Source organism: Oncorhynchus kisutch, linkage group LG30 (assembly GCF_002021735.2).
Source record: "Oncorhynchus kisutch isolate 150728-3 linkage group LG30, Okis_V2, whole genome shotgun sequence".
Classification (NCBI taxonomy): domain Eukaryota; kingdom Metazoa; phylum Chordata; class Actinopteri; order Salmoniformes; family Salmonidae; genus Oncorhynchus; species Oncorhynchus kisutch.
In genome coordinates, this window is record NC_034203.2 from 2042310 (window position 1) to 2186488 (window position 144179).

At 43.3% G+C, this 144179-nt stretch overlaps 2 protein-coding genes across 3 annotated transcripts; both read left to right on the forward strand.

The window, feature by feature from the left end:
* Nucleotides 1-7779: 7779 nt before the first annotated feature.
* On the forward strand, nucleotides 7780-93443 carry tmeff1a (transmembrane protein with EGF-like and two follistatin-like domains 1a). Of its 2 annotated transcripts, none has more exons than XM_020467688.2 (10): nucleotides 7780-8614; nucleotides 74604-74713; nucleotides 79467-79596; nucleotides 81414-81440; nucleotides 85060-85156; nucleotides 85495-85643; nucleotides 89928-89981; nucleotides 90724-90841; nucleotides 91100-91261; nucleotides 91784-93443. In XM_020467688.2, exons 1-10 carry the CDS (start codon nucleotides 8461-8463, stop codon nucleotides 91866-91868), a joined length of 1086 nt encoding a protein of 361 aa, XP_020323277.1. In that variant the 5' UTR covers nucleotides 7780-8460; the 3' UTR covers nucleotides 91869-93443. The 2 variants fall into 2 exon arrangements, with proteins under 2 accessions (XP_020323277.1, XP_020323278.1); XM_020467689.2 differs by having other exon boundaries at nucleotides 7885-8614; nucleotides 89931-89981.
* Nucleotides 93444-109857: 16414 nt separating this feature from the next.
* cavin4a (caveolae associated protein 4a) lies at nucleotides 109858-119594 on the forward strand. The gene is made up of 2 exons (XM_020467644.2): nucleotides 109858-110563; nucleotides 116401-119594. The coding sequence occupies exons 1-2, from the start codon at nucleotides 110156-110158 to the stop codon at nucleotides 117070-117072; spliced, it is 1080 nt and encodes a 359-aa protein (XP_020323233.1). The 5' UTR covers nucleotides 109858-110155; the 3' UTR covers nucleotides 117073-119594.
* Nucleotides 119595-144179: the final 24585 nt, after the last annotated feature.

A 144179-nucleotide genomic window follows, 5' to 3' on the forward strand; every position in this document is an offset into this window, starting at 1 on the left:
GATGGTCATCAATGAGCTGAGGGGGTGGAGGAGCTGCTGCAGGAGGAGACAGGGGACTGGAACTGACAGGTTTGATCAGGGATACATGGAAGGTAGGGTGAATCTTGAGAGTGGCTGGAAGTTTCAGGTGCACAGCAGAGGGGTTAATGACACGATCAATTTCAAAGGGAAAGTTTCTTAGAAGCCACCTTCAATGACAGGTCCTTCGATGAGAACCATAACTTTTAGCCTGGAGTGTAGACTGGAGCTGAGGCACGGTGACGGTTGGATTGGGACTGGGTCCTGATGGAGGCACGAAGAAGGGCAGCCCGGGCCTTCCTCCAGGTGCGATGACAACGGCGCAGATGGTCATGGACTGAGGGAACCACCACCTTGACCTCTTGGGCGGGGAACAAGGGGGGTTGATAACCCAGAGAAAACTCGAAGGGTAACATACCTGACGAGGCATTGGTGAGGGTGTTGTGGGCATATTCCACCCAGGGTAGCTGAGTACTCCAGGAGGAAGGGTTAGGCGAAGTCACACAGCATAGGGCAGTCTCCATCTCTTGGTTGGCCCGTTCTGTCTGGCCGTTGGTCTGGGGGTGCTATCCAGATGAAAGAATGACATTGATTCCTAGTGCTGAACAGAAGGATCTCCATACCTGGGATGTCAGTAGGAATGCCACGCAGACGAGACACATGGGACACCAGCAGGGCCGCAGTCTCACTGGAGGACAGAAGCTTGGAGAGGGGAATGAAGTGAGCCGCTTTGGAAAATCTGTTAATTATGGTGAGGATGTCGGAGTTACCGTTAGATGGGGGAAGGCTAGTGACGAAGTCCAGAGCTATGTGTGACCATAGGCGACGGTATGGGAAGAGCGCGAAGCAGGCCGGAAGTGAGTTTAGTGGAGATCTTATTCCAGGCACAGACCTGGAAGGCTGAGACAAACTCCCAGACATCTCTCTCCATGGTGGACCCCCTAAAGCGCTGACGCAGGAAGGCGAGGGTCCGGTTCATACCCGGGTGACAGGTGAGGCGAGTAGAATGGGCCCACTGAATAACATCGGAGCGAACTGAATCTGGAAAAACAGAGCATTTCTAAGACCGTTACCTGGGTCAGGCTGGTTCTGCTGAGCCTGGCGAATACAGGACTCGATCTCCCAGGAGACGGTGGCAATGATGCAGCTGGATGGCACAATGGTTGTTGGCGGTGAACTGGTGGGAGAGAGCGTCAGGCTTGGTATTCCTAGAACCGGGACGATAAGTGAGTGTGAAGTTGAATCTGCCGAAGAACAATGTCCACCTGGCTTGCCGGGAATTCAGACGCTTGGCGGTCTGGATGTAGCACAGGTTTTTTGTGGTCCCTCCACACGATGAAGGGGAAAATAGAACCCTCCAGCCAGTGACACAATTCCTCAAGAGTTAGCTTCACTGCCAGGAGTTCCCGGTTACCGATGTTAAAACTTCTCTCTGCAGGTGAGCGCTTACGGGAAAAGAATGCACATGGGTGGAGCTTCTGATCAGAGGGGGAACGTTGAGACAGAACAGCACCTACCCCGGTGTCAGAGAAATCCACCTCCACGATGAAATGGAGTTCTGGGTCTGGCTGGGTAAGGATTGGAGTGGAAGTGAAGCGGCGCTTGAGTCACAGGAAAGCTGCCTCAGGGGTCCAGTGGAACGGAGTGGAGGTGGAGGTGAGAGTGGTGAGAGGTGCTGCCAGACAGCTGTAGTTACGGATGAAACGTCTGTAAAAATGTGCAAACCCCAGGAAACGCTGGAGCTGCTTCAGGTTTGAGGGCGCAGGCCACTCTGTGATTGCTCTGACTTTGGCGGGATCCATAAGTAACCGTCCCTGTGCAATAATATAACCCAGGAAAGACACAGAGTAAGCATGGAACTCAAATTTTTCAGCTTTCACAAAAAGCTTATTAACTTGGCGAACGTGTTGCTGATAAGCCTCAGAAAAAAGTCTGAATGTCATCCACATAGACAAAAATGAAGCGTCCAATCACATCCCTCAGTACATCATTGACTAGGCTCTGGAAAACAGCAGGGGTGTTAGTGAGACCAAAAGGCATGACCAAATACTCAAGGTGGTGTGTTGAACTCTGTCTTCCACTCAGCCTACCTATATCTATGCACGGCCTCATCAAACCATCCTTTTTCTTTACAAAAAAAATCCAGCACCTACCGGAGAGGAAGAAGGCCTAATATGTCCTGCAGCCAGGGAATCCACCTTTCCGTTGGTCCAGTTGATCTGTGGATTGTGCAGCTTTAACCAAGGTTGGCCGTGAACCAGGGGAGAGTGAGGGCAGTCAATTTAAATGGTGACTGATCCTTTCCGGCTGATTCCCAGAAAGATGCAGGATGACAGGGTCAGTTCTCTTACAGACACGGGCGAGGAGCTGTCCGTTGAGAGCATTGGCATTGAGGGGTGAATCGAGTGGAACAGTGTCCAGGCCCAACTAGATAACGACACCTCGGTCCAGGAAACTCTCGTCGCCCGAGTCGATGAGCACAAGGGTGCCGTCTAGCAAGGGTCTGGGGGGAGATGGGCCGGCGATTTGGCACAACAGTATATCAGCCACAACTGCTCCTAGTGCTGATTCGCCGCTGCCTCTCCTCAGGTGAGAGATGGGCCCGGCCGAGCTGCATGGGTTCAGGTTCTGGAAGAGACTTGGGAAGGGAGGCAGTCGGAGGAGGAGAACCAAGCAAAGAAGCAGATGTAGTGATGGGGCATGCAACCCCACCTGGCCTCTCCCTCCGACGCTCACGGAGATGGTTGTCGATGCGGATGGCAAGAGAGATGAGCTCCTCTAGTCCATCAGGCTCATCCCTGGACACAGTGAGAGCTTGCTGGAATGCTCCCTGAAGGGCCTCCTCATTCCAGCCTCTCAGTGGCAAGGGTGCGAAACTCGATCTCCATCTCAGCGACACTATGGGAGCCTTGACGGAGGAACAGGAGTCGCTTAGCAGCATCCTTACCGCAGACAGGGTGGTCGAAGACTCTCCTCATCTCGTCTGTGAAGCTGGAGTAGGAGGAGCAGATGGGGGACTGTCTCTCCCACACCACCATGGCCCAGGAAAGTGCAGCTCCATGGAGGCTGCCGATCAGGAAGGAAATCTTGGCCCATTCTCTAGCATAAGCATAGGGCTGTTGCTCGTATACTAGTGAGCATTGTACCAAAAAGGCTTTGCAAGCTCCGAGGTGGCCATTGTAATGCTCGGGGGCCAGAACAAACGACTCACAGGGCAGAGGAGAGGGACTCTGGGTTGGTTGAGAGCTCTGTGCAAAGGTTCGGCCCTGCAGGTCTGAAAGGCTCCATGAAATGTCCTTGAAGTGCGCCAGAAGGGTTTTCAGGGCTTGGTCATGTTCCTCGAGCTAGGCGCCTCGACCGGCGAGGGTTTGGTGGAGAGGATCTGAGTCTGCTGGGTTCATATCTTTGGCCAGATCGTACTGTTACGCGGAGCAGGTTAACCCAAGAGCAGACTCATACGAGGAGACTGGGATAAGGTAAGCAAGGTATTTATTTAAAAATGGGGAAAATGGGGTGCTGGCCAAGGAAAGCTCGGGCGGGTTGCAGGGAGCCAGGTGCTGAGGCTGGAGCGAGGGGAGTTGGTGCTGGGTAAGCAGGTCTGGAGAGGAATCCAAGGAAGCAGTAGAGTGGGGGGGTTACGATATGGCAGTGTGGAAGTAGCTGGGCTAACAATTTGTAGAGTTCTTGATTATGGAACAGGTTGCAGCTGATGGGGATCTGCTCTGCCTCCAGCACACCTGTCTCCACCCACACAATCACACAGACACGCACGCACACACACACACACACACACACACACACACACACACACACACACACACACACACACACACACACACACACACACACACACACACACACACACACACACACACACACACACAGACACAGGGAATGAGCACCAGGGGAGTGGCAGCAGGTTAGGGAAACAGAATGAACAGTAGAGGGCTTGGCAGGCGCAGATGTAACAGCACCATCGAGACCATCACTGCCCGGTCGGGAATTGCTCCGGCTATGACCGCAAGGCCCTTCAGTGGGTGGTGAAGACAGCCCAGTACATCACTAGGACCGTGCTACCACCCATCCAGGACATCTACTCAAAACGGTGCCTGAGGAAGGCACGCAGCAGCATCAACGACCTATCCTTGTGCAGACGGTATCGAAGAATGAAATCTGATTCCAACAGGCTCAGATAAAGTTTCTATCTACAAGCCATCAGACTGCTGAACACTGGAACTGGCCTGACCACGTGCTCTGATTGTTTGCACCTTAGGACACATGCACACACTCATGCACACACCCACACAGACACACACACACACACACACACATCACAACTGCTGCTACCAGACTCTTATTATACTGCGCAATTTATACACTTACCCCCCCACCCCCCATTTCCCAATACACATGTAAATATTGGACTATAAATTGTGTCTTCCTGTATTATCCTTGTGCTAAAATGTTTATTTACTTTATGTTCATATTCCTATCTTATATTATTTCTTATTGTTGCATTGTCGAAGGAGCATTTCGTTGGACGATGTTACCATGCGTATCCCATACATACGCCTAATAAAACTTGAAACTTCATCTGGGGACAAAATACCAAATACCAATATACCTAAGATTTAGCATCTCTAAAATAGTCCAAAGGATTTAGGGTTAACTCCTCTACTGCAAAGTATAGCCCCAGAATTACTGCAATAGAGTATGCATTAGTGCTATCTTCCCATTGTTATCTGTATAAGCATAGCTGAAGTAGTCTTAACATAATGGTTCAAGTTGAAGCCTGAAGGGGGTGATTCCTATGTTACAGTACTGTAAGCATTAGGGGGTCCACCAGCGGGACACCTTTCAAGGGCTTGGGCTGATTAACTTGAGGGTTAAACTCCTACCACCGGTACTCCATGATGGCTCGGGATTATCCCAGCTCACTGGTGGTCTGCTGGGATTGGAAGAGGAAGGCCTGGTGGTGCAGATGGTGGGAGTGAATTAGACCTTGCACGCTAGGATGGATAAGGCCCACTGCCCACTTCAGATTCCCTATGCCCGGTAGTAGGGCCTCTAGTCTTACACAGTATGCTGCCATAATGCGTTGTCGCTAGAATCCTAGCAAAATTCCTGCATTGTGTACAGGAGTCTGGTATCGTCTGTCATAGGTCTTTTAGCACTTAATGTTGCTGACACTTGTACTTTAATGGTGGAGATTTCACTGATGCTGGGATTTACCAATTATGTTGCTTGAGAATTGTGATATGATAATTAGGAGTTGTCAGTATTGTGTTGGGTGTTTGTCATGTCATTCATGTTACCATTCATGTTGTATAGCCCAACAAACCTCACCTCAATAGGATTTTCCCTAAAACTTCTGAATAACATTGTGGACAGACAACATCCCTGCCAATCCTGCATAAATGTAGTAAGCCAATTAGTTGGATGTTAATGGAATTAGCATTGCTGATTTGCTGATGGCTTTATCCATTTAGCCCCTGCAATCCACACAGTATCCCCTTACGCTACATTAAAACCGTTATCCTGGGCAGAGAGGGACCCAGAGAATCGGCGGATTCCACGCTTCATTCATGGCCTTTTACACTCAGCACAATAAATGCCCGTCGCCAAGGATACACTGTATACCTTTGAGAGGTTCGCATAGCCTAATATATGATTCTGCTGTTCAGCATGGTTGGATTGAGGCAGAGAGAATCGATGGGGGAAAACGGCAGCAGTACCGATGAGCTTATTACTGGGTTGTACTGTAGGCTTTGAAAATGTAAAATGCTACCCAAGGATTGCAGGCAATGCCACTCACTGTTGTGGGATGGTGAAATATGGAGAAAAGCATTACTTTAAAGCTATTACACTGGAAAATAGACAAGGAAATGTGAAAATAGTATAAATTGGTGTTCACTTTTGAATTTGGAGAGAGGAATTGGGGAAAACAGTGAAGTACCGTGGAAAAATGTGAAAAATTTATGAAAAATGGATTAACAAAAATTGTGATAACTCAGGGAAAAACCCTACCAGCCATGACCAGTTCACTTACTACTGTAGGGGTGGAGAGACAGTGAAATTATACTCTTAGGAAAAAGGATTCTGAAGCGTTCTTTCGGCTGCCCCCATAGGAGAACCCTTTCTGGGTGTAGGTAAACAATTTTTGGTCTTGGGTAAAACAAAAATTGGGTTCAATGTAGAACCATCTGTGGAAACGATTCTACATGGAACCAAAAGGGTTTTACCTGGAACCAACAAGGATTCTTCAAAGGGTTCTCCTATGGGGACAGCCGAAGAACCATTTTAAGTTCTAGATTATAAGGGCACAAGGCGAGACCCAAATGCAGACACAGGAGGCAGATGGTTGAGCTCCGATATTTATTATAACAAAAGGGGTAGGCAAAAGGCAGGTCGGGTACAGGCGAGAGTTCATAAACAAGGTCAGAGTCCAAACGGTACAGGACGATAGGCAAGCTCGAGGTCAGGGGCAGACAGAGTGCTCAGGCAGGCGGGCTCAGAGTCAGGACAGGCAAGGGTCAAAACCCGGAGGGTGAGAAAAGAGAGACTGGGAAAAGCAGGCGCTAAGACACAAAAACGCTGGTTGACTTGACAAACAAGACGAACTGGCACAGAGAGACAGCAAACACAGGCATAAATACACCGGGGATAGTAAGCAACATCTGGAGGGGGTGGAGACAATCACAGGTGAAACAGATCAGGGCGTTACATAGATAGCACTTTTTTTCCTAACACGGAACCCAAACCGTCTGCGCTCGTGCACCATCGCGCATAAATCTATTTTGTCCCCCCAAAGCAAACACGATCACGACATGCAGGTTAAAATATCAAAACAAACTCTGAACCAATTGTATTATTTTGGGGACAGGCCGAAAAGCATAAAAAATGTATGGCAATTTAGCTAGTTAGCTTGCACTTGCTAGCTAATTTGTCCTATTTAGCTACCTTGCTGTTGCTAGCTAATTTGTCCTGGGATATAAACATTGAGGTGTTATTTTACCTGAAATGCACAAGGTCCTCTACTCCTCCAATTAATCCACACATAAAACAGTCAACCGAATCGTTTCTAGTCATCTCTCTTCCTTCCAGGCTTTATCTTCTCTTGACTTTATATTGCGATTGGCAACTTTCATAAATTAGGTGCATTACCGCCACTGACCTCGTTCGTCTTAAGGTCACCCACGTGGGTATAACCAATGAGGAGATGGCACGTGGGTACCTGCTTCTAAAAACCAATGAGGAGATGGGAGAGGCAGGACTTGCAGTGCGATCTGCGTCAGAAATAGAACAGACTTCTATTTTAGCCCTTGGCAACGCAGACATTCGTTGGCGCGTGCGAGCTGTGTGGGTGCAATAATTGAATAACATAGATTTCTACATTTATTTTGCAACGCTCGCGCCCGTGATGCAAGCGTTGTGGTCAGCCTGTTAGCCCTTGGCAACACAGACGCTCGAAGGCGTGTGCGAGCAGTGTGGGTACAATAATTGTTTAACATAGATTTCTTTATTTATTTTGCAATGCTCGCGCACGCGGCGTGAACCTTGTAGTCAGCCTGTAAGAGTGTACTCTTACCCAAGACTGTCTTCAACACACTGTGAAAATCACCCTTCACTGCAAATGTGGTGTGGGAACAACATGAACAAACAGAAGAAAATAAGACTTGCAGCCCATCATTTTCTTCAAGTTGTTCACTGCAGGCACCCAATACGAAACAGTGAAAAATCCCTTCCCAGAGTAGAGATTTCACATCTGTTTTAGCTGTTCACTGCCAATGAGTGGGGACAGTCACTCCAGGAGAGCTATTAAAGGGATAGTTCACCCAAAAGGGCTAGGAAGGGGGGCATCCTCTCACGTGACTATTCTCTCAAAATCTCTTTGTTGTAGCTGCTGTGGCTGTTTCGCATCCGGCGCCTTTTCTCTTTAATTCCCGGTTATTGAAACCAGATTTGGTTTTATGAACGGAAACGTACCGGGAGTGTAGGACTACTTACATTGATTCAAAGGGAGATTCAAGCGAGGTGTTGTTTTGAAAGGAGGGATTTGCCTCGGTGTTAAATCCAGGGCGTCAGATAAATCATAAAACGACCCAGAGCGTGTTGGAAGGACGGACTACGAGGATGCTGTTGCTGCTTCTGTTGTCGTCTTGGGGAATTTCGTCAGCCACCGAGGTTTCATAGATGACCACCTCGTTTATTTGGAGTAAAGAGCCTTCAGAATTGTGTGCTCTGCATCTAAGAATACCGCTATATTATTTTTGCATCGCGTCCCGTTGTCATAGTGCGTGTTCCTTCGTGCATGCATCCTTGCTTCTATGCTGTGTTTTTTCATTCAACACAATTTACCCATCAATGTTGTCGAACTGACTTAATTTTGGATACATTCTGTGACAGTAGCCTTGTTTGGTTATCGTCTCCATCCTTTTCATCATGGTTGGAAGCTTGCGACCTGGTAGGTTGCCCGGACCTTTGGCTGGTTATTCCTTGGCGTTCCTCTGCTTCGTGGCTATCGCTTCATTGCCTGGATCATTGGCATCCTACCTACAAAGTGGCGAATGCAAAGGGAAAGGAAAAGACTGCACAGGTAAGGGTGTTCAAAATATGATGCTGCCGTATATTTTGCTTATGTTTACGCACGGGTTGTGAATGGTGTCACAATGTTTAAATATCCTATTCAAACATGTCTCGGATAAGAAATACCTTGAGTTTCAATGCGCTCCCCTAGTAGGCTAGTAAATGTTGCTCTCTGTATACCTAGGAATGGGCCATTGAATAGCTCATCTAAAAACGCGGAGATTATGTCCTAGTTCAACTGTCAGATATGTAGCCTAATGCCTGTCACTCAGGTGTAGCATATTGGAAATAATCGAAGAATGGAACACCGCCCTGGCCAGCTTGTGTCCCTCTATCTCAATTCTGTCATCAACCTTTTCATGTAGAAAAAAAAAATGCACAGCAGCTCTTGCCGTTAGCCTATGCTGGAACATCCGTTCTGTTATATATTAACAATTTAAGAGGAAGATTGTCTTTTTCTTCTCGTGCATGGAGATTTAAAGAGGACTCTACTGTAGCTAACTCACTGGAGAGTGTTGGAATAACCTGGTATACATGTTTTATTCATGAACCTCAGAATTGCCTTTTCCCATCACATTAAACATTAAGCATTTTCATCATAGACCGATGCACTGTGAACCTAATTCTTCACTCTTTCCAAGCGACCACACATAAATGGAACAAAATGCCATGTCAGTAAAGGCAAATGAGATGTTCTATTTCACTACCCAAACTAAACAACTTATTCATTGCTGCACATAATGCAGTTGCAGCTAGCCTATGCATAGTAATACACTCCCAGCTAACACCCTAGGCCTCGTGTCCAAATCAATTACATTTGTTTCAAAACTATATTTGTATTAATCGTAGAATTTCATTACAACAGAGTATTAACAGAGGTTTTAGCCCAAGCAATCTTCTGAGAGCAAAGCAGTGGCTTATAGACCAACATTATAATGGGAATTGGCCAGAAAAAGTAGGAAGAACGCTCTGGAGGAACATGTGCTATTAATGGAAGAGTTTAATATTTTGAAGTTTGTGCCACAGAATGTATATCAGGATGTTTATTGTTGTCAGTAAGTACACAAGTAAAGGGATTTATGAGGAAAATGAACTGCTGGTGCTGATTGCTGAGTGGCAGCATTTCAGACAATTGAGAAATAGATGTACTTCCTCAATTAAGAAAGCTAAATCAAGCTACTTTCTAGTTCTATCTCAGACTCTGCTGGTGATCCGTCAACATTTTGGAAAGTTAATGCACTGAAGTGTGGAAATTCCTATACTTCCCTGCCTAAGCAAGTTGTCTCAGTCCCAGCAAGGACACGATCACTAAGGGCACCATCCAATGTACGTATGTATAACAGACCTGGGTTCAAATAGTATTTAAAATATCTCAATTGTTATCACATATATTCAAAGTAAGAATTCCGATTATATTTGATTTGAAAAGACAAGTTGTTTAACATTTTAATACATTTGGAAATACAATTGGAAAGTATAGGTTTGTTTTAAAAATATACAGGCAGTCGATTAGCTGACCAGGGTCAGTTCAACCACCATTTCTTTCAAATAAGAAAAATATTTTTTCTCATTAATGATACCAGATTCTGACAACTTGCTTACGCAGGGAAGGAGAGGAATTTTCACACTTCAGTGCATTAACTGTTTTCCAAAATTGAAGGATCTCCAGCAGAGTCTAAGATATAAAGTAGCTAGATTTTGCTTTCTTGATTGAGGAAGTGCATCTATTTCTCTGCTTAGGCAAAGTTGTTTCTCACAAGTGTAGCAGGTACTGAACTCTGCAAACAACGTTTCTCTGAGAATGGTAAATTACTAATTAATACATGCATTAACAGAAATGTATGTAACCAAATGACGGGGATTAACGGTACATTTACTTCTGGTGACATATCTAATGGGGGATTGACCAAAATAAAAAATCTAAGGGCAAACAATTCACACAATGAAACGATGAATCCATGGGCCTACCGAGTGGTGCAGCGGTTTAAGGCACGTTCATTCCTGGGCTGTGCCACAACCGCCCGTGGCCGGGAGTCCCATAGGACGGCGCACAATTGGCCCAGCGTCATCTGGGTTAGGGGAGGGTTTGGCCAGTGGGGCTTTACTTGGCTCACTGCACTCTAGGGACACCTTGTGGCAGGCTGGGTGCCTGCAGGCTGAATCTGGTCGCCAGTTGAATGGTGTTTCCTCCGACACATTCGTGCGGCTGGCTTACGTGTTTAGGTGGCGGGTGTTAAGGAGCGCGGTTAGGCGGGTCATGTTTCAGAGTTCAATCTTGTTTTTTTCAGACCAGAGAATCTTGATTATTTGCCTTTTGGCAAACTCCAAGCGTGTTGTCGTGTTGTCTTTTACTAAGGAGTGGCTTCCGTCTGGCCACTCTACCATAAAGGCCTGATTGGTGGAGTGCTGCACAGATGGTTGTCCTTCTGGAAGGTTCTTCCATCTCCACAGAGGAACGCTGGAGCTCTGTCAGAGTGACCATTGGCTTCTTGCTCACCTCCCTGAGTTTGGTATTTTTTTTACCCTTCCCCAGATCTGTGCCCCGACATAATCCTGTGTTGGAGCTCTACGGACAATTCCTTTGACCTCATGGCTTGGTTTTTGCTCTTACATGCACTATCAACTGTGGGACCTTATATAGACAGGTGTGTGCCTTTCTAAATCATGTCCAATCAATTGAATTGACCACAGGTGGACTCCAATCAAAATGTAGAAACATCTTAAGGATGATCAATGGAAACAGGATGCACCTGAGCTCAATTTCGAGTCTCACAGCAAAGGGTCTGAATACTTATGTAAATAAGGTATTTCTGTGTTTTTTCATACATTTGCAAACATTTCTCAACCTGTTTTCACATGATCATTACGGGTTATTGTGCGTAGATTGATGAGGGGTCTGAATACAGTGTATGTGTGGGGTACAGGGATGAGTTATTTGTTCAAAAATCATGTTAAAGACAATTATTGCACACAGAGTGAGTCCATGCAACTTATTATTTGCCTTTTTAAGCAAATATTTACTCCTGAATTTATTTAGGTTTGCCATAACAAAGGGTTTGAATCCTTGACACGAAACCTCTTTTTAATTAATAAAAAAATGTAGGCTGTAACACAACAACATTTTTAAAAAGTCAAGGGGTGTGAATTCTTTCTGAAGGCACTGTATATGCAAGCATCTGTGTAGTTGTGTGTGTGTGTTCAAGTCCTTCTGCCCATCTCAGTTTTTTAAGGGTGCTGATCTTGTAAACCAGTGCAGAGCAGGATTGTGTAATTGTAGGGTTTACAGGGCTTCTTAATAGTGACATATGTTCACTGAAACAAAAGAAGATTTGTTAATAATGAAACCCTTGCCTCTCAGAGGCTGCCTCTAAAATGGCACTTTATTCCCTATGTAGTGCACTTCTTTTGAACAGGGTCCATAGGGTTAGGCAAAAGTAGTGCACTACATAGGGAATAAGGTGTCAGTTGGGACGTAACCCAAGTCTCCACCACTAACAGTTTGAGGTTGTGGTGGATGGAATCAGTTGCCTGGCAATCCAGACTCCTTGCTCCGTCAACCCGCTAAGCCACGCCAACGGACGTAAGTTGGAATGGGAGCAATGATTGTAATTTTGCTAAGTCCCTCTTTGTGGCACCTGACACCATGACTGAACAGTAGTCCAGGTGTGACAAAATTAGGGCCTGTAGGATCTGCCTTGTTGAGAATGCTGTTAAATAGGAATGGTATGACTAGGATTTAGGACTCCAGCTAACTGTAAATCACCATATTGGCATTGTTACGTCACTGGCAGGAGGGAAAAGTTTGGAACTCCCAAAAATGGCTGAATTTACTGAGTCGCTCCGAGTCTGAAGATGAGTTTATAACAGCGAATGAAATAACATTAGATAGGGAGCCAATAAACTTACTGAAGCCGTTCCGGTTTGAGCCGATCATTGCCCCAGATCAAAGAGTTTGTTCTCGTTGCAGTAACAACACAGATATGCCGCCTGAAACGCATCAGCTAGAGGGTCGGCGTAGTGGTGACAAAAACTGCTACGAGTGCAGATGCTGCCACATAATGGCTAGAGAGTATGAGTGTGTGTGTTGTAGAGAGATGTGGTGATACAGCACAAAATCCCAGCGGATGGTGGCTGTATTACATCGAGTCAGAGGTTCCTGTCAGTCTGGTTGGCGATGTATTGGACGTGTCACTAATCCTTATGAAAGGCATCCTGGCAGAAGAGCTTACTCGACCAGTCAGCTGGCAGTATGCCAGTTAAATATTTGCTGAAATGTTGCTTGATTATAAGATGTCTAAAGTTAACATCAGTAGTGGGTAGGTGCTCAATATATACACTACCAGTCAAACGTTTTAGAACACCTACTCATTTAAGGGTTTTTCTTTTCTTTTTACTATTTTCTACATTGTAGAATTATAGTGAAGACATCAAAACAATGAAATAACACATATGGAATCATGTAGTAACCCCAAAACGTATTAAACATATGAAAATATATTTTATATTTGAGATTCTTCAAATAGCCACCCTTTGCCTTGATGACAGCTTCACCCGGAATGCTTTTCCAACAGTCTTGAAGTAGTTCCTACATATGCTGAGCACTTGTTGGCTGCTGAAACGACAGTCCCTGGGTCTCAATTGGTTCCTGGACTTTCTGACGGCGCGCCCCCAGGTGGTGAAGGTAGGGAACAACATCTCCACTTCGCTGACCCTCAACACTGGGGCCCCACAAGGGTGAGTGCTCAGCCCACTCCTGTACTCCCTGTTCACCCACGACTGCGTGGCCATGTAAGCATCCAACTCAATCATCAAGTTTGCAGACTACACAACAGTAGTGGGCTTGATTACCAGCAATGATGAGACAGCCAACAGGGAGGAGATGAGGGCACTCGGAGTGTGGTGTCAGGAAAACAACCTCTCACTCAACGTCAACAAAACTAAGGAGATGATTGTAGTCTTCAGGAAACAGCAGAGGGAGCACCCCCCTATCCACATCGAAGGGACAGCAGTGGAGAAGGTGGAAAGGTTGAAGTTCCTAGGCGTACACATCACAGACAAACGGAAATGGTCCACCCACACAGACAGTGTGGTGAAGAAGGCACAACAGCGCCTCTTCAACCTCAGGAGGCTGAAGAAATGTGGCTTGTCAAAAGCCTGACAAACATTTAGAGATGCACAATCAAGAGCATCTTGTCTGGCTGTTTCACAGCCTGGTACGGCAACTGCTCTGCCCACAACTGCAAAGCTCTCCAGAGGGTGGTGTGGTCTGCACAACGCATCCCCGGGGGCAAACTACCTGCCCTCCATGACACCTACAGCACCCGATGTCACAGGAAGACCAAAAAGATCATCAAGGACGACAACCACCTGAGCCATTGCCTGTTCACACTGCTACCATCCAGATGGCATAGCAGTTCAGACGTCTTTTGTCCTCGTCTTGTCGTGTCCTGTATATGTGTGTGTGTGTATATATATATATATATAACTTTTTTCACATACATTTTTTTATTTTCCATAAACTCATCTTCAAAATACTCTCCTGCAACCCGCCTCACCAATTTATATTTATAAAAAAGTATTATTTACCTCAAATCTGTAATCCTCCAAGAAGCTAGCCAGAAACTCCAAGAAGCTGCCAGAAGCTAGCCAGAAGCTAGCCAGAAGCTAATCCAGAAGCTAATCCAGAAGCTAATCAGAAGCTAATCAGAAGCTAGTTCAGAAGCTAATCAGAAGCTAGTTAGCTTCTTTACTGGCAAATCGTTATTATTCAGCTAACCAAGGTTTGTGGTCATCAGCTATCCTTTAGCTCGAAAATCTATCGCCAGTTTTGTATGGCGCAGCGTGGCTCGGCTCGGAACGGAACATACCGGACCAATTTTTCTCTCCATGTCCCTGGATTTCAACCGCTAACTCCGAACATTCATACCTGGATCTCACAGCTAGCTAGCTGCTATCCGTGTGACTATCGGCTTTCGTCGATTCCGGAGCAAACATCAATTATTCCGGAGCTAGCCAGCTGAAGAGTTCCATCAATCACACCTGGGCTGCAGTCACCTATCCGGACCCGTTTTACTGCCTACGCGGAGCCCCACCGGGCCTTCACAACTGGACTGCCGACGTTATCTACCCGAAGGAGTAGACCTCCATCCTATGCTAGCTTGCTACCGATGGCCTGGCTAGCTGTCTAAATCGCAGTGACCCCCGACCAACCTCTCCACTCACTGGACCCTTTTGATCACTCGACTAAGCATGCCTCTCCTTAATGTCAATATGCCTTGTCCATTGCTGTTCTGGTTAGTGTTTATTGGCTTATTTCACTGTAGAGCCTCTAGTCCTGATCACTATACCTGATCCAACCTATTATTTCCACCACCCACACATGCAATGACATCTCCTGGTTTCAATGATGTTTCTAGAGACAATATCTCTCTCTTCATCACTCAATACCTAGGTTTACCTCCACTGTATTCACATCCTACCATACCTTTGTCTGTACATACCTTGATGCTATTTTATCGCCCCCAGAAACCTCATTTTACTCTCTGTTCCAGACATTCTAGACGACCAATTCTTATTGCTTTTAGCCGCACCCTTATTCTACTCCTCCTCTGTTCCTCTGGCGATGTAGAGGTGAATCCAGGCCCTGTAGTGCCTAGCTCCACTCCTATTCCCCAGGCGCTCTCTTTTGACGACTTCTGTAACCATAATAGCCTTGGTTTCATGCATGTTAACATTAGAAGCCTCCTCCCTAAGTTTGTTCTATTCACTGCTTTAGCACACTCTGCCAACCCGGATGTTCTAGCTGTGTCTGAATCCTGGCTTAGGAAGACCACCAAAAATTATGAAATTTTAATTCCAAACTACAACATTTTCAGACAAGATAGAACTGGTGTTGATAGAACTGGTGTTGCAATCTACTGCAAAGATAGCCTGCAGAGTTCTGTCCTACTATCCAGGTCTGTACCCAAACAATTTGAACTTCTACTTTTAAAAATCCACCTCTCTAAAAACAAGTCTCTCACCGTTGCCGCCTGCTATAGACCACCCTCTGCCCCCAGCTGTGCTCTGGACACCATATGTGAACTGATTGCCCCCCATCTATCTTCAGAGCTCGTGCTGCTAGGCGACCTAAACTGGAACATGCTTAACACCCCAGCCATCCTACAATCTAAACTTGATGCCCTCAATCTCACACAAATTATCAATGAACCTACCAAGTACCTCTCCAAATCCTTAAACACAGGTACCCTCATAGATGTCATCCTAACCAACTTTCCCTCTAAATACACCTCTGCTGTCTTCAACCAAGATCTCAGCGATCACTGCCTCATTGCCTGCATCAGTAATGGGTCAGCAGTCAAACGACCTCCACTCATCACTGTAAAACGCTCCCTGAAACACTTCAGCGAGCAGGCCTTTCTAATCGACCTGGCCGGGGTATCCTGGAAGGATATTGATCTCATCCCGTCAGTAGAGGATGCCTGGATATTAAAAAAAAAAGCCTTCCTAACCATCTTAAATAAACATGCCCCATTCAAGAAATGTAGAACCAGGAACAGATATAGCCCTTGGTTCTCCCCAGACCTGACTGCCCTTAACCAACACAAAAACATCCTATGGCATTCTGCATTAGCATCGAACAGCCCCCGTGATATGCAGCTGTTCAGGGAAGCTAGAAACCATTATACACAGGCAGTTAGAAAAGCCAAGGCTAGCTTTTTCAAGCAGAAATTTGCTTCCTGCAACACTAACTCAAAAAAGTTCTGGGACACTGTAAAGTCCATGGAGAATAAGAACACCTCCTCCCAGCTGCCCACTGCACTGAAGATAGGAAACACTGTCACCACTGATAAATCCACCATAATTGAGAATTTCAATAAGCATTTTTCTACGGCTGGCCATGCTTTCCACCTGGCTACTCCTACCCCGGTCAACAGCACTGCACCCCCCACAGCAACTCGCCCAAGCCTTCCCCATTTCTCCTTCTCCCAAATCCGTTCAGCTGATGTTCTGAAAGAGCTGCAAAATCTGGACCCCTACAAATCAGCCGGGCTAGACCATCTGGACCCTTTCTTTCTAAAATTATCTGCCGAAATTGTTGCCACCCCTATTACTAGCCTGTTCAACCTCTCTTTCGTGTCGTCTGAGATTCCCAAAGATTGGAAAGCAGCTGCGGTCATCCCCCTCTTCAAAGGGGGGGACACTCTTGACCCAAACTGCTACAGACCTATATCTATCCTACCATGCCTTTCTAAGGTCTTCGAAAGCCAAGTCAACAAACAGATTACCGACCATTTCGAATCTTACCATACCTTCTCTGCTATGCAATCTGGTTTCAGCCACGCTCAAGGTCCTAAACGATATCTTAACCGCCATCGATAAGAAACATTACTGTGCAGCCGTATTCATTGATCTGGCCAAGGCTTTCGACTCTGTCAATCACCACATCCTCAACGGCAGACTCGACAGCCTTGGTTTCTCAAATGATTGCCTCGCCTGGTTCACCAACTACTTCTCTGATAGAGTTCAGTGTGTCAAATCGGAGGGTCTGCTGTCCGGACCTCTGGCAGTCTCTATGGGGGTGCCACAGGGTTCAATTCTTGGACCGACTCTCTTCTCTGTATACATCAATGAGGTCGCTCTTGCTGCTGGTGAGTCTCTGATCCACCTCTACGCAGACGACACCATTCTGTATACTTCTGGCCCTTCTTTGGAAACTGTGTTAACAACCCTCCAGGCAAGCTTCAATGCCATACAACTCTCCTTCCGTGGCCTCCAATTGCTCTTAAATACAAGTAAAACTAAATGCATGCTCTTCAACCGATCGCTACCTGCACCTACCCGCCTGTCCAACATCACTACTCTGGATGGCTCTGACTTAGAATACGTGGGTAACTATAAATACTTAGGTGTCTGGTTAGACTGTAAACTCTCCTTCCAGACCCATATCAAACATCTCCAATCCAAAGTTAAATCTAGAATTGGCTTCCTATTTCGCAACATTTCACTCATGCTGCCAAACATACCCTTGTAAAACTGACCATCCTACCAATCCTCGACTTTGGCGATAGCCTCCAATACCCTACTCAACAAATTGGATGCAATCTATCACAGTGCAATCCGTTTTGTCACCAAAGCCCCATATACTACCCACCATTGCGACCTGTACGCTCTCGTTGGCTGGCCCTCGCTTCATACTCGTCGCCAAACCCATTGGCTCCATGTCATCTACAAGACCCTGCTAGGTAAAGTCCCCCCTTATCTCAGCTCGCTGGTCACCATAGCATCTCCCACCTGTAGCACACACTCCAGCAGGTATATCTCTCTAGTCACCCCCAAAACCAATTATTTCTTTGGCCGCCTCTCCTTCCAGTTCTCTGCTGCCAATGACTGGAACGAACTACAAAAATCCCTGAAACTGGAAACACTTATCTCCCTCACTAGCTTTAAGCACCAACTGTCAGAGCAGCTCACAGATTACTGCACCTGTACAGCCCACCTATAATTTAGCCCAAACAACTACCTCTTTCCCTACTGTATTTAATTAATTAATTAATTTTGCTCCTTTGCACCCCATTATTTTTATTTCTACTTTGCACATTCTTCCATTGCAAATCTACCATTCCAGTGTTTTACTTGCTATATTGTATTTACTTTGCCACCATGGACTTTTTTTTGCCTTTACCTCCCTTATCTCACCTCATTTGCTCACATCGTATATAGACTTGTTTATACTGTATTATTGACTGTATGTTTGTTTTACTCCATGTGTAACTCTGTGTCGTTGTATGTGTCGAACTGCTTTGCTTTATCTTGGCCAGGTCGCAATTGTAAATGAGAACTTGTTCTCAACTTGCCTACCTGGTTAAATAAAGGTGAAGGAAAAAAAAGAAAAAAAAGGCGAGGTCCGTACAGGTGCATCAAAGCTGTGACCGAGAAAAACAGCTTCTATCTCAAAGCCATCAGACTGCTAAATAGCAATCACTAACTCAGAGAGGCTGCAGCCTACATTGAGACCCAATCACTGGCCACTTTAATAAATGTATCACTAGTCACTTTATACAATGCCACTTTAATAATGTTTACATATCTTAATTTACTCATATCACATGTATATACTGTATTTTATACCATCTATTGCACCAGGCCTGAGGGCACACACTTTCTAGTAGGCTTAAATTGAAGATATGGCAAGTAAGAGTGGCAATATTGTCCACTATCATCCTCAGTAATTTTCCATCCAAGTTATCAGACCATGGTGGCTTGTCATTGTTGATAGACAACATGAACTTTTTCACCTCTTCCACACTCACTTTACAGAATAAAAAATGACAATGCTTGTCTTTTCATTATTTGGTCAGATATACTTGGATGTGTAGTGTCAGCATTTGTTGCTGGCATGTCATGCCTACATTTGCTAATCTTGCCATTTAAAATAATCAATGAAGTAATTGGCAATATCAGTGGGTTTTGTGATGAATGAGACATCTGATTCTATGAATGATGGAGCAGAGTTTGCCTTTTTGAATTTAAGGTGCTCCAAAGCTTTTTACTATGAATCTTTCTGTCATTTGTCTTTGTTTCATAGTGTAGTTTCATCTTCTTTTTATTTAGTTTAGTCACATGATGTCTCAATTTGCAGTGCGTTTGTCAAACCGTTGTACAGCCAAAAGTATTTGCCATTACAACCATACAATTTTTAAATTCCAGTTTTTACAGTCATTTTCTTAATGGGTGCATTCTTATTAGTAACTGGGATAAGCAATTTCATAAATGTGTCAAGTGCAGTGTCTGGTTGCTCCTCATTACACACCACGGACCAACAAATATTCTTTACATCAACAACATAGGATTCACTACAAAATTACCTCTTATACACTAGATTAGGCCCAGATTTTGGAACTTTGGTTTTCCTAGATATGGCTACTATGTTGTGATCACTACATCCGATGGACTTGGATACTGCTTTCAAACAAATGTATGCATCATTAGTAAAGATGTGATCAATACATGTTGAGGATTTCATTCCTGTACTGTTTGTAACTACCCTGGTAGGTTGACTGATAACCCGAACCAGGTCGCAGGTACACAGTTTGAACCTTTCTCTTGAGTGGGCAGCATGATGAAAGCCAGTCAATATTTAAATCACCCAGAAAATATACTTCTCTGTTGATATCACATACATTATCAAGCATTTCACACATATTATCCAGATGCTGACTGTTAGCACTTGGTGGTCTATAGCAGCTTTCCACCAGAATGGGCTTTAGGTGAGGCTGTTGAACCTGTAGCCACATTACTTCAACAGTATTTAAAATTATATCCTTTTTAAGCTTTACAGGAATGTGGTTATGAATATAAACAGCCACACCGCCCCATTGGCATTTCTGTAGTTTCTATAAATCTTATAACCATGTATTGCTACCACTGTTACATCAAATGTATTATCTAAATGAGTTTCAGAGATTGTCAGTATATGAATGTCATCTGTTACTAGAAAATTATTGATTTCATTAACCTTGTTTCTTAAGCTTCATATGTGGGATGCTTGATTGTTTTTCTTGCTTTACTGGGAAGCTTAGCAAAGGTAGACATGCTCAGGTGTTTTATGTTAGTGCAGGGTGAACTGCACACAGTGGACATCCTTCTAGGGCACACACCCTCAGTGCTAACAGTATAACTCTGGTTCATAGGCATATGATTACTGCATATGATAGCTGTAGGATCAGCAGAGGCATTCAGGGCAGTAAGGGACATTAATTAGGTTACTTACATTATCCCAGTGGCGTTGGAAGATAATGTACATTTGCTGAAGCATTATGACAACTCAGCGACACAATGGTAGAGATTAACTGAGTTGGGCTTGGGTCATTGTCTCAACAATGCTATGAATAGTCTCGTAGGCAGTTATGGAGAGCCAAAAGTCTGTTGAACTGTTAAATGCCACGATTTAGGGAATGCAGAGTGCCAGATATTATGGGGCGTTTGTTGGTGTCAAGTAGTGAACAATCAGTTCTTTACAATCCGTCTTCAGCTGTTCTGAGCTGCCCTTCATAATGTCATTCGACCCCACATGAACCATGACAGTTTCAGCCCCCGGTGACCGACGCACAGCCTCGGGAAGCAACCTGGTGATACCCTAAACTTTTGCCCCAGGAAAACACAAAGTCTTTGCCCCAGGTACAGATATATGCCTGACCATCGAACTCCCTATCACAATGGCTGGAATTATCAGGTCTCTGTCATGTCTCGAAGCTGAATTTGAGGCCAGAGCCACAGATCTCACCTGAGAAGACAGCTGCTTAAACGCTGACTGCATGCAGGCCACAACAACCAAAGGGACAGTACTCTGATCCAGAGAGCACGGCCCAGCGGAGGGGGGCCGTGGTGGTCCGGCTGTGACCAGGCAATTGATTGACCTGGACAGGGAGAGGTGGCTGGAGGGACATCCATACCGATGTGCATGCCAGTCAAGTTCTCCCACACCGCTCTCAACAAACCATTTCTGTCTGGACCTCGCCTTAAGCACCAGGGCATTGTCATACTGAAGCAGAAAAGGGCCATTCCCAAACGGTTGCCACAAAGTTGGAAGCACATAATCGTCTAGAATGTCATTGTATGCTGTAGCCCAAACCATGAAAAATAGCCCCAGACCATTATTCCTCCTCCCCAAACTTTACAGTTGGCACTATGCATTGGGGCAGGTAGCGTTTTCCTGTCATCCTCCAAACCCAGTCTGTCGGACTGCCAGATGGTGAAGCGTGATTCATCACTCCTGAAAGCGCATTTCCAATGCTCCAGAGTCCTATGGCAGCGAGCTATACACCAGTAAGGCCATTCTATGGCCAATGTTTGACTATGGAGATTGCATGGCTGTGTGCAATTTTTTTTACATTTGATTTAAATACACCTGTCAGCAGCGGATGTGGCTGAAATAGCCAAATCCACTATTTTGAAGGGGTGTCCACATACCTTGTGTGTGTGTGTGTGTATGTATATGTATGTATATGTATATATATATATCACACATGCACTGTGGTACACACCGACTGAGAACATAAATCGGGAGTTGTTTCAAAGTCTCAAGTTTGAATCTTAATTCGACTGTCATTGATGGAGCATCACGGCTTCATCACCTCCCAACGTGCTACCTGATTGAGCGATTTTCACATGCCTTTATGATATTCGTAGAAGGGGTCCTATCACACTGGTGAATCTGATAGATTTGAACAGGAGCTCCAACATTAGCTTTGATGGATGAATATGAATATTTATTGTCATTTGTGTCTCGTTACATTTACAATTGTTTTTGCTGAAATCGTTATTAGACTTGCTTGGAATCCACTGATAGCTTATACTTGTATAGTTTACAAGTTCTAATTCCATGTGGGTTCAAGCTTGCCTTCCAGGCTGATCTAGAATCAGTGTCAAGTCCTGTAATGGCAGTATTTCACAAAATAGGCTAGTATGCATAGCAGGTCCTAATCTTAAATGGGGCATGCTCTTGTTGTGCCCTTGGGCAACAGCACACTTAGCTTGAATTGCCTCAGTGTGAAATTCAGCTACGACATGAATGACAATTCTAAAAACCCCAGACACATACACAATTCTAATGGAGAAGTCACCTATTCAATGTTTGGATGAACACAAACATCTCCACAATACAAAGTGAAGGAGATTAGAATGTTAAAACACTGTCTGGTTTATATGGTTAAAGGCCCAGTGCAGTCAACAACTGCTCAATCATTTAGCATTTATTTGCATTTCCACCCTGGTCACAGGCGATAAATGAGTTAATAGACCAATAACAAAGAGTTCCAAACCTCTCTGCCAATAACAACTCGTTTTCAGTTTTCCCTTCTCCACATAGACCACTCCCAGACAGTCCTAGCAAAATTATTGCTTGAGAAATTCCTAAGAAGCTTTGTTTTTCTTCTGTTTTTAATACAAATTGTCAAAAAGAAATCACAGTACTTAATTGGACCTTTTAACAAGAATGGTATTCTTGGTAATCGAGCATAAACAGTGGAATATATATATATTTTTATATCAGGCAATTGAACGTTTTTGTGGAAAGGCTTTTTACAGAGTGATCACATTTCACTCTTTAATGAAGAAGGAAGACTCGAGAACTTGTGTTATTGCATTTATTGTCACAGTTAAAGGGAAAAGCAAAGCTGAGCCCGCATTGATACACTATATATACAAAAGTATGTGGATACCCCTTCAAATGATCGGATTTGGCTATTTCAGCCACACCCATTGCTGACCGGTGAATAAAATCGACAAACATTGGCAGTAGAATGGCCTTACTGAAGAGCTCATTGACTTTAAACATGGCACCGTCATAGGATGGCACCTTTCCAAAAAGCCAGTTCGTCAAATTTCTTCGCTGCTAGAGCTGCCCCCATCAAATGCTGTTATTGTGAAGTGGAAACGTCTATGCGCAACAACCTCTCAGCCGCAAAATGGTAGGCCACACAAGCTCTCAGACCCGGACCGCCAAGTGCTGAAGAACATAGCACGTAAAAATCGTCTGTCCTCAATTGCAACACTCGTTACCGAGTTGCCTCTGGAAGTAACTGTTCATTGGGCGCTTCATGAAATGGGTTTCCATGGCCATGCAGCCGCACACAAAGCTAAGATTGCCATGCGTAATGCCAAGCGTTGGCTGGAGTGGTGTAAAGCTCACCCCCATTGGACTCTGGAGCAGAGGAAATGCGTTTTCTGCAGTGATGAATTATGCTTCTCCATCTGGTAGTCCGACGGACAAGTCTGGGTTGGCGGATGCCAGGAGAACGCTATCTGCCCAAATGCATAGTACCAACTGTAAAGTTTGGTGGAGTAGGAATAATGGTCTGTGGATGTTTTTCATGGTTCGGGTTAGGCCCTTTACTCCCAGTAAAGGGAAATCTTAACATTTACTTAACGCTTTATCTTTCTTTTTCAAGTAAGGCTAAACATACTGTATGTACATATAGGTAGGGGTAAAGTGACTAGGCAACAGGATAGTTAATAAACTGTAGCAGCAGTGTATGTAATGAGTCAAAAGAGTGAATGCAAAAAGGGTGAATGCAGATAGCTATTTGTTTAACTATTATGGAGACTTATGGCTTTGGGGTAGAAGCTGTTCAGGGTCCTGTTGGTTCCAGACTTGGTGCATCAGTGCTGCTTACATTGCGGTAGCAGAGAAAACAGTCCATCACTTGGGTGGCTAGTGTCTTTGACAATCCTTCAGGCCTTCCTCTGACACTCCTTCAGGCCTTCCTCTGACACCGCCTGGTATAGAGGTCCTAGATGGTAGGGAGCTCGGCCCCAGTGATGTACAGGGCCGTACAGACTACTCTATGTAGCGCCTTGCAGTCGGATGCCAAGTTGTTGGCATATCAAGCGGTGATGCAGCCAGTCAAGATGCTCTCAATGGTGCAGCTGTAGAACTGTTTGAGGATCTGAGGGCCCATGCCAAATCTTTTCAGCGTCCTGAGGGGGAAGAGGCGTTGTCGTGCCTTTACGATTGTGTTGGTGTGTGTGGTTTGTGGACCATATGAATTCTTTAGTGATGTGGACCAAGGAACTTGAAACTCACCAGAGGGGCCCATCGGGAGGTCCAGGATCCAGTTGCAGAGAGCGGTTTAGTCCCAGGATTCTGAGCTTAAGGATGAGCTTTGAGGGCACTATGGTATTGAACACTGAGCTGTAGTCGGTGAACAGCATTCTCACATATGTGTTCCTCCTGTCCAGGTGGGAGAGGGCAGTGTGGAGTGCAATAGAGATTGCATCATCTGTGGATCTGTTGGGGCAGAATGCGAAATGGAATTGGTCCAGGGTGTCTGGCATGATGGTGTTGATGGGATTCATGACCTGTCTTTCAAAGCATTTCATGGCTAAGATAGTCATTTAGACAGGTTACCTTCGCGTTTTTAGGCACAGGGATTATGTTGGTCTGCTTGAAACATGTAGGTATTACAGACTGGGTCGCAGAGAGGTTGAAAATGTCAGGGAAGACACTTGCCGGCTGGTCAGCGCATGCTCTGAGTACGCGTCCTGGTAATCCGTCAGGCCCTGTGGCCTTGTAAATGTTAACCTGTTTAAAGGTCTAACTCGCATCGGCTTCGGAGAGGGAGATCACACAGTCGTCCGGAACAGCTGGTGCTCTCATGCATGGTTCAGTGTTGCTTGCCTCAAAGCGAGCATAGATGGCATTTAGCTCGTCTGGTAGGCTCCCCTCACTGGGCAGTTCGTGGCTGGGTTTCCCTTTGTAATCTGTGATAGTTTGCAACCCCTATCACATCTGATGAGCATCAGAGCCGGCATAGTAGGATTAGATCTTGGTCCTTTTATTGAAGCTTTGCCTGTTTGATGCCTTGTCTGAGGTCATAGTGGGATTTCTTATAAGCGTCCGGATTAGTGTCCCGCTTCTTGAAAGCAGCAGCTTTAGCCTTTAGCTCAGTGCAGATGTTGCCTGTAATCCATAGCTTTTGGTTTAGATATGTACATAAGGTCACTGGGGATGACGTCGTCAATGAACTTATTAATGAATTTGGTGACTGATGTGGTAAACTCGGATGAATTCTGAAACATATTCCAGTCTGTGCTAGTGAAACAGTCCTGTAGCTTAGCATCTGCTTAATTGGACCACTTCCGTCATTGAGCGTCACTGATACTTCATGTTTCAGTTTTTGATTGTAAGCAGGAATCAGGAGGATAGAGTTATGGTCACATTTGTCAGAAGGAGGGAGGGAGAGCCTAAGCTGCATTTTTGTTTATGGAGTAAAGATTATATAGAATTTTGTTGCCTCTAGTTGCGCAGGTGACATGCTGGTAAAGATGAGGTAAAACAGATTTCAGTTTCCTTGTATTTAAATCACCTGCCACGAGAAGTGCCACTTCTGGGTGTGCCTCTTCTTGTTTGCTTAGGTCCTTATACAGCTCGTTGACTGCAGTCTTTGTGCCAGCATCGGTTTCTGGTGGTAAATAGACAGCTATGGAAAATATAGATGAAAACACTCTTGGGAAGTAGTATAGTCTGCAGCTTATCATGAGGTATTCTAACTCAGGTGAGTTAAACCTCGAGACTTCCAGCTGTTGTTAACAGAGAACCCCCCCCCCCCCATCTTACCTGAGGCTGCTGACCGGTCTTGCCGGTGCATGGAAAAGCCAGTGAGATGTATATTATCCATGTCCTAGTTCAGCCATGACTCCGTGAAACAGAACATTACAGTTCTTCAGGTTTGATAGGATAGTCTCAAACGGAGCTCATCCAGTTTGTTCTCTGGTGACTACTTTTGCCAACAGTGCGGAGGGTAGAGGCGGTTTATTTGCTCGCCAACATAGTCTCATCAGCAAGCTTTCATAGTACTATCACATTTCAGGTACTAGACAGGGAGCACTGATTTCAGTCCTTGAAGAATTTATATTTTATGAGCCTTTAGAATTATCTGTTAAAACCTCTAGAATACTATCTTATATGGCCTGGGAGGCAAAAACACCTCCATATATAAAAATAAGATGGAGAACAAGCTATGAAGGAGAAATACTGGAGTTTTGGCACAGTTACAGCCAACAAATGCAAAAATAATTTTGTGATATTGTCAGAACGATAGAGGTCGACCGATTATGATTTTTCAACGCCGATACTGATTATTGGAGGACCAAAAAAAGCCGATGCGGATTTTTATATACACTGCTTAAAAAAATAAAAGGAACACTAAAATAACACATCCTAGATCTGAATGAATGAAATATTCTTAAATACTTTTTTCTTTACATAGTTGAATGTGCTGACAACAAAATCACACAAAAATGATCAATGGAAATCAAATTTATCAACCCATGGAGGTCTGGATTTGGAGTCGCACTCAAAATTAAATTGGAAAACCACACTACAGGCTGACCCAACTTTGATGTAATGTCCTTAAAACAAGTCAAAATGAGGCTCAGTAGTGTGAGTGGCCTCCACGTGCCTGTATGACCTCCCTACAACGCCTGGGCATGCTCCTGATGAGGTGGCGGATGGTCTCCTGAGGGATCTCCTCCCAGACCTGGACTAAAGCATCCACCAACTCTAGGAAAGTCTGTGGTGGATGGAGCGAGACATGATGTCCCAGATGTGCTCAATTGGATTCAGGTCTGGGGAACGGGCGGGCCAGTCCATAGCATCAATGCCTTCCTCTTGCAGGAACTGCTGACACACTCCAGCCACATGAGGTCTAGCATACTCTTGCATTAGGAGGAAGCCAGGACCAACCACACCAGCATATGGTCTCACAAGGGGTCTGAGGATCTCATCTCGGTACCTAATGGCAGTCAGGCTACCTCTGGCGAGCACATGGAGGGCTGTGCGCAAATAAATGCCACCCCACACCATGACCGACCCACCGCCAAACCGGTCATGCTGGATGATGTTGCAGGTAGCAGAACGTTCTCCACGGCGTCTCCAGACTCTGTCACGTCTGTCACGTGCTCAGTGTGAACCTGCTTTCATCTGTGAAGAGCACAGGACGCCAGAATTTGCCAATCTTGGTGTTCTCTGGCAAATGTCCAACGTCCTGCACGGTGTTGGGCTGTAAGCACAACCCCCACCTGTGGACGTCGGGCCCTCATACCACCCTCATGGAGTCGGTTTCTAGGACCGTTTGAGCAGACACATGCACATTTGTGGCCTGCTGGAGGTCATTTTGCAGGGCTCTGGCAGTGCTCCTCCTGCTCCTCCTTGCACAAAGGCGGAGGTAGCAGTCCTGCTGCTGGGTTGTTGCCCTCCTCCACGTCTCCTGATGTACTGGCCTGTCTCCTGGTAGCGCCTCCATGCTCTGGACACTACGCTGACAGACACAGCAAACCTTCTTGCCACAGCTCGCATTGATGTGCCATCCTGGATGAGCTGCACTACCTGAGCCACTTGTGTGGGTTGTAGACTCCGTCTCATGCTATCACTAGAGTGAAAGCACCGCCAGCATTCAAAAGTGACCAAAACATCAGCCAGGAAGCATAGGAACTGAGAAGTGGTCTGTGGTCACCACCTGCAGACCACTCCTTTACTGGGGGTGTCTTGCTAATTGCCTATAATTTCCACTTGTTGTCTATTCCATTTACACAACAGCACGTGAAATTGATTGTCAATCAGTGTTGCTTCCTAAGTGGACAGTTTGATTTTACAGAAGTGTGATTGACTTGGAGTTACATTGTGTTGTTTAAGTGTTCCCTTTATTTTTTGAGCAGTGTATGTGTAATAATGACAATTACAACAATAATGAATGAACAATGAACACTTTTATTTTAAGTTAATATAATACATCAATAAAAACAAGTTGGTCTCAAATAAATATTGAAACATGTTCAGTTTGGTTTAAATAATGCAAAAACAAAGTGTTGGAGAAGAAAGTAAAAGTGCAATATGTGCCATGTAAAAAAACTAACGTTAAAGTTCCTTGCTCAGAACATGAGAACAACCGGTGGTTCCTTTTAACATGAGTCTTCAATATTCCCAGGTAAGAAGTTTTAAGTTGGAGTTATTATAGGACTATTTCTCTCTATACCATTTGTATTTCATATACCTTTGACTATTGGATGTTCTAATAGGTACTTTAGTATTGCCAGCCTAATCTCGGGAGTTGATAGGCTTGAAGTCATAAACAGCGCAATGCTTGAAGCATTGCGAAGAGCTGCTGGCAAACCCAGGAAAGTGCTGTTTGAATGAATGCTTACGAGCCTGCTGATGCCTACCACCGCTCAGTCAGACTGCGCTATCAAATCACAGACTTAATTATAATATAATAACACGCAGAAATACGAGCCTTAGGTCATTAAAATGATCAAATCCGGAAACTATAATTTCAAAAACGAAACGTTTATTGTTTCAGTGAAATACGGAACCATTCCGTATTTTATCTAACGAGTGGCATCCATAAGTTTAAATATTTCTGTTACATTGCACAACCTTCAATGTTTTGTCATAATTATGTAAAATTCTGGCAAATTAGTTTCTCAACGAGCCTGGCGGCCCAAACTGTTGCATATACCCTGACTCTGCGTGCAATGAAAGCAAGAGAAGTGACACAATTTGCCTAGATAATATTGCCTGCTAACATGAATTTATTTAAACTAAATATGCAGGCATAAAAAAATATACTTCTGTGTATTGATTTTAAGAAAGGCATTGATGTTTATGGTTAGGTACATTCTTGCAACTTTTTTTTCCGCAAATGCGCTTTTGTTAAATCATGCCCCGTTTGGCGAAGTTGGGCTAGTGCAGTGTGCAGTGTTATGGCGATTGCTTCGTTTGTGGACCTGTTGGGACTGTATGCAAATGGAAGTGGGTCTAGGGTGGTCGGTAAGGTGGAGGTGATATTATCCTTGACTAGTCTCTTAAAGCACTTCATGATGACAGAAGTGAGTGATACGGGTGGTTGTCATTTAGTTCAGTTATCTTTGCCTTCTTGGGTACAGGAACAATGCTAGCCATCTTGAAGCATGTGGGGACAACAGACTGGGATAGGGAGCGATTGAATATGTCTGTAAACACACCAGCTAGCAGGTCTGCGCATGCTCTGAGGACGCGGCTAGAGATGCCGTCTGGGCCAGCAGCCTTGCAAGGGTTAACACGTTTTTACATCATCCATGGAGAAGGAGGGGGGGGGGGGCAATTTGTTATCCTCAAAGCGGGCAAAAAATGTTTTTAGTTTGTCTGGAAGCGTGACGTCGCTGTCCGTGACGTGGCTGGCTTTCTTTTTGTAGTCAATGATTTCCTGTAGACCCTGCCGCATCCGTCTCGTGACTGAGCCATTGAATTGCGACTACACCATGTCCCTGTACTGGCATTTCGCTTGTTTTATTGATTGCATTGCATTATATTCATTCATATTCCCAGAACTCTTTCCATGGTTAAATGCGGTGAATCGTGCTTTCAGTTTTGCGCAAATTCCGCCATCTATCCACGATTTCTGGTTAGGGTAGGTTATAATAGTCACCGTGTGTACAACATCTCCAATGCACTTCTTAATAAACACACACCGAGTCAGTGTATAGGTCGATGTTGTTCTCTGAGGCTGACCGGAACATATTCCAGTCCGCGTGACCAAAACAATCTTGAAGCGTGGCTTCCAATTGGTCAGACCAGCGTTGAATGGTTCTCGTCACTGGTACATCCTGTTTGAGTTTCAGACAAAGAACAGATTTCCACAGGTCTAATGTCCATTGCTCGTGTTTCTTGGACCAAAAAATTCTTCTTCTTATTAGTGTCCTTTAGTAGACGTTTCTTTCGACCACGAAGGCTTGATTCATGCAGTGTCCTCTCGACAGTTGATGTTGAAATGTGTTTGTTACTTGAACTCTGAAGCATTAACTTGGTATTTTACCAAATAAGGCTATCTTCTGTATACCACCCTACCTTGTTACAACACAATTGATTGTTTCAAACACATTAAGGAAAGAAATTCCACAAATTAACTTTTAACAAGGCACACTTGTTAATTGAAGTACATTCCAGGTGACTACCTCATGAAGCTGGTTGAGAGAATGCCAATAGTGTGCAAAGCTGCCATTAAGGCAAAGGGTGCCTACTTTGAAGAATGTCAAATATAACATTTAGATTTGTTTAACACTTTTTTTGGTTATTACATGTTTCCATATGTGTTATTTCATAATTTTGTTCTTCAATGTACAATGTAGAAAATAGTAAAAATAAAGAAAAACCCTTGAATGAGTCAATACATGTAAGAATCACCTTTCACAGTAATAACAGCCGTGAGTCTTTCTGGGTAAGTCTCTGAGCTTTGGCACACCTAGATTGTACAATATTTGCCCATTATTCTTTAAAACAGTCTTCTGTCAAATTGGTTTTTGATCATTGCTAGACAACCGTTTTCAAGTCTTGCCATAGATGTTCAAGTAGATTTAAGTCAAAACTGTAACTCGGCCACTCAGGGACTTTCACTGTCTTCTTGGTAAAAAACTCCAGTATAGATTTGGCCTTTTTTTTTAGGTTATTGTCCTGCTGAAAGGTGAATTCATCTCCCAGTGTCTGTTGGAAAGCATACTGAACCAGGGTTTCCTCTAGGATTTTGCCGGTGCTTAGCTCCATCCTGTTTTTTTTATCCTGAAAAACTCCCCAGTCCTTAACGATTAAAAGCATACCCATAACATGAAGCCATTCTTGAAATATGGAGAGTGGTACTCAGTAATGTTTTGTATTGGATTTTCCCCAAACATAACACTTTGTATTCAGGACCAAAAAAGTGAATTGCTTTGACACATTTTTTGCAGTACTACTTTAGTGCCTTGTGCAAACAGGGTGCATGTTTTGGAATATTTGTTTTTATTCTGCACAGGCTTTATTTTCACTCTGTCAATTAGGTTAGTATTGCTGGGTACCTACAGTGTTATTGATCCATCCTCAGTTTTCTCCTATCACAGCCATTAAACTCAGTAACTGTTTTAAAGTCACCATTGGCCTCATGTTGAAATCCCTGAGCATTTTCCTCTCCGGCAACTGAGTTAGGAAGGACACCTGTATCTTTGTAGTGACAAATGGATATTTAATGTCAGCTTGTTGTTTTTACCCATCAACCCACAGGTTCCCTTCTTTGCGAGGCCTGGTCTTTGTGGTTGAATCTGTGTTTGACATTCACTGCTCAACTGAGGGACCATACAGATAATTGTATCTGTACCCCACACATACAGTGCCTTGCGAAAGTATTCGGCCCCCTTGAACTTTGCGACCTTTTGCCACATTTCAGGCTTCAAACATAAAGATATAAAACTGTATTTTTTTGTGAAGAATCAACAACAAGTGGGACACAATCATGAAGTGGAACGACATTTATTGGATATTTCAAACTTTTTTAACAAATCAAAAACTGAAAAATTGGGCGTGTAAAATTATTCAGCCCCCTTAAGTTAATACTTTGTAGCGCCACCTTTTGCTGCGATTACAGCTGTAAGTCGCTTGGGGTATGTCTCTATCAGTTTTGCACATCGAGAGACTGAAATGTTTTCCCATTCCTCCTTGCAAAACAGCTCGAGCTCAGTGAGGTTGGATGGAGAGCATTTGTGAACAGCAGTTTTCAGTTCTTTCCACAGATTCTCGATTGGATTTTGGTCTGGACTTTGACTTGGCCATTCTAACACCTGGATATGTTTATTTTTGAACCATTCCATTGTAGATTTTGCTTTATGTTTTGGATCATTGTCGTGTTGGAAGACAAATCTCCGTCCCAGTCTCAGGTCTTTTGCAGACTCCATCAGGTTTTCTTCCAGAATGGTCCTGTATTTGGCTCCATCCATCTTCCCATCAATTTTAACCATCTTCCCTGTCCCTGCTGAAGAAAAGCAGGCCCAAACCATGATGCTGCCACCACCATGTTTGACAGTGGGGATGGTGTGTTCTAGGTGATGAGCTGTGTTGCTTTTACGCCAAACATAACGTTTTGCATCGTTGCCAAAAAGTTCAATTTTGGTTTCATCTGACCAGAGCACCTTCTTCCACATGTTTGGTGTGTCTCCCAGGTGGCTTGTGGCAAACTTTAAACAACACTTTTTATGGATATCTTTAAGAAATGGCTTTCTTCTTGCCACTCTTCCATAAAGGCCAGATTTGTGCAATATACGACTGATTGTTGTCCTATGGACAGAGTCTCCCACCTCAGCTGTAGATCTCTGCAGTTCATCCAGAGTGATCATGGGCCTCTTGGCTGCATCTCTGATCAGTCTTCTCCTTGTATGAGCTGAAAGTTTAGAGGGACGGCCAGGTCTTGGTAGATTTGCAGTGGTCTGATACTCCTTCCATTTCAATATTATCGCTTGGGAAATCTTTTTGTATCCAAATCCGGCTTTAAACTTCTTCACAACAGTACCTCGGACCTGCCTGGTGTGTTCCTTGTTCTTCATGATGTTCTCATGATGTTCTCTGCGCTTTTAACGGACCTCTGAGACTATCACAGTGCAGGTGCATTTATACGGAGACTTGATTACACACAGGTGGATTGTATTTATCATCATTAGTCATTTAGGTCAACATTGGATCATTCAGAGATCCTCACTGAACTTCTGGAGAGAGTTTGCTGCACTGAAAGTAAAGGGGCTGAATCATTTTGCACGCCCAATTTTTCAGTTTTTGATTTGTTAAAAAAGTTTGAAATATCCAATAAATGTCGTTCCACTTCATGATTGTGTCCCACTTGTTGTTGATTCTTCACAAAAAAATACAGTTTTATATCTTTATGTTTGAAGCCTGAAATGTGGCAAAAGGTCACAAAGTTCAAGGGGGCCGAATACTTTCGCAAGGCACTGTACAAGGTAGTCCATGCAATTTATTATGTGACTTATTAAGCACATTTTAATTTAGGGATTTTAAATGAAATCTAGGTTTTATTTCAATTCTTTTGCTAATTTTTTTTATTCTAAAACTTTGAAATGGAAATGGGAACAAAATCATAATGGTATTCACTCGCCTTGTCGGTCATCAAGCATTTCTGTAGCCCCATAGTCTTACTTCCCAGGTGTGTGTAAAGCGCGTTTTACTTGCCTGAGTTATAATACTCTACACCTCCATTCATTTTTTACATTGTGAATTGAACAAAAATCCAAAGAATTGTGTGTTTTTGGTGTTGGCTGACCTTGGCCTCGCGTTTTTAATAGCCGTGTGGTTCTCTCTAGGACAAGTTGTGAGTTCCATGTAGAGAGGAGAGACTCGGAGGCCCGATTGGCCTCCGTGGACATTAACAAATGCTTCCAACACTGCAGGAGCTGTTTATTTTGCTTAATTCCGGGACAATGTGGACCGCCCGGACTTTCAACGTAGCAACTGTTTTCTTGCAGAGGACTACAGTGGCTACTCTTAGCAAACAAGTAGCCAACCTATACAAGCTACTGGGTAATCCATGCCTGCCTACATTTTCTTTCTCTTCTACCCCAGTAGCCGGACGCCACTCTGGCCCGGTGGAAGTGTCGCCACTGTGTTGGCTCTCCACATCCGACTGGCCGGTACTCTGCAGGGATCCTAAAGGGAGAAAGGTGTTAGTAGGTCCTGGATGACTTGGTGGATGTTCTTGATCCTTCCAACCAGCCATGGAGATATGTCACTTGCTGTGGCACTCAAAAACAGTGTCCTCCTTTGTGATGTTAAGCCTGGACCGGACACAGTTCTGGAGCCTTTCAAGGCTGTATTGAGACAATGACTCATCAATGACTCAAGCACTGCTCCGTTAATTCCTACCATTGTGTTCCTGAATCAGTGCAAACATAAATATCATAACAATAACTTCTGATAAGCTTTCCTGTAAAGCAATAAAAACAATCTAGCATCCCAGAAAAGTGCTAGAAATAGTCCACATTAACATATGTAGCCTAAGAAACAATGTTCATGAAATCCTTAACTTGCTAGTAACAGATGACACTCATATTGGGCGGCAGGGTAGCCTAGTGGTTAGAGCGTTGGACTAGTAACCGAAAGGTTGCAAGTTTGAATCCCCAAGCTGACAAGGTACAAATCTGTCGTTCTGCCCCTGAACAGGCAGTTAACCCACTGTTCCTAGGCCGTCATTGAAAATAAGAATTTGTTCTTAACTGACTTGCCTAGTAAAATAAAGGTAAAATTCAAAACAAAAAAAACAGAGCACAGAGGGTGATCTTTAATGGAAGCCTCCAACGTAATCCAGGTTGAATCAGGAATTCCCCATGGCATAGCCCCTTACTTTTTTCAATCTTTACTATCGACTTGCGGATGACTCAACACTATACACGTCAGCTACTACACAAAATATGCAGTTTGTTTCAGAATGGGTGGCAAGGAATAAGTCAGTCCATTCACTTTACAGCTCATGTGAATTTGTTTTCAAATGCTGCCAACTTGATGCCTGCTTGGCCAAGCAGTCATGGGTGAATAGGGAGTACAGGAGGGGGCTGAGCAGCGAAGAGGTATTGTTTCCTACCTTCACAACCTGTGGGCGACCCGCCAGGAAGTCCAGGACCCAATTGCACAGGGCGAGGTTCAGACCCAGGGCCTCGAGCTTGATGAAGAGCTTGGAGGGTACTATGGTGTTGAATGCTGAGCTATAGTCAATGATCAGCATTCTTATATAGGTATTCCTCTTGTCCAGATGGGACAGGGCAGTGTGCAGTGTGGTGGCGATTGCATCGTCTGTGGATCTATTGGAGCAATAAGCACATTTACGTGGGTCTAGGGTGGCAGGTAAGGTGGAGGTGATATGATCCTTGACTAGTTTCTTAAAGCACTTCCTGATGGCAGAAGTCAGTGCTATGTGGTTATAGTCATTTAGTTCAATTACCTTTGCTTTCTCAGGTACAGGGACAATGGTGGCCATCTTGAAGCATGTGGGGAAAACAGACTGGGATAGAGAGCGATTTAATATATCTGAACACACCAGCCAGCTGGTCTGTGCATGCTTTGAGTACATGCTTTGTACTAGGGATACCATCTGGGCCCGGCAGTCTTGCGAGGGTTAACATGCTTAAATGTCTTGCTCACGTTGGTCACGGAGAAGGAGAGCCCACAGTCCATGATAGCGGGCCGCATTAGTGGCACTGTATTATCCTCAAAGCGAGCGAAGAAGGTGTTCAGCCTGTCTGGAAGCAAGATGTCGGTGTCTTTGACGTGGCCGGTTTTCCTTTTATAATCCATGATTGTCTGTAGACCCTACCACATACGTCTGGTGTCTGAGCCGTTGAACTGGGACTCAGCTTTGTCCCTATACTGACGTTTAGCCTGTTTGGCTGCTTTGTGGAGGGAATAACTACACTCTTTGTACTCTTCCATATTCCCAGTCTTCTTGCCCTGGTTAAATGCGCTGGTTCTGTGAGGACCGACGCCGGAGATGAGGAGCAGGTACGGGGTCAACATTTAATCAGGAACAGACAGGTAACAGAACAGGAACAGCGTCAGCACACAGGTAAACAAAGACAAACGACAATTAATGCTGAAGCAGGGAACAGAGCCGGTAACCAGACCTATATAGGGAAGGTAATGACAGAGGTGATTGAGTCCAGGTGAGTCCAATAATCACTGACGCATGTGACAAGGGGAAGGCAGGTCTGCGTAATGATGGTGGCAGGAGTGCGCATTGCTGGGGAGCCTGGTGCCCTCGACGCCAGGGGGGAAGAGCTGGAGCAGGTGTGACAGGTCGCACTTTCTGTTTTTTTCAAATTCTCCCTTCTATCCACTGTTTCTGGTTGGGGTAGATTTGAATTGTCAAAGTGGATACAACATTCAACTCATTCACCATATCAGTATATATGTCAATATTATTTTCTGAAGCTACTCTGAACATATCCCAGTCCGCGTGATCAAAACAATCTTGAAGCGTGGATTCCGATTGGTCAGTGCTGCAGAAATGTTTTGGCACCCTTCCCAAATATGTGCCTCGACACAATCCTGTCTCAGAGCTCTACAGATAATTCCTTCAACCTCATGGCTTGGTTTTTGCTCTGACATACACTTTCAACTGTGGGACCTTTATATAGACAGGTGTGTGCCTTTCCAAATCATGGCCAATCAATTAAATTTACCACAGGTGGACTCCTATCAAGTTGTAGACATATCTCAAGGATGATCAGTGGAAACAGGATGCACCTGAGCTCAATTTCAAGTCCCACAGCAAAGGGTCTGAATACTTATGAAAATAAGGTATTTTTGTTTTTTTACATTTAATACATTTGCTAAAATGTATAACCTGTTTTCGCTTAGTCATCATGGGTATTGTTTGTAGATTGCTGAGGATTTTTATTTATTTAATCCATTTTAGAATACGGCTGTAACGTAAAAATGTTAAAAAGTCATGGGATCTGAATACTTTCCAAAGGCACATCTTGATATCTTCATTTTGCATAGGGATGTCACTTGTTCATAAGAATCTCAATACATCTCTGTCCATTTCTTTTAGTGAGGTTTGCGGAAATGCTTTTGTGATGTCTGCCTTTAACGCTACACTGTGCTGCCATTCGGTCCTGTTAGTAAGCAGTCATTTAATGAACAACTATCTCTCTCAAGAAAGGATTCATCAAACACTACTCTGAGCTTGATAGTTGTCCTCTCCTCCTTGATCTCTGTGTGATCCGGTAAGTAGTATACAGGGTTATCTGAATGCTCACCAAGCAGCTGCTCTACCATACCTTAGCTTAGATAATCTTGAATGACGTCGTTGTATTTGTCATACAGAGAAACATTGTTTCTGAACTTATTATTATCACATTCTTTTGTACTTTTTAGCCCTTTTTTCTCCCCAATTTGGTGATATCCAATTGTCTCATCGCTGCGACTCCCGTATGGACTCGGGATAGGTGAAGGTCGAGAGCCATGTGTCCTTCGAAACACGACCCTGCCAAGGTGCACTGCTTCTTGACACACGCTTCACCCGGTAGCCAGATACACTGTGTCGGCGGAAACACCGTACAACTGGCGGCCGTGTCAGCGTGCATGCACCCGGCCCACCACTGAAGTCGCTAGAGCGCGATGGGACAAGGACATCCCGTACAGCCAAACCCTCCCCTAACCCGGATGACGCTGGGCCAATTGTGCGACGCCTCATGCGTCTCCCGGTTGTGGCTGACTGCGACACAGCCCGGGATCAAACACGGGTCTGTAGTGGCGCCTATAGCACTGTGATTCAGTGCCTTAGACCGCTGCGCCGCTCGGGAGGCTGTTACTGAACTTTCTTATCAGACTGTGAAATCCATTTTCTACCATTTATATACAGTGCCTTGCGAAAGTATTCAGCCCCCTTGAACTTTGCGACCTTTTGCCACATTTCAGGCTTCAAACATAAAGATATAAAACTGTATTTTTTTGTGAAGAATCAACAACAAGTGGGACACAATCATGAAGTGGAAAAACATTTATTGGATATTTCAAACTTTTTTAACAAATCAAAAACTGAAAATTGGGCGTGCAAAATTATTCAGCCCCTTTACTTTCAGTGCAGCAAACTCTCTCCAGAAGTTCAGTGAGGATCTCTGAATGATCCAATGTTGACCTAAATGACTAATGATGATAAATACAATCCACCTGTGTGTAATCAAGTCTCCGTATAAATGCACCTGCACTGTGATAGTCTCAGAGGTCCGTTAAAAGCGCAGAGAGCATCATGAAGAACAAGGAACACACCAGGCAGGTCCGAGATACTGTTGTGAAGAAGTTTAAAGCCGGATTTGGATACAAAAAGATTTCCCAAGCTTTAAACATCCCAAGGAGCACTGTGCAAGCGATAATATTGAAATGGAAGGAGTATCAGACCACTGCAAATCTACCAAGACCTGGCCGTCCCTCTAAACTTTCAGCTCATACAAGGAGAAGACTGATCAGAGATGCAGCCAAGAGGCCCATGATCACTCTGGATGAACTGCAGAGATCTACAGCTGAGGTGGGAGACTCTGTCCATAGGACAACAATCAGTCGTATATTGCACAAATCTGGCCTTTATGGAAGAGTGGCAAGAAGAAAGCCATTTCTTAAAGATATCCATAAAAAGTGTAGTTTTAAAGTTTGCCACAAGCCACCTGGGAGACACACCAAACATGTGGAAGAAGGTGCTCTGGTCAGATGAAACCAAAATTGAACTTTTTGGCAACAATGCAAAACGTTATGTTTGGCGTAAAAGCAACACAGCTCATCACCTTGAACACACCATCCCCACTGTCAAACATGGTGGTGGCAGCATCATGGTTTGGACAGGGAAGATGGTTAAAATTGATGGGAAGATGGATGGAGCCAAATACAGGACCATTCTGGAAGAAACCCTGATGGAGTCTGCAAAAGACCTGAGACTGGGACGGAGATTTGTCTTCCAACAAGACAATGATCCAAAACATAAAGCAAAATCTACAATGGAATGGTTCAAAAATAAACATATCCAGGTGTTAGAATGGCCAAGTCAAAGTCCAGACCTGAATCCAATCGAGAATCTGTGGAAAGAACTGAAAACTGCTGTTCACAAATGCTCTCCATTCAACCTCACTGAGCTCGAGCTGTTTTGCAAGGAGGAATGGGAAAAAATTTCAGTCTCTCGATGTGCAAAACTGATAGAGACATACCCCAAGCGACTTACAGCTGTAATCGCAGCAAAAGGTGGCGCTACAAAGTATTAACTTAAGGGGGCTGAATAATTTTGCACGCCCAATTTTTCAGTTTTTGTTTTGTTAAAAAAGTTTGAAATATCCAATAAATGTCGTTCCACTTCATGATTGTGTCTCACTTGTTGTTGATTCTTCACAAAAAAATAGTTTTATATCTTTATGTTTGAAGCCTGAAATGTGGCAAAAGGTCGCAAAGTTCAAGGGGGCCGAATACTTTCGCAAGGCACTGTAACTGGATGATAGATTCACCTGCTCTTCTCTCCATAGAATCCTTACTTCATATATCCCGTCAATGTACTTCACATTCTCTGCAGTGTGTCTTGATTCAACTGTCTTGTGCTTTGCTCTTCTTCCTTCTTCCATGTGAATAACCGATAGATTCAGTTTCCCAAAACATGCCTAATTACTCAGAAAGAGCTCGCTCTTCTCCACCACTCGTGCATTACTTCGACGTCTTGAGGTTCAGTTGTGACTGATAACATTGAACTTTCTGTGTGCGCTCCAGCTTTTCAGTAATGATCACCTTTTAGAGTAGACAACTCTTCTGTGGCCATACCTCTGTTTGGAATGTCTGCCACTTGCAGTCTTCTATCCTCAAGGTTTCTTCTCGTCTGATCACTTGACACTTTCATATTTGGCCTGCACACTTGGGGAGTCTCCAATAGCTCTATCTCTACCCTAGGGGTGTGAACGTTTAAATGTTAAAGCGTTTAAATGTAGTTGGGATCCTTCACATTAAGAATATTTGGCTTCCTATTTCGCAAACAAAGCATCCTTCACTCATGCTGCCAAACATACCCTCGTAAAACGGACTATCCTACTGATCCTTGACTTTGGCGATGAAATTCACAAAATAGCCTCCAACACTCTACTCTATCACAGTGCCATCCGTTTTGTCACCAAAGCCCCATATACTACCCACCACTGCGACCTGTATGCTCTCGTTGACGGGCCCTCACTACATATTCGTCGCCAAGCCCACTAGCTCCAGGTCATCTATAAGTCTTTGCTAGGTAAAGCCCTGCCTTATCTCAGCTCACTGGTCACCATAGCAACACCCACCTGTAGCACACGCTCCAGCAGGTATATTTCACTGATCATCCCCAAAGCCAACACTTCCTTTGGCCTGCCTTTCCTTCCAGTTCTCTGCTCCCAATGACTGGAAGAAATTGCAAAATGACTGAAGCTGGAGTCTTATATCTCTAACTTTAAGCATCAGCGGTCTGAGCAGCTGCACCTGTACACAGCCAATCTGTAAATAGCACACCCAACTACCTCATCTGCATATTGTTATTTATCCTCTTGCTCTTTTGCACCCCAGTATCTCTACTTGCACATCATCATCTGCACATCTATCACTCCAGTGTTAATGCTAAATTGTAATTATTTCGCCTCTATGGCCTATTTTTTTTGTCCTTCCTCCCTACTCTTCTACATTTGCACACACTGTACATAGATTTTTCTATTGTGTTATTTGACTGTGCGTTTGTTTATGTGTAACTCTGTTGTTTTTGTCGCACTGCTTTGCTTTATCTTGGCCAGGTCACAGTTGTAAATGAGAACTTGTTCTCAACTGGCCTACCTGGTTAAATAAAGGTGAAATAAAAAAAACATTCCCTAACAGAAAAGCAATGTGCAGTTAGCACAAAACATATTATTTTGCTTGTTATAACCTAGCTAGACAGTAGGCTATAAATGCCTGGGGGGAGCTGTGTAATTTTAAATAAAAATAGAGAGAAGGAGGTGAACTTTAGGTTACTCTGGTGAATTTGTGTGACATGCAAGACGAGACATTGATCTGTATCAGACCCACTTATTACCAAGACATTATATCTGCCTGCCCCCTCTCTCTCTCCCTCGTGCTGGCTTGCCTGCTCTTGCTCTTCACTAGAGATATGAGATCCTCATGTCTCCGCCTTAATAATGCGAGTCCTCGCCCCAAAGGCGGGAAGGCAAGCTACAAGCTTAGGTCCAAATTAAGCCCATAACAATGCATTGGGCTTATGGACAGATTTTGGTGAGAGTGAAATCTCTCGCTTCACCTCTTCCTCTGTCTTCGTTAAGGATTCAAGTGTGTGCTCAGTCTTCAGTCTGTTGAGTGTAGAATTTCCTAACCTATTGATGATAGGCCCAATGAGACATTGCATGCCAAGAAATTGCAAGACACAGCATTACATTTTACATTTACATTTCAGTAATTTAGCAGACGCTCTTATTCAGAGCGACTAACAGTTAGTGCATTCATCTCCAGATAGCTAGGTGGAACAACCACATATCACAGTTAGGGCATTCATCTCCAGATAGCTAGGGGGAACAACCACATATCACAGTTAGGGCATTCATCTCCAGATAGCTAGGGGGAACAACCACATATCACAGTTAGTGCATGCATCTCCAGATAGCTAGGTGGAACAACCACATATCCCAGTTAGTGCATTCATCTCCAGATATCTAAGTGGAACAACCACATATCACAGTTAGGGCATTCATCTCCAGATAGCTAGGGGGAACAACCACATATCACAGTTAGGGCATTCATCTCCAGATAGCTAGGGGGAACAACCACATATCACAGTTAGGGCATTCATCTCCAGATAGCTAGGGGGAACAACCACATATCACAGTTAGGGCATTCATCTCCAGATAGCTAGGGGGAACAACCACATATCACAGTTAGGGCATTAATCTCCAGATAGCTAGGGGGAACAACCACATATCACAGTTAGTGCATTCATCGTAAGATAGCTAGGTGGAACAACCACATATCCCAGTTAGTGCATTCATCGTAAGATAGCTAGGTGGAACAACCACATATCACAGTTAGGGCATTCATCTCCAGATAGCTAGGGGGAACAACCACATATCACAGTTAGGGCATTCATCTCCAGATAGCTAGGGGGAACAACCACATATCACAGTTAGTGCATTCATCTCCAGATATCTAGGTGGAACAACCACATATCACAGTTAGTGCATTCATTTTTTTTTTTTTAACCTTTATTTAACCTTTATTTAACCAGGTAGGCTAGTTGAGAACAAGTTCTCATTTGCAACTACGACCTGGCCAAGATAAAGCATAGCAGTGTGAACAGACAACACAGAGTTACACATGGAGTAAACAGTTAACAAGTCAATAACACAGTAGAAAAAAAAGGGGAGTCTATATACATTGTGTGCAAAAGGCATGAGGAGGTAGGCGAATAATTACAATTTTGCAGATTAATAACACTGGAGTGATAAATGATCAGATGGTCATATACAGGTAGAGATAGATATCACAGTTAGGGCACTCATCTCCAGATAGCTAGGTGGAACAAAGAAATCACAGTTAGTGCATTCATCGTAAGATATCTAGGTGGAACAACCACATATCACAGTAAGTGCATTCATCATAAGATAGCTAGGTGGAACAACCACATATCACAGTTAGTGCATTCATCTCCAGATAGCTGAGTGGAACAACCACATATCAGTTAGTGCATTCATCATAAGATAGCTGGGTGGAACAACCACATCACAGGCTTAGTAAGTACACTTTTCCTCAAAGTAGTTATCAGAGAAGTCAGAGCTGGAAAGGGGGGGGGGGTGCTCAATTGCAAGTGTTGGTTCAGGTAAATTGAGATGAGGAGGGGGATTATTTAAGATACTCTTTGAAGAGGTAGGGTTTCAGGTGCTTTCGGAAGATGGGCATTCACTTTGCTGTCCTAGCTTCAGGGGGAAGCTGGTTCCACCATTGGGGTGCCAGGACAGAGAAGAGCTTGGACTGAGCTGAGCGGGAGCTGCCCTCCCATTGGGGTGGGGAGGTCAAGAGACCAGAGGTGGAAGAACGGAATGCTTGGGTTGTTGTGTAGGGTTTGAGCATAGCCTGAAGGTAGGGACCGGCAGTTTCTCTTGCTTCTCCATAGGCAAGCACCATGGTCTTGTAGCGGATTCGAGATTAGACTGGAAGTCATTGGCGTGTGCAGAGGCGCAGGGTGACATGGCAGAACTTGGGAAGTTTGAAAACCAGGTGGGCCGCAGCATTCTGGATAAATTGCAGTGGATAAGTTGCAGAGGTTTGATGGCACAAGCGGGGAGCCTAGCCAACAGTGAGTTGCAGTAGTCCAGACGGGACTGGAAAGGTCTTTGAGCTGGCAGGCCTTCCCAAAGAGCAGCTTCGTCTTGTTGAGCTTGAGGTGGTGGGCCGACTTCCAAGCTGAGATATCTGCCAGGCAGAAGGTGGGGAAGGTGAAAGTACTTAAGTGTCATCCGCATAGCAATGATAGGAGAGACCATGTGAGGATATGACGAAGCCGAGCGGTTTGATGTATAGAGAGTCTAGAATTGAGCCCTGGGAGACACCAATAGTAAGAGTACATGGTGTAGACATAGATCCTTTCCACGTTACCTGGTAGGAGCAGCCTGCTCAGCCTTCAGAGCCTGAAACACCCAGCCCTGAGAGGGTGGAGAGGAGGATCTGATGGTTCACGGTGTCAAAGGCAGCGAATAGATCTAGGAGGATGAGGAGAGAGAGTCAGCTTTGGCAGTGCCGGAGATCCTCCATGACACAGAGAAGAGCAGTGACCTGTCTTGAAGCCTAACTGAGTGACCCGTCTTGAAGCATTCCATTGCGAGATGCAGATTTTGAATGTCGAGGTATAGGGTTTCCACTATTTACCACAGCCACAAAATCGGCAATATCGTAAAAATTCATGAAAACAAAAATTAGCTTTTTGGTCTTAATTTAGGGTTAGGTATAAGGTTAGCAGGGTGGATGAGGTTAAGGCCCACTGGTTGATGCTTATTTATAAAACTCCCTTAGGCCTCACTCCCCCCTATCTGAGATATCTACTGCAGCCCTCATCCTCCACATACAACACCTGTTCTGCAAGTCACATTCTGTTAAAGGTTCCCAAAGCACACACATCCCTGGGTCGCTCGTCTTTTCAGTTCGCTGCAGCTAGCGACTGGAAAGAGCTGCAACAAACACTCAAACTGGAAAGTTTTATCTCTATCTCTTCATTCAAAGACTCAATCGTGGACGCTCTTACAGTTGTGGCTGCTTCGTGTGATGTATTATTGTCTCTACCTTCTAGCCCTTTGTGTTGTTGACTGTGCCCAATAATGTTTGTACTATGTTTTGTGCTGCTACCATGTTGTCATGTTGTGTTGCTACCATGCTGTGTTGTCATGTGCATCTGCCATGCTATGTTGTTGTCTTAGGTCTCTCTCTATGTAGTGTAGTGTTGTCTCTCTTGTCGTGATGTGTGTTTTGTCCTATATTTATTTATTTTATTTTTTAATCCCAGCCCCTCACCCCTGCAGGAGGCCTTTTGCCTTTTGGTAGCTGTCATTGTAAATAAGAATTTGTTCTCAACTGACGTGCCAAGTTAAATAAAGGTTAAATTAAAAAAGCTAAACAAGTGTGCGGGACAGGGCCTGTCTACCACGGCACACACCACTGCCATGGTGCTGAAATAACTGCAACAAAGGCAATGAGAAACCAGTAGTGCATTGATAAGACATGGATACAGCATACTAATACTGTCCATGATATAGCACATTGGCTGTGCTGTCCTGTATGTACACGAGGTCTGTTATCGTATCATTCTAATGGTGTCCCTTAATCTCAAGACTTTCCCACCCACCAGCGCTTCCTATGGGAGCCTTACCCACCCCTAAATCATCAAATCAAATGTATTTATATAGCCCTTCGTACATCAGCTGATATCTCAAAGTGCTGTACAGAAACCCAGCCTAAAACCCCAAACCGCAAGCAATGCAGGTGTAGAAGCACGGTGGCTAGGAAAAACTCCCTAGAAAGGCCAAAACCTAGGAAGAAACCTAGAGATGAACCAGGCTATGAGGGGTGGCCAGTCCTCTTCTGGCTGTGCCGGGTGGAGATTATAACAGAACATGGCCAAGATGTTCAACTGTTCATAAATGACCAGCATGGTCAAATAATAATAATCACAGGCAGAACAGTTGAAACTGGAGCAGCAGCACGGCCAGGTGGACTGGGGACAGCAAGGAGTCATCATGTCAGGTAGTCCTGAGGCATGGTCCGAGGGCTCAGGTCCTCCGAGAGAGAGAAAGAAAGAGAAAATTAGAGAGAGCATACTTAGATTCACACAGGACACCGGATAGGACAGGAGAAGTACTCCAGATATAACAAACTGACCCTAGCCCCCCGACACATAAACTACTGCAGCATAAATACTGGAGGCTGAGACAGGAGGGGTCAGGAGACACTGTGGCCCCATCCGATGACACCCCCGGACAGGGCCAAACAGGAAGGATATAACCCCACCCACTTTGCCAAAGCACAGCCTCCACACCACTAGAGGGATATCATCAACCACCAACCTACCATCCTGAGACAAGGCCGAGTATAGCCCACAAAGATCTCCGCAAAGGCACAACCCAAGGGGGGGACGCCAACCCAGACCGGAAGATCACATCAGTGACTCAACCCACTCAAGTGACGCAACCCTCCCAGGGACGGTATGAAAGAGCCCTAGTAAGCCAGTGACACAGCCCCTGTAATAGGGTTAGAGGCAGAGAATCCCAATGGAAAGAGGGGAACCGGAGCCTTTCCGTTCACCTTCACACTCCTGGGCCAGACTACACTCAATCATATGACCCACTGAAGAGATGTCTTCAGTAAAGACTTACAAGTTGAGACTGAGTTTGCGTCTCTCACATGGGTAGGCAGAACATTCCATAAAAATGGAGCTCTATAGGAGAAAGCCCTGCCTCCAGCTGTTTGCTTAGAAATTCTAGGGACAATTTGGAGGCCTGCGTCTTGTGACCGTAGCGTACGTGTAGGTATGTACGGCAGGACCAAATCAGAGAGATATGTAGGAGCAAGCCCATGTAATGCTTTGTAGGTTAGCAGTAAAACCTTGAAATCAGCCCTTGCCTTGACAGGAAGCCAGTGTAGGGTGGCTAGCACTGGAGTAATATGATCAATTTTTTTGGTTCTCGTCAGGATTCTAGCAGCCGTATTTAGCACTAACTGAAGTTTATTTAGTGCTTTATCCAGGTAGCCGGAAAGTAGAGCATTGTAGTAGTCTAACCTAGAAGTGACAAAAGCACGGATTAATTTTTCTGCATCATTTTTGGACATAAAGTTTCTGATTTTTGCAATGTTACGTAGATGGAAAAAAGCTGTCCTTGAAACAGTCTTGATATATGTTCTTCAAAAGAGAGATCAGGGTCCAGAGTAAGGGCGAGGTCCTTCACAGTTTTATTTGAGACGACTGTACAACCATTAAGATTAATTGTAAGATTCAACAGAAGATCTCTTTGTTTCTTGGGACCTAGAACAAGCATCTCTGTTTTGTCCGAGTTTAAAAGTAGAAAGTTTGCAGCCATCCACTTCCTTATGTCTGAAACACATGCTTCTAGCGAGGACAATTTTGGGGCTTCACCATGTTTCATTGAAATGTACAGCTGTGTGTCATCCACATAGCAGTGAAATTTACCATTATGTTTTCGAATGACACCCCCAAGAGGTCAAATATATATAGTGAAAACAATAGTGGTCCTAAAATGGAACCTTGAGGAACACTGAAATTTACAGTTGATTTGTCAGAGGACAAACCATTCACAGAGACAAACTGATATCTTTCCGACAGATAAGATCTAAACCAGGCCAGAACTTGTCCGTGTAGACCAATTTGGGTTTCCAATCTCTCCAAAAGAATGTGGTGATCGATGGTATCAAAAGCAGCACTAAGGTCTAGGAGAGGACAGATGCAGAGCCTCGGTCTGATGCCATTAAAAGGTAATTTACCACCTTCACAAGTGCAGTCTCAGTGCTATGATGGGGTCTAAAACCAGACTGAAGCATTTCGTATACATTGTTTGTCTTCAGGAAGGCAGTGAGTTGCTACGCAACAGCCTTTTCTAACATTTTTGAGAGGAATGGAAGATTCGATATAGGCCGATAGTTCTTATATTTTCTGGGTCAAGGTTTGGCTTTTTCAAGGGAGGCTTTATTACTGCCACTTTTAGTGAGTTTGGTACACATCCGGTGGATAGAGAGCCATTTATTATGTTCAACATAGGAGGGCCAAGCACAGGAAGCAGCTCTTTCAGTAGTTTAGTTGGAATAGGGTCCAGTATGCAGCTTGAAGGTTTAGAGGCCATGATTATTTGCATCATTGTGTCAAGAGATATAGTACTAAAACACTTGAGTGTCTCTCTTGATCCTAGGTCCTGGCAGAGTTGTGCAGACACAGGACAACTGAGCTTTGAAGGAATACGCAGATTTAAAGAGGAGTCCGTAATTTGCTTTCTAATAATCATGATCTTTTCCTCAAAGAAGTTCATGAATTTATTACTGCTGAAGTGAAAGCCATCCTCTCTTGGGGAATGCTGCTTTTTAGTTAGCTTTGCGACAGTATCAAAAATGAATTTCGGATTGTTCTTATTTTCCTCAATTAAGTTGGAAAAATAGGATGATTGAGCATCAGTAAGTGCTCTTCGATACTGCACGGTACTGTCTTTCCAAGCTAGTCGGAAGACTTCCAGTTTGGTGTGGCGCCATTTCCGTTCAAATTTTCTGGAAGCTTGCTAAAACAGAAGCTAATTAATTAATTACTGTGTGGTCTGTTATTACGCGTTGTGATACGGTACGTGTCGATGGCTTTTTAGATTATGCACAAACGACAAGTTTATGAAAACAACATGGCTAGTGAAATTGCAATGTCATTGTTTATCAGCATAAGAAAGCATGCTAACTAACCCTTTATACCATTCCAGAGCCGCCAGAAAAGGAATAGCGAGACAGCTTTTCCCTAGTACTTTTCAAAGCAGCAGCAGCAGTGATCTTGTTTACCAGATATATTCAATAGTTCACGTCGTAGAAAAACGTTTCACAAGTCGACATATTACCTCCCCCAATTGCAGCCCGTTTGCCTCTGTTTTGTCTAGTGAATTCAACCCTGTTCATATGGTAAACTCCACACTCGCTGTGACAGTTGGATTCTAGCTACAGCCTACAGAACCTACATTTTACAATATAGCCCGTTTTGACCTTGTGGCTGTGGTAACTGCCTGCCTGGTTGCCTCACGAGAGAGCAAACACACATTTTCATGGAAAACAAGGTACGTGTTAATAACAGCAGGTTATAAAAGCAGTTTAACTACCTCTTAAACAAATCTAGAATGATCCACATTATCTATAGTAGCCTAGCTAGTTAGATATCTAGTGTAGCTAGTTAATAACCTCTTGAAACTATGGGGGCGCTATTTCATTATTGGATTAAAAAAACGTGCCCGTTTTAAGCGCAATATTTTGTCACGAAAAGATGCTTGACTATGCATATAATTGACAGCTTTGGAAAGAAAACACTCTGACGTTTCTAAATCTGCAAAGATATTGTCTGTGAGTGCCCCAGAACTGATGCTACAAGCGAAACCAAGATGAAACTTCAAACAGGAAGTGAGCAAAATTTGAGGCGCTGTTTTCCATTGTCTCCTTATATGGCTGTGAATGCGCCAGGAACGAGCCTACACTTTCTGCCGTTTCCCCAAGGTGTCTACAGCATTGTGACGTATTTGTAGGCATATCATTGGAAGATTGGCCATAAGAGACTACATTTACCAGGTGTCCGCCCGGTGTCCTTTGTCGAAATTGGTGCGTAATCTTCAGCTGCAAGCATTTTTCCATGGGATTCAGAGGAGAAAGCAGACTTCCACGAACGATATATCATCGAAGAGATATGTGAAAAACACCTTGAGGATTGATTCTAAACAACGTTTGCCATGTTTCAGTCGATATTATGGAGTTAATTAGGAAAAAAGTTTGGCGTTTTGATGACTGAATTCTCGTAATTTTTTTGGTAGCCAAACGTGATGTACAAAACGGAGCGATTTCTCCTACACAAAGAATCTTTTTGGAAAAACTGAACATTTGCTATCTAACTGAGAGTCTCCTCATTGAAAATATCCGAAGTTCTTCAAAGGTAAATTATTTTATTTAAACGCTTTTCTTGTTTTTGTGAAAATGTTGCCCGCTCAATGCTACGCTAAATGCTTCGCTAGCTATCAATACTGTTACACAAATGCTTGTTTTGCTATGGTTGAAAAGCATATTTTGAAAATCTGAGATGACAGTGTTGTTAACAAAAGGCTAAGCTTGAGAGCTAGCATATTTATTTCATTTCATTTGCGATTTTCATGAATAGTTAACGTTGCGTTATGGTAATGCACTTGAGGCTGTATTCACGATCCCGGATCCGGGATGGCTAGTATTAGGCAGGTTGATGCAACCAGTTCGTTATCACTTTTATATGTTAGCAATAAATTCTAATAATGATTTACCTTTTTTCATTAACATTATTTGACCATTTTTTAAATACTATTTCATCCTTCCACAATATATAGCCTTGGCAGCAGCTAATGGGGATCCTTAATAAATACAAATATACATTCTGTTTCCTCCCCTTTAGCCTCCAACAATGCAGACTTTTATTAGGGATCATTGTTGCTTTTCCTTTGACTTGGCATATGGTTGTGGATATTCTGTACTTTCTTCTGGTCGGTTGTGCAATAGTAGTGTGTGTTGTGCTGGTGTCTATGAAGGAGCCCTGTAGCAAGAGGGTGCACTGGAGGAAATGGAGATGACTAATGCTCCTGGTATGATTCTGTTACAGATGTCCTTGAAGCCCAACAGAACACAGTGTTGATATTTTCTCATAACAGCCAAAGGATACACACTATAAACTGTGGTCCAATGCCCACACTGAGAGTAAAGGGTTTCAACCAATACAGGCCCTCCCTTTAGGGAATGCAATGAATGCCGTTTGTGAAAAATGCCTAGCACTGAGATTCTGAATAAGAAATTAAACAGCTGCTTTTAAAGAGGGCCATTGCTCCAGCACTAAGAACATGTACATTCAAATATGAACTAGACAAGCTCAAATCTGTTTGAAGCATTAGAGTTCATGCATTGTTGTATAGTGTTTAAAAATATTAATATTAATGGAAAATAACACACAGATATATTTTGATTAGATAAGTATTCAACCCACTGAGTCAATACTTTGTAGAATCACCTTTGGCAGTGATTAAAGCTGTGTGTCTTTCTGGATACGTCTCTAAGAGCTTTGCAAACCTGGATTGTACAGTATTTGCCCATTCTTTAAAGTATTTCCTCAGTTTTTCGAGCCGATTTATATCAAAACTTTAACTAGGCCACTAGTGAACATTCAATGTCGTCTTGGTAAGTACCTCCAGTATATATTTGGCCTTGCATTTTATGTGATTGTCCTGCTGAAAGGTGGATTTGACTCCCAGTGTCTGTTGGAAAGCAGACTGAACCATATTTTCCTATAGGAATTTGCCTATGCTTAGATCTATTCCTTTTTTTTTATAAAAAAAAACTCCCCAGTCCTTTCCAATGTCAAACATACCCATAACATGCTTGAAAATATGAAGTGTGGTATTCAGTGATGTGTGGATTTGCCCCAAACATATTCCTTTTTGTATTCAGGACAAAAAGTTTATCTATTTTCCACATTCCTTGCAGTTGTTTGCCGTATTGCGTGTTTTGTAATATTTGTATTCTGTACAGGCTTCCTTCTTTTCACTCCGTCATTTAGGTTAGTATTGTGGAGCAACTACAATGTTGTTGATCCATCCTCATTTTTGTCCTGTCACAGCCATTTAACTCTAACTGGTATAAAATCACCATTGGCCTCATGGTGAAATCCCTGAGAGGTTTCCTTCCTCTCTGTCAACTGAGTTGGGAAGGAGGCCTGTATCTTTGTAGTGACTTGGTGTATTGATGAGGGGTTGGAACCGGTTCAGGGAACAGAAAACAGGAAAATAACAAACATTTTCAAGGAACAGAAACGGAACCTGGAACGAAATTGATCCATTCTGTTCCGGAACAGAAGCGTTATATTAAAAGCATGGGAACCAACCAGTTAATACCTTATTTTACGTTCCAGGCATTTTTTTTCTAGTCCCACATCAAAAAACAACAAAGCGCTTATCCAAAACCCTCACTCTGTCAGCGTGCAAGCTGAAAATCTTTGCCTATGCTTGTGCGTGTTTAGGCTACTGCCCCTCCCCCCTACTTTTGGCGCCGTCAGAGATGACCGCCTCGCTTCGCGTTCCTAGGAAACTATGCAGTATTTTTTTTTACATGTTATTTCTTACATTGGTACCCCAGGTAATCTTAGGTTTCATTACATTCAGTCGGGAAGAACTACTGAACCATAAGAGCAACGTCAACTCACCATCAGCACGACCAGGAATATGACTTTCCCGAAGCGGATCCTGTGTTCTGCCTTCCACCCAGGACAACGGAATGGATCCCAGCCTGCGACCCAAAACAACGACGTCGTAAAAGAGGCAAACTAAGCGGTCTTCTGGTCAGGCTCCGGAGACGGGCACACCGCGCACAACAAGGGTAGCATTCCAGGGAGACAGAGACTGTAACGTTCTTTGCTTCACGGAAACATGGCTCACTCGAGAGACGCTAACGGAATCGGTGCAGCCAGCTGGTTTCTTCACGCATCGTGCCCGACAGAAACAAACATCTTTCTGGTAAGAAGAGGGGCGGGGGCGTATGCCTTATGATTAACGAGACGTGGTGTGATCACAACAACATACAGGAACTCAAGTCCTTCTGTTCACCTGACTTCCTCACAATCAAATGTCGACCGCATTATCTACCAAGGGATTTATCTTCGATTATAATCACATCATATTCCACCCCAAGCAGACACATCGATGGCCCTGAACAAACTTTATTTGACTCTTTGCAAACTGGAAACCACATATCCTGAGGCTGCATTCATTGTAGCTGGGGATTTTAACAAGGCTAATCTGAAAACAGGACTTCATAAATTGTATCAGCATATCGATTGCGCAACCAGGGCTGGTAAAACCTTGGATCATTGCTATTCTAACTTCCGCGACGCATATAAGGCCCTCCCCCACCCTCCTTTCAGAAAAGCTGACCACGACTCCATTTTGTTGCTCCCTGCCTACAGACAGAAACTAAAACAAGAAGCTCCTGCACTCAGGTCTGTTCAATGCTGGTCCGACCAATCTCACCAGGTGGTGAGGGTAGGTAACAACATCTCCACCCCGCTGATCCTCAACACTGGGGCCCCACAAGGGTGCGTTCTGAGCCCTCTCCTGTACTCCCTGTTCACCCACGACCGCGTGGCCATGCACGCCTCCAACTCAATCATCAAGTTTGCGGACGACACTACAGTGGTAGGCTTGATTACCAACAACGACGAGACGGCCTACAGGGAGGAGGTGAGGGCCCTCGGAGTGTGGTGTCAGGAAAATAACCTCACACTCAACGTCAACAAAACAAAGCAGATGATTGTGGACTTCAGAAAACAGCAGAGATAGCACCCCCCTATCCACATCAATGGGACAGTAGTGGAGAGGGTAGTAAGTTTTAAGTTCCTCGGCGGACAAACTGAATTGGTCCACCCACACAGACAGCGTCGTGAAGAAGGCGCAGCACCAAAAGCACTCACAAACTTCTACAGATGCACAATCGAGAGCATCCTGTTGGGCTGTATCACCGCCTGGTATGGCAATTGCTCCGCCCACAACCGTAAGGCTCTCCAGAGGGTGGTGAAGTCTGCACAACGCATCACCGGGGCAAACTACCTGCCCTCCAGGACACCTACACCACCCGATGTCACAGGAAGGCCATAAATATCATCAAGGACAACAACCACCCGAGCCACTGCCTGTTCACCCCACTATCATCCAGAAGGCGAGGTCAGTACAGGTGCATCAAAGCAGGGACCGAGAGACTGAAAAACAGCTTCTATCTCAAGGCCATCAGACTGTTAAACAGCCTCCACTAACATTGAGTGACTGCTGCCAACACACTGACTCAACTCCAGTCACTTTAATCATCGGAATTGATGGAAATTGATGTAAAATATATCACTAGCCACTTTAAACAATGCTACTTAATATAATGTTTACATACCCTACATTACTCATCTCATATGTATATACTGTACTCGATACCATCTACTGCATCTTGCCTATCCCGTTCAGTACCATCACTCATTCATATATCTTTATGTACATATTCTTTATCCCTTTACACTGTGTGTCTAAGGTTGTAGTTTTGGAATTGTTAGATAACCTGTTGGTTATTACTGCATTGTTCGAACTAGAAGCACAAAAGCATTTCGCTACACTCCCATTAACATCTGCTAACCATGTGTATGTGACAGATAAATTTGATTTGATTTTAAGCATAGGCTACTGTGCGTTGCAAGCTTGATTCAGAAGCTGGGGAAAGGGATTTCTTTATTAGCAAGAGAATAATGGATAAACTTTTTCAATGCTAGTTAAGGATACTATAGGTCTAGGTTTCACATTGGATTTATTAGCTACAAAAAGGTAAGATGGGTTTTTAATTCTGGTTCAACTCTGCACAGTCAAGTTTGCTAGCTAGCTAAACGTCCTCTCAATTTCAACTGCATTTTTGCCCCAGAAAACTTAACGTGTAAATATTTGTATGAACATAACAAGATTCAACAACTGAGACATAAACTGAAATAGGTCCACAGACATGTGACGAACAGAAATGGAATGATGTGTCCCTGAACAAAGGGGGGGGGGGGGCGTCAAAATCAAAAGTAAGTCAGTATCTGGTGTGGCCACCAGCTGCATTAAGTACTGCAGGGCATCTCCTCCTCATGAACTGCACCAGATTTGCCAGTTCTTGCTGTGAGATGTTACCCCACGCTTCCACCAAGGCACCTGCAACTTCCCGGACATTTCTGGGAGGAATGGCCCTAGCCCTCAACCTCCGATTCAACAGGTTCCAGACGTGCTCAATGGGATTGCGATCCGGGCTCTTCGCTGGCCATGGCAGGACACTGACATTCCTGTCTTGCAGGAAATCACACACAGAATGAGCAGTATGGCTGGTGGCATTGTCATGCTGGAGGGTCATGTCGGGATGAGGGTACCACATGATGGAGGAGTATGTCTTCCCTGTAATGCACAGCATTGAGATTGCCTGCAATGACAACAAGCTCTGTCCGATGATGCTGTGACACACCGCCCCAGACCACTGACGGACCCTCCACCTCCAAATCGATCCCGCTCCAGAGTACAGGCTCCTTCCTTCGATGATAAACGCGAATCCGACCATCACAAAACCGCGACTCATCAGTGAAGAGCACTTTTTGCCAGTCCTGTCCGGTCCCGCGACGGTGGCGGTAGGCAACGTTGTTGCTGGTGATGTTTGGTGAGGACCTGCCTTACAACAGGCCTACAAGCCCTCAGTCCAGCCTCACTCAGCCTATTGCGGACAGTCTGAGCACTGATGGAGGGATTGTGCGTTCCTGGTGTAACTCGGGCAGTTGTTGTTGCCATCCTGTACCTGTCCCGCAGGTATGGTGTTCGGATGTACCGATTCTGTGCAGGTGTTGTTACTCTTGGTCTGCCACTGCGAGGACGATCAGCTGTCCGTCCTGTTTCCCTGTAGCGCTGCCTTAGGCGTCTCACAGTACTGACATTGCCATTTTTTTGCCCTGGCCACATCTGCAGTCCTCATGCCTCCTTGCAGCATGCCTAAGGCACGTTCACGCAGATGAGCAGGGACCCCGGACATCTTTATTTTGGTGTTTTTCAGAGTCAGTAGAAAGGCCTCTGTAGTGTCCTAAGTTTTTATAATTGTATCTTTAATTGTCTACCGTCTGTAAGCTGTTAGTGTCTTAACGACCGTTCCACAGGTGCATGTTCATTAATTGTTTATGGTTCATTGAACATCCATGGAAAACACTGTTTAAAGCCTTTAGAATGAAGATCTTTGAAGTTATTTTGATTTTAACCAATTGTATTTGAAAGACAGGGTCCTGAAAAGGGGAGTTTAGCTCAAAGGACTTTCAAAGTTCCTCCATAGAAACCGCTCCTCCTAGGTTTAATTCTGTGGATCTAATGCATTATCTGAATGTCAAAAGATGCCTAGCTCTTCAAGCGTTTTCAACCCTCTCTCCCCACCTGCAAAATTTCAGCCGTATCTTGCGCCGTAGGCTACATTTTCATTTTAGTAGACACTCTTAACCATAATTGCGCCTGTATGTCGCTATGGATAAGTGCCTTGCTTAAGGGCACATTTTCACAGACTTTTCGGTATCTGGCCCAATGCTCTTAACAGGGATCTGGCCCAGGTTCCTTAAACAGGGAATTGTTTACATCTAAGAGGCTAGTGTGAGTGGGTGCATGACACCTTGCTGACTTGTTTTAACGACTTTTCCTTAATTGTAGAAAGACTGTCCACAAGTCTCCCCCCACTGCATTTGGACATTGAAGTTCATGGGACTCAATAAAAAAGAATTTATTAGTGAATTTGAAATAGTGACCCTTTGAGCAAGGCAGTTAACCCCAACAACAACTGCTCCCCGGGCACCAATGACGTGGATTCAGAGGGGTTGGGTTAAATGTGGAAGACACATTTCGGTTGAATGCGTTCAGTTGTGCAACTGACTCTGGTATCCCTTCTAATTTGTTCACACTGCATCTTGTCTTTGTTCCTCGGCTTCAAGATACAGATGCATAACAAGGAATTTATGGTCTATCAGGATATATTTAGTAAGACCAAGTCAATCAAATTCAATGACATGGATTTTATGAAGCCCTTTGACATCAGCAGTTGTCACAACGTGCTTATAGAGATACCCAGCCTAAAACCCCAAAGAGCAAGCAATGCAGAGGAAGGAGCACAGTGGCTAGGAAAAACTCCCTAGAAAGGCAGGAACCTAGGAAGAAACCTAGAGTGGAGATTATAAGAATACATGGCCATTAAGGCCCGATCGTTCTTCAAGATGTTCAAATGTTCATAAATCACAGTGGTTATGGGGGGTTCAATATGTCAGCACCTCAGGACTAAATGTCAGTTGGCTTTTCATAACCAATTCCATTACTTTCATGTACACATTCTTCATGCGAAGCACTGCTTTGTGCCAAAGCCATGGCAACAAAAGACTTTCCGTGCCAGGGCCGGCCCCCGTTTGCCGAATGTTGTGTCTGCATTGAATTTGAAGCGCTCTCCTCTCCTTTGTTTTTCTTCTCTTGTAGACACAAAAATGGTGAACGCTTGTTTAGCTATGCTAATTTTGATATTAAGCATGCATGTTAGTTCGCCTGCAATTGAGCCATTCCGTTTTTGTGGAGGCTTTCCCAAAACCATGTTTCGTGACGAGAGCACTTCCAGTGTCGACAAGACGACAAGGCTGCATTGAGGCCAGTGCACAAAATGTACATATGTCAAAAGAATGGGTAAATTTGTGGAAGATGGCATCCTCTGTCTTTTTGTCTATGCAGCCGGTTTGTTAAACCGAGGGTACGGTCTAGCTCTAGCTACTGCATATATTGATGTGCTTTTTGATAGCAAAATGACTATTATACATTCATTTATACCTGACAAGGTGATATTTTCAATGAGACGTGTTTCGTATTTCGATTCCATATATTCACATATTTCTTATTGATAGCAAACCTTATTGGTATGCATTTATATGCTTGGTTTGACCAAGGGGTCTGTAGAATAAGTTTAGACGTTGCTATACAATACAATGTAACATTAATCTACAATATAGGCTACTCGTATGTGCACACAGGGCCTGGGAGGCTCACAGGGATCCACAGTACTCAATCAATGATACAGTTTTCAACTCATTACTTCTAGTATACCTTAAAATGTTTACATCACGGCACTGTAATTGTAAGCTTTAAAAAAGTTAATTGATTCCCTGCCACAAGGGAAAATGTGTTGAATTACAGGAGATGACTTTAAAACTGCAAAATAGTCTCTCCAATTTGAAGATGGGGCGGCCTTTAAGATGTTGTTTCCCAGGGCCTGGGACTTGGGGCTCTATTCAGTCCGTATTGCGGAAGTCCAGCGTTACTGACATTGAAAGGGAATGGACACCTCATTCACCGTTAAACGCTGCACATGTCGGCTCAATCGGAAATTACCTTTACATTTCTGTCGCGCAATATGTAATGCTTCAGATAGATAGATTAAATAGAGCCCCTGGTTAGTCCAGCCAGGTGCTGCAGCTATTTTTAGCGCATTCTAAAGTCGAGTTGTATTTTGATTTTGAAGGGCCCCTGATGAATTTGCTATCACAAAAGGGGTCCCCATACCCAAAAGGTTTTGTAACCCCTGATCTAGGGCAGGCTTTTGTTTCTTTCCTCTCTAATATTGAACTGTCCAAAGCAGCTCATATTGGCTGTAGGGTCTGTTATGCAGTCATTTGAGGCATTGGGTTGGGGTTAGCTTTCCTTCCCATTGATTGTGGATAGACAAAAGAAGCACAAGAAGGATGCCTTGAACAGCAGCAGTAGGATCTGCCATCTCCTCTTACACAGATAAAGGAAGCAGCATTTAGAATATGCTAGATAGAATGGGCCTATGTTAAGTAGAATGCATCAAGTTGGGCATCCTCTTGTGTGTGTGCCCAGAATTGTAATGAGGGCCTGATTATTCTCGTATCACTGAGTCCTTGGCCAAATTCATTCAACAGCATTCCATACACCAGCAGAACAGAAAGGGTTTTGCCTCAAAGTGTCTCATGCTATAGACAGGTAGAAAATATCACATATTGCGCAAACAATCTGGCCATATTATCATTATATATTATTGTATTTTTTTCTGATTGTGATAATCGTGTGGTGTAGCCTCGCGGTTAAGAGCATTAGTCCAGTAACCGAAAGGTTGCTGGTTTGAATCCCTTAACCGTCTTGGTGAAAAATCTGTTGATTTGCTCTTGAGCGAGGCACCTAACCCTAATTACCCCTGTAAGTTGCTCTGAATAAGAGAATCTGCTAAATGGGAACGTTGGTCGTACAGGCCTTACAATAAATCCTGATTTGTTTTATGGATGTATTTGTGGTTCAGTGGTAGGCCTACATCACTGCATCGCAGAAATTGATGTACCTTTTTAGAATTGAGTTTTACATCACCTACTTCATTGTTGTTTATCACTTTAACTCACTCACAGATGCTGCCTTTCTTGTTCTGCTTTTCCGGCCCCACTGCAGCAGCAAATTGTGCAGTCTTGTGGATCTGTGGAGGGGCGATACTCACCGCTAAATCTGTTTAGTGTTACAGAAGAGAGTGATGTCGCTTGTCACAAGAAGTAGTAAAATCAAATCGAACAGCACTTGAATCGGTTGGGTCTCTGCTTTTAAATCAATACGTGGTGAGAATTTCCCTCCTCCGTAACACGCTCACTTTGAGATTTATGCGATTGCATGGATCGGGAGAAGGTGCGCTCAAGACTGCAGTAAGATGGTGGAGGGATGTACAGACTGTGATAGCTAGTTACATTTGAGGACAGACACAGGCAAATGAAATGAGTATGAAGACAATCTACTAGAGTTAGAGACTATTCACTAGGGTTAGAGGATGTGTGGCAAAATCTGCATTGCTTGTCATTTAATCTCCGGCATTCTGCGTGTTAGTGGTGATTGCTGTGCTCCCTTCCAGTCTCTCCCGTAAGGCTCCCATAAACAATAAGAACATGCAGAGAGGATATTAACACTCTTCATGAGGGACTGTGAGAACTGCCTGAGAGAAGACAAAAGCCCTTTCCATTGACTTTCAAAACAGACATTTATGAAGCCTCTTTGAGCTCCATGCCCCACTTTTAAGACAAAAGCCATATCCAGAACGAACCACTATAAGGAAGGACAGTTTTGTGGAGATCTGTCATGTCCAATGGCAACTAGGAAGGCAGTGCAACATATAGATTGCAGTGTTCACTCAGTGGCTGAATGGCAGATATCATTGGGAGACCAAACAAACTGTATTGAATTGTAGTACAGTAATAATGCATATAGTTACACCAATGGCAGGGGGAAGGGATTATGGATGTTGACATGGGGTTGTTGACATGGGGCCGGAGATTGATAGTAGGCTGGTTGGTGTCCAATCTGTGGCCATGCCATTTGCCAGTTGTATTGGCCTCCCAGCTGCACCAAAGGCTACACTGCCAAGGCTGATGCCTCTGGAGGCGGAGGCTTTCTTACCCTGTCTTTAGGGTGTGTGTGAGAGAGAGAGAGCAAGGGTGTGTGTCTGTGAGAGAGAGAGCAAGAACAAATGTGTTTGTCATATGTTTGTCCATCTCTGTTTGCCCATGTATAACTGTCAAAGTCGACGTTTGAGTGTTTGCATGTTTGGCAGGGAGACATAGGAGGTGGAGAGAGGGAGGCAGAGCAGGCTCCATTAGAGGATGTTGGCCATGTTGGCCGGTCCATAGGGAGAGGTTTGGGAGTCTCTGCCAGTAGGTCTCATTTCATCAGGAGCGGAACCAGCAGACACATCCAGGTAGGGAGGAGGTGAAATCCATCAGATTAATGGATAAATAAGGACATGGGATATCAGAGTGGTTTTTCTTGGCTGTTCCCTACATTTAGGTCTGCCGTTTCTGGCAGATGGATCCAGGGATAGGCTGAGAGGGTGTGAATACTAGGTAGTTTCAGTAATCATTCAATTAACTCTCTTGTTCGATGTGTTGCAACAGAAATGGAGAATCTAACACGAGGCAGCAAACGTCACTGAATCTAGAAAACAAAAAATAGCTATGATTGTATGGAGCAATTTCAGTGTGATTTCAACCCACTGGACACACCATGCCATTTCGGCATGGACAATTGGGTAATATTTGTTTGAGATGTTGATCAATAAGATTACAACCAATACATCCACTCAAAAAGACAGTTTACATTGATGACTGATGACAATGTGTTGACAAATTATGTTGAAACGATGTTGATTCAACCAGTTTTGGACTGTGGGAAGAAATTCAATCTAAACTGCATATATAACGCCTCAAAGATCTGAAAGCATCTCAAATACCTGAACAATGGACAAAACTTGGACAGTCTGAACAACGTCAGGGAACTGGACCATTTGAAGATACAAATGGTCTCAACAATACTTGTGTTGCCTTTTAGGATCGGACGTATACAGTACATTAGCCGGTAGTCACCCAGGAAAACTAGGGGGCCTAGGACCGACCCTGGGGGACACACCATTTTTTTGCTATTGCCTTTCGTTTTCAATGTAGACCTATTCTACCATCACCATCACTAAGGTTATCTGCACTAGCTGGGGTCAGAGGTTTGCCTTAACCCGGAACATGGCAGGGGGTCGGTGGACTGTAAAGTGAAGCAAAGACTGAACACAGTGTATTACTTGTGTTGATTGTGTGAGGAGACAAACATTGGCTGAATGGAGTGGAATTGCGGTATGGAGTGGATCTTTGGTTGGCTCTCCCTGGTTGAGGGCCTCGTCCATCCAGGCTCTCCCAAACCCTGAGGTGGCAGATGGTCCTCCTCTAGAGGTCTTGTTGTGCTTCTGAAAAGGCCACTGGGTCTTTTGTTCTGTTTACACAGACAGATGGAAACCTCTGGAAAGAAGACCCATTGAGGGCACTACATGCATTGCTCTCTTTCGCTCTGTCTTCTTCTCCTCTAAGGGCTTGTGGGGGATGGTGGCTGTTTCAAATGTTTGTCTATTTGAGGACTGGAAAAGAAAACATTTTAGTCCTGAAGTGATTAGATTTTTTTTGTTGAGTCAATTGGCGTCAAAAGTCGTGTTTCACTCTGACTCTCTCTACATCTACGTCTCTTTCCATCTCTCTTGCTCTCCCTCTACCCCCCCCCTGTCTCACCCCTCCCTCTTTCTCTCTCTCTTCTCTCTCACACTCACACCAAAAGCGCCTGCGTGCAGCTTACAGGCTGAAAGGCCTGGGGTCACTCAGCCTTTGAATTCCCCCAGCACTTAAATCTTTCATCGCGTCAGGCTCTTCATCCCCCTGTTCCTTCGCCGCCTGCTGAGAAGCTCCTGCTCTTTCTCTGTGGTTTAAGTGAGTTATTTCATCCCTCTTCTTGTAAGATTTCTGTCCCCTCCTCCTTTGTAACCATGTGCTGGGATAGATATTCATGCCTCTTTGAAGCAAGAGGACACAACCACAATATAGTTTTTCCCTTCAGGAGTGTGGAGTTTGCTGTCCACCAAAGGAAGAAAGTATACTGTAGTTTAGTGTGAAACACAGATTGCAATGTCAGTTTTCTATTTGGAATGTTTTCTGAATGTTGAATTCTTACGGCTGGAGTGCAATACGTTTATTTAAGGCACGGACAGACCAGTAGGATTGCAGGCTGAGAGTACTTAGCACCTCTAAACCGAGTGCAAACCGATTCTACATGTAGAAACGGGCGACAATGACATCCGTCAGTCGCCCAGTGGTCCCTATAACACACCGCGCCGACAGCAAGCGGACGAACAGCCCCCCTAGTGTACAGAACGACAATCGGCCTGGTGAGTTCTCCTTTAAAGTTTAGAAATGTCAACTTTGGATGAGGGTTAAGTTAGGTACAGTAGGTTAAGGTTGGAAGGTTAAAAAGGCTCTGCTTTATTTTGACCCAAACTATGAACGTGCACTTATCAAATTAATAATGACTTCTTTAGTTTACAGTTGCCAATTTATATTGCAAGCATATACAGTTTCTCTTACCTTTGTGTCCTCTAGTTACTCGCTGGCATTATATTTAAATTATATTTGTTTCAGAATAGAAAATAGATCCACCTTTGGTAAGCAGGAAATTGTAACATTTACTGTATCTGCACTGTATCCTCTCAGGTTGCATAAGCCTTCAGTTGACATAGCAAAAGTCATTTGGTTGGGCTTTTTAGTTGTAAACCAGGCGGTGGGTTAGGAATTTGGATTTGTTTTGACAGAGGCACCACCCTGGCTGGCTTTGGTGTTTGAAGCTGAAGCTGAACTTATTTGACTGTGCCCAAACTAAAGTCCATTTGCATTGTCTTTGACTAAAGCTTAGGTTTCTGATGCCTGTGGTTTCATGTTGTGTTATTTAGGCAACTGTCATGTTATGAGACTGTAAACAAAGTATGTATTGCTTCAAATCAAGTAATATTGCTCATGGAACGTCATTCCTTGAGCACTCCAGATATATCTTAGAAATGAAGTGCTATTTGAATGTGAACACTTTTTGGAATGGATTTGCATGGTTGTTTATAAAAAAATTAAAAAATGATTGGTGGTCCACACTTTGATGGCATGTAGGCTACATCTTACAGTGTGTTGCTTTAAATTGGGCATTTGACATTTCAAAGCTGTTTTGACTGAAAGAGTATTGTTTTCTTGGTATTTGACGTTGATTCGACCGAGGTCAAACGCAGTACGAGAGGTCTGTGCCACACAAGCCAATCTTTTAGCATCCCACATTTGTGCTCACCTCATAGAAAGCCAGACACGTTCTCCTACACCTGTGCTGTTTGCACACTTAGTATAGAAAGAGACACACTCATTTAGACACCTCCGCAGGAGTCGCGGATCACTGGGATGACTTGGCAAACAGGCCCGCACTGTAATAAGCAACGCCTTCTGTCTGCAGGAGAGGGGGTTCTTCCTGAGGGAGCCATCTTGGATTTGTTCAATATTTATTCATCTAGCCTAATGAATTCCAAGGTGGATGAATCTATTGCGTTGCTCTATTCCTATTCCTTGAAATTACATGGCATAAAATGTTGATTTACCATATGCCAACACTGTATGATATTAAACATTTATGAATAGGTACATTCATATTGCACTAATTGTCCGAGGGTGATTGTAGACATTTCAGAGTGCATGACTACAGCACATTGTAATACACTGATGCCGTTTAAGTCTCCAAGATTATGATTTGTCGCACAGAGACTAGAGAAAAAAAGGCTACAGACAATACGAGTCTAATTTTACCATATAAAAATTGCCTAAATCGATTTTTTTTTAAATGTTCATGGTTGGTGCATTTTTCTGTGTTGCCTGTAGCAAATGGGCACAAAAAAGACTGAAAATTGGAAAATATCATGTTTTATTCAAAAACCAAAAGCAGGCACTTTTGCTCGTGGTGTGAAGAGAACAGTGAAAGGCTTTTTAGAGAATTGTAAAAAAATATATATATAAAAAAATGGGCTAACTAATCTTTCTTTTGAGGTCAAGCTTTTCTTGGTCTCAAAAAACAACAATGGACAATCACATTTCACTTCTCATTGTTCATCAATTTGCAAAGCAGCTTCTCTAAGGTGGCATTGTCTTGGTTTGGTTAAAGACAACGGTTTCCTCATATCAACATTTTTGTTTGGGGGGGGGCATGTTTTGCAGAGGAAGATCTAAAGTCCTTGTAAATATTCACACCCCTGAAAGTGAGTCAATGTCTGTCGTTGACAATGGAGGTAGAAATAAAGGTTTTGTGAGTCTACACTTCCAGTATAACAATCTTAGTTATTGAGGCTTAATTACAACATACCTGTGTTCTACACTAGTGTTTACACCTTAAAACAACTACTCTATGTGGACTTCCTTGCTCAAGACCTAAGCAGACCAAAGCATTTGCAAAGGGCGTGCGTGCGTGCGTGGAGGAGATGAAGTGGGTTTAAGCCCTCAAGGAAGTCATCCAGGAAGTCAACTAATCAACCCAGCAGTGAATAGCAATGAAAGATTGTGTGGGTGTCTGTCTGCACTCTGCATGGTGGGTGTGCTTTGTGTGTGCATCTACACACTGCATGTGAGTGTGTGCGTGTCTGTTTTACATCTTCGTGTGTGTTAGTGGGGGATGGGAGATGAGATGTGTCCCTCTATAAATCTCGGGTTAAGGGTCTGAAAAGAGACCGGCGATCACTCAGCCACCCGGGTGGCAGGTGGAGGATGTGCTTCCGAGCCAGAGCCTGTTATTCAAATGAAGTAATTAGACAAACCCATCAGTCGTCCTGCTGCACTTACATTTAAATAGTGAAAGACCATAGTAGGATAGCAGTTTAAAGTGGTTCTACTGATTATGTGATTGGGAAAGCCTCTTTTTGCTGTGTTTCACAAAAAACTTATATAACAAAAGCAAAATGTTTTTTTTTTAAATATATATAGGGCTTATATATATATATATATATATATATACACATACACTACTGGTCAAAACTTTTAGAACACCTACTCATTCAAGGGTTTTTCTTTACTATTTTCTATATTGTATAATAATATTGAAGACATCAACATGATGAACTAACACATGGAATCATGTATTAACCAAAACAATTATCTAAATATATTTTATATTTCAGATTCTTCAAATAGCCACCCTTGGCCTTGATGACAGCTTTGCACACTATTGGCATTCTCTCAACCAGCTTCACCTGGAATGCTTTTCCAACAGTCTTGAAGGAGTTCTCACATATGCTGAGCACTTGCTGGCTGCTTTTCCTTCACTCTGCGGTCCAACTCATCCCAAACCATCTCAATTTGGTTGAAGTCGGGGGATTGTGAAAGCCAGATCTGATGCAGCACTCCATCACTCTCCTTGGTCAAATAGCCCTTACACAGCCTGGAGGTGTGTTTGGTCATTGTCCTGTTGAAAAACAAATGTTAATCCCACTAAGCCCAAACCAGATGGGATGGTGTATCGCTGCAGAATGCTGTGTGCCTTGAATTCTAAATAAATCACAGACAGTGTCACCAGCAAAGCACCCCCACACCATAACACCTCCTCCTCCTGCTTTACAGTGGGAAATACACATGCGGGGGTCCTCTGTTCACCCACACCGCGTCTCACAAAGACACTGTGGTTAGAACCAAACATCTCCAATTTGGACTCTAGACCAAAGGACAAATATCTACCGGTCTAATGTCCATTGCTCGTGTTTCTTGTCCCAAGCAAGTCTCTTCTTACTATTGGTGTCCTTTAGTAGTGTTTTCTTTGCAGCAATTCAACCATGAAGGCCTGATTTACGCAGTCTCCTCTGAACAGTTGATATTGAGATGTGTCTGTTACTTGAACTCTGTGAAGCATTTATTTGGGCTTCAATTTCTGAGGCTGGTAACTCTAATGAACTTATCCTCTGCAGCAGAGGTAACTCGGAGTCTTCCTTTCCTGTTGCGGTCCTGTCATCACGGCAAAGGGTGGATATTTGAAGAATCCCATATATAAAATATATTTAGATAATTTTTGGGGTTAATACATGATTCAATATGGGTGATTTCATAGTTTTGATGTCTTCACTATTATTCTACAATGCATAAATGATAAAAATAAAGAAAAACTCATGAATGAGGAGGTGTATATTTATTATTTATGAAATCAATAGCTGTTTGGGTATTAAGTCCCTATAATGTATTTCTGATGGTGACATTTTACATGAATTGCTCAGCGCCCCCCTCTCATGTTTCTTTTCGGAGAATGGCATCGCAGACGCTCCCTACAGTCTCTCGTTGCGTTTAGACAATATCAATATGATACAATCGTCCTTGAAAAGGTTGTTTTGCTATGAAATGAAAACGTTTGACTTCTGCCATGAGTTCTGTGTTGTTTGTGTGTGTTTCTATGTGTACATGCTCACGTGATTGTTTGTAGTTGAGGGCAGCACATATCTCTTTTTCACAAGTACGAATGCTACTCAACTGTCAAGTTGTGTACAATGTCAAACATCCAAGGTTCTCCTTTGAAATGTGTTGGCTTGCAAGGAGTGAAGGGGAATGGAGGTTTGTCCATGATTACAGTTTAATCTGACAATGTTCAACACAACAGGGAGGAATCCATAGACACTTTGAGCCATCCTTGAGCAAAGTCTAAATATACATACAAAACATATTTATGTCCAACTATGAATGGCGATGAATAAGAATGTTCTCAATTCAATATCATATGTGCCATTAAGAAGACGCTTTTATCCTAAGCAATTTAGTAATCTGTGCATACATTTTCATATGGGTGGCCACAGCTGGAATCGAACCTTTTTTAATCCTGTATCAAGCCGAAAAACAGTTTCAAGCTGAAAGGGTTAAAAGCTAAAAGACCCTTTCTGTCTGAGCCGAGGAAAACCAGTGAAGTGTAGACCCCAGTCTACCAGACAGGAGTTGAAGTATTGACGTCTACTAGCCTGGAGTCATGGGGGCCCGGCATAGATAACGACCCAGGAGACAGACCGCTAGGTGGGCATGACGACTCAGGCAAGCGGGGGGGATTTGAGACAGAGGTTGATCTGCGCTCGGCCCAGACAGCCACGGACCACTGAGTTCTCTCCAGTTCTGGCTGAATAAGGAATTATGTTGCATTTCTAGTCTGGCTGGGAATTGCCAGGGACCTCACTGTACGATATTATCATTATACTTAGGTGCCAATACGATATGCATTGCGATTCTCACAATTTAAAAAAATCAAACGATTCTATATGTATTATGATTAGATTCTGCAATTGTATTGCGATTTGATACTCCAAACATATTGATCACTATATTTCTTCTGCAGAAATACGATAGAACGTGAGAACGAGTTTTGATCAGTCAGAGAAATAAAAGTGCTGTAAAACCCTATTTTAAAAATATTTTTTAAAAGATGGAGGACAAGCTATAGGATGAAAAATACAGAAGTTTGGCACAGGTACAAATCGATACTTGGAGTCAAATATAGATATAATATCGTCCAAAAATAATATTGTGATATATAACTGTATATAAAAAAAATATTAAAAAATCACAAATTGCTGGTGAGTTTGTTGGAATATATAGCCTATATTCCAGGGAACATATAAAATAGATAGACAGTGCTCTGTTGTAAACAAGCACCCACACAGATATACACAAATCTCTGTTAATAGATACATTTGGCGTCTATGTATATTAAGTTAAGCACAGAAATGCCTGCAACTGAAATGTTTACTCCCAAATACACTCAAACTCAGACACACATGCTTCATCCTCAACCGCACCAGGCACAATCTACCCTGATGGATGGGGCAATGGCTTGGCTTAATTAGCCATGAAAGGCACACTAGCCAGCGGAAGGAAGGAAACAATGAGAGATTGAAGCCAGCCAGCAGTGGACAGCTGCCGTAAACAGCTGTTGTTGACAGCCCCTCCCCGGAACACATTAAACTACACAGACGGTTCAGGGTTCTGGCCACCTCAACACACTCCTCTCTCTGCTCCTCTGCTCTGCTATGACGTCGACAGCCAGTCAGAAGGAACACCGCCTAGTCAAAAGAGAAAAGATACAAATCAGCCAATTTTGTGCTGGTCGGGAGAGATTCGCTTCAGCAACATTGTATCTCTTTGATGCTCTATGAAATGGTCTAATATGGCTCATTCTGGAAAGATAAGTGTGGCTAAGTAACAATATTTATAGTACTGGAGACAAGGCCTATACACTGAGTGTTCAAAACATTGACATAGACTGACCCGGTGAATCCAGGTGAAAGCTATGATCTCTTGTTGATGTCACTTGTTAAATTCACTTCAATCAGTGTAGACAAAGGGGAGGAGATAGGTTAAGTAAGGATTTTTAAGCCTGGAGACATGGATTGTATATGTGCCATTCAGAGGGTGAATGGGAAAGATAAAATATTTAAGTAGTAGGTCGAAGGTGCAACGAGTTGTTCAGGAACTGCAACGCTGAGACGAAGATAAACAAGAAAGTTCTGGAACTATACATTTGTACAATATATGCAAGGCGTTATCCATTCCAATGGGTTTAACATTGGAATAGCTTACATGGTTCTCTGTCCAAGTGGTCGGTAAGCCCAGAGAGCAGCTTCTCCAACTTAGGACTCATCCCAAATGGCACCCTATTCCCTATAAAGTGCAATACGTTTGACCAGGGCCAAAAAGTACTGCAATATGTTGGGAAAAAGTTTGCTATTTGAGGTGAAGCGTTAGACTCTGCGAGATTAACAAATAAAATGGGGACAGGTTTTACATTACGTGTGCATTACATATACACCAGTTTACTTACACACCAGCTTGTAGTTCCTGGAAAGTGGAGTTTACTTTGCACATCTAAGGCTGTCGTCATTCTGATTTCTAAATCAACCCCAAGCCCATACTACACTCTTATAAAAAGGGTTCCAAAATAATTATTTTGCTGTACCCATAGGAGAACCCTTTTTGGTTCCAGGTAGAAAACCTCTGTGGAAAGGGTTCTACATGGAACCCAAAAAGGTTCTACCTAGATCCAAAAGGGTGTTATACCTAGTTCCAAAAACGGTTATTCAAAGGGTTCCCTTGTGTGCACAGCAGAATAACCCTTTTAGGTTCTAGATAGAAGAAAAGGTTCTAAGAGTATACCTAGGCCCTCCTGTAGATTTCAAACAATTGGATAGGTATAAGCAATAAGTGAAAACATTCCACCCAGTCTAGGGCAAGATAATCTTGGAAACCCAAAGTAAAATCTTGTGTAATTGTGTCAGATGCTCAATTAAGTTCTGTGGGAGATGTGTTAGAAAAGATACTACGGACGCTGGGTGGTAGCTCCACTCCCTTCTCTTTCCAGGTTTCGGGAAAGTCTTTTGGCTACATTTGAAAGATGCAAGCACCTGTGAAATCGCAATTGTTTTTCTCTCCAAATGATCATTGACAAGAAATCAGGGCACAGGAACAAAGTTCATTGTTAGCCGCCGCATCCCACAGTCTGTTGACAGATGCTACGATACCATTTATATTACGTGCATCGGTCCCAGAGACTATGGGCAAGGTGATGCAAATATCGCTTAATAAACGTATCAAATAGTTTTAGATCTACATCAGTGGCTAGGCATGGCATAGGGTCTAGGCCTTTGGGTCGACTCAATGTAGAAATGGTGTAAGTCTTACTCACTAACACAGTAGCACTGTGTTTTTGTGTCTCGTTCTGGGAGCAACATTGAAAGCCTGGTCTGGTTAGCGCAGATAGTCGTTAGCTAGTCTAGGCTGATCCAAAAGTGGTAATTACAGACCATAACACGGCTCTTCAAAGCCCACTCAGGCATGGTGTGTGACACATACAGAGGCATGACTGAGTAATACACTGCTACCGCTACATCATTTTGTGCAGATTTTCTCCCTTTGATCTCTGCTGAGTCTGTTGCTAAACGTCGCTAATTTAGGTACTCTGCACATTTTGGTAGTCAGCAGCCCTATCATTACTATAGAAGTAGTGGTGCCTGGAGAAGTGGGTATCCTCTCCTTTTGACAAACATTTCCCAAACGCCCCGCCTTCTAAAGGAAATTCTATGAGAAACACGAACCACTTTTACATCCACAGTTTTTATGCGTGTAAGGTCATACCATATATATTTTTTTAAGCACGAAAGCTATGATGGAAACCGGTCGTTTCGGTACAATTTTATAAATGCATACAGATATTTGTTCGTTCGACATGGTGGGGTCTTTTGGTGTCTGTAAAATGAATTCAGTGAAAAATGGTGGTGGAAATATCTTTATGCACAAATATTGATATAATAACCATCATGTCCAAGTAAACTTGGAGTCACGCGATGATAAGGTGTGTGGGCCTCTCATTATGACTCTGGAAACCATGCAGTTTATTAGGTTACAGATGAAATAAATGATGATGAACTTCACAGGGTGGTGAAAGTGCATGGCGATTGATGCTCCTTTCCCCAAAAATATTGAGGGTCTTATTCTGGTGACATGATGATTGATAATGAACTGCTGTTTGACAAATACAAATATTCGGACTTATCCATAATATTCTCACTATGTAGACTAGTTTACCAGCACAGCCTGCCTGCACTGTATCTGCGAGCTGTTGGCTAGAGCGCAAGTGCCAAGACTAGAGTCAGCACATTTGCTATTTAATGCAACAGAGACAACTATCGGTAGAGTTGAAAATGCGACACAAACACACCCTCCCACTCTGCCTGCCGTATTCTCTCTTTGTTCTTGTTTCCTTATTAGGATGCCAGTGGGCGGAGTTGGGAGGGTCGTCAACTACATGGGAAACACCTGGGCCCGGTGTCTCCAAGGATAAATACACCACTTCCCCATTCATGGAGGAGACTCTACATTCAGACACCTTTACAGATTTTGTTGTGTATCTTGGTGGCCTTTTGGTTGTTTGCTTTGGCACCTTTCAACACCCTGCATTATCACATTCATGCATGCAAAACACTCACTTACATTACTGATTACACACACCATTGTATATCGTATTTAGTTTACTTTATTTAATAAATATATATTTTGTTACTCCTTATCTCCACGTTGTCTCCCTTTTGTTATGGGCTTTGAGCCGGTTCGTGACAATTGAACTTTAGATTTTCATTCAGTACATGAAAACTTAAGCGAAAAAGTACATTGTGTGCACTACATCATCCCGCACTGATTTTTAACCGCAAGAAGTCCATTTGGTGGAGACACCGCTGGTGGGATACCTAGCTTGTGACACACTCTTGAATGACCTAAAATGATGAATCCCATATTGGGTCTTTCACAGTCAAGCTAACCCAAGCTGTACTGTGCAAGTAGGATAATAGTAGGCCTACTATTTAAACAGATAAATTAGGCTGTCAAACTGAGTCAGAAATTCACAGGTTTCAGATTTTCCCTTTTTAAGTCACACTTTGAAATAGAACATCCAATTCTAATGTTTTTCTAAGTCAACAACAATGCTTAAACCACATCAGGAGACTTTTGAGGTCTAGACGAATGTTGTTCAATATTTAGTTTATCAATAGATAATTGGGTTTATACACTATATATACAAAAGTATGTGGACACCTCTTTGAATTAGTGGATTCAGCTATTTCAGCCACACCCGTTGCTGACAGGTGTATAAAATCGAGCACATTAGCCATAGACAAACACCGTCATAGGATGCCACCTTTCCAACAAGTCAATTCGTCAAATTTTTCCCTGCTAGAGCTGCCCTGGTCAACTGTAAGTGCTGTTATTGTGAAGTGGAAACATCTAGGAGTGACAACGGCCAAAAGTGGTAGGCCACACAAGCTTACAGAAAGGGACCACCAAGTGCTGAAGTGCATAGTGAGTAAAACTCGTCTGTCCTCGATGGCAACACTCACTACCAAGTTCCAAACAGCCTCTGGAAGCAACGTCAGCACAATAACTGTTCGTCGGGAACTTCATGGAATGGGTTTCCATGGCCGAGCAGCTGCACACAAGCCTAAGATCACCATTCGCAATGCCAGGCGTTGGCTGCAGTGGTGTAAAACTAGCCACCATTGGACTCTGGAGCAGTGGAAACGCTTTCTCTGAAGTGATGAATCATGCTTCGCTAATCTGGCAGTCCGACAGATGAATCCAGGTTTGGCAGATGCCAGGAAAACGGTACCTGCCCCAATGCATAGTGCCAACTGTAATGTGTGGTGGTGGTGGAGGAATAATGGTTGGAGCTGTTTTTCATGGTTCGGGCTAGGCCCCTTAGTTCCAGTGAAGGGAAATCTTAATGCTACAGCATACAGCGACATTCTAGACAATTCTGTGCTTCCAACATTGTGGCAAAAGATTGGCGGATGGCCCTTTCCTGTTTCACCCTGACAATGCCCACGTGCACAAAGTGAGGTCCATACAGAAATGGTTTGTTGAGATCGGTGTGGAAGAACTTGATCTGCCTCCAAACAGCCTTGACCGCAACCCCAATCGAACATCTTTTGGATGAATTGAAATGGCGACTGAGCCAGGCCTAATCGCCCAACGTCAGTGCTCGACCTCACTAATGCTCTTGTGGCTGAATGGAATGGAAGTCCCCACAGCAATGTTCCATCATCTAGTGGAAAGCTTTCCCAGAAAAGTGGAGGCTGTTATATTCGCAAAAGGGGGGACAAACTCCATATTAATGCCCATGATTTTGGAATGAGGTGTTCAACGAGGTGTCCACATTCTTTTGGTAATGTAGTGTATGTCGTCCCTTGCTATAGGTTCTGAGATTAAATGGGCAATGATGTCGCACTCCTATCGCACAGCAATACTTTAACCTACCCATACTGTTGGCAGAATGTTTAAATCTTTAGCAGTAATTTATGCTGTATCTGGAAAAGGACTGTCCGTTACTGAACGAGAAAACAATGTCAAATTGTCGTGGACCTGTCAGCAGAACCTTTTTAAATCGACTTTTCCACCAACTGAAATATGATGGACTGCCCGTGAATTCTGTAACGTTGTAGAGCAGGCTACTAAATAAAATCCAATTACAGTACGTGTGTTTTTTGTTCTACTTAGAAGTTTTTTTCTACTTTTTTTATAGTACTACTGATGTTCATTACTGCATTGTTGGGTAAGAGCAAGCAAGAAAGGCATTTCACTGTACTTGTGCACGTGACAATAAATACTTAAAACTTGATGCATAGGCCGACATCAATGTCAAAGATAAGCTGTTAAATTCGACTGTATGCCGGTATTATAAACCATGCTGCTAATGATCTTGCAAAACCAGAGATACATATGGCCTATTTGCTAGGCCACTAGGCTGAGAGATGCACATGGTCATTTGTTGTATGGCTCCTTCGGGAAAATGAACCCATCACAGCCAGAAAAAGTGAGGAATATATTCTGCAATGGTTATGAAAATAAAATAAATCGAAAACAAATTCCTGTCTAATTTTAAGATGCCTATTTCAAGGAAAATACTATTCTAATAAACATATTTTCACTCTTCCCAGTAATGGCAAATGGCTACGTTATTGTTAGTATGTTTGTTAGTTTTTTTATGAATACGATTTTCATCATATCCCCGATTTGTACAAAATACTTGCCAGCTTGCAATACAATATTTCAACCACTAGCAGATGTGCGTCCGCATGGTATAAAGTTAGTCCATTCTCACGTCAAGTAAAATTGTTTTAAATACCAACTTTTGCGTGAACTGGTGCACGCACATTTTGGGGTATATTTTATACGTACATACGGTTTATAAATGAGGCCCCTGTCACGTTCTGACCAACGTTCGTATGTGTTTTCTTTGTTTTAGTGTTGGTCAGGACGTGAGCTGGGTGGGCATTCTATGTTGTGTGTCTGGTTTGTCTATTTCTATGTTTGGCCTGATATGGTTCTCAATCAGAGGCAGGTGTTAGTCATTGTCTCTGATTGGGAACCATATTTAAGTAGCCTGTTTTGTGTTGGGTTTTGTGGGTGATTGTCCTTATTCCTGTCGCTGTGTTATTTTACACAAGTATAGGCTGTTTTCGTTACGTTCTTTGTTTTGTAGTGTTTATAATTGATTCGTGTTTTACGTTTGTTTATTAAACATGGATCGAAATCTACACGCTGCATTTTGGTCCGATCCTTGCTATACCTCTTCGTCAGAGGAGGAGATAGAAGAAAGCCGTTACAGCCCCCATGCACCTAGCACGGTTGTTTTGGTTAGTGGTGTTTCTGTAACATGAGATGGAGTTTGCAAAACAAATGGCCACTGGATTGATGCAAATAATCATGATACCATTCTGCTAGGTAGGCAAATGCTACTTTGTAACTAGTTAACATTTAATTGAGAAGGTTTCTGGGAAAGCCTTTCCATCTACCAGAAGACAGTTATCATTAGCATCGCCATAATTAGCCTCACTATATTTTCCCTGTTCCTTAATTGATTGGAACCTGGACATTTACTTGATATTATGAATCATTTCGTACCTTGTTTCAAAGTAGCCTAGATCCAAATTCCCACCATAGAAACATGGAGGCAATTATTTTATAAAGACTTTGTATGTGTTCTCCTGTTCTATTGGTATTCTTTCAGCTTTCTTTCATTGTCTAGCAGCCAAAGTCATTATCCCAGTCATATTAGCAATGGTAATTGTTGCATCTTTAGATCTCCCTTCCCTCTCTAAATTTCAAATAAATACTTCCATCTCTGTCAATGAAACCCATTACAGGTGCGGGGGGAATTTTAGAACAGTGTTTTCCCACAAAATGTTTAACATTCTAGGCCTACCACATTGCTGTGCTAAAATGTGAAGAAATAATAGTTTATCAACATTTTAAGCTAAACATACTGATCTGTTCAATCACCCTTATTCATTGAAACAGCGTATACTTCCACTTCACAAATTTGCTACACATCCTGGGGATTAAAAAGTGAGTAAACGCAATGCTCACTGAAAAATACGTGGGTATACCGCGTATGCCTGCATATACCCTCCATTACACCTGTATAGACCTGGGAAGGGAGTCCAAGGGACAAATTAACTCCTTACCAGAACCAACAAAAGCAATGTACTTGGCTTACCATGTGTTACTGTGTTGCTTTGAAGTGGCTGTGGTATTGTTAATGTGAACCGTAACAACAACAGGACCCAGAATCGACCCGTGTGGGACACCTTTCGTAATATCCAGGAAATCTTATTTAACAGCGTCAGCAGATACACATTGAGTTGTATCTGTCAATTCATTACATGCAGCCTGGTCTATGACAACGCCTCTGAATTAGGGGTGAGTAATCAACAGTATCGAAAGCCAGGTCAATGAAGACTCATACAGGAAACTACATAATTTATAACAAGTGTAAGATGCAACAGAGATAGTGCTGGTCTAAAACCCGACTGATTTACATTTATAATACATTTCTAAGATAAAAAATAGGGCGATAATTATTTAGGTCACAAGGGTCACCACCTTTGTGAAGGGGGAGTACATGGTCCGCCTTCCAAACCTTGGGGATAATACCAGATTTAATCATCAGGTAAAATAATTCAGCTGTCAGGGTGGCAGAGAGCTGCAGTAAAAGTGGATCAAGCATATCAGCCCCAGTGGATTTCTTTTCACATCAATCTTAAGCAAATCATCTAGAACATCACAGATAGTAAATTGTTGAAATGAAAACAAAGATTCACTACATGTTTTGTAGTAGTGAACACATGTTGGGTAGTAGTGAACACATGCTGGGTTATTTACGCAGCCCAACTGACTGGGTCAAAATAACCCAACGTGTTCTGTCCAGTATTTACCCAGGGCTGGGTTACCAAATAACCTAAATTTGGTTGTTTTTAATGCAGCATTTTTTTAAATGGATGAGTCTTGGTCAAAGTAGTGCACTAAATAGGGAATGGGGTGCCATTTGGAACGCACAAAGATGTGTAGCCTACATTAAAAATTAATGAATGACCTCTTTTTTTTTCTTTGTCTTACTAGATCTGTCGGAGAAGAAGAGCGACCTACGAGTGTGTGACGACTCCAGCTGCCGTTTTGGAGGTGTCTGCAGGGATGACGGAGCCACGCTGAAGTGTGTGTGCCAGTTTCAGGTATGTGGTGTAGTTTCTACCAGATGTTGTGTGTGTACATGTTTACCTACGTTATCAGGTTCAGAATGTCCTGACAAGTCACCAGAATGTCCTGACAAGGTAGGAAAACACGAGCCTGCAGTGTGTGTATTTTTATGTTGAAAAAATGATGAATGATATGCTTGGCAGAGGTGGGTAGAGTGCTGAAAATCTGGATTTAAGTGAAGGTATTGTTACTTAGATTGTAATTTACTCAAGTAAATGTAAAAGTAGCCCTCTTAAGAAACTACTCAAGTAAGAGTAAAAAGGATCCGGTCAGAAAACTACTTAAATACTAGTTACACATTTAGTTTGTTAATTTTTTACACCTTATAGTAAAATGTGACAGCAAACAAAGATAACAACTTAGTGCAATTGATTTGAAATGCGTTATTTATGCCTGCAAGCACCATCTTGCAGATGTCCTCCAGCATAGTTACTCCCTTCACAGAACAGCGCAAACTGGCTCTAAGCAGAATAGAAAGAGGAGTGGGAGGCCCCGGTGCACAACTGAGCAAGCGGACAAGTACATTAGTGTCTACTTTGAGAAACAGACACCTCACAAGTCCTCAACTGGCAGCTTCAATAAATGGTACCCGCAAAACACTAGTCTCAATGTCAACGTCAAAAAAATCTCCTTAGGAGTGAAGACATGTGCTTCACTTCAAGAGCTGTGGTGGAGATACAGGGTTTGATGGACAACTGAGAGCCAATAAATGTATAATCACAGAGTAAAATAAATGTATAATCACAACAGTCACTAAGTTTTCATCTGACAGCGACAATAGAGTAAAATAAATCTATGTAACTGAAGTGATTTGGTCAAATGTAAAAGGTAAGTTACGTTCTTCAGAAAATACTTAAGAGTACAAGTACAGCCCACAGAGAGTAACTAGAAACGTACTAGTTCTTCCACAAACAGACTTAAGTACATGTAAAGCGTTACTTGTTGTGCGTTACTACCCACCCCCGGTGCTTGGTATAGCTTCGGAGAGGAGTGCTGTTGTTTTCGCCCTCTAGTCTAGGTTGCTTTCTGTAGTCTGAGGTGCTGAATGAGAAGGCCACCATATTTCTCTCTAATGTGACTGTAATTGCAACAGAAGGAGGACAGGTGTGTGTGTGAAGAAACCAGAATACCTTAGAGACATAGTTTAATGGGGAGACTGAGCAATAGCCTACAGTATGTCTTCTTCAGTCCTTGCCTGCAAAGCCTTTATGAAGCTTCCTAGATGCGACATTACATAGGTTATAACCATTCATGATATTCCCTCATAATGAACGATAGATGACTAGAATGTACAGTGCATCAGGGGAAGTATTCAGACCCCTAGACTTTTTCCACATTTTGTTACATTACAGCCTTATTCTAAAATTGATTAAATTGTTTATTCCCCTCATCAATCTTGACACAATACCCCATAATGACAAAGTAAAAACAGTTAGAAATGTGTAACAAAACTGATATCACATTTACATACGTTTTCAGACCCTTTACTCAGTACTTTGTTTAAGCACCTTTGGCAACGATTACTGCCTCGAGTCTAGTATATGACGCTACAAGCTTGGCACACCTGTATTTGTGGAGTTTCTCCCATTTCTTCTCTGCAGATCCTCTCAAGCTCTGTCAGGTTGGATGGGGAGCGTTGCTGCACAGAAATGTTCAGGTCTCTCCAGAGATGTTCGATCGGGTTCAAGTCCGGGCTTCCCTCGATCATGATCCCAGTCCCTGCCACCACTATGCTTTGCCGTAGGGATGGGGCCAGGATTCCTCCAGATGTGAAAGAGTTCAATCTTGGTTTCATCAGACCAAAGAATCTTGTTTCTCATGATCCTTTATGTGCCTTTTGGTAAACTCCAAGCAGGCTGTCATGTGCCTTTTGAGGAGTTGCTTCCGTCTGGCCACTCTACCATAAAGGCCTGATTGGTGGAGTGCTGCGGTGTGACTAGGGTGGGCATTCTAGTTTCTTTATTTCTATGTTTACTGTTTCTATGTTTTGGCCGGGTATGGTTCTCAATCAGGGACAGCGGTCTATTGTTTTGTCTCTGATTGGGAATCATACTTAGGCAGCCTGTTTTTCCACCTTAGTTGTGGGTAGTTAGTTGTGGCCTGTATAGCCCTAGTCAGCTTCACGTTCGTTTTTGGTGTTTTCTTGTTGGAGACATACAAAATAAAAAAGAAATGTACGCTGACCACGCTGCACCTTGGTCCGGTCATTTCCCTGACGACGTTCGTGACTTAACTACCCACCACAAACGGACCAAGCAGCGTGGTAAGGAGAACTGGACATGGGAGGACAGCCTGAATGGGAAAGGATCCTGGACGTGGGAGGAGATCCTGGCGGGAAAAATATTTGGGGGGTGCACAAGGGGAGTGTGGCAGAGTCAGGGTTCAGACCTGAGCCAACTCCTCGTGCTTACCGTAGGGAGCGTGGTACTGGTCAGGCACCGTGTTATGCGGCGGAGCGCATGGTGTCTCCAGTGCACGTTCACATCCCGGTGCGCTACATTCCAGCTCCCCGCATTGGACGGGCTAGAGTGAGCATCCAGCCAGGACGGATGGTGCCGGCTCAGCACGCCTGGCCTCCAGTGCGTGATGATCCATGGCACGAAGCCTCCAGTGATGATCCATGGCACGAAGCCTCCAGTGATGATCCATGGCACGAAGCCTCCAGCGATGATCCATGGCACGAAGCCTCCAGCGATGATCCAAGGCACGAAGCCTCCAGCGATGATCCATGGCACGAAGCCTCCAGCGATGATCCATGGCACGAAGCCTCCAGCGATGATCCATGGCACGAAGCCTCCAGCGATGATCCATGGCACGAAGCCTCCAGCGATGATCCATGGCACGAAGCCTCCAGCGATGATCCAAGGCACGAAGCCTCCAGCGATGATCCAAGGCACGAAGCCTCCAGCGTTGATCTGCGGTCCGGCGCCTCCAGCGACGGTCCCCGGTCCGGAGCCTCCAGCGACGGTCCCCGGTCCGGAGGCTCCACCGAAGTAGATGCCCACCAGGACCCTCCCTTATAGAGTCAGGTTTTGCGGCCGGAGTCCACACCATTGGTGGGGGGGGGGGGGGGGGGCATAGAGAGGCTTTTATTCTCTATTTTGGTTAGGCCAGGGTGTGACTAGGGTGGGCATTCTAGTTTCTTTATTTCTATGTTTTGGCCGGGTATGGTTCTCAATCAGGGACAGCTGACTATCGTTGTCTCTGATTGGGAACCATACTTAGGCAGCCTTTTCTCCACCTGTGTTTTGTGGGTAGTTATTTTCTGTTTAGCTGTTTAGTTGCCTGACAGAACTGTGCACTTTCGTTTTTCTACTTTGTTATTTAATAAATATCATGAACGCCTACCACGCTGCCCCTTGGGCTCCTTCAACCCACGAGAGCCGTGACAGCTGTAGAGATGGGTGTTTTGCACTGACTATCACCTGTGGGACATTATCTAGACAGGTGTGTGCTTTTCCAAATCATGTCCAATCAATTGAATTTACCACAGGTGAAACATCTCAAGAATGATCAATGGAAACAGGATGCACCTGAGCTCAATTTCAAGTCTCATAGCAAATGGTCTGAATACTTATGTAAATAAGGTATTTCTGTTTTTATTTTATAAGGCGCTAACGTAACAAAATATGGAAAGGGGAAGGGGTCTGAATACTTTCCGAAGGCACTGTATATTTATATTATGGCTTTGGCTACTCAATGACAGCTTGTGCATTAGCTAGCTTACTACGATTTCGCAACTACCTATTTCACATTTTCTTGTTGTGAAAGTATCTGCACTCTCAAATCAAAATCAAATCAAATTTTACTTGTCACATACACATGGTTAGCAGATGTTAATGCGAGTGTAGCGAAATGCTTGTGCTTCTAGTTCCGACACTGCAGTAATAACGAACAAGTAATCTAACCTAACAATTCCAAAACTACTACCTTGTATACACAGTGTAAAGGGATGAATAATAATATGTACATAAAAATATATAGATGAGTGATGGTACAGAACGGCATAGGCAAGATGCAGTAGATGGTATCGAGTACAGTATATATATATGAGATGAGTAATGTAGGGTATGTAGACATATAAAAGTGGCTAGTGATACATGTATTACATCAAGATGGCAAGATGCAGTAGATGGTATAGAGTACTGTATATACTTATGAGATGAGTAATGTAGGGTATGTAAACATTTTATGAAGTGGCATTGGTTAAAGTGGCTAGTGATACATTTTTTTATCCATTTTTCCATTATTAAAGTGACTGGATTTGAGTCAGTGTGTTGGCAGCAGCCACTCAATGTTAGTGGTGGCTGTTTAACAGTCTGATGGCCTTGAGATAGAAGCTGTTTTTCAGTCTCTCGGTCCCTGCTTTGATGCACCTGTACTGACCTCGCCTTCTGGATGATAGCAGTGTGAACAGGCAGTGGCTCGGGTGGTTGTTGTCCTTGATGATCTTTATGGCCTTCCTGTGACATCGGGTGGTGTATGTGTCCTGGAGGGCAGGTAGTTTGCCCCCGGTGATGCGTTGTGCAGACCTCACTACCCTCTGGAGAGCCTTATGGTTGTGGGCGGAGCAGTTGCCGTACCAGGCGGTGATTGTGCATCTGTAAAGGTTTGGGTGCTTTTGGTGACAAGCCGAATTTCTTCAACCTTCTGAGGTTGTATATTGCCTCTTTGCATTATGTAGACGCACTCACTTTTTTGTTTTTTGTTTTCTGCTTTTAATTTCAGTGCCACAAAAACTACATCCCTGTGTGTGGCTCCAATGGCGACACCTACCAGAATGAATGCTACCGAAGACAGGCCTCCTGCAAACAGCAGAGGCTCATATCACGCTCATCTGATGGGCCATGCTCTGCAGGTGAGTATTTCCACTTCTATGTTACAATCAGAGAAATATCATTTCTTAAAGGAAAAACATTTAAATTCCCTCAGACCACAGCAATTTTACCCATATGTCCACAACCCATCACAGCCCAGAACAGAACATTCACTTGAATGGAAATGTCTGTTCAAATAATTGTATTTATATTATTACAATAACGTTCAATGGATGTAGACTTGTTCAGGGCTGCAGTCTGTTTGTCTACCTTTCACCCCTATGTGTGCACTCCTTCACTCCCCTGGTGGATTTAAAAGGAACAGAGTGGTGGTAGAAACTCTTTCAGCACTAGTTCTAGCTGATGCCAATCCAATGAGCGTTGACGTCCATGTGGGGGAGTGAGCAAGTCCATACTTCAGGGAGAAGTGTGGGAATTAGAACGCAGCCCCAGGTTCTCTCAATCCCAGTCCTCAAGGGCTGGCGTGTCTACAGGGTTTCTACTCTCCTCAATACTTTATTGATTACACTGATTGGTTTGAGATTCCGCTCACCTCGTTTCTTAGGTCTACATCAATTAGCAATTAAAGAAAATAGATGGAAAGCAGTTGGCTCTGTTGGGGATACCTGTTGTCGAAATCACAATTTCAGAATAGGTGTATTTGGAAGTGTTAGTTATTTGCTTGTCATTCATCAGGGTATGGCTTTGAATAGGAAATATCTGACTGGTTCACCAGGTCTAACCCAGAAGCCAATTCTGAGGCAGAAACAAAAGCCCTGCACAGATTGCCCACAGACACACAAACACACACTCACATCACTTGTTCACCTGTGCCTACACTAAGACAGACAGGTTTTCTCTTCGAGTATCACAGACATCCCGGGGGTCAAATTGTCATAACACATAGCAAACGTGTGAGATACTTTGAGCAACAGTTTCCAGCTCGTGTCGTGAAACCAATCTCTCGGGGCGATGGCCTGATTTCCCTGGTGACGCATCACAGCAGTGCACTCTTTTTACGACTTACCCGAGCGTTCTTGCGCCGCAATATGCCCTCTGCTTCCTTCCCCTCTCTCCTTGATTAGTCCCATTTCCTCTTGCCTATATTTAGGCTTTCTGTCATTGAAGCGTTTGGCGGCTATGAGCCTACTGCCGAGGCAACACCATGAATACTAAGGACCCTGATAAGGGCACCCTATTCACTGTTTAGTGCACTACTTTTGACCAGAGCCCTATGGGCCCTGGTCAGAAGTAGTGCTCTATAAAGGGAAAAGACACTGGGTAGTCAGGCTGATTGAGGTAGTATATACATGTAGATATGGTTAAAGTGACTATGCATATATGATGAACAGAGGGTAGCAGTAGCGTAAAATAGGGGTGGCAGGACACAATGCAGATAGCCCGGTTAGCCAATGTGCAGGAGCACAGGTTGGTCGGCCCAATTGAGGTAGATTGAACTACAGTCAATGTTTTTGCAGTCAAGACTGGGCTGTGGTTTTGGGTTGAGTAAACCTTGAAGCTGATCTTTGGTAGTTTCTAGAGAATTTACGTCTGGTCCCTCTGTAAAAAAAAATCATGAACTATGAATTTGGATAGAGGTGCTATAAAAGAAAGCTGTGGGGAACTTTAATTAAACGATGCAGCCAATATTCATCTCCTAATGCAACAATACCATGCCAAAATCTTGGAAGCATGTGTCCATTTCTTAATTCAAGCACACTGTGCCAAGATTTGTGTTGCCAGGGTCCATTTCTTAATGCAACAACACTATGCCAAGAAATATAGGGAAGCAGTGTTTTTGAAGGGCATACACCATATGTGGATTAGAATTGTGACAACGTCTTTCCTGTCTTCACAGATACTGGCTCCGGCTCTGGAGACGGAGGTACGTGGTATACTCTATGGTTAATCCTGTGTTAAGCATATACATCCGATATGGTTTTCGAACTACACATGTACTAGATGATAAAGCATTGAAATAATCTGCATTTACAGTCATTTGTTCTGTGATTTAGGCAAATATATCAGTGAAACATACTTACATACCTCAAAGGCCCCAAAATGACTACATTGGACAAGAAAGGGGCACACCTGAAACCACGGATTGTGCGGTTTCACAAGTTAAGAATGACGGTCGTATGTGTATATGTGAACCATTTAGGTAAAATGTGAGGTAAACATTATTAGCAAATAAACCTCCGTACTGCCTCTAACTTTTAACCCTTTTTGAAGGTTTTTCCTCATGCGACATGGAATGGTGTTCCAAGTCCTAGGAAGTACACAGGCTTGATACACCAAGCATTTATTTCCTATTCTGTTCATGCTGAATGCTAATGCAGTCCCTTGACTGTGGTGTGTCGGACATTTCTGGAAATGCCTATTTAGATTGCAGTTTAACTTTACATCCCCCTGCTTATTCACTACTTCTGAAAGCTTCCAACTCTTGAGTTTGTCTCGGAATACATTTCAGACAATACACAACAAATTCCTTTAATGAATACTCAAGCTGGCGGCTTTTTGGATGATTTGTGAATGGGGGTTACACAAGCCAGTGAATCGCCTGGCTTTGTACACAGTCTGTAAGCAAGCTGGAATATTAAGTCCCTGATAATGGTCCGAGAGAAAATGGCCGTTCGTTCGCCCCAGTAACTTCTCCTGATGGAGGCATTGATATTTCAGTAACACTATTTGGATATTCCATCTACAGACTATCGGTAACATTTCAATTGCATGTCTTTAGCATCTCAACAGTCTATATTGTCATTTTCAACAAGCTATAGATGCTCAACAAACCATCTGTAGACTATTAGCACCATTTTCAACAGCATATCTGTAGCCTGTCAGTAATATTTGAACAGTGTATTCTCTCACTTGCACAAATGCCAAGCCCATCGAGACATTTTGTGACCATCTGCATGTGGCGACCGCAGCGTTTGTTGTTTAATGTGGTTTTAATTGGAGAGCAGTGACTGGGGACCCAATATCTCTACCATCTGCACAGGACTGGATAGACGTGCATAATCCCCTACAGGCGATTGGCTGAGCTGTTTATGACATAAATTATTAAAGTGCAATTGAGCTCTGATGCTTGTGTATCTGTCCGTGTGCTTTGGATGTGTTTTGCTGTCCCCTTTGAACACTGTCGGGTGTTCACAGTGGTTCTCTGTAGGGATTGTGTGTGTGTGTGATTGCTGTGTCTGGTGTGTTTTGAGGATTGTCTGGTGTGTTTGAGGATTGTCTGGTGTGTGTACCTAATATGTTGTGTATCAGAGGTGGTTGGATGGGAGGACAGGCTCATGGTAATGGCTGGAACGGAATTATGGAATGGAACTTTGTGTTCGATACCATTCCATTTACTCCATTCCAGCCATTGTTGTGAGCCATCCTCCCCAGACCAGCATTCTTGTGGTGTGTGTGTGTGTGTGTGTGTGTGTGAGCGAGATGGAGAGAGAGAGTGAGGGAGACCTGAGAACAGAATGTTTGTTTGGTACACTCAGCCTTTGTGTGTGCCTCTGTGGATGGCTCATGGCTGTTGTGTGTTTGCGCCCATGCGAAGGCGTGTTGTCATAATGTAAAAAGATGGATAGAAGGTAACACGTACACCGGCATTGATTGAGTGGGGATGCACAGTGAGGTACTGTATAGCCGTTTCCATGGAGTGGTAGGTTGCTAGCAATGTGAAAGGGTTGTTGTGGGGTGGTAGGGTTGTGTTCACTTCAGGTGTATAATATCCTGCTTTGGCAAAGCAAATGTAATCAAAACAAGGACTGGCTGACTGAGTGTCGTAAAGCTAATACATTCTATCTAGAGAATGGAGAATTGCTGTTAGTTTGGGCGGACTGCTGGATGTGGGCTTACATCCGTTAAACCCATTTGATAAAAGGATACTGTCACGTTCTGACCATAGTTCTTGTGTTTTCCTTGATTTGGTGTTGGTCAGGATGTGAGCTGGATGGGCATTTCTATGTTTGGCCTAATATGGTTCTCAATCAGAGGCAGGTGTTGGTCATTGTCTCTGATTGGGAACCATATTTAGGTAGCTTGTTTTGTGTAGGGGGTTTGTGGGTATTTGTTTCCTGTCTCTGTGTTCTCTGCACCAGATAGGACTGTTTTCGGGTTGTTTTGTAGTGTGTTCATGTTGAGTTTCTGTTATTAAAGAACCATGGACACTTACCACGCTGCGCATTGGTCCTCCGATCCTTCTCGCTTCTCCTCCTCAGACGAAGAGGAGGAGGAAAACCCTTACAGACACAAATAATATTCACGTCTCTGTTTTATCACACAAGTAATGTATATCAATCAAATCTGTAATAACGTGCTACAATTTAAGGGGAAATCATCTGGGATGTGACTATCTAAAGCCATTTATTATTGGAGAATATAACGTATAAATGAGCTTTTAATGTGGTACATATAGTTTCTTGGGTAATGACAACATCTGGTGACACAGGTCAGCCTAGCAGCGACAACAAAGCCTTGGCAGATCTTTATCTATTGATCCTGTGTCGTCCCGACTAAACACAACTGAGCACCACAGGCAATACAAACATAAGCAGCGGGCCAATCTGTCAGTACAGCGGCGATAACCCATATTCCCCCCACGACGGCCGCCCTGGTTTATTGCGTTTGATCAAATATGGGTTAATTGTAATCCGCTTTGACAGTGGTGGGCGTGTTTTACATTAGGAAATTACACCGGATAAATCCCTAAACGGCCCTCAATGAATACAGCCCCAATCATCTGCACACAGATGATAATGATACCTCACCTCATTGATATCTGCATTTGGGTGTTGTTTGAGTGTTATTGCCTTGTCTGTAGCGAATGCTCTGCTCCACTGAAAAATCACCACTCCACTCACTGCCAGATAATAGTAATGCATCGCTATAATTCCAAAATACCATGGTTTCTTTTCACTGTCATTATATAAATCTCTTTACTCATTCAACCTGGCGTAATATAATGTGTGAGTCACTAGTGTCTTTTCCCCCCCTTATCCGCCTCCTGTAAATGAGAGTGATGGAAACAGGACGTTTTCGGTACAATTGTATAAATGACGGCAGATCATTTGTTCGTTCGACGTGGTGGGATCTTTTTGTGTCGGTAAAATGTATTATGCGAGAGATGGCAGTGGAAACGCCTTTATGCGCAAATATATGATATATTCCCCATCATATGGAAGTAAACCTGGAGTCACATAATGATATGGTGTGTGTCGCCAATTGATTTGAAACCTAGTGAATGATAGTCATGAAAAACCCCTAGGCCTTAACCCTTAGGCCTTAACCCTTAGGCGCTGAAAAGATTTTATTAGGAATATGGCAAAACATCCTACTTGCCTATCAGAAGGCAAGGTGAAGCTACTACCACGCCTAGTTATCTTGGTTCTACATAAAGTGACAAGGGGCTAGGGGTTTCTCCTATACTGAGCCATTGTCTGAGCAAGAGAAACCCCAAATAGCTGGTAACAGTGTTTTGGATGTTGTCCACCCTGCTCTCCCAGAATACGAAGGCTCAGGCACAGACGCGGGGAAGAAGTTCACTAAGTGCGGCACGTGCAAGTATGGAGCGGAATGCGACGAGGACTCTGAGGACGTCTGGTGAGTGTCTGTAAAATAGTAACTATCTTTTTCATATCATACAATAGGTCATAGAATATTGAACTTAAGCGTTGAGGAGTTGTCTCTGGCCTCATTGTAGGACCAACAATATTAAACACATTGTCATTAGAATCTAAAATACATTTTAAATTTCAATACTATATCATACTGCATCAATATACAGTATTAGTATCATGGAGTATAATCCTACATAATCACCCTCTGAACGTACACGTCCAAGAGATCTTCCTAATATACTGTAGTCGACGCTGATGGAAGTAGACCAGGAGTTTGGAGTGAAACAATAAGGGTTAAACATGTTCCTCTTTTTCTGTCAGGTGCATATGTAACATTGACTGCAGTGGACACAATGAGAACCCTGTGTGCGCCACGGACGGAAACTCCTACAACAACCCCTGTCTAGTCCGAGAGGCCTCGTGCATGAAACAGGAGCAGATCGACGTCAAGCATCTTGGGAGATGCCCAGGTGAGACTGAGCACTACGCTCTCTGCAACTAGTAAAACTGGTTTACTGCTTGTAAAATGTTTTTCTTTTCTTTTTTCTTTCTTTTTTCTTCATTTGGGCACACAAACTCACAACCTACTGTACACAACTGGGTTGAATTGGTGTACTTTTGTAATTCGCAAAGGTTATGGCGCAGCTTTTCAAAGCCCAGCAAGACCGGATTTGGGGATTTTCCCATTTTGACGTAGTCATCTACTGAAATTCCAAAATGTGTCCCTTTTGAACCTGTTTTTATTTGTTGTCACTAATTGGATTGGAGGGGGGGGGGGTTGTTTATGTTAGCATTATTCTAGTGTCAGTCTCTTACTTACACTGGAAACAAACTGGGAACTGGCCCCAGTCTATTTGGGCCAAACCTACAGTATACAGCTAGCCTCCATAATTATGGTAGATGCCATAGGAAGCTAGCCATATTAGGGCTAGGCCAAGGCCTCACTTTAAGCAGTATGTTCACATTTTAGTCAACCGTTTTGAGTCTCTCGGGGAAGTGTAATTACACTAGTTCCAGGAACAATACTGTTAGCTTCACTCATCTCACCTGGAGACTTTCTTACGCTAACCCTATGCTACTACAAATGCTAGCTAACCATATGCTATCTTACCCCAAAAGCTGTCGTCCCATTGTAGCCTCATCGCACAAGTTATACAAAGTCACAAGTCACACTTGACACAAAGCTGTGGTAATGCTAGGCCCCGTTTCCACTCGTAGAGTCCTTCATGCTCACCTGACTGAAGCTGCTCGCAGCCAGATAAGCCTCACCAAGCAGACACCTGTCGTCAGCACTGAGCCGATCGATCAGTCACTAAAATCAATGAGCACCAGGCAAGCGTATCAAAGCCTCAGAAGTCTGTAAACAAGCACACAAGCCCTGACCAGCGCCTCAAAAGGAATAACATTTATTTATACTACCCCGCCGCCATTCCAAACCCCTGTCACGTCGAAACCTTCCCAGAATTCAATTTACTCAGCCGTGATTGAAGCTCGCTACGCCTTGTGTGTTTCAGAGGCATCTTTTGAGGGAAAAAGCTCAAATTAGTTCTGTTATCCCAGGTCACAGTATGAGAAGTTTTGATCTAGCCAATCCTGGATGACTTTTTTGGGGGGGGATATAGTGGAGAGGGGCTCATTTGTAGTCCTGTGTTGTTGTCTGATGTTTCCAGACTCTGGGGTTGACAGTGCCAACACCCCAAGCTATTTCAGAAAACCACCCTCAGAGTATATCTTCCTAGACTTGATTTACTCAATAACCCCCCCCACCCCTACTTTTTTACACAAAACTTGGCCGATAGCCTAAAACGAGTGTTCCCACAGGTCCTAATAGAAGAAAATGCAGGACCTTTTATGGATTTCTTGTTGGTTGTTTAAGGCAGTCAAATGTCCAGACTTAATTAGACTCAATTAGTATTTGTTTTCTTTCAAATATGTTGAGCATCTGATTGAGCCTGTCTGTATTGCCAGGTGGGAGGGGTTTGCATTTGGGGTTTGCATTCCATTGGTTCTTTTGTGCCAGATATGCTCAATCAATCCCAGGTCAATTATTTGAATGAAAGCATAATATTATTTGGAACCTGGTTTGCAGATGTCAGGAGCGGCTATGACAAAGCTACTGATTGCCTCTGTGGGAGAGAAGTCTAAGCGACAGTGTGCCTTGCAGGATCTGGGAGGAGGAGCACCTGCCTCAGTATGTAGAGCAGCAGACCAACTTGCCAGGATCGCACCGGTTTCCTTGACACAAACCGGGATTAAGATATTTTGTGACGCTCGAAAGCCCATATGCCAAATGTTATTGCAGTTTCAATGAATACTTTCCCCATGATTTTATTTTTGCAGATTCATTCGTTCAACCACAGTGTCATTGATTAGAGTCGATTCATATTTGATCATATTTAAATTCCTTAAGGTTGTGCACTAACTTAAGGGTTAGTAAACTCGACAGCTTCAAAATAAAGCCCAAGCATTTGTTTGCAGGTGGCACTACATATTTAACCACTGTTGCATGTTAGATTTTTGCACATCAAAGCAACAGCAAGGTAAATCTGTAGCTATCTCAGTAATGCTACATCTCGCAGCAATTCTCTCATAATCAGGCACACTTTTTTAGGTTAAAACAACCAGAATTATCCCTCTAGAATTTTCTACAATCACTGACTTCCTACTGTGGCTGCATTGTGAGCAACTACACAGTGCAACATCAAAAACAAACAAAAGAAAGAAGCACTGTCAATATTTCTAGAGGAAGGATAGAATCTAAAAAATGGATGAGTATGTGCTGCTGTGTTTACTTATTCACAGCCTCACTCTTTTCCTCTCATCTTCCTGTTTAACATGCACCCCACCAACCGCTCTCGTCCGCGAGCCATCGCAACAAGACGAGAGCGGCGTCGTGTCAAGCCAGCGTTAGCTGTCGACTGTTTTGTATGATAGGAAGACTACAAACACAGATTGACACACAGACACACCACAATCACGCACACTGTCATAGCAACAGGCACTGGCACAACTCCCTGCACTTGTTGTTACATACCGGACTCACCTCACATCGAAAGGCCTGTAAACACATAGATAGACCTCTTTACGCCTCCGTTCTGACAGATAGATATCCCCCTTCAGACAGAGAGCAAACATCCCCCACTTCCTTCGAAACCCTGGGAAATAATTATCCTCCAAACATCCATGAAGAGAAACATTCTCAGCCAGTTTGTTTGTTTGAGACTAATCTGTAGCCAGACAGATGGACAGGACCTGTGTCCAGCGGTCTCTCGTGTAGACAGACTGACAGACATGCAGACAAGATAAACAGGCAGGCAGACACAGGCAGGCTGACTGACGGGCAGACACAGGCAGGCTGACTGACGGGCAGACACAGACAGACTGACTGACGGGCAGACACAGACTGACGGGCAGACACAGACTGACTGACTGACGGGCAGATAGACAGACTGACTGACGGGCAGATACAGAGAGACTGACTGACGGGCAGATACAGACAGACTGACTGACGGGCAGACACAGACTGACTGACTGACGGGCAGACACAGACAGACTGACTGACGGGCAGACACAGACAGACTGACTGACGGGCAGACACAGACAGACTGACTGACGGGCAGACACAGACAGACTGACTGACGGGCAGACACAGACAGACTGACTGATGGGCAGACACAGACAGACTGACTGACGGGCAGACACAGACAGACTGACTGACGGGCAGACACAGACCGACTGACTGACGGGCAGACACAGACTGACGGGCAGATACAGACTGACTGACTGACGGGCAGATACAGACAGACTGACTGACGGGCAGATACAGACAGACTGACTGACGGGCAGACACAGACCGACTGACTGACGGGCAGACACAGACTGACGGGCAGATACAGACTGACTGACTGACGGGCAGATACAGACAGACTGACTGACGGGCAGATACAGACAGACTGACTGACGGGCAGACACAGACAGACTGACTGACGGGCAGATACAGACAGGCTGACTGACGGGCAGACACAGACAGGCTGACTGACGGGCAGACACAGACAGGCTGACTGACGGGCAGACACAGACAGGCTGACTGACGGGCAGACACAGACAGGCTGACTGACGGGCAGACACAGACAGGCTGACTGACGGGCAGACACAGACAGGCTGACTGACGGGCAGACACAGACAGGCACACTGACTGACGGGCAGACACAGACAGACACACTGACTGACGGGCAGACACAGACAGGCTGACTGACGGGCAGACACAGGCAGGCTGACTGACGGGCAGACACAGAAAAGACAGACAGAACTCCAAGTCCTCACAGGCAGACATATGGCCCAATCCCAAACCCATTAGTCCCCCCTCGTGGATCTGAGAGGACTAAACAGACAGAGGCCATCCAGCATACCAGATGGGTGATGGCTATATATCCAATCCTGATCAGATCAGGAGGTAGGCACCAGCACAGACCGAACAGTAGCATAGGCTACATTTACCAACTCTTAAAAAGACCTCAGGAGGAATGTGTATCTAAAACCTTGGTCGTATTCTGATGACTGTATTCATGATGAACAACATAAGTGAATGAGTGTGTGTGTGTGTGTGTGTGCAATCATATTATTCATTATCATTTGGTGGGTGCTTATGTCTGTCCTATTTCACACACATACTATATACACATGTGTATTATATGCATATATGAATGTGTGTGTGTGAGAGAGAGCTTCCACTTATCTTCTCTTATTTCTACCAGCAGATAAAGAGAAAATGGGGAAGAAAGATGACGGCAGTTCCTACAATCTTTTAGGCAAGCATTTTTTCAATTGACTCTATTTAATCTACCTGTCATTGTGTTGCAATTGTTGATTTATGTAGTGGCATTGAAGTCATAATCCCACCATAAAGCCACAGTAGATATTTTTTGGGTTTTTGTTTTACGCTCGGCAAACATAATGTAATATAGTGTACCAATAACACCACTTCACCTACTTACTGTAGCATAGAAGCAGATCAAAAGAAGAGCAGATACAAAAGCTCCCAGGACAGTATTTTCCATCTTTTCATTTTGTGCATTGCTATTATAATCAACTCAATCTCTCGTCATTCCCATACACCTCTGAGCATTTTGAATCAATGGCTTCAGTGCCGATACAATTCATAATACTGTGCAATCAAATGTTACTGACAAAAGGTTACCATAACAATGCCTAACATACACATGACATACAACTGTTCCTAACGAGAGGGAATCAAATCAAAACGGACATGTGATGTCGTCACATATCATTACCGCAAATGCCATTCTCTCCTTATTTGTTGGAAATGTTTGTTTTCATTTTAAGATTTAGCAGTTTATTTGATTTTGATGTACACATTCGGAGCTGACAGCATTATTTCTGTAGACACAGTAGTTCACATGTCCTAGGCCGAAATAAATAAACAGTTGTGCTCAAAAGAAGTCTACAAATAATTAGGGATCTGGCGATTGCTAGGAATAGTTTGCAAAGTTGCTTGGGTTATGTCTTTTCTTCTAAAATTCCATTTCTCAGACACCGCAGACCCAGGGGATGGCTTCTACGCCGGGATGCACATCCCCTGTGCGGAGAGCTACGCTGGCTTCTGTGTACACGGGAAATGCGAGATCAAGTACAACATGGCCACCTGCAGGTCTGTCTCATATCTGTCGTGGCTCCTCCTTTCCTTTCTTCTTTCCCGTTCACGTGCTGCAGGCAGATCGCTGACAGGCGAGACGCCCCACTGTTTGGATAGAGCATGAAGCGGTCTGATAATCTGTATGTCATGTGTCTGTCATAAATGGAAGGGTCGGAACATTCTGTTCATAATAGAAATGGAGCATTGTGACATTGTACAGCTGATAGTTTTTTTTTTCATCGTGACACTGTCTCCTTGCGATGGCGCCAACAGGTGTGACTCGGGCTACAAGGGGGCACAGTGCGAGGAGCCCCAGGACTTCAACGTCCTGTATGTGGTGCCCAGCGGCCAGAAGCTCCACTACGTCCTCATCGCCGCCATCATTGGCGCCGTACAGATCGCCGTCATCGTTGCTGTGGTGATGTGCATCATGAGGTAAGCGGCTAGGTGTCACAACTCTCACGGAGGGTGTGACGTTTCGGTCTTCCACATTGTCGTCAAGTTCAGCGACTGAGAGGATTGAAAATAACCCTAGGCGTGAGGTGTGTACGGCTTACAGCCAAGGAAGCCACCGTATGTGTGACTGACAAGGGTTTAAACATAGGTCTCCGGTGTGGCACAGGACTGTTAGTCCGCTGAGCTAAAGCCTAGCTGTTCAAATCTTAGGCAAGGTTACTCATCGCATGATAGTAATTCTGTGAAGTAGGTGTATGGATGCTAAGAAATAGCATCTGGATCAAAGGCAATCAATTAACTTTCTGTCTAGTTTTATTAAGTTATTCAGTGCTTAGAAGAGAATACAATATTAATGTGTGTGGGGAAAGTTAATCTTCCCTAGCCGACAGTTAAACAAACCATCCATCATTTAACAAAACCACATAAATCTCTCATAGCTTAGTTTTAAGCACCGACTTAGAATCTGAGGCTCAAAACTAATTTCCTTTTTTGTACTTACAGGAAATGCCCGAAAAACAACAGGGGCCGTCGACAAAAGCAAAACCTCGGACACTTCTCATCAGACACTAACTCCAGGATGGTATAGCTCGTGTTTTTAAATAATTTTTTCTTACAACGTGGAACACAATTTTTTTTATGTAAAGATTTGTCATTTTATTATTTTATTCTTCCAAAAATATAGAAGAATGAGGATATTTATTTCAGGGACCTTACTTTTCTGTTTCTCTGGTGGATATGTAGCGTATATTGCAGCGCTATTTTTTACATTTTCCAGCCACACACTGGTATGAGGAACCGTCGACCATGCCGCTCGTCGCTTACCCTTATATCGGCATTTTTGTTTAGTTGTTTTTTTATTCCTGTTTGTTTACTTTTTGCTTTTTCCGAAAATACGGTACCTTCGGCGAACTGGAAAATGAATCCCAAGGAAACAAATACAGCGTCTGCCTATATGGAATGTGCTACATATTGGAAACAATTATCTCCAAGACTCTCTCTCTCTTTCTATGTCTTTTTACAAATGATGTGCAGCTGATCACCAAAATGACGTTTTTATTTATTGGGTGAGGGGTCAGCCAGCAAGGTGGATAATATGTTTACACTTATTCTTTGATATGTAATTACAATTTTAAAGAATACACTGTGTTTAACTAGCTAATCATTTATTTTGTCATTTTATTTATGGTGACATTTTTTACGTTTACATTATTATTACGAGGATTCTTTTTCTAATTCTAGTTACTGTACGGTATATTGCATGACTTGTGAAACTGTGTTCTGTGGTGTAGTTTTAACTTAAAGAAAAGATGACAAGTCCTCAAAGCTTTCATCTCAGCAGCTCTACCAGTCCGATTATGCCAGCACATTATGATAGGCCTCCATGTAAAATAGAATTCGGACGGTAGATTGATTGATTTGTCATTGGGGGGAAAAAGGAATGTGTAATCTTTAAAATAAGTCTCCTGTCAGTCTTCTCAAACCAATCATACTGGGTTACATCAAAGTATCTATGACTGGAGTTTGACTTTGATGGTGGAGACATGAAAGTGGATTGTAATACAATGGGACAGCATTTTTGGGGGGTCTTTTAACTGTCTTACAATCACAGGATTGTAATGAAAGAGCTGTTGACTTTGGGGGAGCAGTGGTATTTAATTTAATGATACAAAATGAAGGACTACACATTGAGATACTACTATCATCCCTTTAGGATACTTTCATGTATTTAAAAACGTATTGGTTGCCGAAATGGATGTAATCAAGGGTTTTCTTTGAATGTGAGGATGTAATGCTGTTGTTGTTTCTCCACAAAACGTTACTTACATTTGCTCCTCAGCAAGACATTCCAAATACAGAGAAAATGTTGAATGGACGAATGAATAGGATGAAAAAGAACACTTCCGAGGTCCAAAGTGTAATGCTTAACCGCCAGTTTAAGTAGTTATTTATTTCATCACTGGGGCCTTTATGTAAATGTCTTTAGTCTGCCTACATCTGGTCGTAGGTCTTTGAGCGAAGTGTTTCTACTTGTTCTTTACCATCTCAGCCGTGACTATAAATGTGACTAGAATGTGTTTGACATGTCGTTGATCTTCTGCATGTAGGACTTCATAGGCAATTTTTGTCCCCAAAAAATAAAATGGAAATGTTTTTTAATGTGTCATGGTTTGGAATGCATCAATAGGAATGAAATGTCCTGTTTTACTGCACTGTCATCCCTCAACAGAGAGGGAAGGGTAATCACACCACTCGTGTTCTATTTGTGACGCTGCAAGTCCCGCCTTTCCCATCTCCTCATTGGTTTTTAGGAGAATTTACCCACGTGGGTGATTGACAGATGAACTGAGGTCCGTACTCCAGTCTAGTTGGTGGTAATAATGCGCCTTAAAGTTGGTTGCCAACCGCCATATAAAGTCCAAAGAAGAAGCCTGAAGGAGGAGAGATTACTAAAAATGAACTACATTTACACTTTTTTCTGTGAATTAATTGTCAGAGTAGAGGACCTTTTGCCTTTCAGGTAAAATAACACAATGTTTATATCCCAGGACAAATGAGCTAGATAGCTAGTTAAATAGGACAAATTAGCTAGCAACAGCAAGCTAGCTAGCAAAATGTCCATACATGTTTATTGCTTTTTGGCCTGTCCCCAAATTAATATAGTTGGTTCAGAGTTTGTTTTGATACTTCAAATTGGGTGTCCTGATCATGTCTGGTATGGGGGGACAAAAATCAACAGGGGGGACAAAAATCAACAGGACGAATGCTCTCGAGCGGTCTGGTCAGCAAGATGAAACATAATTGAGTAAGCAAACACTGAGTTGAGAGCGCATAGGATGGGTCCCGTGAGCAGACAGGCCAAACTTGAGAGCTTGCAAGTGTGACGTTGGGCGAGCAGAACATCATCGCTGCAGAGGCAGATGCGTGTCTAGAAACCTTAGATTGGTCACATTCACTGGAGTGATGGACGAATTAACAAATGCTAATTAACACATTTATCTCAGAAACCCTAGACCCACTTCAATTTCCATACCGCCCCAACAGATCCACAGATGATGCAATCTCTATTGCACTCCACACTGCCCATTCCCACCTGGACAAAATGAACACCTATGTGAGAATGCTATTCATTGACTACAGCTCAGCGTTCATCACCATAGTGCCCTCAAAGCTCATCAATAAGCTAAGGACCCTGGGACTAAACGCCTCCCTCTGCAACTGGATCCTGAACTTCCTGACGGGCCGCCCTGAGGTGGTAAGGGTACAGTTGAAGTAGGAAGTTTACATACACTTAGGTTGTAGTCATTAAAACTCGTTTTTCAACCACTCCACAAATTTCTTGTTAACAAACTATAGTTTTGGCAAGTCGGATAGGACATCTACTTTGTGCATGACAAGTCATTTTTCCAACAATTGTTTACAGACAGATTATTTCACTTATAATTCACTGTATCACAATTCCAGTGGGTCAGAAGCTTACATACACTAAGTTGACTGTGCCTTTAAACAACTTGGAAATTCCAGAAAATTATGTCATGGCATTAGAAGCTTCTGATAGGCAAATTTACATCATTTGAGTCAATTGGAGGTGTACCTGTGGATGTATTTCAAGGCCTACCTTGAAACTCAGTGCCTCTTTGCTTGACATCATGGGAAAATCAAAAGAAATCAGCCAAGACCTCAGAAAAGTAATTGTAGACCTCCACAAGTCTGGTTCATCCTTGGGAGAAATTTCCAAATGCCTGAAGGTACCACGTTCATCTGTACAAACAACAAATTTGATTTGATTTGATTTATAAACACCATGGTACCACGCAGCCGTCCTACTGCTCAGGAAGGAAACGCGTTCTGTCTCCTAGAGATGAACGTACTTTGATGCGAAAAGTGCAAATCAATCCCAGAACAACAGCAAAGGACCTTGTGAAGATGCTGGAGGAAACAGGTGCAAAGTATCTATATCCACAGTAAAACGAGTCCTATATCGACATAACCTGATAGGCCACTCAGCAAGAAAGAAGCTACCATAAAAAAACGCCATAAAAAAGCCAGACTACAGTTTGCAACTACACATAAGGACAAAGATCAAACTTTTTGGAGAAATATCCTCTGGTCTGATGAAACAAAAATAAAACTGTTTGGCCATAATGACCCTCTGGAGGAAAAAGGGGGAGGTATGAAGGAAAAAGGGGGAAGCTTGCAAGCCGAAGAACACCCATCCCAACCGTGAAGCACGGGGGTGGCAGCATCATGTTGTGGGGTGCTTTGCTGCAAGAGGGATTGGTGCAATTCACAAAATAGATGGCATCATGAGGTAGGAAAATTATGTGGATATATTGACGCAACATCTCAAGACATCAGTCCGGAAGTTAAAGCTTGGTCGCAAATGGGTCTTCCAAGCATACTTCCAAAGTTGTGACAAAATGGCTTCATGTTCATGTTCATGCCATCATGTTACACACAGCATTCAAAGGAGGACTGAGGACAAAGCAACACCATGCATCCACCAAACATTTAACTGAGAAAAACATGTTTTATTGGGAGGGAGGGAGGGAGGGAGGGAGGGGGAGAGAGATCACAAAACACTGTTCTGGGGGGATGGAGGGAGGGAGGGAGGGAGAGAGAGAGAGATCACAAACACCGTTCTGGGGGAAGGGAGGGAGGGAGATCACAAAACAAAACACTGTTCTGGGGGGAGGGAGGGAAGTAGGCAGAGAGAGATCACAAAACACTGTTCTGGGGGGATGGAGGGAGGGAGGAAGGGAGAGAGAGATCACAAAACACTGTTCTGGGGGGATGGAGGGAGGGAGGAAGGAAGGAAGGGAGAGAGAGATCACAAAACACTGTTCTGGGGGGATGGAGGGAGGGATGAAGGGAGAGAGAGATCACAAAACACTGTTCTGGGGGGATGGAGGGAGGGAGGAAGGGAGAGAGAGATCACAAAACACTTCTGGTGGGAGGGAGGGAGGGATGACAAAACAAACCACTGTTCTGGGGGGGATGGATGGAGGGAGTTAGGGAGAGAGAGTTCACAAAACACTGTTCTGGGGGAGGGAGGGAGGGATCACAAAACACTGTTCTGGGCGAGGGTCGGAGGGAGGGTTGGAGGTAGGGAGGTAGGGAGAGAGATCACAAAACACTGTTCTGGGGGGATGGAGGGAGGGAGGGAGGTAGAGAGAGAGAGTTAACAAAACACTGTTCTGGGGGAGGGAGGGAGGGATCACGAAACACTGTTCTGGGGGAGGGAGGGAGGGAGATATCACAAAACACTGTTCTGGGGGGAGGGAGGGAGGGATCACAAAACACTGTTCTGGGGTAAGGGAGGGAGGGATCACAAAACAAAACACTGTTCTGGGGGGATGGAGGGAGGGAGGGAGGGAGGGAGGGAGGGAGGGAGGGAGGGAGGGAGGGAGGGAGGGAGGGAGGGAGGGAGGGAGGGAGGGATCACAAAACACTGTTCTGGGGGGATGGAGGGAGAGAGAGATCACAAAACACTGTTCTGGGAGGATGGAGGGAGGGAGGTAGAGAGAGAGATCACAAAACACTGTTCTGGGGGGAGGGAGGGATGACAAAACAAAACACTGTTCTGGAGGGATGGATGGAGGGAGTTAGGGAGAGAGAGAGTTCACAAAACACTGTTCTGGGGGAGGGAGGGAGGGATCACAAAACACTGTTCTGGGCGAGGGTGGGAGGGAGGGTTGGAGGGAGGGAGGTAGGGAGAGAGAGTTCACAAAGCACTGTTCTGGGGGAGGGAGATCACAAAACACTGTTCTGGGGGAGGGAGGGAGGGATCACAAAACACTGTTCTGGGCGAGGGTGGGAGGGAGGGTTGGAGAGAGGGAGGGAGGGAGGTAGGGAGAGAGAGATCACAAAACACTGTTCTGGGAGATGGAGGGAGGTAGGGAGAGAGATCACAAAACACTGTACTGGGGGGATGGAGGGAGAGAGGGATCACAAAACACTGTTCTGGGGGGAGGGAGGGAGGGATGACAAAACAAAACACTGTTCTGGAGGGATGGATGGAGGGAGTTAGGGAGAGAGAGAGTTCACAAAACACTGTTCTGGGGGAGGGAGGGAGGGATCACAAAACACTGTTCTGGGCGAGGGTCGGAGGGAGGGTTGGAGGTAGGGAGGTAGGGAGAGAGATCACAAAACACTGTTCTGGGGGGATGGAGGGAGGTAGGGAGAGAGATCACAAAACACTGTACTGGGGGGATGGAGGGAGAGAGGGATCACAAAACACTGTTCTGGGGGAGGGAGGGATCACAAAACACTGTTCTGGGCGAGGGTGGGAGGGAGGGTTGGAGGGAGGGAGGTAGGGAGAGAGAGTTCACAAAGCACTGTTCTGGGGGAGGGAGATCACAAAACACTGTTCTGGGGGAGGGAGGGAGGGATCACAAAACAAAACACTGTTCTGGGGGGATGGAGGGAGGGAAGTAGAGAGAGAGAGATCACAAAACAAAACACTGTTCTGGTTGGATGGAGGGAGGGAGGGAGAGAGAGAGATCAAAAAAACACTGTTCTGGGGGGATGGAGGGAGGGAGAGATCACAAAACCAAACACTGCAATAAATAAGACAAGAAAAGTGTGTGCAAACAAAGCACAGGCATGTCATACAGGGTGTATACCAGTGGCAGTCAGTGATGTTTAAGATGAGGGAGGATTTATTTTCTTTTTTTTATGAGCTTGGCCTTATTTCTATTACAGCATATTGGATGACTGTCATTCATATTCCATTCACCCAGCTCCATGTAACATCAATAGGTTTAGGCTACTACATGATACAAACATTTTCCCTCTAACCAACATAAGGTTGCTACAACCTCGCCTATGAATGAAAGTTTACAAAGTAGGTGCTCAGGTCGAGATACAATTTTTTATATTCAAGGTGACAGACAGTGACACATCCGATACCTTCTTTCACACTCTTGCCTGCATCTAGCTGATCTAGGGATGTAATCATTTAGTCCAACAGTTGCAAACGAGTGTTTCTATTGTAAAAATTCAGGTATGTTTATCCTCGTTTCATTCCATTTGCCTCCGTTTTAAGAAACGTTTTTTTCAACAGAATCATCGGAATGAATACATGACACATAAACATAGTTCGCTTTCATAGCAGCCACATACAAACAGCATGAACATTTTGCTTGTTGTATAATGTCTTATCAGATCTACCTTTAGCTCCCTGCTTTCCTCCTCTCACCTTTTCCCTTCACTTGTGGACTTCAGCACAACACATCAGCTGTCTGTGACCAGGCGAAAAAACCTTTCCAAGTCAAACCTTCATATCATAACTGCTAACCGCTACACACAGCCTACATTGCTGTCCCCATATTGGCTTAAGACATTAGTAACTTCATAGTCAACATAGATACTAGAACTAACGCATAAGTAAACCAGCTACAGTCATGCAGTGCAGTGTACAATCACAAGCAGTTTAGCAGTTACACCGGCAGGCCCTGGTGGCAATACATTAGTAAAACCAAGAGCTTACCTTGACTTGGAAGAGTTCCAGTGTTGGATAGCCATAGACAGCTAGCTAACATAGCATCCCTCTCTGTTTGAGCCGGGTGTTTGAGTAGGCTAAACTAGCATGCTGCATTCACTAGCTAAAGGAAATACAACTATACCTCTCTATCTCTTGCTTCTCCTTAATTTTTTTACAAATACATTTGTTAAAAACTGTTCAATCGTTGTCTTTCTCTCTCTTTGAGTCAACTACTCACCGCATTTTATGCACTACAGTGCTAGCTAGCTGTAGCTTATGCTTTCAGTACTAGATTCATTCTCTGATCCTTTGATTGGGTGGATAAAATGTCAGTTCATGCTGCAAGAGTTCTGATAGGTTGGAGGACATTGACTTTTACTGTGTAAGTCAATGAAAAGGGGTGAGAACCATAAGAATCCTAGGTTTTGAATTGAAGTCAATGTACCCAGAGGAGGACGGAAACTATCTGTGCCCAGGATACACCAAGGTGCTACCCTACATTGGAAAACAGTGTGTTTTAATCAGTTATAATGTGACATGAATATATTTAGTATAGTTTTATCCTATAGTTTTATCCTTAAATGATCACTTTTTTAATGTTTCACTATTTACATTTTTATGAAATTCATGGTCCTCCCATTCCTCCTCTGAGGAGCCTCTACTGGTGTTTACAAACTCAAAGTAGACTCATACGTGACTTGTTTCAGGAAAGTAGGTTTATGTTACGATTTGTGATCAAAATGCATTTTTTTGGCAGAAATGCCTTCTGGAACATTTGACTTTCATGTGCCTTGAAAAACAAACTTGTATGCCATCTGTAAATCTGAATAAAATTGTTACATTACGAGCCTAGTTGGTTTAGCCATGGAAAAAGACAGGAACCTTCCCGCTAGCCATGATTGGTTGCGAAAATTCAGCCGTTTGATTGCAAATGCGGAGGGTGTCGAAAAGAGAACACAGAAGGTTGTTGTATAAAACATCTGTCTGGATTACATCTTCAAACTAAGGGCAACCATGGCAACTGTGACAGAGAAGGAGAAGCGTTCATCCATGTAGACAGGTAAGAGAGTTTAACTAGATACATTTTCAGATTTTATACGTTTTGTCAGAAAGTCGTTTTCACTGCAAGTTAAAGCGTACTGTTAGCTAGCTATCTAACGTTAGCTCGCTGGCTGGCTCGCTAGCTAACGTTACGTGTATGATATGTGTAGTAATGTTTTAGTAATCTGTGTAGTAATGTTTTTCATATCTCAGAAACATTATAGCCTAATGTTATAGCCTAATGTTAGCTAGCTATTTAACATTGAACCTCGCTAGTTGGTTAGCTTTAGCTACCTGTAGCGTCATGCAGGGTAATAACATCATGAGTTGGGATAATGGTTCATTGTTTAGCTAGCTAGATAGTTACATGTCTAAACAAAAGACTCCACTATGCAAGTAACAATTTCACTCTACCGTTTACACCATTTTTTTTTTACCAAAAACATTGTTTAGAAAGTTGCTTTTAGTTGGCTTGTTTGCTAGAATGACAAACACTAAATACATTTTTTAACTGATGGATTTATTGGTATTAAAATGCACCAGTTATGCTATTTTGGATACCCAGGCTGATGATATCATTCAGCCTGTCGTTTTTGTGTTTATACTTTTTCATAACGAGAACATCTGTATACAATTGTCACTGCGACAATTGTACATAGACATGTCGATAGAAGTAGTATGTACCAATCTTTGGTTGAACACTACCATACTCACTGCTTAGCACATGGCCTCACATGTGAATCCTTAAAGAGATGGGTGTGGCTAAGGCTTAAGAGTGTGTAAACGATGCTGAATGGGTGTAGACAAAGAATAGCTCTCCAGTAAAGTTTCCCAAAACATTCATGGCCCATTTCCTCAAAAGTGTATCAACTTTCAAAGCAGAATTACTTTCCCATTTGTATCTTAACTGAAGTGTATGATATACCATTTTCTAGCCCTGAGTCTCTACTTTTATCCAAAGTAAAAAACACATTTTCAAATTTTGCTACATAAGACCGAATCAAGGAGGTCGATCACATATACACAAAACGCATATCCTACACAACACACACACTTGCATATATAGACTCATTACTCACCCTCTCAAGCAGAGCAAACATACACCAGGAGATAGACTAAGTGTGTGTTTACCGGGGTGGAAGAATATCATCTGGTTGTCGTCATCAGGAATAGTGTTGACACAACAGTTGTTTGTTTAGATCACACTAGGATGCATCACTGTCATCAACACCTCCCACTGGTCCAGTAACTTTACCAACACAACATACATTGGAGTTTGATAACTTGTTACTTGTTAAATCCACTTCAATCAGTGTGGATGAATGGGATGAAACAGGTTAAAGAAGGAGTTTTAAGCCTTGAGACATGGATTATTATTATGAGTATTGGGCAAGACAAAAGATTTAAGTGCCTGTGAACGAGGTATGGTAGTAGGTGCCAGACACACTGGTTTGTGTCAAGAACTGCGATTGTGTATCAAGAATGATCCACCATGCAATGGACATCCAGCCAACTTGACACAACTATGGGAAGTATTGGAGTCAACATGGGCCAGCATCTCTGTGGAACGTTTTCGACACCTTTTGAGGTGTCTTTTGAGGCTGTTCTGAGGGAAAAAGGGGGTCCAACTCAATATTACTATTAGTGTCAGTGTTCTTAATGTTTTCTACACTCAGTGAATGTGCTGAGTTGTGTAAGGCACAAGATAAGTTAGGGAACACCCATGACTCCAAAAGGCTTAGAAGAGAGTTATGTCAAGGTCAAAGGTGACTCACAGGTCCAAACTCGGTGTCCTCAGCCTCGTAGGTGTAGTGGTCCAGGATGATGAAGTGGAAGCCTGACTTTGTCAGACATATATTCCCTTCACACACTGACCCGTCTCCTGAGAACAACTGCAGTGTGAGAGAGTAAATATAGGATGTCAGGAAATTGGTTTTAACTTTAGAAAAAGTTTTAACATCTTTTAGTGTATACAGAAATGCATTGAACTATGGATAATCATTTAGCCAAATAAGTGATCACATACCATGTGGATCTGAGCTGTACCAATCCACGCCAATCCTCAGTCATTATGCTCAGTATTGAACAGCCTGCTGTCATTTCATGCCCAATCCTCATCGTGGAGAGCTATCCTCCTATAGGTTTTCACTTCATCCCTTACCTAACCTACACATTCTGTATAGAACCATCCTCTACATAGAAGCACCTTTCTAACCAAATAAATAGCAGTTAGTCACAGTCAATAACAAGTCATCCTCTCTACGTGACAAATGTCCTAATAACAACGCTTCGATACAGTGTCAAAGCAATTAGAGGAGCTCTCAGTACCACTGGGGTGTTTGACAAAAGTCATGGTTACCTGCAGGAAGTTCCCAGAGTGCTTTGAATAGAGGAGGACCAAGGTACTTGGAACAGATTGGACTCCTGTATCTCCTATCTCTGTCAGCTAAGCAGAGAACCTCTCTACCACATAGTGAAAGTCGGCCTGCATGAAGAGAGGGACGGAGAGAAAGAAACGGTTAGAGGTCATTCTCTTTTATTGTAACATCACAAAAACTGCCAGAGTTAAAGTAATCAAATATGTATTTCAAATAGACTGTATCTAAATGTATGCAGTTAGAGGTTTACAATATTGTCTATTTAGTTCTGAGTTTAATCTCTCTTGGCCCCCCTCATCTAATCTCAATCAAGGTCCTCTTCCCCAGTGAGGGCCTTCCCTGTCTGTTCTCACTCTGCCTCTCCCTCCTCCTTCATTCCCTCCCAGTCATTGCTGGTCTTTCAACTGCTCCTTCTCTACTAACCCTTCCCCACTGGGCACAGACATCAATTCAACATCTATTCCACGTTGGTTTGATTTGGAAACAACATTGTTTCAACCAGTGTGCACAGTAGGTCGTTAACTTAGCTAGCTAGCTACAATGCTCTTGGTTAAACCAAAGATACTGGCAACTTTTATATGTGGTTAAACGTAATTAGCTTCCTAGCTAGCTACTAGCTGACTCTAACCTAGATTGCCTAATCAATAGCCAGCTCTAATAACAGAATACCAAATAACTACATACTTCAATTTCAGTTTTGAAATCATAGTTGATTAGTTGGTTGGTTAGGTTCTTCCTGAAAAACTATAGAGCTTACCTTTTTATCCTTGGCCATCATCCCTACTTCACTACCACCGTTAAAATCTGGTTTCCAGATAACATCCACATCCAGTCAAAATCGGTTGTATCATAAAAAATATATGATTTAAGGTTAGGGTTAGGCATAAGGTCAGCAGTGTGGTTAAGGTTAGGGTGAGGTTTAAAATCTGATTTTAATCAGATAAATGGTAGAAATAGACAGGGTTTAGACATAATAATTATGACTTTGTGGCTGTGTTAACTACTGACGACCATATTCATTGGCTCGAATTTTCACCTTTAATAAAATTATAGTTGTAGATTGAAGTTTGCGAGATTAAGATTTTTTGGTGTGTGAGGAGAAATCTATGTGGAGATGTGGTGTATTTGTGAGAGCGCAGTAACTTCTGAGTCTTGACATGTAATATCTATAGCTATCTATAGCATATTGGACTGTTAGATGATCCATCGGCCAGTTTCTTGGACAACTATACCCATTTTGCTAATTGGACTTGGACCCCTCTGCTACTTGGAACCCTACTAATTCCATGACTGGTCTATCGACGTCACCGCGCGAGGCAAAAACATACTTTCCCCCATCGCGACGTCCCTCTAAGGCCCCAGCCAGCCAAACCACTCACTGGACCCATACGATCACTTGGCTACGCATGCCTCTCCCTAATATCAATATGCCTTGTCCATTACTGTCCTGGTTAGTGATTATTGTCTTATTTCACTGTAGAGCCTCTAGCCCTGCTCAATATGCCTTAACCAACCATGTTGTTCCACCTCCCACATATGCGATGACATCACCTGGTTTAAACGTTTCTAGACACTATATCTCTCTTCATTACTCAATGCCTAGGTTAACCTCCAATGTACTCTCTTCCTACCATACCTTTGTCTGTACATTAAGCCTTGAATCTATGCTATCGTGCCCAGAAACCAGCTCCCTTTACTCTCTGTTCCTAACGTGCTAGACGGCCAGTTCTTATAGCCTTTATCCGTACCCTTATCCTACTTCTCCTCTGTTCCTCTGGTGATGTATAGGTTAATCCAGGACCTGCAGTGCCTAGCTCCAATCCTACTCCAGAGGTGCTCTCATTTGTTGACTTTGGTAACTGTAAAAGCCTTGGTTTCATGCATGTTAACATTAGCAGCCTACTCCCTAAGTTTGCTTTATTCACTGCTTTAGCACATTCTGCCAACCCGGATGTCTTAGCCGTATCTGAATCCTGGCTTAGGGAAACCACCAAAAACCCTGAAATTTCCATCCCTAACATTTTCCGCCAAGATAGAACTGCCAAAGGGGGCGGTGTTGCAATCTACTGCAGAGATAGCCTGCAGTGTTCTGTCTTACTATCCAGGTCCGTACCAAAACAATTCGAGCTTCTACTTCTAAAAATTCACCTTTCCAGAAACAAGTCTCTCACCATCGCCGCTTGCTATAGACCACCCTCTGCCCTCAGCTGTGCCCTGGACACCATATGTGAATTGATTGCCCCATCTATCTTCTGAACTCGTGCTGCTAGGTGATCTAAACTGGGACATGCTTAACATACCGGCCATCCTACAATCCAAGCTTGATGCCCTCTATCTCACACAAATTATCAATGAACCTACCAGGTACAACCCCAAATCTGTAAACACGGGCACCCTCATAGATATCATCCTAAATAACTCGCCCTCCAAATACACCTCTACTGTTTTCAACCAAGATCTCAGCGATCACTGCCTCATTGCCTGCATCCGTAATGGGTCTGCGGTCAAACGACCACCCCTCATCACTGTCAAACGCTCCCTAAAACACTTCAGCAAACAGGCCTTTCTAAACGACCTGGCCTGGGTATCCTGGAATGACATGGACTTCATCCCGTCAGTATAGGATGCCTGGTTATTCTTTAAAAGTGCCTTCCTCACCATCTTAAATAAGCATGCTCCATTCAAGAAATGTAGAACTAGGAATAGATATAGCCCTTGGTTCAAACCAGTCCTGTTTGCCCTTGACCAGCACAAAAAGATCCTGTGGCGTTCTGCATTAGCATCGAATAGCCCCCATGATATGCAACTTTTCAGTGAAGTTAGGAACAAATATACACAGGCAGTTAGGAAAGCTAAGGCTAGCTTTTTCAAACAAAAATTTGTATCCTGTAGTACAAACTCAAAAACATTCTGGGACACAGTAAAGTCCATGGAGAATAAGAGCACCTCCTCCCAACTGCACTGAGGATAGGAAACACTGTCACTACCAATAAATCCACAATAATTTAGAATTTCAATAAGCATTATTCTACGGCTGGCCATGCTTTCCACCTGGCTAACCCTACCCTGGTCAACAGCCCTGCGCTCCCCACAGTAACTCGCCCAAACCTCCCCCACTTCTCCTTCATCCAAATCCAGATAGCTGATGTTCTGAAAGAGCTGCAAAATCTGGACCCCTACAAATCAGCCGGGCTAGACAATCTTTCTAAAATTATCTGCCAAAATGATTGCAACCCTTATTACTAGCCTGTTCAAACTCTCTTTCGTATTGGCTGAGATTCCCAAAGATTGGAAAGCTGCCGCAGTCATCCCCCTCTTCAAAGGGGGAGACACTCTAGACCCAAACTGCTACAGACCTATATCTATTCTACCCTGCCTTTTTAAGGTCTTTGAAAGCAGAGTTAACAAACAAATTACTGACCATTTCGAATCTCACCGTACCTTCTTCACTATGCAATCTGGTTTCAGAGCTGGTCATGGGTGCGCCTCATCCACGCTCAAGGTCCTAAATGATATCATAACCGCCATCGATAAGAGACATTACTGTGCAGCCGTATTCATTGATCTGGCTAAGGCTTTCAACTCTGTCAATCACAATATTCTTATTGGCAAACTCAACAGCCTTGGTTTCTCAAATGATTGCCTTGTTTGGTTCACGAACTACTTCTCCGATACAGTTCAGTGTGTTAAATCGGAGGGCCTGTTGTCCAGTCCTCTGGCAGTCTCTATGGGGGTGCCACAGGGTTCAATTCTCGGGCCGACTCTCTTCTCTGTATACATCAATGATGTCGCTCTTGCTGCTGGTGATTCTCTGATCCACCTCTACGCAGACGACACCATTCTGTATCTTCTGGCCCTTCGTTGGACACTGTGTTAACTAACCACCAGATGAGTTTCAATGCCATACAACTCTCCTTCAGTGGCCTCCAACTGCTCTTAAATGCTAGTAAAACTAAATGCATGCTCTTCAACCGATCACTGTCCGTACCTGCCCGCCCGTCCAGCATCACTACTCTGGAAGGTTCTGACTTAGAATATGAGGACAACTACAAATACCTAGGTGTCTGGTTAGACTGTAAACTCTCCTTCCAGACTCACATTAAAAATCTCCAATCCCAAGATTAAATCTAGAATTGGCTTCCTATTTCACAACAAAGCCTCCTTCACTCATGCTGCCAAACATACCCTCGTAAAACTGACCATCCTACCAATCCTCGACTTCGGCGATGTCATTTAAAAAATAGCCTCCAACACTCTAATCAACAAATTGGATGCAGTCTATCACAGTGCCATCCGTTTTGTCACCAAAGCCCCATATACTACCCACCACTGCGACCTATATGCTCTTGTTGGCTGGCCCTCACTACATATTAGTTGACAAACCCACTAGCTCCAGATCATCTATATGTTCTTGCTAGGTAAAGCCCCTCCTTATCTCAGCTCACTAGTCACCACAGCAACACCCACCCGTAGCACACGCACCAGCAGGTATATTTCACTGGTCAACCCCAAAGCCAACACTTCCTTTGGCCAGCCTTTCCTTCCAGTTCTCTGCTCCCAATGACTGGAACAAATTGCAAAAATGACTGAAGCTGGAGTCTTATATCTCCCTCTCTAACTTTAAGCATCAGCGGTCTGAGCAGCTGTACCTGTACACAGCCAATCTGTAAATAGCACACTCAACTACCTCATCCCCATATTGTTATGTATCCTCTTGCTCTTTTGCACCCCAGTATCTCTACTTGCACATTGTCATCTGCACATCACTCCAGTGTTAATGCTAAGTTGTAATTATTTTGCCTCTATGGCCTATTTCTTGCCTACCTCCCTACTCTTCTACATTTGCACACACTGTACATAGATTTTTCTATTGTGTTATTTACTGTACGTTTGTTTATGTGTAACTCTGTGTTGTTTTTGTCACACTGCTTTGCTTTATCTTGGCCAGGTTGCAGTTGTAAATGAGAACTTGTTCGCAACTGGCCGACCTGGTTAAATAAAAAAATGTATAAAAACATTCAGCACCAACAGTTAGCACCAAACAGCACGCGCTCCAGCAGGTCACCCCCAAAGCCAATTCATCCTCTGGCCGCCTCTCCTTCCAGTTCTCTGCTGCCAATGACTGGAACGAACTGCAAAAACCTCTGAAGCTGGAGACTCTTACCTCCCTCAATAGCTTTAAGCACCAGCTGTCAGAGCAGCTCACAGATCACTGCACCTGTACATAGCTCATCTGTAAATAGCTCATCCAATCTACCTCATCCCCATACTGTATTTATTTATTTATCTTGCTCCTTTGCACCCCAGTATCTCAACTTGCACATTCATCTTCTGCACATCCTACCATTCCAGTGTTTAATTGCTATATTGTAATTAATTTCCCACCATAGCCTATTTAAATAAAGGTGAAATAAAATGTAAAAAAATAAGTATCCCTGCAAAACAAACAAAAATCTCTGCTCTCAAATTAATATTTTGTATGCTTCAATGATGTTCTGTTTTCTCAAAGTCACACATGAAACTCAGTTTTAATTTGCAACCCCACCTCCCACGCTGCCTGGGCACTCGTGAAACCCATCCTATCGGCTGTCGTCTCAGTGCTTGCTTTCTCAAGGATCTTGCTCGACAGCGCCATCTTCGGGCGCAGTGGACTTTGGAGGCTGATTTGATGCCATATAAAAGGGGCCATGATGCATTTAGTTTTTTTTAGTATGTCACTGGGGTTAATGAGTATCTGTGTATGCATGTTAGCATATGAGTGAGATTGAGAGCAAATGTGTTTAATGTGTTAAGCAAATGTGCTGTGCAATTGGTGTGAATGCATGCATTTGGAGTTTGTGCATGGGTGTTTGTTTGTGTATGCGTGTTTGTTTGTGTGTGTTTGTGCATGTGTATGATAGAATGGTAGCATTGACAGAGATGAATGAGATGACCTTCTCTCTACCCATGTGACTGCCCACCAGAGACTCTTCTTCCCTGTTTGCACACATACACAATAGACTAAGGTTGATCTCCTGTTGTTCTGGTCAATACAGATACAGGCTACAAATCAGTGTGCTACCCCCACAGAGGCACAAAATAACTCTGGGTGTCATCTTTTAGTTTTGCAAAGGAAAATAAAAGTTCAGATAGTGCATCCCAGTTTTTCTCGGTTTGGGACTGTTTTCTTAAATTTCGTGCATACTGAACATGACCCGGGTGCTGAACACAACCCAGAAGGGATGTTTTGTGTACAAGGATGAACATGGCCTCCAGCGATGTCATCAGAAACCCCCCCACCATTCATTTGTAGTTCCGACCACAGCGGGAGGGGGATTGGATCATTAATTGGCACTCGAATCTAATTAAAAACTACTCGTTTGCAGAAGCCCAGAATGGGAGCAGAGGTCAGAGCCTCTCCTCGTGAAAATAAACCAATACGTGGGCATACATTTCGGAAGGGTGGTGGAGGGGTACTCTAATATGGAAGGGGAGATTGAGGGGGTGGTAGGCTCACTGGCTCAGCCCCTATGCTGCCGTGTAATTATAGACAGTGGAGACGCTGTGGTGGGGGTGAGGATTTTCAAGAGCAGAAGCAGCTGCTGGCATCAGTTGAGGCGATTCAGCAGCCCCCCCGGCACACTCCCCAAGGGGATGAGAGTAAATGGGACCAGACCCTGATTGGGAAAGGGAGGTTGATCCTCAAGGCAGTCTCAGCCCACTGGTTTCGGGAGGTAGCAAGGCCGTGACTATCGGACCTCTTAATATTCTGAGAAGAAATCAATGGAAGCTGGACCTCCATGGAAACGGGGACTACATATAATGAAGCATAGGAAGAGTTGGGATAGTAAGGAGATCAGGTGGTGCAGCGGCAGGACAAAATTGCTACTGTTTATTATCGTCAGGGCTTTGCTGCCACAGGAATTTAGATGGACTTATAGAACAATGCACCAGACAGTAGAAGAAATGTTGTCATATACAGAAACTCTCATTTGGTGGTATTGTATGCTTAAAGGATTCCCCATTCACCAAGTTTTCCCATTTGCAAAGTAATTTGCCAAGTATAGGATAAGGTTGTTCATTGTGATTTGTGTTCATTGCAATATTGAAAACAAATAATCTAGATTAAATAAGTGATTTGCAACAACACACAATATGGATTTCAGCACATGAACAAATCAATAAGGGAACAGTAAGTAACACACAAGTACTTCACTTCAGCAGCTGCTCATTGCTCATAATTCCGATAGGGCGCCACTTTGACACTCACTGCAGTACAATGTTGCTGGTAGACAATATAAATGGCTCCTGATCTCACTGCCACTCAATGTGTGGACTTTGCTGCCCTGGGGAACTCAAAAAGGGCAGCTCTACTATGTTTACTCCTCTCAACATTCCTGGGATGGGTACTCAAGGCAGATGACCAAAGCGTTGTCTTTCCATGCCACAAATGAGTCAGAATTTGACATACAGCTGCATCGTCAAGCGATGCCTAGATAGATCCTTTCAACCACTTGTTGAATGTAAAATTATAAATTAATCGGGGAGTATCAGAGTGGGCTAGAGGGGGATTTCCATCCATCCCCCTGCTTTGCATCTTCCCAAAATGTCAGTGTCACCTTACCAAAATAGTATTTATATCTATGTGGTGCGAACTGGCTACGCCACACCCCTTTCAGTCTATCTCCTGCCCTCTGGGCGCTTGTTTTGTAGGTCCACTCTTGATCCTGCAGCCTATTCTAAAAGGGTAGGAGAAGTCTGCTTCCTCTTTTGCACCAGACCTGAGTTGGGTCACTGTGGTAGGTAGTCACGTTTCTGGTCTCTTAGTCGGTGGTACCTCAATGGTCTTGGAGCTATCCAAATAAACCCACGTCTAACCAGATATCCTCAAGTTCTCTGCACTTGCATCAAAGTTTCAGCACTTCAGTGTTGTTCACTCGGCTTCTTCGCCCAACATCCAAGTTTCCCTATCGCCGTTCGAGGAACGCTTCCATGGATCAGTCAAAGTACCGCATGGCCGGCGTGCAGGACAAGCTGGAGGTGCTGGGGGTGGAGGATGATGCAGGCAATCCCATCAGCGCCCTGACCATCCTGTCGCTGCTGGAGCGTGTGGCAGGCATCATCGACAACGTCCAGGCTGGCCAGCAGCGCATGGAGGAGCAGCAGCTGGACCTGGAGACCAACATCAAGACCATCCAGGGTGATGTCTTGAAGCTAGCCAAAGACCACACCACCACCAGTGGCACCGTGGAGAAGCTGCTCCAGAAGACGCGTAAGGTCAGCTCCAATGTCAAGGAGGTGCGCACGCGGGTGGAGAAGCAGAACTTGCGTGTCAAGAAGGTGGAGACCACACAGGAGGAGCTGCTGACCAGAAACAAGTTCCGGGTCATCATTTATCAGGTAACCGTGTTCACCATTGGGTTGCACTTGGTGGTTAACTGGGTACTCAAAAAATGCACTGTGAAAATGAGTGTGGGCTGTGCGTTCACTAAATGTTGCTAGTCAAAAAAAGCTGGCCTCAATCTTCGGTGACAAAAGATGTCAGCAACTCCAGTTCCAATAATGATTTGTGGTTTTCTGAAATAACAGAATAAAGAGAGTAATTAGTATGCAATGTAAGCAATACCAGGATGCAATGGTACAATATTACCATGAAGTACTATAATAAGCTGCAATAATACTAACTGATAACATTCACAATCAGCTGTAGAATGCACAGTTAGGTTACATAAGGAAACCGTACTAATGATACACAGGCCAAAGGGCCAAGCAATTCTCCATTGTGATTAGCATACAAGTTACAGAACTAATGGGGAAAAGTACATGAGCACATGAACGAAAGAGGATACCATAAAGCCTATAGAAATAAGACCTTGCATGTCCGCGGTTACAGTAAAGGAATTAACACTGTACACATTCTCTATACAGATACCAATTACAGGGCATGAGGCTTCAATGAGTAATAGAAAATAATTTAACCCTGTGTGCTAAAATAGCAAACAACATGACACAATATGACATTGAGAAAATAGGATAAGGTGCTTACTGTTGTATGAACGCACACGTGTACAAACGTATGTTTAGTAATGAAACAACAGGCAAAGGTGCGCCAGGGGGGAGATATGCTAATGCATACAACAAGTTCGGACAGGTTCTGACCGGGGAATATGCAAATGTACTCATGCAGAGCAGGTGAGTATTGTACACAATGGGTGTACCAGAAGTTGCAACAAAACTATGCTCAGTGGTCTAATATACCTCCACGATGCTCTATAAACAATTGATACTATGTGTGTGTAAAGTATTAATGATACATCAGAGAACTATCATCTGAGCAAGTACATTTATTGGCCAGTGGTGCAAGTCAGTGAAGATATACTGTACTAGGTCAGTTTTAAGTCGCTGGATATTAGATACAGTTCAAGCGAATTAGAGAGGGTTCACATCTTTTTTTTTTGGTAGATATTAGAGCAATTTCAAGACAGTAACAAATTAAAGCGCTGACTCTGATAAGTACGAATTAGATGCATTGAGAAATGGGTACCATTTAAGGGCCTTCGAGTACTAGTGCCAGGTAGCCTAGCAGTTAAAAGCATAGGGACAGTCAGGGAAAAAAACATGCCCCACTCTAAGACATTGGCATGAGTGAAGTTATAGTATATGACTTAGATACTAGGTAGCCTAAAAGAGACTTCAAACTTTCTGTATTAATAGGATATATAGCTCCCGTTAAAGGGACTTCCGGGGGCAATGAAAGCTCTGTGTGCTTTCCACTGAAAGAAGCAGCTGCTGTGTGGCCGTGACAGAGAATCCTATTCTGGGAGCATGGTATGCTCCCCGCTGCCAATGGGGACACGATAAAATGCCTTCTTATGTGGCAGCAGACTGTTAGGGCCAATCTGAAGAATGAGGGTCTGCCAATCACGTGACCCTGCTTTGGGGCAACCTCTTACTAGGCTAACGAGAAAGCGATATCAGCAGTCAGTGGGTGTCACATGTATTTATTGTAAAAGAATGAAGACGGTAGTGATTTCCCCTGTAGCGATCAATGTTGGAAAGACCAACATTTTTAATGGGGCCTTTAGCTCTCAGATAAGTCATGGCATTTGAAACACCATTGCTTTAAATCCCCCTGAAGTTGATGTCCCCGCCCCCGAGTAAATCAAATTAGCACAATAAAAAAATCCCCTTCAAAATCTGTCAGTTTAAGCATTGGATGCATCCCAATCCACTGCATCCACCGATGTCGCACTTCTACATCTGCGGTGAAAGGTGACAGAACTAGAGCTGTGTTTGTCAGACCAAGAGACATCCCGCAAAACACCAGTCTCAACGTCAACATTGAAGAGGCGACTCCGGGATGCTGGCCTTCTAGGCAGAGTTGCAAAGAAAAAGCTACATCACAGACTGGCCAATAAAAAGAAAAGATTAAGATGAGTAAAATAACACAGACACTGGACAGAGGAACTCTGCCTAGAAGGCCAGCATCCCGGAGTCGCCTCTTCACTGTTGATGTTGAGACTGGTGTTTTGCGAGTAATATTTAATGAAGCTGTCAGTTGAGGACTTGTGAGGTGTCTGTTTCTCAAACTAGACAGTCTAATGTACTTGTCCTCTTGCTCAGTTGTGTACCGGGGCCTCTCACTCCTATTTCTATTCTGGTTAGAGCCAGTTTGCGCTGTTCTGTGAAGGGAGTAGTACACAGCGTTGTACGAGCTGTTCAGTTTCTTGGCAATTTCTCGCATGGAATAGCCTTAATTTCTCAGAACAAGAATAGACTGACGTGTTTCAGAAGAAAGTTATTTGTTTCTGGCCATTTTGAGCCTGTAATTGAATCCACAAATGCTGATGCTCCAGATACTCAACTAGTCTTAAGGCCAGTTTTATTGCTTCTTTAATCAGAACAACAGCTGTCAGCTGTGCTAACATAATTTCAAATGAGTTTTGTAATGATCAATTAGCCTTTTAAAATTATAAACTTGGATTAGCTAACACAACGTGCCGTTGGAACAAAGGAGTGATGGTTTCTGATAATGGGCCTCTGTGCGCCTATGTAGATGTTCCGTTAAAAATAATCAGTTTCCAGCTACAATAGTCATTTACAACATTAACAATGTCTACACTGTATTTCTGATCAAATCAAATCAAATCAAATTGATTTATTTGTATAGCCCTTCGTACATCAGCTGATATCTCAAAGTGCTGTACAGAAACCCAGCCTAAAACCCCAAACAGCAAGCAATGCATGTGTAGAAGCACGGTGGCTAGGAAAAACTCCCTAGAAAGGCCAAGACCTAGGAAGAAACCTAGAGAGGAACCAGGCTATGTGGGGTGGCCAGTCCTCTTCTGGCTGTACCGGGTGGAGATTATAACAGAACATGGCCAAGATGTTCAAATGTTCATAAATGACCAGCATGGTCGAATAATAATAAGGCAGAACAGTTGAAACTGGAGCAGCAGCATGGCCAGGTGGACTGGGGACAGCAAGGAGTCATCATGTCAGGTAGTCCTGGGGCATGGTCCTAGGGCTCAGGTCAGGTGAAACTGGAGCAATGGACAATTTTTCAAATGTTCTATCAAAAACAAGGACATTTCTAAGTGACCCCAAACTTATGAATGGTAGTGTACATTGTTTTGCTCGAGGATGTTCACAGGCTTCACAAGAGTCATTTTGAGGGGCCCCTGTACCAGTTGAAAAAATGAATGGAAGTATATAGTATCAGTCAAAACACACCTACTTATTCAAGGGTTTTTCTTTATTTTTTACATTGTAGAATAATAGTGAAGACATCAAAACGATGAAATAACACATATGGAATCATGTAGTAACCAAAAAAGTGTTAAACAAATCAAAATATATTTTATATTTGAGATTCTTCAAAGTAGTCACCCTTGATGACAGCTTTGCACACTCATGATTCATGTGTTATTTCATATTTTTTTTACGTCTTCACTATTATTATACAATGTAAAAAATAGTTAAAATTTTTTTTACATCCTTCATCCTACAAACATTTGACTGGTACTGTATATGAAGACTGTTGAGTGCCAAAAATAAGTGGTTAAATACATGTTTTAAAAAAATATTTCTTATATCTCAGATATAGGACAGACACTTTTTGGAGGGGACTATGTGTTGTTCCATCTAGTGAATCTGTTATGCAATGCGTTTGTTATGCAATGCGTTTGTATAGGCTAAATCAGTAAGGTCAAAGAAACATTTTAATGGCAAATCATTATATATGACTGGCTAGCTTTTCATGGAAATATTTGAGGCTAATTGTGAATGGCCATTAGTACCAATGCCTGTCAGTCTCTGTAGTCAACATTAAAACGTGGCTTCTGAAGATGATAGTTATACTACACTTTACAATAAGTGTTTAGTGAATCTCATCTTTCCTCTGTGATGATCCCTAGGAGGGGCTTAATTTCCCTCTTGCCTGAATAGGACAGTCTGAGTGTAGGATTTCCAGATGACTGATTTGCTGTCGGTTATTCTGAGGGCCTGGCTAGCAGGGCAGAGATCTCCTAATATAGTGCTTTTGCCTCTGACGCAGCAATGGCTGCAATGGCCATTTAACTTTAGTTAGGAAGCAAGCGCTGTTTGTTATAGAGACAGTCATTGCCAGTGGCAAAGCATGGCAAGACTGACAAATGTGACACAACAGCTCAGATGACAGTCATTGGTCACAACCACATTGGGCTTGTGCTTCTGTCAACGGATGGTGTGCGTTCGATGCTACTTTATTCATGTTGAAATCTGACCTTATTGGTGCCAGTATGGGCCAGTAATAGGACACAGATAAATGGCTGTAGATTTTGTGAGGGTGGCATTGTTTTGAGGATAGATGTTGGGCATGTACAGCCAAACTTTCATTCCAAGCTAGAATTAACAAACACAAGGTAACAACATAGTTGTCAAAGTAATGTATATTCTGTATAGCAGCAAGGTCTTTGTTGTCGCAGTCAAGCTGTCGTTATCCCTTGTTTTTGGGGTTATACATTATAGGACTTTCTAAAGCGTGACTGGCTGATAAGCCAATCACATGGACATCATCAATCTTATACAGACACTGAATGACCAGCTACTGCTACTGGGTTGACAGAGAGAATTTACAACATATTGTGCAGTCTCCTACTCTGTACCACGAGCCCGATCCGTCCATGTACCATTATGTAACCATGACAACATAGGCACCAATAAGGTCAGATTTCAACATGAATAAAGTAGAGTCGAATGCACACCATCCATTGTCGGAAGCACAAGCCCAATGTGGTTGTGACCAGTGACTGTCATCTTATGGGTGGTTGCCATGTCGGTCGGCCAATGATCTATTATTATTGCCGGGCAACATCACGTATGAAAATGAAAAAATATGCTGGCCCACATTCCCTGGTGGTGTAATTGTTGTGTCAATCACAGAGTCTGGGCATGTTCAGACGACTCTCCCTCTTGATTCATGAGAGTGATTGTTGGAGGTGGCTGAATCTTTATTAGAATTCATTGGGTCTCAGACTCAAAGTCACCTGCAGAACCCAGCAGGTTGCCCAGTCATCAGAAGGGAGGTCACTACCACTTTTTAGGAATGCATGATAGAGAGGGAGATTCAGCACTTAGTGCTAGTAACGTACGTTTTAACACTAAAAGGGTTGTTGGAAGTACTCGTTAATGGCACATCTTTCGATACTATTCTTGGGTTTATCATTGATCACGTTTCTCACACGTTCTCATGTTGTGGGCTAAGTTGTCTGAGTTATTTGCTGAGAACACCCACTCAGAGATGTCCATATCTTGCGGACTGCAATGATACACAGTGTGGTTCAGGTTATCTTTGAGAAACTGATCTTTCCACCAACCTCTGTGATCCCTGTAGAAACATTGGCCACGGTATTGAGTGGTTACTGTTGCAACCTCAAAGACGTAGCAACCGTTACAAAACCAAACGTCTGATAGGGAGAGAAGAGAAAGCTTGTATAATTTCTCCATAATTGCCCAAAAAGTGAAGGTCAAGCAGATCTGGTTTCAAAATGTATTTTGAGCATTTGATTGAGAGTTTCTGGAGGCCACATGGTTGGCATTTTTGGGACTATTCCATTGCACCAGAAAAACGTAATCAAATTTGTAAAAAAGACTAATACTATTTGAACCCAAGTCTGCACTCAACCATTGGCTATATAACTTAAGAAGCCAACCCATATTATTGTACTTTATTCATTTGTTCATTTGCCTTTCTTTAGGGGGAACATGAGATCCCTTCGGTGGCCGTGACAAAGACCCCAAAAGGAGCTGTTGGTATGGAGGGGTTGGTGATCGAGCCAGACACCTACGATGTCCCCGGGGACATCTCCTCAGATGAGGAATACATGACAGTGGACGAGACTGAAGGAGGATCCAGAACTGCCCGCTTGAAGGCGTCAGGCATGAAAGGCATTGAAAGCATCAAGCAGGCCTTCTCCAAGGAGACCATGACCAAGACCAAGGACAACTTGGGCACCAAGTTCCACAACATGGGCGAGAAAATGGTGCCCCCCGAAAGACGGGAGAAGATGCACCAGGCCAGCGAGCGCATCAAGCACTCTGGCGAGAGGCTGAAGGAGAACATCGCCAAGAAGGCCCCCACCAAGGAGTCCTTCCGCATCAAGCTGAAGAAGGAGAGGACCGTGGCCGAGGGCCAGGAGGGAGCTGAGGCTGACGGGGAGGTCGATGAGGCGGTGACCCCAGTCAAGGGAAGAAAAAGCCCGGAAGTCAGTAAAACCCCAGTAGTAACCTACACAGAGGTTGTAACGGAAAGGGAAACCAAGAGGGAGGGTCCCGTGGAGGAGCCGGCCGCCATCCGGATAGGGGAGGTAGGGAAATTCACTGTGGAGGCAGTGGAAGAGGGCAAGGAGGACGAATATGACAGGAAGTAGATCTCCAGCATGTTGCCGCAACAACGAGAAGTCACCAAAATAGGAAGTGAAGCCGGGTAGGAAGAGAGCTTGCGGTGTCTTGCAAGAGAGATGGTCTGTGACGAATCAACATCGACGACAGACAATTTACATTATCAATCCGTTTAAAAGTCAAAGAGATACTTCTGTTGAATATACAGTACCAGCCAAAAGTTTGGACACAACTATTCATTCAAGGGTTTGTCTTTATTTTTACAATTTTCTACATTGTAGAATAATAGTGAAGACATCGAAACGATGAAATAACATATATGAATCATGTGAAAGTGGTTGATAGAATGCCCGGAGTGTGCAAAGCTGTCATCAAGGAAAAGGGTGGCTACTTTGAAGAATCTCAAATATATAATATATTTTGATTTGTTTAACACTTTTTTGGTTACTACATGATTCAATATGTGTTATTCCATAGTTTTGATGTCTTCACTATTATTCTACAATGTATAAAATAGTAAAGATAAAGAAAAACCCTTGAATGAGTAGGTGTGTCCACACTTTTGACTGGTACTGTGTATACTGACCAGTCGACAGAGGAGTGGAAAGAGTTCTGTGACTGACCTGATCATCTATAAAGATTGTGTTTCTGGGGTGTCAAATGTTGGTAGGTTAGTGACCCACTGTCACGTGTCATTGAAATTGGCTGTTATTATTTTCAACTTTGGAATGATTTTTAACGATATGGGTTGTAAAATGTACGTGGACACATTCAGACAAGAACACAGAGAAATGTGTAAAATGTAACATTTTCATGGAAAGACATATTGGGATGAATTCAGGTCAGGGGTTGTTTGGGGCAACAGTACATAAGTATTGGGCACATTGGTAACTACTGTACATGAACTGCTATGTTGCTTTTGGCGTTAAAGTTAAGTACACACAAAAACAAATTGTTCCCAGATGTTTGGTTGCTAATCAATTTCTTTGACTAGTCAAGAAAAAACGCTCGCAAGTTAGAAATTAATTTCCACAAAGTGTTTGGAAGGGAAAAGAGTTTAACTGAAAGGAGAAAAGAGAGATTGCAAAGTACCTTTGAGGTGATTCTGAAGGTTGAGGAAGCTTGCGTATGATATTGATCTTAAATCCGAATGTAAAATGTTGTACATAGCATAACCGTAATCATGATATTGGTCAACACAGATCTCAGCTGGCCTCTGAAGAGTTTGAAAAAGTCAAGCTATACAGATATAAAACTACTGTATATAGATATGAATGACAGATTGGGTTCTGTGTGTTTCAAAATCCAACAAGGATTGACCATTTGGTTACAATGGGTTCTATGGCAAGGTTACAGACAAGATGCAGTAGGTAACTTTTAATTTAGCCATTAACAAGCAGACGCATCGTAATAACAGTTGAAGATTATGTTGAATCAAAATGTATCCATATGGTCGAAAATCACACTAACTATTTAGCCTGGAATAAAATGATTTTCTATTACAAGAGGTCATGCAAAGCTTGAGAGTTAAATGTCATCTTTCAACTGAACTATGCGCTGTGAATTTAATTTGGTCTGAAGATAACTAGATCGTAGTGTGTATGATTGTGTAGTGTACTAGTGTTAAGAACATTAAAATATATATTTGAGGAAAGCATTAAGTCATGTAAATGGCTTTAGGGGTACCTGTAACATTTATGGCACTAGAAGGTTTTGAGCACTGATGTAATTCTGTGCAACACTATGAGGACTTTGACAGAAAAGGTAACACGTGTATAAAGATTACAAAGCAACCTAATATTTCAAAGTCGTTTCAAAGTCATTTTTTTCTGAATACAGTTTACAGCATGTTTATGCCCTTCTTTTGATCACCTAGAGGTGCATTGCTTTCATTTGTTATGCTAATAATGGCATCAACTATCCAAAGGGCAATGTACATTCTGCTGTGCTCACATATCTGTGGGCTGAGTCTAACTTGTAGACCTACAGTAATTCATGTTCAACCACAAAGAAACGTGTATGTTAATATACTAATGCATTAGGCCTAAGTAATGTGGATTCGACTGATTTGAGCCCAAAGTATTGAAGTCAATGAGTAATGAGAAGTACAATAGGTAGTGGTGTGTAGTTTAATTGTTTCTTACTAGTTCACAGGAACTGATTGTCAACGAAGTATGTGTGCTACATAATTTACAAAAATGTAAATTTTAATATCTTTTGCCAGACCCCTTGTCAAATATTTCCTAAAAGTGACAATGTTTTCTTGAGTTCACCATCCAGGCATTGTGGCTATTCTTAGCAAATTAACCAGCTACATTGATTCTGGGATTGTATCCTGCAATAAGGCACATCCTTTTATTCATCTGCTATTGTCAGATAAAAATAGGATTGATGAAAGTCGAATGGGTATGCTATATTGATGGAAAACAACAATTGTCATTGATATGCATTGTGGTATGTGACACGTGCAAAGCAGCATCGCATATATTCATGATTGTTTTCTTTTTGTATTAATAAAGGCCTAATGCCACCTGTATTAATCAAAACAATATCACTTCACTGTCTTCGTGAAAGGACAGTAGGCTGTTGTTCATAATGTTCAATCTTCACAAACGTCTAGACAGAGTGAACTTCAGTACCTCAGTGACTCTGGCACTTGCTAGAACTTGCAAGCACCCATAACAGCATGCCAATCTCATCTACAGTTCAAATTAAATCACTAACTTGATGTAGACTCGAGCAAAGCTCAATCAGTCAATTCAGTCAGCAATGTCCTGAAGATTCACTTCTGCCCTTGCATTGAGCTATAAATTAAATACCACTCAAACCAGGCAAGTCCTCTGTGTGGTGAGAGGTCAAAGTTGCAGTTTGTCAGTGTAAATATATTGCCCTAAACATAAACTCCTGGCTATGGTGTGCATGTGGTACAGGAAGGGCTCAATGCTCAATGCAATCCTTGCTGATCCTAACTAGATGGACAGCCTATATCCTGGGAAAACTCTTTAGTGAATGTGGATTAATGGCTGATCCATGACTATCGACAATATAACTCAAAATCTGCGTTATCCAATATATACTGTCACCTGAGGTATTTTATACAGACTGTGCAGGCTTCCTGTTTTTGTCCATGCACGGCTTTCAAAACCTTCAAAAGGGGCTTCTTACAGATATGACCCACGGTGGGCTATATCTTCCCTCGGTGTCTGCTTTGCTGAGGTGCACACAGCAAAGAGGGTTGAGAGATTTGAATTCATCATCAGTGTGCTGTGCTCTCAGTCAGCTGCTCGGTCTTATTTCAGTAAGCTCTTTTTATAGCTCCCGCAAACTCTGAAAGGTGACACCGCCGGCACTTTCATGCCTGATTATAGAAGCCTTTGCTCACCTGTGCTGCCCATCTCCACGGTTGTCAAAGCAACAGAGAACATCAGCTTAATGATAAAGGTCAGAGCTGTGAAATGAAACGATGTCAATTTGAATTTATTGAAGCACGTGTTGTTTTGAGTCAGTCCTAATCCGGTGGCCTGCCAGACAGTTATTGTTCTATTTCGGTAAGGCACTGTGAAAAAGCTATAATTTTGATTTACCACATAGTTATGAGAGAGAGGAGAGAGCGTTCACTCTTAGAGTGATTGCATTCAGTTCCAATGGTTTATTATGCATTAACCTACCACATTTAGAGTCCTCAAACAAGCTACAGAAAATAAATGCTCTTGGATGATTCAAGTATTGAGAAGGAAAAACAATCTCTAGTGATGTGGCATTTATGCTTAAATTAGGTCTTTCCAATTGCGAAAAAAGATTGCAGTAATGTTGTAGTGTAACTGCAGTTATTCTGCAATTACTGAGTCCAAAATACCACAATAGACTGCAGTTGGAGTTGCAACACAGAATGCATTTTACTTTTGTGTGCCAAATAATACAATCAACTGCTGATGAAGGACACCCTGTTTCTGTTCTTCACTCAAATGGGAAAGTATATACAGTGGTGCAAAAAAAGTATTTAGTCAGCCACCAATTGCGCAAGTTCTCCCACTTAAAAAGATGAGAGAGGCCTGTAATTTCCATCATAGGTTCACTTCAACTATGACAGACAAAATGAGAAAAGAAATTCCAGAAAATCACATTGTAGGATTTTTTATGAATTGATTTGCAAATTATAGTGGAAAATAAGTATTTGGTCAATAACAAAAGTTTATCTCAATACTTTGTTAAATACCTGTTTTTTTGGCAATGACAGAGGTCAAATGTTTTCTGTAAGTCTTCACAAGGTTTTCACACACTGTTGCTGGTATTTTGGCCCATTCCTCCATGCAGATCTCCTCTAGAGCAGTGATGTTTTGGGGCTGTTGCTGGGCAACACGGACTTTCAACTCCCTCCAAAGATTTTCTATGGGGTTGACATCTAGAGACTGGCTAGGCCACTCCAGGACCTTGAAATGCTTCTTACGAAGCCACTCCTTCGTTGCCCGGGCGGTGTGTTTGGGATCATTGTCATGCTGAAATGGAAGGAGGTTTTCACTCAAAATCTCACAATACATGGCCCCATTCATTCTTTCCTTTGCAGAAAAACATGTGTTTCCACCCCCATGCTTCACAGTAGGTATGCAACTCAGCATTCTTTGTCCTCCAAACATGACGAGTTGAGTTTTTACCAAAAAGTTATATTTTGGTTTCATCTGACCATCTGACATTCTCCCAATCTTCTTCTGGATCATCCAAATGCTCTCTAGCAAACTTCAGACGGGCCTGGACATGTACTGGCTTAAGCAGGGGGACACGTCTGGCACTGCAGGATTTGAGTCCCTGGCGGCGTAGTGTGTTACTGATGGTAGGCTTTGTTACTTTGGTCCCAGCTCTCTGCAGGTCATTCACTAGGTACCCCCGTGTGGTTCTGGGATTTTTGATCACTGTTCTTGTGATCATTTTGACACCACGGGGTGAGATCTTGCGTGGAGCCCCAGATCGAGGGAGATTATCAGTGGTCTTGTATGTCTTCCATTTCCTAATAATTGCTCCCACAGTTGATTTCTTCAAACCAAGCTGCTGACCTATTGCAGATTCAGTCTTCCCAGCCTGGTGCAGGTCTACAATTTTGTTTCTGGTGTCTTTTGACAGCTCTTTGGTCTTGGCCATAGTGGAGTTTGGATGTGACTGTTTGAGGTTGTGGACAGGTGTCTTTTATACTGATATCAAGTTCAAACAGGTGCCATTAATACAGGTAATGAGTGGAGGACAGAGGAGCCTCTTAAAGAAGAAGTTACAGGTCTGTGAGAGCCAGAAATCTTGCTTGTTTGTAGGTGACCAAATACTTATTTTCCACCATAATTTGCAAATAAATTCATAAAAAATCCTACAATGTGATTTTCTGGATTTTCTTCCTCATTTTGTCTGTCATAGTTGAAGTGTACCTATGATGAAAATTACAGGCCTCTCTCATCTTTTTAAGTGGGAGAACTTGCACAATTGGTGGCTGACTAAATACTTTTTGCCCCACTGTACATATATACACTACCAGTCAACAGTTTGGACATCCCTACTCATTTAAGTTTAAAAAATATATATTATTATAATAATTTTTTCCAACAGTCTTGAAGGAGTTCCCACATATGCTGAGCACTTGTTGGCTGCGTTTCCTTCACTATGCGGTCCAACTCATCCCAAAACATCTCAATTTGGTTGAGGTCAGTCCAGGTCATCTGATGCAGCACTCCATCACGCTCCTTCTTGGTCAAATAGCCCTTACACAGCCTGGAGGTGTGTTTCAAGTCATTGTCCTGTTGAAAAACAAATTATAGTCCCACTAAGCACAAACTAGATGGGATGGCATATCGCTGCAGAATGCTGTGGCAGCCATGCTGGTTAATTGTGCCTTGAATTCTAAATATATCACAGACAGTGTCACCAGCAAAGCACCCCCACATCATTACACTTCCTCCTCCATGCTTCACGGCGAGAACCACACACGTGGAGATGATCCGTTCACCTACTCTGCGTCTCACAAAGACACGGCGGTTAGAACCAAAAATCTAAAATTTGGACTCAGACCAAAGGACAGACTTCCACTGGTCTAATGTCCATTGCTCGTGTTTCTTGGCCCAAGTAAGTCTCTTCTTATTATTGGTGTCCTTTAGTAGTGATTTCTTTGTAGCAATTCGGTCATGAAGAACTGATTCAAGCAGTCTCCTCTGAACAGTTGATATTGAGATGTGTCTGTTACTTGAACTCTGTGAAGCATTTATTTGTACTGCAATCTGAGGTGCAGTTAATTGCCAACTTCCGAGGCTGGCAACTCTATTGAACTTATCCTCTGCAGCAGAGTTAACTCTGGGTTTTCCTTTCCTGTGGCAGTCCTCATTAGAGCCAGTTTCATCATAGAGCTTGATGGTTTTTGCGACTGCACTTGAAGAAACTTTCAAAGTTCTTGAAATATTCTGGATTAACTGACCTTCATGCCTTAAAGTAATGATGGACTGTTCTCTTTGCTTATTTGAGCTGTTCTTGCCATAATATGGACTTGGTCTTTTACCAAATAGGGCTATATTCTGTATACCACCCTTACCTTGTAACAACACAACTGATTGTCTCAAATGCATTAAAAAGGAAAGATATTCCACAAATTAACTTCTAATAAGTTACACCTGTTAATTGAAATGCATTCTAGGTTGACTACTTCATGAAGCTGGTTGTGAGAATGCCAAGAGTGTGCAAAGCTGTCATCAAGGAAAAGGGTGGCTACTTTGAAGAATATCAAAATCTCAAAGATATTTAGATTTTGTTAAACATTTTTGTGGGTTATTACATTGTTCCATATGTGTTACATATTTTTTATGTTATTTTTAAGTACTACACTTTGAAATGCAGGTCTTTACTGGTGTCAGAAGTGGGATTTTGACCTCTGTATAAGGGTCTTGACTAGCCGGTGACATAACACTTACTAACCTATTGCAATGCCATCATCACTGGTGTCAGAAGTGGGATTTTGACCTCTGTATAAGGGTCTTGACTAGCCGGTGACATAACACTTACTAACCTATTGCAATGCCATCATCACTGGTGTCAGAAGTGGGATTTTGACCTCTGTATAAGGGTCTTGACTAGCCGGTGACATAACACTTACTTACCTATTGCAATGCCATCATCACTGGTGTCAGAAGTGGGATTTTGACCTCTGTATAAGGGTCTTGACTAGCCGGTGACATAACACTTACTTACCTATTGCAATGCCATCATCACTGGTGTCAGAAGTGGGATTTTGACCTCTGTATAAGGGTCTTGACTAGCCGGTGACATAACACTTACTAACCTATTGCAATGCCATCATCACTGGTGTCAGAAGTGGGATTTTGACCTCTGTATAAGGGTCTTGACTAGCCGGTGACATAACACTTACTAACCTATTGCAATGCCATCATCACTGGTGTCAGAAGTGGGATTTTGACCTCTGTATAAGGGTCTTGACTAGCCGGTGACATAACACTTACTAACCTATTGCAATGCCATCATCACTGGTGTCAGAAGTGGGATTTTGACCTCTGTATAAGGGTCTTGACTAGCCGGTGACATAACACTTACTAACCTATTGCAATGCCATCATCACTGGTGCCAGAATTGGGATCTGGGACAACATGTAACATTGGTGTCAGAAGTGGAATCTGGGGCAATATGTAACATCTGTGTCAGAAGTGGGATGTCAGCTGCGGGATATGAGAAGTGTAACACTGGCATTGGGGTATTTGAGGCTGTAAGAAACCCTAGTGTCAGATGCAGTTTTCATGTGTAGGTTTTTATACCCTCGTGATAGAGTTTCTGATAGCAGCACTATGAAGATTATGTTTTGCCAGTAAAAAGGTTGTTTATGCCTACAGACAATGAGTGAACACTCTACTGAGGGCATATGTAGGATCACTGTCAAGCTGTCAATCAGGCATGTGCCACTATCAGCCTGACATTTCCATTTCTAATCATACTAGAAGTGCACAAAAGAAAAAATATTTTAAACATACTGAACAAAAATATAAACGCAAAGTCTTGGCCCCTTGTTTCATGAGCTGAAATAAAAGATCCCAGAAATGTTCCATATCCACAAACATATTATTTCTCTCAATGTTGTACACTAATGTGTTTCCATCCCTGTTAGTCAGCATTTCTCCTTTACCAAGATAATCGATCCACCTGGCAGGTGTGGCATATCAAGAAGCTGACTAAATAGCATGATCATTACACAGGTACACCTTGTGCCATTTGACAATAAAAGGCCACTCTAAAATGTGCAGTTTTGTCATACAACACAATACCACAAATGTCTCAAGTTTTGAGGGGGCATGCAATTGGCGTGCTGACTGCAGGAATGTCCACCGGCGCTGTTGCCAGATAATTTAAATGTTAATTTCTCTCCCATAAGCCGCCTCCAACGTTGTTTTAGAGAATTTGGCAGTACGTCCAACTGGCCTCTCATCCGCAGATCATGTGTAACCACGCAAGCCCAGGACCTCCACATCTGGCTTCTTCACCTGTGGGATCATCTGAGGGGGTGCTGAGGAGTATTTCTGTCTGGAATAAAGCTCTTGTGTGGGGAAAAAATAATCCTGATTGGCTGGGCCTGGCTCCCCAGAGGGGTGGGCACAGCCATGGGTGGGCCTGGGAGGGCTTTGGCCCACCAACAAGGGAGCCAGGCCCACCCATGGCTGCGCCCCTGTCCAGTCATGTGAAATCCATAAATTTATTTATTTAAACTGCCTGATTTGCTTATATGAACTGTAACACAATAAAGTATTTGAAGTTGTTGCATGTTGTGTTTATATTTTTGTTCAGTATAGATCGGAAAGCACTTTAAGTTAGCAATTCTGCAACTTGCGAAGCACCACGTCCAATGTATTTTTGCAATATGTAAATCCTCATTTAATTAACACTAGCTGAGGGACTTCATGGAGGTTTTCGGATAACGTCCACTGCAAGTGCATTTTTGTGCATTTCGGTGCTGTTTAGACTAGAGGACAGAAAAGTATGCAGGATGTGGTGGCAGGGCTTTACATAAAGACAATCATTCAAAAATATCTTATCTTCTAATCAGCTCTTGATTATCAGTGCATTGTTGGTCTATTCCTTACTATAGGAGCTGTTAATCTATTATCGGGTGGTCAATGCCAGTAGTCTGTACAGAGCATTGGATGTCTCACACATCTCTCTGTCTTACACACACACACACACACTCTGCAGGGTCATGGTAAAGCATACATCCCATGAGCAAAAGGTCTGTTTGAGATAAGAAATTAAAATGTCACACAAGTCTATTATTGGATACGAGTATGGTATAATACATTTTTTATTTCATGATCCTCACCCTTTCTATGTCAAATTATATTGAGATAGGAGGCTACTTGGAGACACTTTCATAAAACCTCAAAAACAGTATCACTGCAATATGCTTTTGGTTATAAAAGTCATAAAATGGAGCATTAAAATAGTTATGATAATTGTTTCTGAGACATAAACTTGGCTCCAATGTGACTATGTGACAACGAACACCTCCTCAATGCTAATTTCACAGTTTATAAACATAAATCCGTGTTGAGGAACGTACACTAGCTTAAACGTGGTGAACCACCTCGCGACCATTGCGAAAACCCCCAATTCTATATACACGGAGTATACAAAACAATAAGAACACTTGCTCTTTCCATTATATATATATATTTTTTAATTTAATTTGATTTAACAAGGCAAGTCAGTTCAGAAAAAAATTATTATTTACAATGACTTGAAACTTACAAGTTAGACATCAAATGAATCCAACTTAATGTCAACCGAGATCACACGAATGTTACATTAGTATGTATTCAAAACACTACAATCAGAACCTATTTCAGTGTAAAGACTTAAGATTTTGTTGATATAATGTATATTGTTTGTGCGTACTCCAACAAGAAAGGAACAGAAATGCAAAAATGTATGTTTTATATTTCAAACAAAGAAGAAAAATAAACACACACCTATTTAGGCGAGGTGCTGGCTAGCGGAGTGGAAAACTAGAAAATAAAAGAGACACACACTCTAGGAGCTCAGATGCTAAAAATGTCATGTCCAACGTTTCGACAGCCAAGCCGTCATCATCAGGGTATTTATATCTCAACATTATATTTCATACATGTCAAACAGCATACTGCAAGCATACATACAGTCAAATTGCAAACATAAAGTAAACATATTTTGCATATGCAAAGGAAGAAAAATAGGCTTATTTGTATTACTGTATTGTATGTTAGATCAATTGTGCAGAATAGATAAAGAAACAGTGAAAAACATTGTCAAATCTAAATCATGTCAAGAAACAAATGATCCATTGCGAAAATAAAATCTCCTCCTCGTCTTCGCTAAATTGTATCCAGCCTCATCTCTGGATATGAGTTCCTGGGGGATGGGACTTGCATTCAACTCCATGATTCTCTGAAATGACAATAAATACTGGAATTGCTGTATAGTAAAGTTCACTGGCAACATCAATGAGTCTGTAATGTTTCAAGAGTAATACTAGTACTTTACTTACTTGCACATATTCAGACCGTTTATCCTTCACCGTTTATCATCCAGAGATGGTGTTTCTTAAGGATATGGGCCATGGTTGATTAGCTCACTCTGATGTTATGGAAGATGGCAGGGTTTTCAATCATCTGTTGTTTTCCACAGTCTTATGACATTATTTTCAACTACCATTTGCACAATGGCAGACTCCTGTTCGTCTGTAAATAGACTCGTTCAGAAACAAAATAGCTTGCAGTACAGTAAACACTACACTAATACAGTATACAAGATAAACAGGTTACAAAGTAGTATAGCTCCCAATTTCATACATACAGTAATACATTAAACATTTACTTTGTTTCCCCTTACAGTGTGTATTGGAATCTATAGTCTTTACTGTGCTTCATGTTGTACTACTGTCAAGTATTAGATACCGTGGGTCCAATGTCTGCTGTACATACCTATTCTCATTTTGGAACGTCCGGATGATGGATGCTACGGTGAAGCGGCTCAAATAGGTCTGCACAATCTCTACCTCTACCCCCACCTCCACCTCCACCTCCACCTCTACCCCATTCTCCACCTCTACCTCCACCTCCACATCTACCTCTACCCCCACCTCCACCTCCACCTCTACCTTCATCTCCCACTCCACCTCCACCTCTACCTCCACCTCTACCCCAACCTCCACCTCCACCTCCACCTCTACCTCTACCCCAACCTCTATCTCTACCTCTTCCTCCAGCTCTACCTCTTCCTCCACCTCCACCTCCACCTCTACCTCTACCTCTACCTCTACCTCTACCTCTACCTCTTCCTCCACCTCCACCTCCACCTCCACCTCCACCTCCACCTCCACCTCTACCTCTACCTCTACTCCCACCTTCATCTCCACCTCCACCTCTACACCTACCTCCATCTCCACCTCTACCTCTACCTCTACTCCCACCTTCACCTCCACCTCCACCTCCACCTCCACCTCCACCTCCACCTCCACCTCCACCTCCACCTCTACCTCTACCCCCACCTCCACCTCCACCTCTACTTTCACCTCCACCTCCACCTCCACCTCTACTTCTACCCCCAACTCCACCTCCACCTCCACCTCTACCTTCACCTCCCACTCCACCTCCACCTCTAAATCAAATCAAATCAAATCAAATCAAATTTATTTATATAGCCCTTCGTACATCAGCTGATATCTCAAAGTGCTGTACAGAAACCCAGCCTAAAACCCCAAACAGCAAGCAATGCAGGTGGAGAAGCACGGTGGCTAGGAAAAACTCCCTAGAAAGGCCAATACCTAGGAAGAAACCTAGAGAGGAACCAGGCTATGTGGGGTGGCCAGTCCTCTTCTGGCTGTGCCGGGTGGAGATTATAACAGAACATGGTCAAGATGTTCAATGTTCATAAATGACCAGCATGGTCGAATAATAATAAGGCAGAACAGTTGAAACTAGAGCAGCAGCACAGTCAGGTGGAAGTTGAAACTGGAGCAGCAGCATGGCCAGGTAGACTGGGGACAGCAAGGAGTCATCATGTCAGGTAGTCCTGGGGCATGGTCCTAGGGCTCAGGTCAGTTGAAACTGGAACAGCAGCATGGCCAGGTGGACTGGGGACAGCAAGGAGTCATCATGTCAGGTAGTCCTGGGGCATGGTCCTAGGGCTCAGGTCCTCCGAGAGAGAGAAAGAAAGAGAGAAGGAGAGAATTAGAGAACGCACACTTAGATTCACACAGGACACCGAATAGGACAGGAGAAGTACTCCAGATATAACAAACTGACCCCAGCCCCCCGACACATAAACTACTGCAGCATAAATACTGGAGGCTGAGACAGGAGGGGTCAGGAGACACTGTGGCCCCATCCGAGGACACCCCCGGACAGGGCCAAACAGGAAGGATATAACCCCACCCACTTTGCCAAAGCACAGCCCCCACACCACTAGAGGGATATCTTCAACCACCAACCTACCATCCTGAGACAAGGCTGAGTATAGCCCACAAAGATCTCCGCCACGGCACAACCCAAGGGGGGGGGGGGGGGGGCGCCAACCCAGACAGGATGACCACAACAGTGAATCAACCCACTCAGGTGACGCACCCCCTCCAGGGACGGCATGAGAGAGCCCCAGCAAGCCAGTGACTCAGCCCCTGTAATAGGGTTAGAGGCAGAGAATCCCAGTGGAAAGAGGGGAACCGGCCAGGCAGAGACAGCAAGGGCGGTTCGTTGCTCCAGAGCCTTTCCGTTCACCTTCCCACTCCTGGGCCAGACTACACTCAATCATATGACCCACTGAAGAGATGAGTCTTCAGTAAAGACTTAAAGGTTGAGACCGAGTTTGCGTCTCTGACATGGGTAGGCAGACCGTTCCATAAAAATGGAGCTCTATAGGAGAAAGCCCTGCCTCCAGCTGTTTGCTTAGAAATTCTAGGGACAATTAGGAGGCCTGCGTCTTGTGACCGTAGCGTACGTATAGGTATGTACGGCAGGACCAAATCAGAGAGATAGGTAGGAGCAAGCCCATGTAATGCTTTGTAGGTTAGCAGTAAAACCTTGAAATCAGCCCTTGCTTTGACAGGAAGCCAGTGTAGAGAGGCTAGCACTGGAGTAATATGATCAAATTTTTTGGTTCTAGTCAGGATTCTAGCAGCCGTATTTAGCACTAACTGAAGTTTATTTAGTGCTTTATCCGGGTAGCCGGAAAATAGAGCATTGCAGTAGTCTAACCTAGAAGTGACAAAAGCATGGATTAATTTTTCTGCATCATTTTTGGACAGAAAGTTTCTGATTTTTGCAATGTTACGTAGATGGAAAAAAGCTGTCCTCGAAATGGTCTTGATATGTTCTTCAAAAGAGAGATCAGGGTCCAGAGTAACGCCGAGGTCCTTCACAGTTTTATTTGAGACGACTGTACAACCATTAAGATTAATTGTCAGATTCAACAGAAGATCTCTTTGTTTCTTGGGACCTAGAACAAGCATCTCTGTTTTGTCCGAGTTTAATAGTAGAAAGTTTGCAGCCATCCACTTCCTTATGTCTGAAACACATGCTTCTAGCGAGGGCAATTTTGGGGCTTCACCATGTTTCATTGAAATGTACAGCTGTGTGTCATCCGCATAGCAGTGAAAGTTTACATTATGTTTTCGAATAACATCCCCAAGAGGTAAAATATATAGTGAAAACAATAGTGGTCCTAAAACGGAACCTTGAGGAACACCGAAATTTACAGTTGATTTGTCAGAGGACAAACCATTCACAGAGACAAACTGATATCTTTCCGACAGATAAGATCTAAACCAGGCCAGAACATGTCCGTGTAGACCAATTTGGGTTTCCAATCTCTCCAAAAGAATGTGGTGATCGATGGTATCAAAAGCAGCACTAAGGTCTAGGAGCACGAGGACAGATGCAGAGCCTCGGTCCGATGCCATTAAAATGTCATTTACCACCTTCACAAGTGCCGTCTCAGTGCTATGATGGGGTCTAAAACCAGACTGAAGCATTTCGTATACATTGTTTGTCTTCAGGAAGGCAGTGAGTTGCTGCGCAACAGCCTTCTCTAAAATTTTTGAGAGGAATGGAAGATTCGATATAGGCCGATAGTTTTTTATATTTTCTGGATCAAGGTTTGGCTTTTTCAAGAGAGGCTTTATTACTGCCACTTTTAGTGAGTTTGGTACACATCCAGTGGATAGAGAGCCGTTTATTATGTTCAACATAGGAGGGCCAAGCACAGGAAGCAGCTCTTTCAGTAGTTTAGTTGGAATAGGGTCCAGTATGCAGCTTGAAGGTTTAGAGGCCATGATTATTTTCATCATTGTGTCAAGAGATATAGTACTAAAACACTTGAGCGTCTCTCTTGATCCCAGGTCCTGGCAGAGTTGTGCAGACTCAGGACAACTGAGGTTTGGAGGAACACGCAGGTTTAAAGAGGAGTCCGTAATTTGCTTTCTAATAATCATAATCTTTTCCTCAAAGAAGTTCATGAATTTATCACTGCTAAAGTGAAAGTCATCCTCTCTTGGGGAATGCTGCTTTTTAGTTAGCTTTGCGACAGTATTAAAAAGGAATTTCGGATTGTTCTTATTTTCCTCAATTAAGTTAGAAAAATAGGATGATCGAGCAGCAGTAAGGGCTCTACGGTACTGCACGGTACCGTCCCTCCAAGCTAGTCGGAAGACTTCCAGTTTGGTGTGGCGCCATTTCCGTTCCAATTTTCTGGAAGCTTGCTTCAGAGCTCGGGTATTTTCTGTGTACCAGGGAGCTAGTTTCTTATGAGACATTTTTTTTTGTTTTGTTTTTTGTTTTTAGGGGTGCAACTGCATCTAGGGTATTGCGCAAGGTTAGATTGAGATCCTCAGTTAGGTGGTTAACTGATTTTTGTCCTCTGGCGTCCTTGGGTAGGCAGAGGGAGTCTGGAAGGGCATCAAGGAATCTTTGTGTTGTCTGTGAATTTATAGCACGACTTTTGATGTTCCTTGGTTGGGGTCTAAGCAGATTATTTGTTGCAATTGCAAACGTAATAAAATGGTGGTCCGATAGTCCAGGATTATGAGGAAAAACATTAAGATCCACCACATTTATTCCATGGGACAAAACTAGGTCCAGCGTATGACTGTGACAGTGAGTGGGTCCAGAGACATGTTGGACAAAACCCACTGAGTCGATGATGGCTCTGAAAGCCTTTTGGAGTGGGTCTGTGGACTTTTCCATGTGAATATTAAAGTCACCAAAGATTAGAATATTATCTGCTATGACTACAAGGTCCGATAGGAATTCAGGGAACTCAGTGAGAAACGCTGTATATGGCCCAGGAGGCCTGTAAACAGTAGCTATAAAAAGTGATTGAGTAGGCTGCATAGATTTCATGACTAGAAGCTCAAAAGACGAAAATGTCATTTTTTTTTTTGTAAATTGAAATTTGCTATCGTAAATGTTAGCAACACCTCCGCCTTTGCGGGATGCACGGGGGATATGGTCACTAGTGTAGCCAGGAGGTGAGGCCTCATTTAAAACAGTAAATTCATCAGGCTTAAGCCATGTTTCAGTCAGGCCAATCACATCAAGATTATGATCAGTGATTAGTTCATTGACTATAATTGCCTTTGAAGTAAGGGATCTAACATTAAGTAGCCCTATTTTGAGATGTGAGGTATCATGATCTCTTTCAGTAATGACAGGAATGGAGGTGGTCTTTATCCTAGTGAGATTGCTAAGGCGAACACCGCCATGTTTAGTTTTGCCCAACCTAGGTCGAGGCACAGACACGGTCTCAATGGTGATAGCTGAGCTGACTACACTGACTGTGCTAATGGCAGACTCCACTATGCTGGCAGGCTGGCTAACAGCCTGCTGCCTGGCCTGCACCCTATTTCATTGTGGAGCTAGAGGAGTTAGAGCCCTGTCTATGTTGGTAGATAAGATGAGAGCACCCCTCCAGCTAGGATGGAGTCCGTCACTCCTCAGCAGGTCAGGCTTGGTCCTGTTTGTGGGTGAGTCCCAGAAAGAGGGCCAATTATCTACAAATTCTAACTTTTGGGAGGGGCAGAAAACAGTTTTCAACCAGCGATTGAGTTGTGAGACTCTGCTGTAGAGCTCATCACTCCCCCTAACTGGGAGGGGGCCAGAGACAATTACTCGATGCCGACACATCTTTCTAGCTGATATGCACGCAGAAGCTATGTTGCGCTTAGTGATTTCTGACTGTTTCATCCTAACATCGTTGGTGCCGACGTGGATAACAATATCTCTATACTCTCTACACTCGCCAGTTTTAGCTTTAGCCAGCACCATCTTCAGATTAGCCTTAACGTCGGTAGCCCTGCCCCCGGGTAAACAGTGTATGATCGCTGGATGATTCGCTTTAAGTCTAATACTGCGGGTAATGGAGTCGCCAATGACTAGAGTTTTCAATTTGTCAGAGCTAATGGTGGGAAGCTTCGGCGTCTCAGACCCCGTAACGGGAGGAGTAGAGACCAGAGAAGAATCGGCCTCTGACTCCGACCCGCTGCTTAATGGGGAAAACCGGTTGAAAGTTTCTGTCGGCTGAATGAGCGACACCGGTTGAGCGTTCCTACAGCATTTCCTTCCAGAAACCGTGAGAAAGTTGTCCGGCTGCGGGGACTGTGCCAGGGGATTTACACTACTATCTGTACTTACTGGTGCCACAGACGCTATTTCATCCTTTCCTACACTGAAATTACCCTTGCCTAACGATTGCGTCTGAAGCTGGGCTTGCAGCACAGCTATCCTCGCCGTAAGCCGAGTACAGCGGCTGCAATTAGAAGTCATCATGTTAATGTTACTACTTAGCTTCGGCTGTTGGAGGTCCTGACGAATCGTGTCCAGATAAAGCGTCCGGAGTGAAAAAGTTGAGGAAAAAATAAATAAATATATGAACGGTAATTAAAAAGTGAAAACCGTAAAGTTGTCAGGTAGCAAAACAGGTTAGCAACAAAACGCACAGCAACTCGAAAACAAGCCTGCAAGTTGTGACCGGAAATGACGTCAGTACCACTTTGATGCAGCTGATCTCTACCTCTACCTCTACCTCTACCTCTACCTCTACCTCTACCTCTACCTCTACCTCTACCTCTTCCTCCACCTCCTTCTCCACCTCTACCCCAACCTCCACCTCTACCTCCACCTCCACCTCCACCTCCACCTCTACCTCTACCTCTACCTCCACCTCCAACTCTACCCCCACCAGATCTGGTGGGGGATCAGATCAGATCAGATCACCAGATCTGTCATTCTCATTGAAAGCAAATCTCTAGAGGTAGATATGTTCTATGTGTGCTATTTCTATGCATCCTGTTCTTAACAAATCCTCTTAAGGATCTCTACAGATCGGTGTCCCACCCACGGGACGGTTGAGCTAAAGTGCGCTAATGTGCGCTAATGCGATTAGCATGAGGCTGTAAGTAACAAGAACATTTTCCAGGACATAGACGTTGCTGATATTGGTAGAAAGCTTAAATTCTTGTTAATCTAACTGCACTATCCAATTTAGAGTAGCTTTTACAGTGAAAGAATACCATGCTATTGTTTGAGGAGAGTGCACAGTTATGAACTTGAAAAGTTAATAATTTACCAATTAGGCACATTTGGGCAGTCTTGATACAACATTTTGAACAGAAGTACAATGGTTCATTGGATCATACCCTACTGACATCTAGTGGCCAAAATCTAAATTGTGCCAGGGCTGGAACAGAATCGAGCTCTTTTTGCACCTAGCGGTTCAACTCTGTCATTGAAATTCATGGCATGGAGGCACCTTGCAAACATGCTCCATTCTCATCTTAAGGGAGGGGTTCTGTATGAAGTATACTCCCTTCTAGATGTGTCGGGTGGTACAGCCTCAAGGCTAACTATAAAAGCAAGTGACAGAGGCGCCAATTTGACTATTGGAGAAGATAGTAATTGAGAGTCATTTTAACATTAGCATTAGTAATTAGTAAGCCTAGCATTATTAGGGTTTCCAATTATTATATAAATAAGTAATGTAGCTGTTATTCATATTTTTTAAATTAGAGTGTGTTAAATTGTTATAGTTATTTATATCATATTGATATAGTGTTAAGTTAGTTAGTCTAGCTAAGTTAGTTACAGTATATTCCAATGTAGTTTTTCTCATTTGTTTTTTCAGCCTGGCTTAGCTCAAAGGCCGCCAGATGGCAATATTGAGTAGGTTCATCCTACCGGCCAAAGGGAATGCATGCAACCGGTTATACACTCGTATCAGCCGTGGACCGGTACGTATATAAAATATTCTCCATTCAGGCTGAAAATGTGTGCATTTCCTCCTTAACTCGATTTAATGGCGAGAAGGCATCAAACAAATTGGGAAAATATGTGTGATTGGGTGCCAGACCGCATCTGAAGCAGTCTAAAAGAAGCAAGGGTGCATATCAGATCTCTGTAGCAAGCAAGAGGCAGGCTATGATTGTGTTGTCTGTCGCAAGAAAGTGTTGTGAATGAGATATTGATATGCAGTTATTGTATTTTATGCATTTTCTCACTGTAGCCTGTTAGGTCAGGATACAGAACAAGACTGTGTCTTGAGATACAAGCACTCGTGACCACCCCTGAACCTCCTCTGGCAAACTCTAGCCGTCTGAAATGGCCCAGATGTGAGGTGCTTACAGACGATTCCAGTTTCTGCCGAGATAACAGATAGCACCATCAACTGTGACAGGTAATGGAAAAGATATGCTATACCATTAACAGTCTTGTAATAAGAGGGATCTTCATGTCACACCCTTTTTGGTTTTGTCGCAATTCATTAGACTTGGCCTACGTGTTTATAAGTGTTCTTTGTCACTTTGTAAAACACATCAAAGGTGAAGAAGTACATTGTGTATGAGGACAACCTGATGGAACTCTTCAAGACTTGTCCAGTTTTCAGCAGGACATGTAACCTTGACGAAAGGGTTCTAGACACACTGTTGCATGTTGAGCAGAGCTCTGCTCACTGTGAGCATTCACTGAAATGGAGCAATCAACCTTATGTGGTCAATATACCAGCTGGAAATCTGCGTCTCTCTGCTGCTGTTGTCTTCACCGGATCCTCATTTGTTCAGATCAGGAAGGTGGGAAATGATATAGTCTTTTAGTAATGGTTAGAGTGAAGTAGGTTGAACAGTACTGAGTGACACCTTTCCCCACTAAACAACAAAGCTGCTATGTTTTTCTTCTTGAGTCCATGGCTGCATTCAATGGTCAAGGCATCTCTGAAGCAATGTTTCACAGGCACCAGGTGAAGCTTCTTCATCCCACAATCCCCTGGCAGTGGAACCAGGACCAAACATAACAGATCTCATTCACTTTTTAAAAATGTATTTTACCTGCACTGTTGGAGTTCAGAGCATAAGAATTTCCCTGTGTCCTGCGACTATATCTGTGCATGTGACTAATAAACTCATCTAATCCGATCCAACATACCACTGAATGTGGTTACATGCACACAATAATGCGATTAATTGTGGATAGTCAGATTAATATAATAGTTTGATTAAAATATTTACATGCTTTGCAAGAAGAACAATTTCCCTAATAGTCGTGTTTACATGGACTCATCTGAAATCAAAATAAATGTTCTACCACAGTGAACGTGTTATCTTTGGAAGCATACTTGATAATGAGTTCGTACATACAGTAAAGTTCGGACATAAAGTATACATTTTGTGTATCCGACACATATTCAGTTATTACGAACACACTTCACTTATGCTAGGGAGGCTCGCTTGGCTGGTGCTAGCGTATGCTCAGATCGGCATGAAGTCAATATCGAAGTAAGTATGCGGATTAAAATACAGCAGTCTTTCTAATTATTAGGACATGTAAACACCTTAATCTGTGTTTTTCAATTTCCTGTGTACTTCTGTATTATGATATTCATATTTTTTTTAGAGAAATTGACAGCCTCTTTTATTCTTCTTTGGAATAGGTACAGACATATGTAAGAATCTGACCGCAATACTCCTGGCACCAAGACTCCTGAAGGACATCGAGAAGAGGAGTCCATATTACCAGACTTCATGCATAGAGACCTTCCATAGCATTATTCTGAAGTTTGCTGCTAAAAATGTGGCCTTTTCTTTTCTTGGAATGTTGTGCAGGTATGTAATTAGAGGGTCATTGCAGTTTCTGAAAGCATGTGAAACTGTGAATTGAGAGAGAAGCCAAAGTATACACTTATTATTGCTAAACAACGAAACCAGAAGTCTCTTCCGCTCCGTTCTACTCTTTTTGACAGGCAGGCTTATCTGGGTTTCAAACAAAATGCATGATGTCTTGCCATAATGTCGTTCTTCGTTAGTTGTGCACAGCATGTAGGTAGAAACTCTTAACAAAGGTCATTAGTACAATGCTTTGCTTTTTGCAACGGTTGCTGTGTTTCCCTTTAAACTGCATCTGGCAGCGATGCATTTTAACGACAATGCAAATCGAGCCCATGCATCCACCTTGAAAGGAGAACTCCGATACGCCATCTTGTACCCGAAATACAAGCAGGGAGACTACACTGTGCAGGCCTTGAAGAGACATCCAACTTACGGTGAGTTATTACTGACACCAATGGTCATAACAAATGGCATGTCAATGAAAAGAAAATGTCTCAACTCTGCTTTCTCTTAACACCCTCCTGGACCTGCAGTTGCGAGATGTTGTGGGAAGGCCATGTCCCTATGAGGAGCTGTTGGAGAAGGTGCCTATTCCTGAATACCTCTGCAACAGTGGAGGCTGCTGAGGGGAGGACTGCTTCTAATAATGGCTGGGACGGAGCAAATGGAATGGCATCAAATACATAGATACCATTCAACTCATTCACGCTAGCCATTAGCACAAGCCTGTCCTCCCCAATTAAGGTGCTACCAACCTCCTGTGCTCTGTGCACAACTCGAAAGACCTGAAAACCAGTGAATCATAAAGGGTGTGTGTGTGTGTGTGTGTGTGTGTGTGTGTGTGTGTGTGTGTGTGTGTGTGTGTGTGTGTGTGTGTGTGTGTGTGTGTGTGTGTGTGTGTGTGTGTGTGTGTGTGTGTGTGTGTGTGTGTGTGTGTGTGTGTTACAGGCCTTGATTTTTCCATTCATATTTAGAGGTTGGGCATTAGCACTTTAGCACATTGAGCGCACCAATTGGTGACACCTTGTTAGTCAGTATGTGTTACACCTGTGCCGGCACAGGTGATATTTAAGAGTGGCTGGCCCAGTGCTCCGTTTGACTTGAGAGATATGGAGGGTTAACACCTTTAGTTGGCTCTCCTCATTTGATTTCTAAAAAAACAATCCTTTATCTGATCTTCCCTGTTTTTGTTTTGTTCGACTTTTTGGTTTGCTATCTTCCTTTAAGTTTGGTGTGGGTTTTTATTTGGTTTGCCCCATCTTGGGCAAATGTAGTGGGTGTTCATGGTGGGTGTCTTTTAGGTTCCAGTTGTTGTAGCTTGTCAACTTTCAGTAGACACCCCCATGAGTGTCTTTCAGAACCCCTCCTAGAACCCCACCTGTTTAGTTTTGGTTGTTGTTCGTGACTCTGTTAGTTCCCCCTTCTGTTTGAGTGACACTTTTTTTGTTTCTTGCTGGGGAACTTAGCAAAATGGTGGCTCGTCCAGGATCTTGTTTCCTATGGTAGTCACTCTAATCACCTATTCTGAAGCTCTGCTGTGTCCAAATATTGTGTTCAAAGACACTTGTGGTAGAGTTTCTGTCACTGACATCCACCCAGAGTGGCTATAAGACTGGTGGAATCATTTTGAAAGTTGCATAAACCCATAGGCTAATAAAAAATGTAATAAAAGCCATGGATGTTAATTGGAAGCATTTGCAGAAAACCCGACATGGGAGATGCTAGATAAATGTATGAAGGGAAAACTGCTCGTCATTGCAAATCGTTATGACATCAAAGTCGCCAATGCCGATTCGACAGCAGTAGTCAGAGTTAGTCTATACTGCAGAGTTAGTCTATACTGCAGAGTTGGTCTATACTACAGAGTTAGTCTATACTACAGAGTTAGTCTATACTGCAGAGTTAGTCTATACTGCAGAGTTAGTCTATACTGCAGAGTTAGTCAATACTGCAGAGTTAGTCTATACTACAGAGTTAGTCTATACTGCAGAGTTAGTCTAAAATGTTTAGGTGGAAGAGGAAATCCTTCCAGAGAGGGAGCATGATGAAAAGGGTCCTACGGGTGGTAGAGGACACCCCATAGAGGGAGCATGATGAAAAGGGTCCTACGGGTGGTAGAGGACACCCCATAGACAGAGCATGATGAAAAGGGTCCTACGGGTGGTAGAGGACACCCCATAGACAGAGCATGATGAAAAGGGTCCTACAGGTGGTAGAGGACACCCCATAGACAGAGCATGATGAAAAGGGTCCTACGGGTAGTAGAGGACACCCCATAGAGGGAGCATGATGAAAAGGGTCCTACGGGTGGTAGAGGACACCCCATAGAGGGAGTATGATAAAAAGGGTCATACGGATGGTAGAGGACACCCCATAGAGGGAGCATGATGAAAAGGGTCCTACGGGTGGTAGAGGACACCCCATAGAGGGAGCATGATGAAAAGGGTCATACGGGTGGTAGAGAACACCCCATAAGGGAGTATGATAAAAAGGGTCCTACGGGTGGTAGAGGACACCCCGTAGAGGGAGCATGATGAAAAGGGTCCTACGGGTGGTAGAGAACACCCCATAGAGGGAGCATGATAAAAAGGGTCCTACGGGTGGTAGAGGACACCCCATAGTGGGAGCATGATGAAAAGGGTCCTACGGGTGGTAAAGGACACCCCATAGAGGGAGCATGATAAAAAGGGTCCTACGGGTGGTAGAGGACACCCCATAGAGGGAGCATGATAAAAAGGGTCCTATGGGTGGTAGAGGACACCCCGTAGAGGGAGCATGATAAAAAGGGTCATACGGGTGGTAGAGGACACCCCGTAGAGGGAGCATGGTGAAAGGGTCATATGGGTGGTAGAGGACATCCCGTAGAGGGAGCATGATGAAAAGGGTCCTACGGGTGGTAGAGAACACCCCATAGTGGGAGCATGATGAAAAGGGTCCTATGGGTGGTAGAGGACACCCCGTAGAGGGAGCATGGTGAAAAGGGTCCTATGGGTGGTAGAGGACACCCCGTAGAGGGAGCATGATGAAAAGGGTCCTACGGGTGGTAGAGAAAATCCCATAGTGGGAGCATGATGAAAAGGGTCCTATGGGTGGTAGAGGACACCCCATACACATGCAACTGTGAGAGGTAGAACTAAAGGCAAAATGGGAACAACAGAAATTTGTGCTTGAGCAAAAGGAAAGAGAACAGGAACGTGAGCATGCCATTCATTTAAGAGATAGATCAGGAAGCACTTCGGGTCAGGTCAGTTAATCCTGCACCCTCAACAAAGTCTGATCTTGGTCAGAACAGCTGATCTTGGTCAGTACTGCCTTTTCAACGAAAAGGAGGTGGATGTATATTTTACTCTGTTTGAGCAGATTGCCACATCCCTAAAATGGCCATGAGACATTTAGTTTCTGCTCCTCCAGTATTCTTGTGCGAAAAGCTCAGAAAGCTCACTTTATCTCTGGTTCAGATGATGACACTGTTAAAGCTGCTATCCTTCTGGTTTACAAGTTGGTCCTAGAGGCATACAGACAACAGTTCCGTGAATTATAAAAGGCAGAATCACAAAGCCATGTTGAGTTCGCAAAGGAACAAGTATGTTTTTTTGGTGGTGTGGTTCTGGTGGTGTGGTTCTCAAGAGGTAAGGACCTTAAGGATTTAAAGACACTCATACTTCAAGCAGTTCAAGAATTGCCTTCATGAAAGGGTTGCTACCCACATTTATGAGCACAAGGATCTCACTCTTGAGAAAGCTACAGATTTTTTTTAGATGGGTTCGTATCTATACCGAGTGGTGATTCTTAGGCAGCCTGTGAAGGTACACTAGGGCAGCCTGTGAAGGTACACTAGGGCAGCCCAATCCTTCATTTTGAAGAGTGTTTTGCCTTTGTTGGTGACACTTCAACAACTGGTTACAGTGTGCACCACACGTCCCGCTAGGGCACCTCCCCCCACTGCTCAACTGACACAGTAGCACACAGAACGCAAAAAATATTCTTAGAAATATTTAACCTCCACACATTAACAAGTCCAATAGCTCAAATGAAAGATAAACACCTTGTTCATCTAGCCACCAAGTCAGATTTCTAAAATGTTTTACGGCGAAAACATAGCACATATTTATGTCAAACCACCACCAAAGATAGGCTAATTTACATAGCCATTTTGTAGAACAATAGATGCAATCACAAAAGCAGGATTAAAAGTTAAATAATTCACTAACCTTTTGAAAATCTTCATCAGATGACAGGAATAGGACATGTTATACAGTACATTTATGTTTTTTTCAATAATATGCTAATTATATCCATAAATCACGGTTTACATAGAAGGTCATGGCTAAAAAATGCTACAACAATGCCTGGAGAAATTATGGTAACTCTGCCAGATAACAGAAATACACATCATAAACGTTGACTAAATATACATGTTCTACATATACTTAGAAAGATACACTTCTTCTTAATAAAACAGCTGTGTTACATTTATTTTAAACTTTACAGATTTCGTTCACTAGGCTATAATGTGAGTCGGCGCTCAGGAATTAGCATTTTGGCTCCTCTATCTCGGAGTCCACAGAAACCCAAATTTAACACATAAATGTTCCCTTCCATCAGAAGACCTGGAAGGGTTTATACTTACCAAAAACAGCTTTAGTTTTGAAGTCTGTGTCTTTCGGTTATCAAACACGACATATTTCGGTTGAAATGCAGCCAAAAAGTAAAGTTAGTTCGCACCAAAACGTCGAAATTACATATTATATGTCGACTAAACTTGTCAAACTTGGTTCAGAACACAGCGTTAGCATGCTATATAGCTTCACCGCAATTCTCAGGACAAAGAGAAACACACGCATCGTTTAATCAATCTTGGAAGAAAGACAGAATGCGCGTGAGAGTAACCTGTTTTCTCCCGCGACCGAAAGGTTTCAACCGTCATTACTCTCGTGAGCCCGTGATTCACACAATGAGAAGCCCCATTGAAAGCGGACACCGCGCTGAAGGCATAGGAACTGTTCCCAGGACTGTAGGTGCTTGGGAAGGGTGGGGGCGATGACGTCAAAGTTGGGCCAACTTTTTGGATGACAAGAGAGAGTTTGGGAGAATGAGTGCCCTGAGAGTTCTGCTTTACTTACAGACATAATTTAAACGGTTTTAGAAGCTTTAGAGTGTTTTCTATTCAATAATATTTATTATATGCATATATTAGCAATTTTTTACAGATTTTTTTTCTGTTTACTATGGGCACGCATTTCACCAACGGGGCAGTATTCTGCCCTAGCCTTAATACAAGGCGTGGAGATGGGTTGCATGGAAGTTACTTTTATATAATGCTGAACTCAAGTCTGATCTTGTTTGTGGTATCGTTGTCATTGGAGCGAGGCCTAGCCTACTGGTGAAGTGGGTCTCATTCATTTCGGGAAATTATTTGGCTGGAATGAAGGTCATGCCAAATTGTGTTGTTGGTCAGTAATCCCAGAGAAGAGGAAGCTGATGGGTCGATACAGATTGAACCTCGCCTGTGAGTTTGCCAGTGAGAATCTGGAGAAGCGCAAACGAAAATGAAAGTTTGGCACGATCGAAAGGCCAGAAGCCGCACCTTCGATGTGGGCGACCAAGTCCTGGTTTTGTTGCCCTTTCTGGGGTCACCATTGCAAGCTTGCTTATCAGGCCCTCACCCCATAGTGGAACATGTTTATCGAGCATCTCCCAATGTTTTGTAATCTAGATTGCCTAATCGCCATCACCAGTAGTGATATTCTGCGCAGGAAAAAAAACATCTGTGTCTTGTCAACATGTTGAAATCCTATTTCACCCTCTACGATCGGGTGGAGAAGTCGGTTTAAACCGGTAGTGATCTTCTGACTGTGGCCACTATAGTCTTCCTCAAGAGCACGAGGTAAGCCCAATACACCCTGTGTCTGTGGGATGGCTGAGTAACTTGGAGATTCTAGAAAACCCTGAGGCCTTTTTGGCGCACTTGTTGCACTGCTTTTAGAATATCAGGGTTTATTCTCAGATGTGCCAACTCACAACGTTACACGGAACAAAAATAAAAGATTTTACTGTGTTACAGTTCATATACGGAAATCAGTGAATTGAAATAAATGCATTAGGCCCTAGTCTACAGATTACACATGCCTGGGAATACAGATATGCATCTGTTGGGTCACAGATACCTTAAAAGAAAAGTAGGGACGTGGATCAGAAAATCAATCAGCATCTCGTGTGACCACTATTTGCCTCATGCAGTGCGACTCATCTCCTTCACATAGTGTTGATCAGGCTGTTGATTGTGACCTGTGGAATGTTGTCCCACTCCTTTCAATGGCTGTGCGAAGTTGCTGGATATTGGCCAGAACTGGAACACGCTGTAGTACATGTTGATCCAGTGCATCCCAAACATGCTCAATCAGTGATATGTCTGGTGAATATGGAGGCTTTGGAAGAACTGGGACATTTTCATATTCCAGGAATTGTATACAGATTTTTATTTATTTTATTTTATTTATTTCACCTTTATTTAACCAGGTAGGCTAGTTGAGAACAAGTTCTCATTTACAATTGCGACCTGGCCAAGATAAAGAAAAGCAGTTCGACACATACAACAACACAGAGTTACACATGGAGTAAAACAAACATACAGTCAATAATAGAGTAGAAAAATATGTCTATATACAATGTATAATGTGAGCAAATGAGGTGAGATAAGGAGGTAAAGGCAAAAAAGGCCATGGTGGCGAAGTAAATACAATATAGCAAGTAAAACACTGGAATGGTAGATTTGCAGTGGAAGAATCTGCAAAGTAGAAATAAAAATAATGGGGTGCAAAGGAGCAAAATAAATAAATAAATACAGTTAATAAATATTATAGATGGGTTATGTACAGGTGCAGTTATCTGTGAGCTGCTCTGAAAGCTGGTGCTTAAAGCTAGTGAGGGAGATAAGTGTTTCCAGTTTCAGAGATTTTTGTAGTTCGTTCCAGTCATTGGCAGCAGAGAACT

Coding starts and splice junctions, on each gene's coding strand:
- tmeff1a (XM_020467688.2), top strand. CDS start 8,461: ATGGTTGGAAGCTTGCGACCTGGTAGGTTGCCCGGACCTTTGGCTGGT. Junction 89,982..90,723: donor CAGTTCCTACAATCTTTTAG/GCAAGCATTTTT, acceptor TCCATTTCTCAG/ACACCGCAGACCCAGGGGAT. Junction 90,842..91,099: donor TACAACATGGCCACCTGCAG/GTCTGTCTCATA, acceptor TGGCGCCAACAG/GTGTGACTCGGGCTACAAGG.
- cavin4a (XM_020467644.2), top strand. CDS start 110,156: ATGGATCAGTCAAAGTACCGCATGGCCGGCGTGCAGGACAAGCTGGAG. Junction 110,564..116,400: donor TCCGGGTCATCATTTATCAG/GTAACCGTGTTC, acceptor GCCTTTCTTTAG/GGGGAACATGAGATCCCTTC.